Source organism: Harpegnathos saltator, unplaced genomic scaffold (genome assembly GCF_003227715.2).
Source record: "Harpegnathos saltator strain DR-91 unplaced genomic scaffold, Hsal_v8.6 scaffold60, whole genome shotgun sequence".
Classification (NCBI taxonomy): domain Eukaryota; kingdom Metazoa; phylum Arthropoda; class Insecta; order Hymenoptera; family Formicidae; genus Harpegnathos; species Harpegnathos saltator.
In genome coordinates, this window is record NW_020230427.1 from 957,873 (window position 1) to 1,102,051 (window position 144,179).

Below are 144,179 nucleotides of genomic sequence, written 5' to 3' on the forward strand. Positions count from 1 at the left end.
TCTATTTAGTCTCAAAAATATATTGTTACAATAGCACCCTGACTTTTGTTAATTTGATGATTTTGAAATTTCCAGAAGCCTGTAAGTTATTGAAAGTCAGGGCGCTGTTGTAACAACATATTCTTGAGATTAAATAGAGCAAAAAAGTCTAGTATCACTTTTTCTTTTGACAAATAATTAGCAAGATATCGCGAGTTAAATATTGAAAAAGTTATCAAGTTTTCCTCAAATATCTCAAAAAATATTAAAGAAATAAAAAAATGTTTTAGACAAAAGTTGTTCAAATTAGCTAGTAGAAAAAGATGGTGTAATAAAAAATTAGGGTTTCCATTTAAGAAAAGTAATGATCAGTGAATATTTCGAAAATAGTGCATTTATAAACAAAATGATATAGTTGTTTTATGTCTCCCTTGAAATAATACAACTTTTGTTCGGAATATTTTTTTCTAAAACGCTTTTCGAGATATTTTACCAATCCTTGATTTTTTCCTCATCCTATATATATATACATATATATACATATATATAGGAATTAATAATTTATAAAAAAATAATGCAATAAGCGAAAATAACACAATATTCCAGAATGATATACTATCTTGTTACTGTTCAAGATTCAACAATTTCTTCAGATCTATATCCGGAATAATCTATTTGATTTTAATTCCTCTGATCATTATATCGTTAAGCATTAATACATATTACGTAAGTTTCTAGATGTTAACAATCGAGTCGTTGACAACATATAACCTATTTTTTAACATTACGTGTTTCGTAGTTTTGCCGATACGTTTTGTCGAGTAATATCAGCGATGGAATCTTTTGCTTTTTTATCCTTTTGGCGTACGTCCTCTATATGTTCTTCAACAACTTCATCGGTCAGCAAATAATAGACTACAGCCAATTCGTGTTTGAGACAATGTAAATGTAGCTTAAAAACACGTATTTATCTCCAAGATCAATAATTACGAATGATCTATTAATTACCATGAACTAATCTACGACTTTGTAGATGCAACACCCGATGGTACGCGACTTCTATATATACACAAAAATGTCTTCTGCTGATGATGGAGAGAAGTATGAAGGGTTCTAATTTGATAGTCGGTGGTCTCTTCGTGCCATCTTTCGAAGGTTTTGCTACGGTAAAACAAGAAAGTATTATCCATGGAGGATATGTAACAAAATCCTTTTCTATTTTGTTTAGAAGAGACACGTGTAATGTTTCAGCTCATCAGCACGTCGCTGTCATATTTTATGGTGATTTATTCCACACAACAGTTATAATAGTGGAGTCGAGAGACATGTGATAACGATGAATACAATCAACGAGTACTCTCGTATTTTTACAAGAAGAGGCATGCTATGTTAAATAGCAAGAAACTAACGTGTCTAAAATTTTAGAAACACTTATCTAATTTTAAGTATTTTAAGTATATTCACTTAAGCCTAAATGTCATACGCGCTAATCTATTTCTAAATCCAAATAATCCAAATAATCCAAATAAATAGCTTAAATTTAAACATTCCGTATGATTCTACTCGTTTCGTTCGTTAGATCCTATCATGTAAGATAATCGATGGTTCTCATAATTTATTGCAAAAATTGGTTGTTCAAAAGTACGCGTGAAAATGAACGTGCAATTCACATTTCAATAGGCAGCAAACACCACCGATTCCATCGCTTAACAGATTGCACAGGTTTAAAGATGTATTTCGAGAGCACGCAACGCGCGATCGGTTGTTCTGATCGTTTTGAACCACGAAGAAGAAGCGCTCCATTATAAATTGTGATTTCAGTCCCGACAAGCGCGGATACTTGAACAGGCTCCTTCGACATCCACCACTACCACGCAGTACCTGTTATCTAAACTACGAGCGTAATGTCTCTATTCCACGAGGAGCTCCCTAGCTAGAGGCACTACCGGCATCGCCGGCAAGTACGAAGAACGCATGCGACTCGTTGCGCACAAATCTCCTCGGGTACGCCGAGGCAGGAATTAGCGCATTCTCCAGCGTGTTTCACAGCTGTCTGCCGGTGTGACTAGTTTGTATAATAGCACGTTCGATTTACGCCATCCTGACCGGTCTGATTTTAATTGAGCTCAAGTTTTACGTGCTTCTATCCTACTGCGAAACGTATTCGCATTCCGATAAATATTCCCGACTAGAACTTCGCAAAGTATGAAATACGAAGAGGGAAGTCAAGAATGCTTATTTCTGTTACGAGTAAAACTTTTAAATATATTTCTAATTGAAGACGAGGAAAATAAGGATTAAAGTGTTGATAGCACTGATTTACAGATAACTAGATCCTAGATAATTAGATACTAGACGCAAAAATACGAAAACTGTCAAGTATAGTGTCGAGAATAGCGTTCGATAAGAAATATCTCAAAGATGAAAAGAAATTTTATATCTTACACGATCTCTGAGAATATCTTCGGGTTTAAGAAAAGATATTTGAAGATACATATTTTTATCTATTATTATATTTCCTGTCTTAGAGCATTCTTTTTTGCGTCATTAAGAAACCTAGTTTAGATGATGTTTCCATCGAGAACAAGACGAATAAGATGCAGAAGCTGGAGCAGCTGGAGAAAGAGAGAGGAGGGTGGGGAGAGGGAGGAGAGAGAGGGGAAGAAAAAGCGAAAGAGGCCTCTTTCTTTCGACCTCCGTAGCTCTCCAGGCCGAAAGATCTACGATCTCTTAGTGCATTCTCTGCCAGTCTCGTTAAATACGTTCTCTTCCAGCCAAAACCTTCGTCTTATCCCCTACGTAACGGATGTGCGGTAGCCCCGTGAGGGATAGACTGTCGAGCAAGGAACGTGCGTAATGCGTCAAGATTCTCTCGATGTTCCTAGTGTTCGACAAGAATGTCGAGTATCAACGCGCAAACCATGAAACGCTGTAAAACATCAGATATTCACAATTATGTAATCACGAGATAGTCGCAAATTCGTTATCTCGAAAGTCATCCCTTCAACGTCAACGTGTAACAGCGGCGATGCAACAATACGCAGCATTATCGAGAGCGCAATACTTTTTCTCCCTCTGCCTCCTCACGACAGTTTGGTGAGATAAACGAACCTCTAGCTGGGAAAATTCCATCGTTACTTCCTTTGTTATTTTGCATCGGCTAGCCTAGGAAGGCGAACTATCGCACGCGCGCGGGGTTTCCGGCGAAACTGGGGCGTGTATAAACGCTTGTCGAAACTTGTTACTTGCGCGAGAGCTTTCGTGACTATCTGCCGAGTAGTACAGGCTTGTACAAGTTGCCTTTACAAGTGGCACAAAAGCACGCGAGAGTCTCTCTGCCGCGTTCGAGTTTATAACGTGTCTCGCGTAATGCAGCCGCATAACCACGCCGATAATTGCATCCGCGAATTTCGTTTTCCTCTCGCGAGGCTGCTCCGTGAAGGAAATCCATAAAGGGCCGTGATTGTAACTTGAGTGATGCAGTAACGTTGGTGTTAATATCGCGTTGGTATCCGCTGATGAGAAGCAAAACGAAGATACGACGGTAAACAAGCTCGATCTGTCGCAGCCGATTTCAGTATGATATCCGAGGAACACGCCGTGTCAATTCGACCTACAGACGCTCGCGATGAACGACAATTTAATTAACGAGCGTAAAGATCTCGGGGGAAGGATTAACGGGAAAAACTGAGCGGATAGAAGCGCGAGATGAAAACAATGAGCGCAATACGAATTATCGTACTGTAGAAACGCCTTCCAATCTCCTTTTCATCCGCATGCGTTACCTTCTCCCGCAGTGTAATTTCATCCCTCTAAAGTCGTGCAACTTCAGCGAGCGATGCGGTCACGAGGCCGAACAGTGACCTGTACTTAAGGTCGTGTTACATTTACGAGAGAGGCCTTAAGTTACCGAACTTGTGTGGCTCGTTTCGCTGCGCGCAACACGTAACGGATAGAATGGAGTTGCGGCGAAATTGCAACTGGCTTTATTGCCTTCGCCCTTATTTTCACTCTTCGCCTTAATTGCGCCTCCGATTTCGCCTCGAAAAAAAAAGAGGAAAACATCGAACTGTTTTTATACTTGCGAAATCAACTACGGACGTTGTTGCGTTAATTCGCAACGCGAAGGCGAGCGATTATATGCGCAAATATGCACGTCCAACGAACGCGGAGCGAAGATCCTACGATGAGTTTTCGCGTTTTCGCGCCGTTTGATTGAAAGCGCACTGAGTGTCTCTCTCGTTCTCGTGTGAATCGATACGATATTGGGAAGTTACTGTGTGCATCGCGATTTCATGGTGTGCCGAAAGCGACGTTGACTTCCCGGCACGGGCAAGATGAACGAGCGGTAATTTACGAAGCCACGATTAGGTTTCGCGCCGGAATGCCCATTGCCTGCGGCCCATTGGCCATTGTACGCAAAAGAGATACGCGAACCGATAGGAGATCTTATACGGGACTGACAACGTGTCTACGAAGTGGTGAGGACGGAGGGTGAGATTAGGAGAGATCGAGGGTGTCCGACGTGCCGCTGAGTTAGTGGAAAATAGCGTGACGCCTAGTCGGCGTCTTGTCCGGCTTTATTTCAACCGACGACTCCACTCCCGGAATCAATGAGATAGGAATCAAATCGGAGAACCGTGAAATCACAACTCTGGTGACACGCAAAACTCGCTACTTTGTAAATCTACATTATTCTCTCCCTCTCCCCTCTCCGCCAACGATTTCCTACACTCCGATACAACAAACAATATTTTCGCTGGATCATGCCAAGATTATGGCGCTTTATAAGTTTTCGAGCGAATATGAAATGATTATTGTTTTCCTTCTGTTCACTAAATCCTTGAAATCTTGGTCTCTTCTTAAATCTTAATACTTTGACAGCTGGACTCACATATACGGGAGTTCACTGAGCCAGCAGCTACCGGCCAACTTCACATATACATGAGTTGATTTAGTTTAAAAATTTTTTAAATTTATTCGTAAACTTAAAGAAAATATTCTTAAAAATGTGTGAAAGTGACTTCTTACAGAAAAGCATTCAAATATTGAGTGTCTACACTCAGTTGTTCGAATTTACTTTCAAATGTGAATGTATACACTCAAATTTGACAATGGAGTGAGATTATAGTCAGAAGGATGAGAAATCTACTATTGAAATAATTACGCCTTTTTATTTACTAAATACTAATTATTATTATTAGTTTGAATTTGCAACAACATGTCAACAGCACGCCTTCAATTTGTAACAAAGCTTACAAAAGGTGCCGGCGGCAGCCAGTAGTTTTCGACATTGTACGCCGGCGGCAAGGGAAAACTTTTTTGTGAAACGTGCGGCCGTCAAAGTGTTAAGTTTCCCTAGTTTCTCTTTTTGCCTTGAATATAAGATGTAATAAAATGTGCAGTGACCATATCACGATGATGGATATACAAGATGTATCCAACTTGGAATTTTGATCAGATATGCTTGATATTGGAAAAGATGATAGGATGAATGAAAAATAATCCTAATTAAGTCAGACCTTGTAATGTCCTGATGATAATTGAGTAAGGGAAATCTTTGTAAGATTATAATGATTGGATATACAAAGTGTTCGATAATTAGCTGCCAACTTAAAGTGTGAAGATAAATTGGGTTAAGACAAATATAAAAGTCCCATATCGTTTTGCGAGATTTGCAATAATTATCGAGTTATTAATGACAGAAATCTGAGGAGTGGACACGCACCGACATAGATGACTGGAGAAGTATTGCAGCTGCTCAGGCCACAGCACGGCATATGGGACTTTTATATTTGTCTTAACCCAATCTACCTTCACACTTCGGGTTGGCAGTTAATTACCAGACACCATGTATATTAGAATCCATATTAGGATCTTAATGTTAGAACCTAGTTTAGTTGACCGGATCCTTGTAGGAATTCTTATCCATTATAACTAATGTGACTTGCACTATCAGATTTTAACGAATTATAGTTGATTATTCTCTTCCCTTGATAGCTCATAAAAATAGCCGTAAAATTAACGTGACATTGGATTTCCTTAAATTTAAATTCCTTAAATTTAATTTCCTTAAATTTCCTTAAATTTATTTTAAACTATTTTGCTGTTTGGAGATTAACTATTAGGTCAATCAGAAAGTTCCGCCCGTTTTCTTGCAAAACGTATGGCTTTATTTAAGAAACAAAATGAAAAAGTACATCAATCAAAGTATTGTCCATCGTTAGCGATGACTTTTTCCCATCTTTCGGTCAGCAAGCGAATTCCGCGGCAAAAGAATGACTCATCTTTGGAGGCTATCCAGTCAGAGACCCATTTTTCGACGTTTTCATAAGAATTGAAGCATTCCTCAGCAAGTGCGTATGCCATCGACCGAAACAAGTGGTAGTCAGAAGGGGCACAGTCTGGTGAATAAGCCGCATGAGGTAACACTTCCCACCGAAATGCTTCTAACGTTTCCTTGACAGATTTTGTGACGTGAGGCTGAGCATTGTCATGAAGCAATATCACTTTATGCTGTCTCGTTTCATATTCTCGTCGTTTTTCATGCAATGCTCGGCTCAAACAGATCATTTGTTCTCTACAGAGATCCCCTGTGATTGTTTGATCACTTTTGAACAGTTCATGGTACAGCACACCCTTCTGACCCTCCAAATACAGAGTATTGACTTCTTTCCGTGGATATTCCGCTTTGGCGTCGATGTTGAGGGTTGCCCAGAACCGCAAATAGTTTTTCAACGTTTGGGATTGTCAAAATAAATTCATTTTTCATCCTCAGTGATGATACGATGTGAAACCCCTCTCTTTGTTGCCTAGCGAGCAGAATTTCGCACGTGGTTTTTCGCCTTTCAATCTCTCTTGGCTTCAGTTCATATGGGACCCATTTTCCTTCCTTGTAAACCTTTCCTAAGGCTTTCAAACGATCGGAAATGACAAATTGAGCACAATTTAATGTTTCTGCAAGTTGCTTTTGCGTTTGACATGGGTCTTCATCCACTATTGCCTGCAATTCTTCGTCTTCGAATACTCTTGGCCGTCCAGAACGCTCTTTATCCTCTACATCAAAATCACCAATTTTAAAGCGTCAAAACCATTCTCTGCATGTTTTATCAGAAGGAGCATTATCACCATAAACTTCCACAAGCTTTCGATGAGCTTCAGCTGTAGTTTTCTTCCAATTGAAGCAAAAGATTAACACTTTGCGCAAATGACGCTTATTTGGCTCGAATTTCGACAGTTTCGATGCAGTGAAAAACAATGTTATTGATGCAAACGTATACTTTTATGTACTGAATGTTATTGACAGATGTCAAAACAAACTATTAAGCTTCGTTTAGACATTACAGGTTAACGACAGTTCTAGCTATAGCTACTTGTCACTAAACGGACGGAACTTTCCAATTTACCTAATATTATAATGTTTCATTGAAAATCTAAAAGCAACCATAGAATCACACACACACACATATATATATATACACACACATGTACATACACACATATACACACACTGTTCGCTAATGTATATTGTACCAATTGTCGCATATCTAATGTTGTTACGTTATTCAATGTTTATTTATTCAATGTTAATATGTAATAATGTTCTGCAAAAACTCTATAAGAATACATTATATAATCATTAATCGTAAGAATATTGTCGGAACTATTGGGATTGTTACGTGCTGCTCGATTATCAAAGTTAAGCAACATTTTTACCACGGTCAAGACAATGGAATATGACCACTCGCGCCGCTTGAAATTGAAATGCCGGAAAGGATGCGCGACGTTTCAGAGTGTGTGTGTGCGTGTGTATGTGTCAATTGTTCAGTTCTAACGGTCGTGAGACGTAAGAAAATTGGGGATCATTTTTTTATTATAAACACATACATTGATTCCTTGAGTAATTAGTTCGATATTTGTCGATTAGTTCGATTCGTAATTTGAAACGATAATAAATTCGAGTCGAAGGCAGCTCTATACTTATACGTTTTCAACGTCGAATCAATCTGAATATTGATATTGGGTTTCTGATGTTGATTCGACACGTTATATGAATCAAATATTTTTAACTAGGCAGAGAAACTTTAATCTGAAATAAAATATGAGAAAGATAATTTATTCAATAAGATAATTTAATAAGAACCTGACTATGAATCCTTAATAAGATCCTAATATCCACGCTGCGTTACATGACTACTAGGACCTAATAATATTACCTTATCAGGATCTAATGACCAAATGAGATTAATCTGATCAAGACCATGGGATAAATTTCTAGTTGAGTAATAAAAAAAGATTACGAAATTGTTATATTTATATCGCGAGTCAGCAAAATGATTTATACAAATATCGTGAATTATAATCAAAGAGAGAGAGAGAGAGAGAGAGAGAGAGAGAGAGAGAGAGAGAGAGAGAGAGAGAGAGAGAGAGAGAAAGAGGGAGAGAGAGAGAAAAAGAGAGAGAGAGAGAGAGAGAGAGAGAGAGAGAGAGAGAGAGAGAGAGAGAGAGAGAGAGAGAGAGAGAGAGAGAGAGAGAGAGAAAGGTAGACAGGAAGAAAGAAAGGTGAAAAAATGGTTGCTGGGGAAAAATACGCTTGCCCAATACTAATTCTCAGCGAAGCTTTAAGATCATTAGGCATGCTACGTTTCGAGCACCTGAATTGAAGCAGTAGCAGCATAGGTAATTAAAGGCTCGCGTGTTAAACATCAACGGCTCATCAGATGCGTTATGGCACGCATGCATGTGCGCGAGAGAGAAATATGGTTGTACGGATTGTATCGCGTGTGCACGCGATTGCGAATATCAATGCAGTCACGTGAAATATAACGTTTTCATTAAAACTTACCAGCGTTATTAGCAGCTATGCTAATTCGAACGCGAGATGTTACCGCAAGAAGATAGACGTTGCCATCAAGAATAACGGACAAGAAAAGAAGAACGAGACGGGCAATCAAAGAGAAAAAAAGGAAGAAAGAAAAAAGAGAGAAGTAGAGATGAAAAAAGACGAGGAGAAACGATATTCGAGTGACGATAATCTACTTAGGTGCATATTACTGTCCACCAGTCATTAAATATAATAGAAATGTCGGACGAAAATTTTATTCCTATCTACGCCTTCGTTTTATGGTCTTCGCAAAAGTCGTTGCGGCATTACAAAATCACCTAATTATGCGTTTCAATATCCCATCGCCAAAGGCCGAATCTGATTATGCGTTAACCAAACACCTGCTCCTTAACGAGTAGAGACCTTAATAAGAACGTAGCGTCAAGTTCTAGGTAAACGCGTCAATCAGCCACGCCTGACGAACCGGAAAGGATAGCAGAGCAATACAACACACACACATACATATATGATGACCAAAGTAACATCACTCTCGTCCTTTAGAGATAAAGACCTCATAAACCAAAGATCGACCGGTTAATGCGTGAGCCACAAGCTTATTTTCCTTTTCTCCCACGTGAGAAAGTTTCGATAAACATATCGCCAAATATCGGACAGGAATTGTGGCTTTCATAAGTTATTTTCTTAAAACGCAACATTCGGTGTTAAGAGGTTAGCCTACCTTGGACGAGTTAAAATTATTGTTATTTTCGAGAATTTTTTCAGAAGACGTAACAAAAGAAACACAAAAATGAAAATAAGGTATTTATTAAGCAACTCTCAAAAAGAAAGCTCTTTAAAGGAAATTCTTTAAAGGAAAAAGGATTTTTTTTTATAAATATTTTAAACAAAATAGCGACGTTGAAGCCGAGACACTGGAAGCCCTTTTTGACTGACGCTCTCAGCTGTATTCAGTCTCATGGCTACAGCATTGGACGTAAAACAAAAACGAAAAAATTTTTATTATCTAGACGCTAGAAACTGAAGAAGTACATATGGATTTTGGGAAATATTAAAAACTTTTTTTACAATTGACACTTTTGCACGAAATTTTTAGATCAAAACATGAAATTTGTTTTCAAGTGTTTATCATTTCCACAAAAATAAATATTTCTAAATATCCAATGCTGTAGCCGTGAGACTGAACACCACTGAGAGCATTGATCAAAAAGTGTCTCGGCTTCAACGCTGCTATTTTGTTTAAAATATTTACAAAAGAAGTATTTTTTTTCCTTTAAAGAGTTGCTTAATATATACCTTATTTTTATTTTTATATTTCTTTTGTTATATCCTCAGAAAAAATTCTCAGAAATGATAGTGATTTTTTACCCGCCCAAAGTGGCCTAATCCCTTAACGCATGGTGTTACATTAAGCGGCAAATATAATTAATCACGCGAGAACATTATGTACCGGCAAATCGCGAATATGAAAAAAAAGCAAGATATGTACAATTTGTAATTCCAAAATTCACGCGCTACGTTTAGCACACAGAGCGTAATCGACGCACAAAGACATATCGTTTACAAACTTCCCATGGCACTTCCTATCGCAGCGCGCATCATAAATGTCAATTAGCGCCGTAATACCTCGTAAACGTGAGAACAACGCCAATTTACCCGCTTTTACACGCAACGCATCATTATCTTCTCCGCCGTTCTGCGCCGAAGCGTTTTCAGATCCTCCTAATTACGGCGGCGACTACTGAACGTTTAACGAGTGCGCGGCGCGTTGTCACGCGCGACAAATTTGTCCGATGGGCCTGACAATACGCCGTCAACTTTCGACGAATCTCGTCTCGCATTGACCAACTTTCGAGAATTTTATATTTCGCATTCTTGTGTACTCGACTCGCGCCAATATCGCGCGCGCGCGCGCTTCTCATGAAGCGGAACGCGTGAAGTTCGATCTGAAATTCGTAGTTACGCCGGCTTCTTTTATTTAGTTCATTAGCGGGGAACGCAGTCGGAAACAATGAAAATTACCCGGACTCGTAATTCCGAATGACGGCGAGAGCTTTGATAACACTCTCGCAATGTTGGCGAGGCGCCTTTTTTAACTCGGTTATACCGTCGCCGGACACACTTATGCCGGCGCATGTAAAATACGCGTGCCACCTTTGTTTTACTATCTAGAATTTTTGTATGGTGTGTTTGCGGAACGCCACATGCCTGAGCCGTCTAATTATATTTCGTTCTTTTGTCGCAAAAGAGCGTTTTTTGCGCAGGCATCTCGAAAATTACATCTCGACTGTTTCGTTTGTTTCGTTTGTTTCGTGAATACGCTTATATACGTACGTGCGCGCGCGCACGTGTGTGTGTGTGTATGTATTTTCCCAGAGCACTCATTATATCCGTCGCATACGTGAGATTTTATTACGCCGCGCAATACGCGCATTCGGGCTTTTTATGAATTGTGACATTTCTGTGTCGGTGTCTTTCAGGCATTCTCGGTGTTGATATTATCCGCGGAAGTCCTCGCGCAGCTCCGCGGGAATACAGTCGCTCGAAAACTAACAATATATGCATGTGCGCAACAAGCATGAGACAACGGGCGTAAAATTAAAAGTAATTAGTCTCCGATTCCCTTGTCAGTGCAAAATTGAAAAACGCTGAAAAGTACGTTCATGCAGGAGCAAATAAAGAATCCTCATCGCTAGACAGATGAACGCAGTCGTCCTTTGACCTCGCACACCACGAGAACGATTAACGTAACCACAATCAGAATCTCCGTGTATTGCTTTTACCCGTTATCCGTGCTGAATTATGAGAAAACGCGAACGTCCAGTGATGCATATTCTACGTGCGATGCGAAACTAAGCTAAGCCAGACCAAGCCGCACACGCATGGGCACTCGCTCGGAAAAACTTTAATTGCGACTATATATATGTAACGATAATACTGACGCGTGAACGGCCTTGCTGCGAAAAGCTCACGGGAATAGCGAAAAACGCGAGTGCACGCTCGAGATGGGGAGGCGGCGCCAGCGTAAAGAGCGAAAAATACGAAGAAAAGGAAAAAAAGAAATTTCCCGCTCTTCCGCGACGCACACCGGGTGATGCGAAACCGCTAACGATCGTTACTCTCCATTTCGCGGTGCGGCTAATGCCACTGAGCTTTCGCATCGCGTCCTGTTTCCGTATCAGTGTGTCGTATACTGGCCGTCACACTGGTGATGAATAATAAGCCAATAATAATAAGCCAAATGATCACCGTCGATGAGGAATCTATTATACGGCAAAAAACATCGCAGCGTTTTCATTATCGAAGAGATATTACGACATACGCAATTTGTGTTTACACAACTGTGTGTTACAACGACGTTGTATGTTTTCGGAATCACCCCAATTGCGCATGCCATTCGAATGATTCGCGCATTGGGTCGAATTTGTAGTTATTAGAAGATGTAATAAATTGCATTAAGTTCTGTAATAAGTAATAATAAGATATTTCACTCCGCAATAGACGCGCCAATATTTGACATTCAATCGAATGTGAGGGCGCATACATGAGAGGATATTGAATGTATGTGCGAAATTGAGCGTGTCGCGGACATTTTCTCATCGCGCGGTTAAACGATCAGCAATCTGACTAATACGAGGCTTTTGTCCGGACATTGTTTCAGAATTCCGAAATATCACTGTTCGAGACGAACATTCGTTTCATGGGAAGCCTGCTCGCCTGTTATGCTCTCACAGGGGACGTGATGTTCCGGGATAAGGCGGCGCAGCTCGGCGAACGGATGCTGCCTGCTTTCCAGACGGAAACCGGAATTCCTCATTCCCTCATCAACCTCCATACCGGAGTAAGTGCAGGCTTTTCATTGCCATAACTCGCCACTGTTCGTACTGACACAACGCGCTCGGAACGGGTTCGATGTACTTCAATATTAAGTTAGTTTATTTTTTCTTTCCTAGAAAAAGAATCCTCATTTAACGTACTGAAGAATGTAAAACGACTTATCGCGCGGATGTATTACAAGTTCATGCAGGCTGCACCGAAACCACTGATATGCTCTTAATAAACGTCATTAAAATCGACACTTAACGGTCAAAAAGAGAACAGATGTTGCCCAAGGCGTGTTTAATTATCAAAATGATTGTTTTGTAACGTTGTAACATTAGAAATTAGAAATTGTCATGAGCTATAGCCGTCGAATTATCGTCGAAGAATGATTACTGCCAATTTATTCAAACAAAACTATTGTTAACATATGACTTTAAATATCGCAAATCTATAAAATTTATATATCTCTAAAACGCCAATTGCTACAAACATCGATCTGAGAGTTTATGAAATCTTGTTTTCATAAATTCTCTATATGACTTTGAAGTTACATATTGCTTTATAGATATAATCTTAAATTAAATTATATGTATATATAGATATTGTATTCTATTCTAACTCCAAAGTTACAAACCGTTTTTTTAGAACAAAATCTTTGAAAAATTAATTATTAATTTATATCCGAAAGTTAATATTTACTAGTTTTACGTTACATAATTTTTTTTATACTTACGCAAAAAATAAGTTATAAGAAATTAATCAAGTTTCTACGGAATTGTTTCTGATTACATGCTTAGTATTCAACATGGTCTTCGTAAACTAAAAATTTATCAGTCGATAAAATTATTGAAATTTTACTTGCCCAATTAAAATGACAATAAAAATAGTCGACGGAATCGTCGAAATGTGAACGTCTTCGCTATAATTTTTTCACCAGTGAACGATGCGTTGATCCGCTTGCGTATGTATCGCGTGATATAAATGCGAGGTATTGCGTACAATTATAATTCAAAAAAGACTATTTATAGACATGTACCATGGTATGTGACGTTTCCGTTTTTGCGCGCTTCTTATCAAGTATCATATGCGACGAATGATGTCGCGCTTTAATTGAAACGATTCCATCAAGTCACGTCTGTCGAACTAGCGGCGCGATTAATATGCAAATTCTTAATTGGATGGATAACGAGAACGCGAGAGGCGGATACGCGGGCTTTGACTTCCCCTATGATGGAAGATATTCCAGTTCGTATCTTTCCGTTATCTTATCTTTTTCTTATTCCCCGATCTGTCTCGATCATTCGACAATGAAATAGCGATCAAGCGCGACTATTTATACAGACTAACTAAAGAGCAATTTCCATCGAAAAAGCGGCTGATTAATTTGAACATAAGAGAAGCTCTCGGTCGACATATTCGACATCTGTAATTCAGACAAAAGTTAATTTTGCTAATAGCATATATTTAATTATTGATTACATGTTGTTTCAAAATTTGCAGGCTATTAAGATAAACGAGTCAATTGTATGACACGATTATATCACTAATATTGCAAATCCGAATATGTTATTTTGACACGTATAAACTGAAGCTTCCTTTACACGTATCTTGTTGTCATTAAGTCATCGTCGTTTAACGCGTCTAAACGCATTAAGTGATATCGAAATATATCAAATGACGTGATTTCAGTCGACAAGAAACACGTGAAGAAAGCTTCAACTTATACGTGTCAAAATAACACACTCGGGTTTGCAGTGAATTACACGAATAATAGTGCGAATAAATATGAGGATCTTGCACCAACAAATCGTTCCTATCACAAAATCGATATTACGAAGCACCACCTGCTTGTCTTTACACTCTGTTTATCTTATCATGATTTGAAGAGAACATGTCCATGGGCACGGATCACAACATCGATTTCGATAAAGAATACGTCCGTGATTGGAGTACTAAAAACGAAGGGAGGGAAACTTTGTAATTGCAATAATCGTATAAATTACCTTATAGCTGAGTGAATCATAGCCGTAGATGCAAATAGAAAGAGTGATAATTGCAAAATGCAGCGCATCTCATGTGCGGTCTTACGCGCGAAAACGAAGTAACAAGCAAACGCACAGCAAGGATGCAACAGGGCAAGAAAATGAGAAATGAGAGGGAATCGATTTTAATTATGTCACGACACGTGTGCTCCGATTGACCCTATTCGCTTGATGACTTCATAATTCGTATTAACGTCCTATAACGAGCGCGGCTAATTGCTGGATGTTAACGTGTCCTCGTCTTCAGGATTGCACGAACGTCATAATTTTCCATTAACTTTAAACGGTGCGAAAGAAAGGGCACAGAACGGCGAATAGTATTTATCGACTCGGGAAACATTATATTGTGATTTTATTCTGAGTTTGTATACGCAGGAGCCGGACAGAAAATGAGCTTGAATGAGTTTCATATGTATGCATCCCTTCGTGAAAAATATAATACACTATGTCTCTACAATGCTCTTATAATTATATTCATATCATTAAATTACTGATAAAAATATTTATTCGAATAACTGATCGTAAAAAGAAGTTTAAAGTAAAAAATCGAAAATATATCGCCGCGGCAAAATAGAGATAAAAAGAAGCTTACGACTCGTTTATATACGTGACAAATTTATTACACCCTTCCCGCCATCCCCTTTTTCTTATTAATAATAAAAAAATTAATAATAAAAAAACAGAAAAGTAATAAGCTTTCGGTGACTTTCGATCGTCTAAAAACGCATCGAGTTACGCCCAAATCTTTTGATAAAAGTCGTATACTGCTCTTGACCTATCTCTCGCATACCGCAGGTGCGGGCGATGTATTCGAGTTAGAAAGTTACATCTATTTTTCAGACCAGCAAGAATTACGGTTGGGCGAGCAGCGGTTGCAGTATTTTATCCGAGATCGGAACGATGCATCTCGAGTTTACCTACTTGAGCGATATAACGAATAATCCAGTGTTCAAGAGTAAAGTCGAGAACGTAAGAAAGGTCTTGAAGAGCTTGGACAAGCCGAGAGGACTCTACCCGAATTATATCCATCCAAGGACGGGCAAATGGGGTCAACGTAAGTGACACTTTGACATCTTATCGTGACTTTGCTCAAAAAAATCGCCAATTCGCCAATTGCTCGAGAATAGATAAGATCATCGCGGAGCGAAGTCCAATCGCAAAACATGAAAATATACCGCCGCGAAATTAATATCGTGTTTACCTTCGATCACGTATCTATGCGTGTGAGTACGTACAGGATGTAACAGCAACATACATGTCAGTATGACGGATTGCTTGCCCCTATTCGGATGATAATGCAGAGGTTTCCGAAAAAGTCATTCGTTGACTTTGTTGATAATGATATTTACAGTGTTCCCGGTAGTAGAATAGTTAGGCCGGTTCTAACCCAGGAGTGCTGAGGGAGGTGCGGGGGAAGCGGGAAACTCAGGGCGCGGGGTATGACATCGCGCGGGGAAGGGGAACTCATGGTGGGACGTCACGCATACGTCACGAGAAAAAAAATGTGGTGGGACGTCACGCAAGATGGTGACCGTGATGTCATGCATACGTCACGAGAAAAAATGTCATATAATGTGTTTTAAATGTCCCCTCGTAATTATCAAACTGAAATAATATACAGCGAACTGAAATTATATACAGTGTTTATATAAAATAACTAGTATGTTTTGACCGAAATAGTTACATATCGAACATCTCTCCAACGTCTCTCGAACGTCTCACGAATGTCTATCGAACGTCTATCAAACATCTATAGGTATTTTTATCAATATAATTAACATAATTAACATAAAAAATCCTAAGAAAGGGGATAAGGGGAAGTTGGAAGAAAGGATCTGGTCTAAAGTAAAAAAGATGTATCATAATATATAACAAAGTAATTTATTTATACTTTTATTACAATTTGTAAACGCTGCAATATAATGGTGCTGTGTATTACAATATCACATTTTGACCAAAATATTTTTGTCAGCCGTCGACCTCCCAGACTGCTGATACCAAATCGTAGGTCTACAAGTACTATTGTGGTATCAGATAAAGAAAGGTATGCATATCTTACCATAGGATGCCTGTGAAGCATTTAGTGCTGCATCATGTAAAGATATGACTATTTTGGCTAGGTTTTTCCGGGAGTTATAATAATGAGAAGAGTGGCAAAAGTGAAGCATATAGATTTAATTTTGTGTGTATTTACCAGTCAGAGCTCTTTCAGTATGGATCGTGAAAACATAGAGCATGAAGAAGTAGAAGACGAAGAAATAGAAAACGAAGAAATAGAAGACGAAGAAGTAGAAGACGAAAAAATAGAAAACGAAGAAATAGAAGACGAAGAAGATATAAATCATATACTCACGGATGATAGTAATTATGATAGTGACAATAGTAATCAATTAGTGAATGAAAAAGTGAAGAAATTGGAAGTTTCAGAAATTAATACTTTGAGTGGCCAAACAAAAGTGTGTTGCATTTATTTTTCATATAATTCTAGAGACAATTTACGGTTCTGCACATCATGTTTTGTTGATGGCGTTCGCGATACAGTTACAGAAATATTTGCAGTGCGCAAACACATCACCGAAAGACACGATGTGATTGATGGTGTATTTTGTTCAAACTGTAGAAACCCCGTCTACCAAATAACACTATGTAATCTGTGTTCAATATGTATGCACTAATATGACATATTTAAAACAGAATTCTTATATACGGTACAAAAACTTCATCCAATACACTATACAAGATAAAAAGAAGCAGGAAGAATGTAATAACGATATGTGTGTGTGCGCATGTGGAAGACAGAAGAGCTATAAAAATGTTCAAATCAGAACATTCTATAATTTAGTCGAAGACAAACAGAGTGAACGCCAGACTGCTGATACCAATCATAGGTCTATAAGTCTATTATTGTATCAGATAAAGAAAGGCATGCACTTAGGCAAAGTCCACAACGAGTTGATATGAGTTTAAGACTCAGGAATGTGTTTAATAGTTCGTCGAGGAAGTTTCCCGAATTTTGATAATGGCATGTATTTGTGAAAGAGTTAAGGGCTATAAAATGTTCAAAGCAGAATATTCTATAGTTTAATCGAAGACGAGCAGAGCGCGCAGTTACAGTGTGTTTACAACGTTTTGCTAGAAAAATGGCAGAATCATCATTATCATCATTATCAACCGTAGAACGTGAACTGCAGAACCAGGCTGCTCAATTAGGCTCGCTAGACCAATACCTCGCATGGGAACAAAAGTGCGACGAGTGTCTCGAGTCGTTGGAACAGCATAGCCGAGCCAAACAACCACGACTATCGGTTGGTTCAGCGCACTCGATGGTTGCTCGTATAGCGCAACTCGAGGGTTTAAAAAATGCGTTTTGTATACGCAGGAGCCGGACATTCGATACTTGTTTGGCGAGAAATCGATACAGCGTTCAATAGTCGCATATCAACCGGGGCGATTGTAAATACAGACTATATCGACCCTCTTCGATTTCTCCAAGATGTGAAGAATATCGTGCTCGAGCATGTGCGAAGCGTTATGAAGAGACATGGTAGCATAAAAGTGAATACTGTGTTCAACGGTGAATTTGTGGCAGGTGAATTCTCGCGTGCTCATTTGTAGCTATTAATCTGTAACAAATTATGAAAAAAATTACAAATCAAATATATTTTTTACAACAAAGTCATTTTGCTTCTTTTTTGATCGAACGGAAAAAATACTTACTCTAACAATAAATTGTTGCATTCGTTTGCTAGCAGGTCCGAGTTGAGCAAATAACGTCCGTGGTTCCACATGTCGACGGAGAATTTGATAACGTGCTTCGAACGGATGCGTAACGGTCACTCTATTCCCCGTTGACAATTCCCCGTTGAGCATTCTTTTTATATCATTCGGGGCGAAAATATGTTTATCGTTTATTCGCCATCGGACGCGATATGTCGCCCCTCTCTTCTCTCAAGTATCACAATTCATCTATTGTGCGACGATAAACAGTTTGGACCTAACGTGAGGGGGGAGCATTATCTTACGAGTGGGTCGTCGTTCGATGATACAAAAATGCGCCAGCTTCAGTAAACACTTGTCGCAATAATTTGCATTTTTTCCGCATCAGCGCCAAAATTAATTCGACCAGGGCACGATAGTGACATACGCAATAAGATATCTCGTTAGGCTCCGTTCGAGATAACGAACACTGGGTCATTGTGCGTTATCGGGAGAACGAAAAAAAAATCTCGAACCTTGACCGATTTCGTACGCAGAGAGTTTGATTATCTCGCACGAAATGAGATAAATGAGCGATGAAATGTTTGTTTTTTGCCCGTCGTTCTGCGATTGATTAGCTGTCACGGGGGAGGGAGAATGTGTATTACGCATATATCTCCTGATTAACGGATACAGATATTCGCGTTGCGCAATCGCGTTAATTAAGCGACTTTCTTCGCAATATTCAGAGCGTGAGTAATGTTTTTATCAGACCACTGACAAAAAAGCCAACTTGCTTTTTTTTATTTTGTTACGTAATACGCCATGTCGAATGTTAAAGTATATTTGTGTCCCTTGTTACCGAGTATCGGATTTTGCGGGAGGTACTCGCGTCTGTGAGCATTCGTCGCCAATAGTATACTTTTGTATTTTTGCATATCAGCCTCGATGTACACAGAATCGTCGGGGATTCTTTTGAATATTAGCTCGTAAAGACCGGGTGTTCCAATGTATCCTGTTTCGCCTATGATTATATTATCGTCTCTGTCCACATCGACACGTTTATCACCGAGCATTGCTCCATCGTTACTAAGACGTACGTAAACATAATCTATAGTGTTATCTTTTCCACTACTTAGCACAGCCCCCATATATTTTTGACCCAACGGACCAAAATGATCATGTAAAGTTTGTTGTCCTTTGTACGTTCGCAACTGACGTATAACGGATGTCATTACCGGTTTATCGGGGGTTTCGAAAACATTCTCATCATCATCATCATCATTAGTGAGTAGATTGTTGATCGGTGAAGGTTCATGTGGTTCCTCATATTGTAGAGCTCCCGTCGATGTAGAAACTATCGAAGGATCTTTGAATAGTTTCCGTTTCAGCGGAGTCAATGCGGCTGGTGAAAGTTTCGCCTTACGCTTTATCTTTTTTTCGGGTTTTAATATTACACTCTTTGTTTCTTCGCTTGTACTCATTGATAGTGGCGCAGTTTTAACATCAACATTACTTTCCACATTAGCGCTGCTTCCCGCGATTTGCTTGAGAGGTTCAATAATAGGTTTAAAGTGTCTCTCCAATGCAGCATTCTCAATAATTCAGAAATCGGTTTTCAAAGCGCGATACTTCTTGCGGATCGATTCGCTCGTTTTCGCAATCTCTTCCGCTACCTTTCCACGATTCTCAATCTTCATGCTACTATTCATCATTGATATATTTGTCTCGTGGACGTTAAAGATGTTACCACGTTGAGGTTGCAACGACGATTGAGCATCTCACAGCACAGCAAAGTCGTTAAATCCTTTCCTGTATCGTCCGTTGGTCATTGAGCTGTCCTTATCACTGTGAAACCATATTTATCCTCCCAACATTTGCGACACAATGCACTGAAATCTTCATATGACATGTCGGTATTCACATGATCGTTGTACACATGTTTCAAATTGGTACCATTCTGTTTAAAGAGAATCAGAAAATTTGCATTATCTGTCACGTCGCTGTTATCGGAGAATGTAAAGTATCCAATTTCATCTATCGGTTTCAACAAATTTTCTAAGTAGCGATATTTAGGTTGTTGCAACAATTTTGAGTAATGTCCATTCCCCTACCTCCTACTATCGAACTTTTCAACGTGAGAAAACAATTAAGAAATTATGCAAAACCAGGAAATATGTTGCATTATTTATCTCTTTAAATATTATTCTTATTTATTCTGCTTTATTCCGTAATATTAATTTCTCAGTTTCATTTTTTAAACATCTTTTTTAATTCAATGAGGTTCGACTCCTGTCGGTAAACGGTCGATAAACTGTCATAACGAACATGGTGCAAAATTAATTGCACTTGTCATAACCGGGAACACTGCAAATATCATTATCAACAAAGTCAACGAGTAACTTTTTCGGAAACCTCTGCATTATCATCCGAATAGGAGCAAGCAATCCGTCATACTGACATGTATGTTGCTATTACACCCTGTACGTGTGTGCGTATAAGTATACGTGTAATATAGCAGCCGACGTTTGCATTCGCGATCGAAAATCTCTCGAGGACATCGAAGGGCGCCTGCAGTCGAACGAAGAACGGACGGAAATAAATGCCAGCCACAGTAGCTTATTACTATAATTTCATATTTAATAAATCTTCGTGCGCGGGGCGCCGAGCCGTGCCGTGTCTCGTCTCACCTCACCTCGTCTCGCCTCGCGCGAAATAGATTTTTAATCTGACGGCTATCGATTGCACGGTCAAAATAGTTCCTGCAGGCTCACCGCCTTCGATCGCCACCGCCTTGTCTTTTTTTTCGCCACTTCGCATCGCATAACGCTGCACCGCGTCATCCGTTCGTCCGCCCGCCCGCCCGCCGCCTCGCGGAAAAGACGTTGTCGTCTCGATATAGCACCGTCGACACCGCTGTCGCCGTAGCCGATCTTGAATATCGCATTTATCATCCTCTCTGCCTCAGGTCCTAAATCCCCCCGCGCCTCGCCCCATCCTGCGTGCTTGTGTTCGCATACTTTCTCATTGCACGTATGATGATCCTCCGGGATATATATCATCCAGACCGTTCGGTAACTGACCTCATCGCATATCCTTCCCACGTTTTTCACACGGCTCCGCTCCAGTGGACATCCATATCGCACGAAAACACTAAGGAAGAAAGGCCGCTCAGACAAACGAAAGCGACGCTTCGATAAACAGGATGCGAACAAACATGAAAAAGAAATAGGAATATGAAATTTCAATTTAATTACGAGCATTGGCACAATTTAAATTTGTGCCAATGCTTAAATTTGTTGTTGCGCCGAAACACAATTCATTCGGTGAATTCGATATCTCAAACAAGACAATCGTCAGTTTTCGCACGTCAATTCGTCATCGTCTGAAGTATGTTTGCTCTCGTCCCCAAAATATAATCGACGTTTGTTTAACAAAAGTTCAATCTCATATCGCTCGACTGACCCCTGCGCGTAACCTTTCCCGCGGTAACGTTCTTAGCGAGTTCTCAAAGAAATAGTGATCAAAGAGATAAAGCCGAGTTGTACTTCCTTTCGGCGCGAACCTCACATAAAGTGGATACCGTGTTCTTAGCTAGCCCAAGGCACCCAAGAATTAGCCCGGCAGAAATCAAGGTCTCCTCTTTGTTTCACCACTCTCAGACATGGTCGAAGTAGCCCTCTAGCGCGGATAACAGACCCTTTCTTTCCGGAGAAAGATTCTTCTAGCATTCCTTTATCTCGCAGAGACTATCGCTGTTGTCTGTGTTTTAAAGCGGTATCTCTCTTAAAGTAACGGAACGGCCTTTCTTCTATACGGCAAAGCCAGACCCTTCGTAAGTTGCAAATCTTTAATTCCACTTTCCAGCGTGAAAGGATCGGGAAACAAGAACAATTGACGAGCACGTCAGAGATTTTCGATTTTTTATTCGAGAAACATGAGCCGTTTCTCATTGTGTCACTATAGTTAATAATAATTTTTCATTAAAAATTATTCCGAAACCTAAGGGCTTGAGAATCAGAGTGTGCTAAAGATAATCGATCGATCTCGTCAAACAGTTTTCTTTTACTCCCCTTGACTTCTTGTAAATTTCGAATATACCTTTTTGACAGCAGCGGATTTATTCACTATTTATTTGATTCTACATTTCATACATTCGTGGTATACGAAAGATATTCAATTGTGAAGAAGTTCATTTAAAGTTATTAAAAATCTACATGTGGAGAAAAACGCGGATACGGTTAAAGTATACGGCTCAAAGACATTTCAGAAAAAATGTATCGCGAATTATCGCGGAATTGACATGGAATTCATTTACGACGGAATTGCAGATCATATGTCGCTTGGTGGACTCGGCGACAGTTTCTATGAGTACCTGCTGAAGGCGTGGATTCAATCAGGCAAGGAGGATATCGAGGCACGCGAAATGTATGACGAGGCCATAGCCGCTATAACCGAGCACATGATCAAGACATCCCCTGGCAAACTTGTATATGTATCGGACTTAAAATACGACAGGCTCGAGCACAAAATGGGTCACTTGGCTTGCTTTGCCGGTAAGTTTTTGCGCGTTATCATTAGCATCTTATACCGCAGTTGTAACTAAAAAGACATCAATCTCGAGTGGTCCTTCCCAGATTCCTTATTTCCTATGTTTACTTGGTTTCTAATCGTCTATTAAACAAATTCACATGACGTGATGCTAATTGGAACGAATTATTCATTCTACCGTTCTACTTTATGTTCAAAGACGAAATCTGTTTTTTGCACTAATAAATTCCTAACAAACTGAAAATTCAACAAATACGCACAATTAAAAGCGGTAATGTTATCGGCACGTTTTGTAGGCGGCATGTTTGCTTTGGGAGCTAAAACTGTGGAAAACGAATTATCCGACAAGTACATGAACATCGCTGCCGGTCTGACGAACACGTGCCACGAATCTTACGACAGAAGCGTGACAAAATTGGGCCCAGAAGCTTTCCATTTCATCGAGGGCAACGAGGCCAGAAGTTTAAAGAACGGCGAGAAATATTATATCCTGCGACCTGAGGTAAGTTATTCCTCCATTTGCTTGAGACAAGACTAAACGTGAACTGATAGGAATGGATAAAACATTTAATAACATATTCCTAAAGAGATTTCTTTTGCATTGAAAAGTCATTGAAAATGTAGGGTTCGGTTAATTTTTTTTTAAACTATGTTAATTTTAAAGTTAATGATTTATAAATTAACTAAATTTATGTTAAAAGTTACTTAAACTAACTCGATCAAAAGTTGAGTTAAAAAATGAAATTAACTTTTTAAAGTTAAAAATTAATTATGCTAAGCTATATATTTTTTATTTAATTAATAATTAACCTTTTAATTGTACATTAAATTTAGTTGAAATAATAAAAAGACGGTATTTTATAAAAGAGATAATATATTTTTCTTTTTTTAACAATATACATTATTTGAAAAATACAATGGTTTTAATAGAAAGATTAAAGTGTTTAAAAACAAAACGCTTAAGATCCGATTAAAAACAGTGAAAAGCAAAATGCTTGTGTACAGGTAGAGCAAATCAAACTGAATAAGAAAATCTTGTACCATTTTACGAATTATGGATTAGTTATCAAGGAATTAATTAAACAATGTTAAGGAATGAGTACGCGGGAAGCGAAAGAAGCTGTGTAAACAAGTTCTCATCCAAAATGACTCGAATTTGTTGATGATCTGTTGAAATCTGCAAGCGGCACATGATACTAATTGCATAATTCCAAAGTCTATCATCATGAACCGTTTGCCTTTGCCAGATCATCAATAAATTCAAGTCATTTTGAATGAAACTTTGTTTGCAGAGATCATCTCGCTATATCATGCGCACGGCGTTCACTAATATTGTTTAATTAATTCCTTAATAACTATTGTGGATCATAACTATTTTCACACGACTTTAATATTGATAAATTATTTTAACTTGTAATTTAAGAAAAGTTAATAAGTTAACATTTATGCATTTAAAAATAATAGTTTAATAGTTAAAAATTAACACGTTTAAAATTAAAAGTTAAAAGTTATCAATTTTTTAACTTAACTTGATTAATTAGTTACTATCCATTCCTGCAAAAATGTCGTGTTTCGAACAACGTGAAAAGAGATAACTATATTCATCTCGGACTACTTTATATTCGTGCAATTCACATATTCTTCTTCTGTTCAGTCACCGAGAAAATGTTTATGCAATCTACAACCAAGATTATATGTAAAGAGTATGCATAAATAATTGTCTTCTTTCTTGTTTCCTGTAAAAACAAAACCGGTATAATCTTCCGGACGATAAAACGAGATATACTTCTTCACAGACGTTCGAGTCGTACTTCGTGATGTGGCGGCTAACAAAGGATCCAAAGTATCGCGAATGGGGTTGGGAGGCAGTTCAAGCACTGGAGAAACATTGCCGGGTCCCCGGGGGATTCACGGGACTTAACAATGTTTACCTGGCCGACTCCGCGAAAGACGATGTCCAACAAAGTTACTTCTTTGCTGAAACGTTAAAGGTAAAAGGAAACGGAGCATCGTTTCGATTTGACTTGCGTTATGTTTCATAAAAACCGACTTAAATGTTTATTATTTATACCTTCCCGACAGCGCGATATTTCACAAATTTACATCCGGTTTGCCCGTTTAATATCAATTCAAAACTTTTCGTTTCTCTTAGTATTAAATAATACAACAATTATTTGACTACAATAAATTTTTAACAAATATCCATAATGAGATATACTTCTCTTAATATCCCATTTTGTCAAGAATTTTGCCATTTATGGAATATTTTTCTATCGTCTGCAAATTGCTGTGTAGCCCTTCCCGTTCCCTCTCTCTCTCTCTTTCTTTTTTCCCTCCCTCAAAAATTTTCACTTTAATAAAAGGTATAGATACAACGTTCTCTAAGACGTAAGAAATAATTAATTATAAATAATGTTAAGTTTCCTATGAGGCTTTTATTATCGTATCCTTGAAAATTAAAGTCATTGAAGTACGGGATACTTACATTTTTTTCCATAAATGTATTGTTTAAGACTAAAGACCGATATCATATTTGAAGGCAGTCGTAAAATTAAGTTTCATATAATATTTGAAAAACAAGTCAATATTTGTGAAAACGTCTCATAGAGTCATTGAATATTTACGTTGCTAACCATTAAACTGATTGAGATTTTATTTCAAAACTAAAATTTAGCAACTTTTACCGCGAAAATGTATTCAATTAATTTTATGACATTAAATTAATTTAACTTTCTACGCACATATTGTACAACAATTTTTACAACACGACGATAATATATTCTTTTTTGTAAGATGAATAATATATTATAAACTAATCCGTGTCAGTATAAAATAATTTATATTTACTGGAAAAGATAATAAATGCAGCATCCGATAGAGAAACGTTTTAATAAATAGCATTATTAAAAGTTTAAATAATATATACTGCAGAGTCCAATATAGTGAAAATTTTTTTTCTTTTTGCAGTATCTCTATCTTCTGTTCAGCGACGATGATCTCATAAGTCTAGACGACTGGGTATTCAACTCTGAGGCTCACGTGCTTCCCATCAAAGGCAATCCTCTGTACCGCCCAGCATCCCCTTTATAAAACGGACAAGTTTACGATAATTTGGGTGACATCGACTCTTCTCAATTCGCAATAACGAAGTCGAAAGATAGTAATATACAATGGATCAAAATTATATAACATTTACAACATTTTACTTTGTATTAACTTAGAACAAATATTTGGTCGATTTTTATAAAGTATCATAAAAGAGTATATATTACAAGAGAAAGTTCGATATACTACGGCTAAATAAAAATATAATAAAAATAAAATAAAATTTATTTTTTATTCATTCTTATTTCATTCTATTTATATATTTTATATTTGGGATATAAACTTTCCAAAGTCGCAATTGCAAAAATAGAATTAATTTTGTAATGCACGTTGTAACTAGTCTTAATTTTGATCCATTTCGTGTGACAGTGTAGTAGCGAATTAATAAAGATTAAAGAAGATCGGTCTGTCTCTCATCCTGATCACGTGTAGCGAATGATACATTTTAAATTAAAAATATCTAAATAATTATTTTAGGTAAATGCAAATGAGAGCGAGAGAGAGAGAGAGAGAGAGAGAAAGAGAGAGAGAGAGAGAGAGAACGCTCGAAAAGAATGATAGTGAGAAAGAAGATAATGAAAATATTAACGAACGTTATTTAAGCCACACGTTTGTAAATAGCAAAAAAAGTGAGAATGAAAGAACGAACGAGAGAACTATTCAAAATGAGAAAACATGTTGTATGAATGCTTTGCCCATTTCCTTTTTCCAACTGCAACGCAAAGCGGTTCATCAATACTTAAATATATTCGTGATCTATTCGTGACAAATGTATTCGTGACGTTGTATACGTCCATAATATTTTAATCTTGTCCAATTATTACGGTGGGAGAGTCAATAATTAAGTTGCGTTTCTTTCTTTTTCGTTAAAAGTGCTTTTATTTTTTTTTTTTTTTTTTTTTACGAAAAGACGACCCTGCCAGAGAAATGCGCAAAGATGCGCTTAATTAAGACTGGAAAAGTTTTGTCTCGTTACAACTGAAAAAAAATAACATTGATTGCATTGATGAAATTGTTAATAACGCACCTACAATGTATCTATTACAAATATCTCATGTCAATATCTTTCTAAATTATATATTTGTTTTTGACATGTTATATCGTGTGCAAATTCAGTGGATTGTTGTTATTAATTGAAACTACGTGTAAACTGCTTTTATACAGCCGATGTTAAATAAGAACAAGTGTTACATCGATAGTAAAAAAAAAAGGGAAAAAACACCGATGTAAACTTGTTTCGTAGCACTAAAACTTTAAAAGTAAAACTGTCAGTCAATCAAAAACGGAAAATGGAAAAAAGACAAATAGCAATAAACGTTTAGCTAGAAAACGTTTAGTCAAACCAATGTTTTTAAAAACGCCTCCGTGCAATATTTTGTAACATTAACATTTCACATGCGTCTTTTTTCGCGATTTTTATCGATGTTCTTTGAAAAGATTTTGATCATCCAGAATTTTGCTATACCCCATTCCTTCCTACCTGTCGTTTATTAAAATTACCCAATAAGGAGAAAGAAAAAAGCGCATAAAACAACTGTCATTTTCACGATTGCAATGCGGAAATGCGTGTTCTTTCCTTCCCTTCCCCTTTTTTACATACGAATAAATCGAAATAAAATGAAATAAAGGGTTAACAACCCACCTCCTCTCCCTTCTCCCCGGAAAGGGTATAAATTGAAAACACGGATGCGATCACATGTTCGCAACGAATGATGGCGATCAACGTGAGTCAGTCGAGTGTAGTTGTAAAGCAACGTAGCAGCCGAGTAACTAGCAAAATCTGTAATAAGAGGTAGACCTGTATATAAAGATACACAAGAAAGTCATATTCTATGAAGAAGAGTGTGAAGTGTAGAGTGGAATTGTAGATGAAACACCATATAATTATATAGCGCTTGTACCGAATGGAATAAAAGCCGCTTCGTATGAACCGGCTTCCACGCGATATCCAGCGAAATTTACATAAAATTTATAAAAAAGAAACAATGTATGTTTTGAAAACACACATTTTTTTGCGATGTTCAGGGTCGTACTTATAATTGTAATTATTGCTACGGAAGATTTTTGCGATTACATCAACAGAGATAATCAATTTTGTCTTTGAATATTGGACACGAATAGACTCTGATTTTCTATCAATTACCCACGTTGAACGAGCTAGTTTTATAAAGCATTTTGCTCCGATAAATCTGACCGTGGCGGTGTCTCTATTGAATTTCCGAACAATCAATCTGTTGGAATTGCACTCGCCGATCATAAGAACGGCCGGAAAGTTACTTAATGTATACATAGTGCATCCTGCAGTTCTCGCGCTAAGATTTTACCGCTAAGATGAAGTTCCAAAAGCATAGGCTTTGAAACGTCATCTTCAACAGAAGCGCGTGACGGAGAATATATACATATAGAGAAATTTATACTATGAAATTTACACAACATGCGCAGAAAAACGTGCGTGTAAGCACTCACTCTTACGTGTCCGAAATGCTAGCGAAATCTTTGGAAGCGCAGCTATGTGTCGGATGTAGCGTGCGATAGTCGATAATAATCATGTTGTCGTTTATGTTCCACATCACCGTCGGACTTCCAAGAGGTTCGCCTGTTCTAATTGTGATGCTTGTTACAAATCAAACGCAATTTCAACAATCGTCTAGAGAGGAGTTGCATCAAGAGAGTCGGCTAATAACTAATTTTCTCCTTGAACTACGTCGTAATTGAAATTGTGATTCCAGAAGGAGAAATAAAGAGATTATTGCTTTTTATCGTGATTTATACTTGCGAGTATAAAATGGTTATACATTCCACGTGCATAGAGCTACGATTCTTTGCGTGTGAACGTCCATATACAAGTAAATCACAATCAATTGACCATTGATGCAACCCACTCAAGACAACTTCCACAAAACAGTGTACAATGTCTCATCTGATTAAATGTCGCGGACAAGATTCATTTTGTAACACATCATCACAGATAATCATCCATGTTGATAACTAGGGCTCGGAAATAGACGAGGTGACATAGCGAATCTTCTTCGTTATTGATGACTACTCGCAAAGAAGAAATATAACGCGGATGCTAGCACACACGTGGTGCAATCATCAGGCAATCATCTCATACTTTGATGTCGCCGAATTAGGGAGACGCGACGTGAAACCTCGTGAGTTTCCGGTCGCTATTGACAACATGAATACAGTAAGCCATAGGCCGTGTCTATATGTAAGAATAGTGATAAGGACACTGAAAACGACGGTGAGAATGGCAGTATTCGGCGACGATGAGATAATAGTAATAACGATAGCCTATACATACATTTGTGAATAGATATTTAATAATTTATTGTTAACTAGAGTATTTTACTTGAACTACTTCATTGAACGGGGTTTTTGGTACAATAATCTTTTCTTATGGCGACGACGGTATTTTACAGTTTGCTTTCGATGATTTGAGCGATAATAAGAAAAATGAGAAAATGAATAAAAACTAAACTTTAGCTTTACTCGCCCAATCTTTGTACGTTGAGCAAGGGCTCTGCACTAAAAAGAAGAAATATATATATATATATATATATATATATCGTCTCTTGTGTGTGTATGTATGTATGGGCGCGCGTGTGCATGTGTGTGTGTGTGTGTGTGTGTGTGTGTGTGTATCGTTAGAGAAGAAAAATACGTCACACACGAAGTTTAACCGGATATAAACTATACCTGTAAATACAGTACACGATCTAGTGATAACGGGGTTTTACTTTTAACAGCTTTACGTGATTATTACTTTATCATGATCAGTGAAATAAATAAATATTGATAATACGTTATATATATATAACGTATATGTATATGTATATATATATATGTATATATATATATATATTGCAAATCATTCTATTGTTTCCGATATCCCTTCATAATTCTTTTCTAACTTTGTTTTAATCGTTATTGATAGTTTTTTTAATTACTTGCATAACATATACGATAGAATTTATAGAGTTTTATAGTATTGTATTATTATATAGAAAAAAGTTTTCAATTTTTTTTTCATGTGATTTCTAAAACAACATACTTGACTATAAAGTATAGTAAAGATTACATCACGATTATCATCGATTGCATTAATTGCAGTAATGTCGCGTCGAAGATCATTTATCAATTACGAGATAATTCGTAATCTTTTAAGTTAGGTTAAGGTTATTCTACCGTACTAAATCCTTATAATGATCGCGCTATTAAGCAAATCTTTAATGACTAACTAAGACCTTCCGTAATTTAATCAGGATGCAGTTCTATTTTCCGGTAATTAATTTCGAAATGCATATAGAAGGTTATCTCCATAATTGCTGTGAATTTATCCAATTTTACCATGATAAGTTGTATTCTGAGATATATTTGTTATTCAACAGACATGATAACAACGATCAAATAGTCATATCGTAACGCATACAAAAATCTAAAAATTTCGTCGATCATTCTGCAAATTCGCATAGAATTCTAAACTCTCAAAGTTTTACATGTATATATAAAATTCACAACTTTTCTATTTCATCCCATTTTTCAAAGATAATTGATCGATGTCGATACTTTCTATTAGCGGTCTTCATTTTTTTTACTTCACGCTACGGCCCCACGAGACTATACGAAAATACCGTGAATCTTCGACGAGGCATAACCGCCTCCACGTTAACGTCGATATAGAAGGAGGCAGTCTAGTGGGAAAGAAGAGGAGGTAGAGGAGGAAGAGACACAGAGAATTAGAGTCGGGACGATCAGTCTCCCTCGAGTCGCGTGTCGCTTCGACAGCATTCGCATTAGGTAATCGTGGTGAATAACGTACGTTCGCGAATGTTATTGTACTGCTCGCCGTTCCGTCTTGGTCCAATTTCCCATCGCTTCTGTGCGATCTTGGACGCGACCGCATTTGAAGATATCAGTAGACGAACAGGCGCGACGTTTCCCGCGCAAAATCAAGTTTCGCGAAAAGCCGCAAGATCGAGGTGGACTACAGCGATACAGTTCGATCGATGAGATATCGAATAAAGGAAGATTCGCGAGACGAATCGTGCGAGCAAGAACTGCTTGCGGTTTTATCGGTTGGACGTCTTCTAATAGAGAGCTGGCTTTCGATCGCTCGGCGTTTATACGGCCCGATACACCTGATACAACAACACCGGAAGAGTCCTATTGCTCCAGTGCCGGAGCAGAAAGTCTTCCTCCGCTGTTCTCCAGTGCCAGCCTTCCGCGCTACAGCCAACACTATTATTGCAGTGTAATCTAAATTTAGGCGAGAACGCGTGCTTGACGTAAATCGCGCCGCTCTTTTTATTCCGATTGAACGTGCCTCCGTGTCCACGACCGTTACGTGCTGGCACTCACGAAGATATTCGCATTATGAAGAAGCTCGTATTGCAAATTCTTCTTACATCTTGCGTTCTAGGTGAGTTTCGTCAGCGTGAAGTAACCTTGTCTTTTCCAAAGTTGTAAGCTCTCAACCATGAAGTAAGGAAAGATATACGACGCGCGATATTCCCTCATCATCGTTTGACCGATATCGCGAGACCACCGGCACATTTTAGGTCCTCTGATTAAATTTAGAAACCAATGTGTCTTACGTCGCTATTACTGACGGACTTTCAAGCTTAAAGTATAACGCCAACAAAAACACTCGTTAGTGATACGCAACGACATAAAATTGCATGAAATACACAAAATTGCACGAGCATAATAAATGCGAATACAACAAAGAATATAATAAAGAAATCGTAGCAACAAATCGCGACCTGAAAATTAGCTCAATTGAATGTGTTACGTGGCGAATTATAATTGCGAACGACCGTGAAATGATTTCACGAAAGCACTCCATCGACTTTAATTTACACTCGTTGTTCTTCCGTTTTCTCTTCTCTTAAAAATTATTTTAACCTGCCTGAGAACAAGTACTGTTTTCATAATAACAATAATGATCGATGTGGACACCTGAATATACTATGCGGTAAGAGAAAGATAATTAGTCGTTATTTAAATAAATATCGAAAGAATTACACAATCTAAACGTGAAACAATTCAAGCATGATAAAAGATATTTTATAATTTCCTTAATATGATTACATTTGACAAAGAACGAAACAATATGTTTGCATTCGTATCAACCATGGCCGGAGGTTATTAACGAGTTAAGTTCAATGTCATATCCTCTGCCGCCACGCAACTCTCCCTACCTTCCTACGAGGTTGGCGCGATAATCTATTATGATCACGGCGTTTAACGACGCCGCTATTGTTTTACTATTTCCGGGCACACCTATTGGTAATGTCATAACATGTCATTCGTAATTTTCAACAATATCAGCATCGATCAACCATAACAGTTATATATATATAATATAATATGCGAGATCTTCAATTGAAACGTAATGCAGATAAGAAATGAATATTCCGACGCGACTGTTTCATTGAAGACATAACGGGACATTGAATCTGAGAATATCAGTTTGCAAAATTTTTTACAAAAATGCGTGTGTCTGTTCTGACGCTGTTTTATATTTATACACGTTGCCGTCATCTGTCTAGAAAAAGCTTTTCCAACGAAGCACGGATATACGTCATATATTTCATGTTTTCCTAGAAATTACTCTTTTAAATTAAACGCGTGACATTGAAGGTAAAATTTCTAGAAGAGACCACAGACTACAGACAGATAGCGTCACTGAAAGTAAAGGTAGCTTTTCTTGTTTACGAAGGTACACAGAACGTGTGCGCGGAAAGAAGAATTGCGATGAACTGCTGATCGACGAGAATTTGACTCATAAGAGGCATCGCGGAAATAATCTGTCGACCGCCTCATGAAACTTAAAACGAAATACCGGGTGTCATCTTTGGAACGGCATCCAAAAGTTTAATTTCGTCAGCGGCGACATGTGACGCACATGCGCATATAAATTCGGTTGCGTGAATTCTCTCGGACAACGTAATACCGTTGCTAACGTAATAAACGCTGGAATGTGACTACGATCGCACGGTGAACGCACCCCAAAGAAGACGCAAGCCTATAAATAACGAAAGTTTGTGGTCGCGCCGGCGCTTGAAATTTAGTCGTTGAAAAGTGCGGAATCAGCGCCGTAAACCGCCATTCATCAGCCGTGATCCTTTCCGTATGAACGGGACGATTATTCGCATCATTATATGTACGTATCGCTTTAACGTTCTATGAAAAATCGTGTAATTAATAGCATTCTAGTGAGAGCTTTATTTTCACATGTGAAATTCCTTTTAAGAGCAGAAAAGCATGAGCCAAGCTATCAAACCGACACAGCGCAGCATATCGATGATCTCAATCGTATTTTAAGCTCGACTGAAGTTACATAGTGACAGCTTTGTGCTTCTACATGCGTGTACACTTAATCGTAGCTGGAACGAGTTGGCTGCTACAAAACGCATGTTGTTTAACTGAATAACCGTCAAAGCAGACGTCACATAAATCTTCCTTACAATTTTCGTTTACACGAGTAAACGATGTAACAAAGTCGTTCTATGACTGATTTAATAGGAAACGCGAACGCGGCGATATTTCGCGAGCTGAAGCGAAAGTTGGACACGATCGTCAATACTTGCGATATCGATTACAAAGTAGTGATTTCGTCTTGCGGCTTTGACGGAAGTTGTTTACGCGCTTGGATACTTCACTTCTGAACACGATACGCGTTAATGTTCGTTTTACTATGAGAGAGCTTATAAACTCGAGCCAACTATGCGTAGTTGGTATAATGAAGATGCTTTCGCAAATATGCCCAATAAATAATTTCGACATTTTCTAACCCTCCCGAACATATTATGTTCGCAAATTCGATATCTTAAGATTAAACCAAAGTTTCTTCCAGTTGTATACTCAGAAAGAGGAATAAATTCATTATTTATATAAAGACTTAAATTTTATAAAAACTGTACGTTAAAAATTGTTAAGACTTAAATTAAAAAAAAAATTGTATATTGAAAATAATTTATAATAAGAGAATTTGTAACAAAATTGTTACGTGTTAACTTCATTTTAGAAATTATTGCACCAGCAAGAGTCTTACGAATACTCTTGAACTGTTAATTATTTGATATGGCATCACAATAGCAGCATGAAAGACAAGAATAGAAAGATTACAGAGATTTTAATTCAAAACAAATGATCAGATTTTTGACATTGCGTTGATAGCTAACAACTGATCGTTGACAGCCAGCATCAAATATTTGATGGAGGAGGAGAGGGAGAGGATAGCTTGTCACACTATGAGATGGGCAAAAAAGGAAAAAATAAACCTAGACTCGGTAAAACAAAAATAAACTTAGACTAGGTCACAATTAAATGCGCATCTTTAACTCGCTAGACTAAAGACTGCTCTACCAATTAGACTCTAAACTATAGGTTTACAATCATTTTATATTTGATGATAATGTTATATAGTCACAACGGAAATGGGGGAAATCTCCGTACCGTGTCAGCTCACGAATAATTAAAATGTTAAATGCGGCGCCGATTTTTGCCGCCTTTTTATTCAGGCGGCACGCTAAACAAAAGATAACGGAAAAAAGTGAGTGGGAAAAAGTAAATGGTGAAATGTCGTGACGACTAACGAATCGTCAGTCATATAAAAGACACAGTACAATTTCGTTCTCCAGAGTACATCTACTGAGTATTTTAAAAAGTTTTTGTTGTCCATAAAATTTAAAATGCTGACAGAATCATAAAATAATACATCAAGTGAATTATTTGCCATCTAAAAATCTAAAAATCATCGGCTACTGCGCTCATCTGGAGATGGTAGTTCGTTAGACAATGTAGATATAAACTATAACATAATGACGCTGATAATCAAAATTTAAAATGATCCGATCCAAAAGGCAACCAAGCAGATATTATGGCAAAAGCATATTTTTGTCTAAACTGTTTTAATAAAACCCATTAATGAATTATATTATTTTCTAAATTTGATGCTGTTTGTCCTCAAGAACCAATGCCGCCTAAACGAAAACTCTTGTGCCTGTTCGTAGGGACCGCTATTGCGTTTAACGTGTTAAATATATCAAATATACATTAATTAAAAGTTAAACATCTAAAAAAGGTCAGTAGCGCTTTTCTTCCATTTACCTTCGAATGTTCCGTGGAATTCCTCCCGAATGTTCTCAAATATTTTCAAATGTTTTAGAATATTTTAAGTTGTTATAACTGCGTTTTTATTAAATATCGTCGTTTAACGTAATCCAAGATGATGCTTGGTTTTATCAGCGCAAAGATATCGGATGAAATAACTATTCCTGATGTATATGATAATATGATAATATGGGAAGAAAAGATTCCGTTAATATAGACTACAAGCAACATTTTTGTGCCTGTTGAATGGAGAAGAAACATGTAAATTAAATATAATATTTATTAATCGCCGTACAATTCTCTCTCTAAGGTCACTACTTGAATATTTTTAATACATTCTGTAACATGTATACGCATACGCACGGGCACTTGCACATACAATGCTTTATGTAATTATTACATCGTAAAATATTAACTGTCCAATTTGTCCAAAGAAGCCACATCCTCATAATCCGCATTAAGTTCTCGATGATCATTCAGTTCTCGTTGCTATTCACATTGTCTACAAGATATACCAACCATGTCTGCTTCTCGCATCCGTCTTCATATTATTCGTACATATTGAATTGTTCGGAAAGTAATTTCGGTCTTTTGCATGAAAATGAAAGACGATATTTTTAATAGAAAGAAAAGTTAAGTATTGACTATTTTGTTCTAACACATTTTACCATATTTGAGGTAATATGATTCCAGGCTCGTAGAATTTCTAGTCCTTATTGACAAAAAATTGAATTAAGTGGTTTTTGATACCTTTATTTGAATCGAAATCTTTACCATCTAAAGAATCTTGCAGTGACTGAAACAAGTGATAATCGGATGATGCCAGATCAGGTGAATATGGTGGATGCGGTAGCAAATCCCATCCAAACACTAACAACTTGTAGCGAGTCATTAAACTTGTGTAAGGTCTGGCGTTGTCATGATGAAACACAACACCTTTTTTGTTCCCCAATTCTGGTTGATCTTCTCTATTTGATGGAATAATTCAATTTGTTCAATTGATGACAATACACATTCAACCGTTTGGTTGTTTGGCAGCTCAAAAAAAACTATTCTCTTCCAATCCCACCAGATAGAGAGCATCACCTTTTTTTGATGGATATCAGCTTTCGATGTACTTTGAGCTAGTTCATCACGTTTGCTCCATGACTTTTTGCGTTTATTTTTTGCGTTATTTTATTTTTATTGTACACAATCTATTTCTCATCTTTAATTATGAGTCGCTTCAGAAATGGATCGTTTTCCTTACATTTCAACAACAAATCACAAATGGTAATGCGACGAATCAAATCTCTTTACTTTAAGAACGTGTGAAATCCAAATGTCGAGCTTTGAAACGAAATCAAGTTTCAAATGCTCACGCATAGTCGAATTCAATAAATTCAATCTCTTAGCAATTTCTCGTATTGTTAAATGGTGATTTGCGTCTACTAATGCTTTTATTTGGTCTTCATCAGCTTCAACTGGCCTTCCAGAACGTGGTGCATCTTTGATTTCGAAATTCCCAGAACGAAATTTCGAAAAATCAATTTTGACACTGGCGTTCAGTCAACATATTTTCTCCATACACGGTACATAATTTTTTTCTTGCTTGTGCTGCATTTTTGCCTTTAAATTAATAAAAAACAAAATGTGTCAAAAATGATCACGTTGGTTTTCCATTTTTTATGCGACCCCAGGCAAAATATAAAATCATGATAACATTAAAAAGACGCCAAAATAATGAGGAAAACTCAGTTTTTTATTATAATTCGGTCATTTTCTCATCATTTTGATATCATATTGATGTCATCATGATTTTCTGTTCTGCCTGGGACGTCAAACAAAAACAACTTGACAGATTCCAAAACAACTTTTTTTCAAATAAAGCTTAAAATATGCGTGGTAAAAATGTAAAATGATTTTCTGGTTTAGAACGAGGTTAACTATTTAAAAAGGTAACTAATACCATCTACTTAAAAAAACCGAAATTACTTTCTGAGCAACCCAATATTATCCGCTATTGTAACTGTTGTAATCAAACGTTTGGTCCTGCTATATTGAACAATTCCTTCCTTCTATCTATATCATGATTATGATCTATATCATGATTAATCATCATAGATTATGATATTCTATCACAATCTATGATGATTAACTATCAATCAGTAAGCTTTCGATTTGTCAGACTTTGTAAAAAGATGCCATGGCACGGAACTTGCAAAAATGTAGTGTGAAAGAATAATTCCGTTTTTTAATCGCTACTTTCTTTACAATAAATTTCTTTCTAACCATGTAGCCTTGACCCTTGAAGACGAAGCCTTGAAGAAGAAGCAGATCCACAAATATTGACACGATTATGTTGAAATATTTTGATGTAATCTATATAGTTGTGTACTAGACGACTAACCTTTTTTCTCATGAACGTCATCGATCTTTATACCGTTCGGTTCATTGGAAAGGAAACATTTTAGTTAACTTTATGCACAACGTTAGTTAACGGATTTTATCCGATAATACAATCGTGCAGAATGAGACAATAAGTTGTAACACCTGCTAGTACATTCTCCTTGCGTCCGAGTTTTATTTTCACGTCCAATGTAGTATTATACTTTTGGTGAATTCGTTTTGATGCGAACAATCGATGATTACGAAAATGTTATAAAAAAGAAGTTCGCCCGGGCTGAACAACAACATTATTGATGTCGCATTCATAATATAACTTGCGGAAAATTTCGAACTCAGATAAAGTTTCACGTTGATCAATTTGCAATCATCAAACATGCTTATATTATACAGGGTATCCCAGAACAATTATGCTAGTTCATGGGAGTGTAGAACGGATTAAAGCACAAAAAATATCCCATGCCATTTTTGCAATATTCCCCATTAAAATTAACAAATTATTAATTATAGAAGTCAAAGATGAATAAGGGCACCGAGATGATAGCCTAGATAATAGGGGAGGAGCATTTTTTTAACCGTCTTCTCTCTCTCTTTCACACACATACACATGCAGTCTTACATATTCTTGCTTTCTTATACTCCTACATAACTGTGCTGCTGCTTATTGTTCAGAGGCCTTGCTATCCTTTTTGTAAAAGAATCCCTTGCGCATATTGCCTAATTCATCTCGTTCAGCATCTCATATGTCCCACGAATCTGAGTTATCGTTATCGTCATCATCGGATACATAGTCTAACGGTAATCTCGTATCCGCGAAAATCGATCAATCGCCCGTTTTGACCTATGACATGTATCATTAAATCCGTACTGTTCTACGTAATGACTGGAAAGCAAATGATTTGTGCCGGCCTTTCCATGATATTATATCCTGAGTTTATACAAAAACTCATGTATGGTGTGAGCACACTTGTCATTACTGTACGCACTAATAGTCACGTTGCATTCTATGCAAATGATATTTATGCGATTTGAGATACTAATCGCCATGTCCGATTTGTGCCACTGTCTTGACTATATGCGTTCCGATGAAAATTGCAATAATAATCTAATGGTATTTGGCTGGATTTAATAGTAACTATATAGTTAATCAGTTAAAAATTAAGTTAAAAAAGTAAAAAGTTCATAAAACTTTTAACGTAACTTTAACGTTTAAATTAAAAACTTTTGACGTAGTTAATTTCGAATGTGTTAACTTTTAACTTAAATTATTATTTTTAAATGCATAAATGTTAACTTATTAATTTTTCTCAAGTCACAATTTAAAATAATGCATCAATATTAAAGTCGTATGAAAATGGTTATGAGATCCACTATTATCTAATATTAAGAAATTAATTAAATAGTAATATTTATTAAATAGTTTTTAAAAAGTTTTAATTATAACTAATTATAATTAAATTTAATTATAATTAAAAAATTTAATTATAATTAAATTAAAATTTAATTATAATTAAATATTTATTAAAAAGTAATATTAATTAAATAGAAATTAATTAAATAGAAATTAATTAAATAGTATTAGTGGACGTGTGTACATAATGCACCGAGATGAACTCTGAAAACAAAGTCTCATTCAAAATGATCCAAATTTGTTGATCTGGCAAATGCGAACGGTTCTTGATGGTAGATATTGGAATTATGCAATTAGTATCATGCATCGCTTGATGCATGATGCATGATGCATGCTGTTGCTGTTGGCAACAGATCATCAACAAATTCGAGTTATTTTGGACGAGAACTTGTCTACAGAGCTCTTTCCGCTTCCTGTGTACTCACTCACTAATATTATTTAATTAATTTCGTGATAACTATTCTATAATTTGTAAAATGGTACAAGATTTTCAGTTTGATTCACTCTATCTATACATAAGTATTGGAAGATATCTCGAAGTTCAAACGGGATATTCAAATGCAGAATGGCACTTCTTAGAAAAGATGATTAGTATCTACAGCGACGGAAATAGTCTGCCTGAAAAACCGAATAAACACTTGAATGCCTACTGTAATTAACATTATAAGAACTTTATTTATACAATCACACTTGAGAACACACTTGAGAACTCAAGGTCGTCTATATACAAGGCGACCGATACATAAAAGCCCTTTCGGCGCAATCTCAATTCGCAGAAAATCGCTTTGAATCTTGGGCTCACAAATATCCCGACGCGCTTTTAACTCGCAATGACCTCGTGACTCTTAGCATTCACTCGGCCTTTACAATCGTGATCGTAACTCACGTGTCCTGGCGACTCTTATTATTCGCCCGTAAAGCTTCTCTATTCTTTCGGGCGTTCTCCTCGGTAACGTCCTCGCTAGCGTTCTCAGAATCGTTCTGTTCTTCACACAACTCTATTCTAACAGACAATCCTCTTTTTTGGAGTGCACAGGATTACCACCTTAAAACGTGATAAAGCCTGATTTATAAAAAGGTATTAGCGATTATCAAGCTCACGCTGCATTGGTATCAGCTTTAAAAATATTTCTTACAGTATTTTGCTTTTCATTGTTTTTAATCGTTCTTCTTTCTTAATTAAGCGTTTGATTTTTAAACATCCTAATCTCTCTATTAAAACTATTGTATTTTTTAAATAATATATATTATTAAAAAAGAAAAAATATATTATCTCTGTTATAAAATACTACCTTTTTATATTAATTCATCTAAATTTAATGTATTCAATTAAAAAGTTAATGTTCTGTAGTATCGAGGTCAACACTTTCGTGTTCACTACGTATTTATTTTGTTGATTCTTTGACAATCGTATATTGCTCGTATGCACTCATATTGCTCTTATGTGCTTGTGTATCGCTTGTATGTATGCTCGTATATTGTTCGTATACAGGATGCGGCAAAAATATTGCACCAGTGAAATATTTCGAAAACAAGACATTTTATTGGGTTGGCAAATAAGTTCGTTCGGTTTTTGTTTCAGTGTAAGTTTCAGGCGGATTCGCTTTTCTTTTCTCAGCGCTATCGTACAAATCGAATATACATTTGAAAAGTTATGTTTCACTGTTTATGTTATGCTGTGTTTGGTTTGGCTAACATCAATATTGTGTGTGCTGCGTAGCTGTGAACATGGAAATAAATAACGTGATTATCGTCACATTTTGCTCTATTATTTTAAAAAAGGCAAACGAGCTGCGGATGCTCATAAAAAGATGCCGTGTGCATGGAGATGATGCCTTAACAGAACGCGTATGCCAAAAGTGGTATGCCAATTTCCGTTCTGAAGATTTCGACGTCAATGATGCGCCCCGCTCCGATCGCCCGACCGAGATTAATTCAAGTGACATTAAGCCATTAACGCCCAAAAGTCCTAAAATATTAGTCTTACTTTGCAACTGTATTTTATGTAGAAAAACATATTATACAGGGTGTTTGAAAGCTTATCATACAGACGAAAGTTGGAGATAGATTGGATGTAGCCGAGAAGAAAAGTCATGTACCATAATGTCAAATTGGCAATAGTTATCGAGTTATTAATTGAAACATATGAGCCAATGAACGCGTAGAAAGCGCTAGGCAGCCGCCTCTTATCGCTTGCGCTCGCTCACTGGTCGTTCGCGCTCGCTCGCTCCTCATCGCGCGCGCTCGCCTCTTGTCGTTTACGGTTGCCCCTCACTGCGCGCACTCGCCTATCGACGCTCGTTGACTCCGCCTGTACCAAATGTCTACGTGCCTACCGCGGCCGCGCACCGCTTTCTACGCGCTCATTGGCTCACAGGTTTCAATTAATAACTCGATAACTATTGCCAATTTGACATCATGGTACATGACTTTTCTTCTCGGCTACACCCAATCTATCTCCAACTTTCGTCTGTATGATAAGCTTTCAAACACCCTGTATAAGGTTAGAATAGCATTTCCTTATGTTTTTGGGGTCGTTCTACAAGATTCCGGCACCAGAAGTCGTTTAGATTCACAATAAAATCCAATATGGCGGAATTTTTGGAAAAAAATCGTGAAAAATCGACAATTTTATTTTTTATAAGCTTGATTTCGTATCAAAAACGTTACTTTGATACAGATACAAGTGTCACATCTTATCTTAAAAATGTTGAGCTTTCAAGGTATGCATTGGTGAAAATGTGAATTCAAAATGGCTGCCTCAAAATGGCGGTTTGAGCGAAAAAACTTAAAAAATAATGTATTTTTAGAATAACTTCGCAAAATCCTAGTATTAGCATTAATTTAGTATCCAGGGTACTGATTTTAGGATATTTGCTGACAACTAATTCATATTAGAGAATTTCAAGATGGCGGATCCAAGATAGCGATTAAAAGGCACGAATAATCGTGAAAATTTCCAGATTTTCCTGAATTTTCTTCTATTATTTTCATATTCATGAATTATTTTCGGGACGTACACACGCACATATACAGAGTGGGTAATTATAAACTTACAAACTTTATAAAAAACATAAAAAACATTGAGATAAGTACAACGGACGGAAAGAAATAGAAATCGACTACGTAAAGTTTTGAAAAAAATTGCTAAATAAATGAGCGAATAAACACTCAGTGGGCATGCGTTGTGGGCATCGCAAGCATGCTACTTCACACGGCTTGAGCCGGATTGGTAGGCAACAACAGCGGACCGGCGCGCGCCGTTGTTAATTCGGTCCAAGCTGTGTGGAGTAGCAGGCCCGCGATGTACAACCACTGCGCATTTATTCGCTCATTTATTTAATAATTTTTCTCAAAACTTTACGTAGTCGATTTCAATTCTTTCCCGTCCGTTGTACTTATCTCAATGTTTTTTATGTTTTTTATAAAGTTTGTAAGTTTATAATTACCCACTCTGTATATGTGCGTGTGTACGTCCCGAAAATAATTCATGAATATGAAAATAATAGAAGAAAATTCAGGAAAATCTGGAAATTTTCACGATTATTCGTGCCTTTTAATCGCTATCTTGGATCCGCCATCTTGAAATTCTCTAATATGAATTAGTTGTCAGCAAATATCCTAAAATCAGTACCCTGGATACTAAATTAATGCTAATACTAGGATTTTGCGAAGTTATTCTAAAAATACATTATTTTTTAAGTTTTTTCGCTCAAACCGCCATTTTGAGGCAGCCATTTTGAATTCACATTTTCACCAATGCATACCTTGAAAGCTCAACATTTTTAAGACAAGATGTGACACTTGTATCTGTATCAAAGTAACGTTTTTGATACGAAATCAAGCTTATAAAAAATAAAATTGTCGATTTTTCACGACTTTTTCCCAAAAATTCCGCCATATTGGATTTTATTGTGAATCTAAACGACTTCTGGTGCCGGAATCTTGTAGAACGACCCCAAAAACATAAGGAAATACTATTCCAACCTTATGTAATATGTTTCTCTATATAAAATACAGTTGCAAAGTAAGGCTAATATTTTAGGACTATTGGACGTTAATGGGTTAAGACTATAATCGAAGTAGATCCATCCCAATCGGTACGAGAGATTGCTACGACATTGAATATATCCCAGACAAGTGTAGAATAGCATTTGCGCCAACTGGGATACGTTTCTCGGCTTAATGTTTGGGTGCCGCATCAACCGAGGCTAACTTGGCCACACGCATATCCATCTGCGATTCGCTACGGAAACGCCAAGAAAACGACCCATTTTTTAAATAAATGATGACGGGTGACGAAAAATGGGTCGTTTACGATAATGTAATGCTTAAAAGATCATGGAGGCACAACAGTGAGCCACCGCAAACAACCTCGAAGGCGGAATTGCATCCGAAGAAAATAATGCTCTCCGTATGGGATTTCAAGGGTGTCATCTATTATGAACTGTTACCGTCAGGCAAAACGATTGATTCAACTGTATACTGTTCACAATTGACGAAATTGAATCAAGCAATCCGCACAAAACGTCCAGAATTGGCAAATCGCAAGGGTGTTGTCCACGACAACGCCAGACCTTATATGTCATTGACCACTCGGAACAAATTGTTTCAGCTTGGCTGGAATGTTTTGCCTCATCCTCCATGTTCACCGGATCTTGCCTCTTCCGATTATCATTTATTCCGGTCGCTGCAGAACTCTATAAACGGGAAAACCTTCAAGGATAAAGAGGCCGTTAAAAACTACGTGGATTGGTTTTTTGCCGATAAGCCCCAGACGTTTTACGAACGTGGCATAATGAAATTGGTGGAAAGATGGCTAGAGATAATCGATAAAGATGGCCAATATATAATTGATTATTATTTACATTGTGTATCAAAAAATTGTGTTTTACTCTACTCTAAAAAACCGAACGAACTTATTTGCCAACCCAATAGAACAAAATGTTTCATACAAAAGTTATAGGGTTTTAAGAAATGCATCAAACGCCGATATTTATTTAACGTTGAGCATAATCTTGGAGGGGCTCTTAAGTTTAGGTTGAATTTTTTAACCCGTTTCGTCCTGAAACGGCATAAATTTTTTCTTCTTTTAATGTTACTAGCAATTATTACTAGAAAACATCGACGATTGCAGCCAAACTAGGTACCCTATGGTTTTTGGTTATGCTCTTTTCAAATCCGTCATCCGTTTCAACCTATCTCAACTCAGTTTTCCAATATGGTCACTTTAATCCAGAAAAGTCGGAAAATTTTCAGTTCTTTTTTTAATTAATCGTAGATTTCATAAAGATAGAAGTTTCTGATTCTTTCAAAACTCTGTATCTGGTGGTATATAGATCTGTACTTGAAAACCCCATAGAGTACAATACGAAATTCAATGTGGCGGGCTTAAGATGGCGACATTTTTCATAAAAATTATGGTTTTTCCGTATTATTTTATTGTTTTTAAGAATTTTCGTATATTTTCTGAATTAAATCTATGGAGAAACATTATTCTCACTATTTGAGACCAATTTCTTCCAATTTGGGACATCGTCCGAATAACGTAACCCATAGATCTTGTGAATAAGCAGTTTTTCTTAATATCTTCGAAATGTTTTGTGAATAAGATATTGATATTCCCATGCAATCTATTATTTAGAAGGTTCTTGGAATCGCTGGATCTGGATCCAGGGTTAGATATGCGAAATCCAATATGGCGGATCCAACATGGCGGACTGGAATTCCAAAATTCAAGTTTCTGGTCTGAAAAAAATTTTATTTGATTTAGCTTAAAATTTCAATTAAATGTTGTCTCCTATCATTTGTTATTTATTGCTTAAATCTTTATTAAAAAATTCATGAATGTGTAAAATTTTAAAGTATGCTCGGAAATTTATGACTTTGCTCAAAATGTCTTTCGTTTTAGTTTTGTGAATTACATTATTTCATGAGATGTTTTTTGTAAGAGATTAGAGTACATTTAGCAGTTGAAATAATTTTTTATTTTATTTTTGAAATAATTTGCTATTCTATTCTATTCTATTTCAATATTTCACCGTCCGTTCGCCACAAGAAACATTTTGCATTGCCCGACTCTCACCAACGAGGAGGTAGACGGTTTTGGAGTCTTATTTTTTTGTTTTTTTGTTTTCTTTTGTTTTATTTTTGTTTTTTTTTTATTTTTTATAGATCTTGCATTTTTTAATTTTTTTTAAACTTTTAGATTTTTTTGGCTTTTTACTTTTAAACATAGTTGTGTGATGTTCATCTTACAAGTTTTAAAATATGCATTTCTAATGTATTCATTAGCCTAAGAACAAGCCAAATCTTTTTTCTTTTAAACTACACTATTTTTTTACACTGTGAATTTTATTAAAACATGTTACACAATAAAAATCATTACAATCCAAACAAAATTTTGTAGTCCTTATAGAGCAATTTGTGACTGAACAAGACTTTTTTGGCCGAGAATCACATTTGTGAGCTATAGGATCACCTGTTTTGCTTTTACCAAGGTAATATTTACTAATTTCTCGACAAAAGTTTTTGATGCTTACGTTTTTACCCTTGTCACAGCAAAGATTCCATAATAATGTTGCGTTGGTAATTGATGATTGTATGATCCGCAAGAAAATGATCCATGTCCATTTTTTACTCTGTATACTGTGCATAACTCTATTACATCTGTAGACAATTTAATTGAAATTTTAAGCTAAATCAAATAAAATTTTTTTCAGACCAGAAACTTGAATTTTGGAATTCCAGTCCGCTATGTTGGATCCGCCATATTGGATTTCGCATATCTAACTCTGGATCCAGATCCAGCGATTCCAAGAACCTTCTAAATAATAGATTGCATGGGAATGTCAATATCTTATTCACAAAACATTTCGAAGATATTAAGAAAAACTGCTTATTCACAAGATCTATGGGTTACGTTATTCGGACGATGTCCCAAATTGGAAGAAATTGGTCTCAAATAATGAGAATAATGTTTCTCCATAAATTTAATTCAGAAAATATACGAAAATTCTTAAAAACAATAAAATAATACGGAAAAACCATAATTTTTATGAAAAATGTCGCCATCTTAAGCCCGCCACATTGAATTTCGTATTGTACTCTATGGGGTTTTCAAGTACAGACCTATATACCACCAGATACAGAGTTTTGAAAGAATCAGAAACTTCTATCTTTATGAAATCTACGATTAATTAAAAAAAAACTGAAAATTTTCCGACTTTTCTGGATTAAAGTGACCATATTGGAAAACTGAGATAAGTTGAAACGGACGACGGATTTGAAAAGAGCATACCTAAAAACCATAGGGTACCTAGTTTGGCTGCAATACGTCGATGTTTTCTATAATTGCTAGTAACATTAAAAGAAGAAAAAATTTATGCCGTTTCAGGATGAAACGGGTTAAATAGAACGCCCAATTTTTCATCGTATATTCTTGTAGCTTATCTCGAGAGCTTTTCAAAACACTATAAGAAAATTATTTTTCGTTAAATATTTTTGGAGATATGAGTTGATGAAGTTCAAGTATCGCCAGCATTAGCATGGCGTTATCCAAGGTGTACCGCATGGAGGTAGCTTGGGGTGTGTCCATATGCGCGTGCGTACGTGCGTGCGTGCGTGCTTATGCGCAAGCTCCACCAACACGCTGTTGGTGGGAGTACGCTTTACGCTTACGGGCTTCTTTTCTTTCAAACTTTTGTAGAATTTTCTTAAGAATAAAATAATGACTACGTTATCGGGAAGAGAACGCATTTATTTCTTGATAATCAAACGGTACAGAGATAAAAATAGATCATATCAAGAAACATGTGATCTTTTTAATGTAACTTTTAACGCGCGAGATCTAATTTCAAAATCTACAGTTATAAGAACAATCCAGCGTTTCGCTGAAACAAGTTACTGTGGAAGTGACGAACTATAGGGTTCTGATCTCTGCATAACACACACACAAGCGCGCGCATATGGACACACACCAAGCTACCTCCATGCAGTACACCTTAGATAACGCCATGCTAATGTTGGCGGTACTTGAACTTCATCAACTCATATCTCCAAAAATATTTAACGAAAAATAATTTTCTTATAATGTTTTGAAAAGCTCTCGAGATAAGCTACAAGAATATATGATGAAAAATTGGGCATTCTATTTAGAAAATTCAACCTGAACTTGAGAACCCCTAAAAGCTTATCCTCAACGTCACATAAATATCGACGTTTGATGCATTTTTTTAAACTCTACAACTTTTGTATGAAACATTTTGTTCTAAAATGTCTTTTCGAGATATTTCATCAGTCCGGTACTTTTGCCACACCCTGTATATGCTCAAGTATGGTTCGTATATATGCTCGTGTATTGCTTGTTTATGCTCGTATATGTGCGTATATGCGCGTATATGCTCGTATATGCTCATATATGGTTCGTTTATGCTCGTATTGTATATATTGATCATGTATGTGTGTACGCATATGTGCGTGTGCGAGCGAGCGTGCGTGCGTGCGTGCGTGCGTGCGTGTGCGTGTACGTGTGCGTGAGCTTGTACGTGTGCGTGGGCGTATGTGTGTGCGCGTACGCGCGCGCGCGCGTGTATGTCGGCTGTTACACCACTAGATTTCTGTCCGCTTCGTTCGCTGAAGCCCTAAACACAATGCCAGGCAACAGGCAATAAGAATAAAAATAAACCAATCACAATAGATTATTCTTGTAATAGTCGATTGTGATTGGTCTATTTTTATTCTTATTGCTTGTTGCCTGGCATTGTGTCTAGGGCTTTAGGGCCCCTTGCACAATGCCAGGCAATCACAATCGACTATTACAAGAATAATCTATTGTGATTGGTCTATTTTTATTCTTATTGCCTGTTGCCTGGCATTGTGTTTAGGGCTTAGGTCGCATGGACTGCGGGCTTCCATGCGCCTCCAACTCATGTCTCAAGACAGTGCCCATTGGCCAGGCTGTCGATTCGCCTATTGGCTGTCGGATTTGACTACGGATTTGAGGACGTAGATTGGGAGCGCACGAAAGAGTCCGCGGCCCATCTTTCCGTTCCGCCGATGCGGCTTGTTTTTATACACTTACGGAAGTGCGTTTGCATTTACCACGTCGCCTGTTACATAATTTGATCCATATACCTTTGAACGACTTACATCTAACCTATGTCGTGCACGACCTTCTACCTTATGTACATAACAGTTAATTATGTAAAAAATATGTAGCTTAGCATATTTAACTTTTAACTTCAATAAGTTAATCCAATAAATTCAGTAAATTAATCTCATAAACTTAATCTCAATCATGCAAAATTAATTTCGTGAAAAAATCCTAAATCTCGTGAACTCAATAAGTTAATTTAATTTTTTAACTTAACTTTTAATCGAGTTAGTTGTTTAAGTAACTTTTAACATAAACTTGGTTAATTTATGATTCATTAATTTTAAAATTAATTTAATTCAAAAAAAATTAACTTACCCAATCCTGGTGTTCAGTTTAGCAAAGTTAATCCGCTAATTGCATATGATACTATTTTTCATTGTATTGTTGCACTCGCTCGCGCTCACACACGACCGAGAAATAAATGTACACATTTATAAAATAACTTAGCGTTTACTAAGCTTATATTTACAGCATGATTAAGATAATTGTATAAACTCGCGGTCTCGGGCTCGTCACGCGTCAGCTCGACTCGGAAGCTCATGTGCGACTCTCTCAATTATTATTATTGAAACGTTGTCTAGGAGATCGGTCTTCTCTTCAGAGCACCTTCACACTTCAGAGCAGTATCGATTTTCTAGAAAACAGCTGACCGGATTGTCACAGCTGACTCGACCGAGATTCGAAACAGATGCTGCCACATATCGGCGTAGACATAACAGTATTTTCATTAGCTCGAATAACCAACGGATAACCATCTTCTTTGACAATATCATGATCATTCCGAATATCGTTGTTATTGCTATTACTATTACTATTACTATTGTTGTTATTGTTGTTATTTTTGTCGTCATCGTCATTATCATGTTGTTGTTGTTAGCGACAATCGAAGAGTTTTTTTCGTGTCTAATTGGTCTCCCATGTGGGAAAAATATTGGGGAGTGTGATACGTATGATATAATGATATGATGTTAAAATATCTTTCTGCTACTGTATGTTCCAGATATTTGAAAATAATATACAAATCATACAATCTCTTAGGAATTGAAAACCGTTAAATAATTTCTTTGTCTTCATCGAAGTAAAATTCATTGTTTAATTCATTTATTTGGGTATCGTATAAAATAAGATCGTAGAATAAGATCGTATGAAATAATACAATCATATGAAATAATAGATCGAAAAGTTTCTGACCGGACTGAGAAAAAACATTTTTTGAGCTAAATGAAATTTATTTCTCAATATAAAATCTCCCTTCAATTCAATATACTTGATTCAGTATTTTTCTATACCTGTCACATTCCCCCAATATAATAACTTTTGTCTACACCCGAAAAAAATCATTAAACTTATTACTTCAGCATTCGATGACAATTTTCTCCCAGATAACTATTTTTTTAAACTTGGAGATAGGAGATAATTGCACGGAACCAAATCTGGAGAATACGGTGGATGTGGAATTAATTTGTACGTTCGGTTTGTACAATTTCGCCATCGCAATTGCTGATTTGTAAACCGGTGCGTTGTTCTGATGAAAGAGAATTTTCTTTTTGGCCAAATGAGGACATCTATTCTTGGTTCGTCCTTTACGGTCCATTACTTTAACTGTTCTTTTGTCTCCGGAGTGTAGTGGTAGACCTAAGTTTTATCGACAGTAATAAAATGTAAAAATCCTTTTCATTATGCTTGAAACACGTTGATCAAGATACGTTTGTAAAATGTCCAACCGATGTCGTTTTTGATCAACAGTGAGCAAACGCGGCACCCAATGTGCGTTCAGCTTTCTCATATTTAATTCCTTATGAGGAATTAAATAAATATTTTATATGTAAAATGTTGTGCGTCCGTCTGTATGAGATGCCAACGGTCTCCGCTATCTCTTTTAAAGTTAAACGATCGTCTATCACGCTTTGGTGAATATATTCAATCATTCAGGATGCGTTTCTTCCGGATGGATACCGCGTTGTAATTCAACTTTGTACCAACGTTTCACAAATATTGCAATTTGTATCATGAGGGCTAGGAGCTTCGATACTCCTTCGATAATCAATCATTTCATCCGTTGTTGCAGTTTTTGGTTGTCCAGGACGTTCTTCATCGAAAATGCTCGTTCTGCTACGCTTGAACTCAGCAGCCTAGGGTTTCACGCTCGTAATGAAAACGTAGTGGTCGTAAATGAAGGAGCAACATCTCCATGTACTGAAGCTAATTTAGCTGTAATTTCTATAAGAGCTTTTTTTTAAATGAAGGAATTTTATCATGACGTGATATTCTAATCTCTCCATTATTGACAAATTATAATTTTGAAGGGCTATCAAAAACAAAAATGAATTATTAGAATAACATCAAACTTAGCTCTTTGTATTTCTTTCACTGCCTTCTATTGGACAAGTATCGTAAATAAATATTTGTTTGAAACCTTGTTCTTTCTTGGTTAAGTCGGAAACTTTTTAATCTACTCTCGTAGTATAAGATTGTAGGATAAAAGTAAAATTTATTGTTTGATTCATTTATCAGGCTGATAAGAAAGTCATGTTATCTTGTTTCTAGGTAAATGAAAAGTGATTTTTTCATATACAGCAAAAACTTTATCCTATAATATATTGTCCATTTAATTCAATGACCTTTTGCCATCTGTTTGGTAGCTTTATGATTCCGACCTTATAAAACTTCTGATCCTTATCGGCGGAAAACTGATCTAAGTACTATTTGATAATCTCATCAGAATCGAATTTTTTTTCCTTCAAGGAATTTTGCAAGGAACAAAATAAATGGTAATTTGATAGTGCAAGGTCAGGCGAATATAGTGGGTGTGGTAACACATCCCACCCAAACTGCAATAATTTCTGGTAGGTGTCCAACGATGTGTATGGTCTAGTGTTGTCATAGTGAAAGCGAACACCTTTACTAATACTCATATATAATACGTTTAGTTTCTCAGCGATCTCCCGCGTCATATTAGGTGTACAACTTTGCTTCCGCCGTTTTTTTCCGAAATTCAAGTCTTTATTGTAAAACACTGGTTATACATTTATGATTCAAAGTATTGTCCATCGCTGGCCACTACTTTCTCCCATCTTTCGGGCAGCGTACGAATCCCGCGTTGAAAAAACTGGTCCTCTTTTAAAACGACCCACGAATCGATCCAATTTCTTACTTCTTCATAAGACCGGAAGTGCTGGTCAACCAAGCCGTGTGCCATTGATCGAAACAAGTGATAGTCAAAGGGAGCAACATCTGGAGAATACGGCGGGTGGGGTAGGACTTCCCATTTCAACGTTTCCAAGTATGTCTTGAACACTTTCGCAACATGGGGTCGAGCATTGTCATGCTGCAAAATCACTTTCACAGTCACATTATCGTGTCTCTCGTTGTATTGCGGCCGTTTGTCTTTCAATGCTCGGCTCAAACGCATTAATTGCGTTCGATAACGATCGCCTGTGATTGTTTCAGTCGGTTTTAACAGCTCATAGTACACTACGCCGAGCTGGTCCCACCAAATACAGAGCATGACCTTGGAGCCAAATATTCGGTTTGGCCGTCGACGTGGAAGCATGGCCGGGATATGCCCATGATTTTCTGCGCTTGGGGTTATCGTAATGAACCCATTTTTCGTCCCCAGTCACAATGAGATGCAGAAATCCCTTCCATCTTTGCCTTTCAAGCAACTGTTCACAAGCAAACAAACGCCGTTCAACATCTCTCGGTTTCAACTCGTACGGCACCCAATTTCCTTGCTTCTGAATCATTCCCATGTATTTGAGGCGTTTTGAAATTGCTTGTTGAGTCACTCCCAATGATCGTGCCAATTCTTCTTGACTTTGACACGAGTCTTCATTAAGTAATGCCTCCAATTCTGCATCTTCGAAAACCTTCTCTCTTCCACCGCTATGCCGGTCTTCGACGTGAAAATCACCGTTCTTGAAGCGTTGAAACCACTTATGACACGTTCTTTCACTAATAGCGGCCTCACCATAAGTATTTGAGAACATTCGATGAACCTCAGCCGCAGATTTCTTCATATTGAAGCAGAAAATTAAAACCTCCCGCAAATGACGAGAATTTGGCTCGTAAACTGACATTTTCAATCGAGAATAACTTTATGATGCAGATACAAATCGACTAATGTTTCTATGAGGTTATGTTGACAGATGCCCAAGTTTATTGCATGACGTCTATGATCTATTTATTTCGACCACTACTTATCGCTAAAACCATTTATAGGAAAACGGCGAAAACAAAGTTGTACACCTAATATAATGGCGGTTAAATTTAAGCAATGCTTTTATTCTGTCTTTATCGACTTCAATTAGATGGCCTAATCGTGGTGCATCTTGCATAGAAAAATCTCTTGAATGAAAACGAGCAAACCAACGCTGACATTGGCATTCTGTTAAGAATTTCTCATCATACACAGCACATAACTTTTGATGGGCTTGCACAGCGTTCTTTTCTTTTTGGAAATAAAAAAGTAAAATATAGTCGAAATATTGGTTTTGACTTTCCATTTTTAACTCAATGCCAAACAAACAATTTTTTACCGAATGACGCACTTATTTTTTTAAGAAAACTTGAAATACCAGCTGTCAAATAATATAAAAGTTATAGAATTTGGAGAGAAGTTAGTTGCGTTTAATGGCAAATAAAGCCATCTATTTGTGAAAAACGACATGACTTTATTGTCAGTCTGATATATTCGGTAACGTATATGATATGATTCAAGGATGACTCGACTGAGTTCGTAATCACCGTCGTTTAAATCTACAGTAAGAAAGTAACTTATCGCAAAGGTACTATATTCTTATGTGTGTAGCCGCCAATATAAATATTCGTGACATATTTGGGAAACTGTCAAATGAATTCCTAAACTAATTCCCCCAATTTAATTTCTGATAACAGAAATGTTATGAATTTAAGTCGAGCCAATAGTCTAGAGAAATCACAAATACAATTATCCGCAAATACTTTGATTATACCGTTTGATTGTACCTGATAGGACATGATGTTGAATTCAATTTTTACTACTTCCTTCTCGAAAATATCGTATCAATTCCTTGGGTAATAGAAGATTATTGAAATTGTCAAAATATATCGCACGATCTCTTCTTTTTGCGTATCCTACTCAATAGTTGCCCGATCCTTCAGCATCGTCCAAATTTGCGATACTACTTTCGTTTAAACGCAGTGACATCGATAGTGCGTTGCATAAAAATATCTTTGAAAAATACATAAATACTTTGCTAAACCATCCAATTGTACGTTAGTGGTCATGCCAGAAAATATTTTTATCGTTTCATCAATATTTATTTTTTGTTTTATAAAAGTTTATTTTTTCTTGAAGCACCCTTTCTTCACTTATACGGTGCGAGATAAAATCTATCCATAGCATAATCTTCCATAGCATAATTATGACATTGCATCTTTTGCAGCTTATGTTGCGCAACCCTGCTATCATTCACAATTTTTGCGACATACACCGTCCATTCCGCCAATTAGCAAACCAGGAACTTCTAATAATAGCAAAAAATAAGACACCACCTTTCTCAGTCTCAGATTCAATGTCACGCTTTTTTTATCGGCGATGACTATTTTCTCTTCCTCTTCATGTCTATGCCGATTTTTGTTTTAGCCTTCATAGTTGTCATAATAGCCAAACGGCTGCAACTGCAGCTTTCTTGCCAAGACTCATCTCTCGCGATTATGCGTTTTTTCACTTTGTCAGAGATCTTATGCGCCGCGTTTCTTTCTTCTAGATTAGAGGGGGTTTCCCAACTGGGGGTGCTCGCACTCCCTGGGGATGCGAAAAAACATTTTTGGAGATGCGAGGAAAAGTGATTGTAATTAATAATGATTAAGATGAATTCTGGAATAATTCGGCATTTTTGCCATCAAATTAAAAAAAATGTTATTAAAATTATATACTTTTTACGTATCTGTACATATATATTCATTACATATCACTATGCGAAGCTTAATACCATGGATAATAATTTTATAATACAATATTAAAATGATAGTTAATTTCTATAAAACAATGTATGTAATAATAAATTATTATAAATTAACTTCTTACCTTAAAACCCTAACAACTAATTTTTACCATAAAACATACGAATAATTTTTTTGTAGGAGATGCAAAGATTCATTAATAACTTTTAGGGGTGCGAAATACAAAAAAAGTAGGGAAATCCTGTTCTAGATTATTGTTGCGCGAGTAGGCTATATCGTGCTCGTGACATGACGCGGCCGATTGACACCATGATCATTTCTAGCAAAGCGTTCTTCCAAACGAGTTCCTAGACAAAAATGATAGTCTGGAATATAACTCGTAGTAACTCAACAGGAAGTGTATTTATTGCATGTCTTAACAGACTGCAGTCTGTTACTCTCAGCGATGACGATAACATTGTCTGATGCTACAATTTCTGATTAACGGTGCTCGATCGTCAATATGCGTTTGCTGCCACAGACGATACATTACAATATTACAGACGCCGATATATTGTCAACACAAAGTAATTCTTATGTGCTCGGAAATTATTCTACAAATCGTCTATGTGCTTTGGAAACTCGCACAGGAGTATAAAATCTTCAATATACGAGGGTGGTCCGATAAGTACTTAGCCTACAAAAGAAAAACGAAAATTTTGGAAAAGTGGCGATTTATTTCTCAACATAGTCTCCTTTTAGCTCGATACACTTGACCCAGCGATGCTCCAACTTCTTTAACCCGTCTGAAAAATACGTTTTCTCGAGGTCTGCAAAGTAGGCCTCCGTGGCGGCGATGACCTCCTCATTCGACTCAAATTTCTGCCCGGCGAGTGACTTTTTCAAGTTTGGAAACAAAAAGAAGTCGCACGGGGCCAAATCTGGAGAATATGGTGGATGGGGCAGCAGTTCGTAGCCCAATTCGACCAATTTGACCGTGGCGAGGGCGAAGGTGTGAGCCGGTGCGTTGTCATGGTGGAAGAGCACTTTTTTCTTCGCCAAATGGGGCCGTTTTTCTGCAATTCGGCGTCGAATCGGCCCAATAATTCGGCATAGTACAGCCCTGTGACCGTTTTGCCCTTCTCCAGGTAGTCGATGTAGATCACACCTTGTGAATCCCAGAAAACGGTGGCCATCACCTTTCCGGCCGATAGGACAGTCTTCGCCTTCTTCGGAGCACGTTCGCCGGGTGAAGTCCACTGTTTCGACTGTTCCTTGGTCTCTGATGTGTACCAGTGGATCCATGTTTCGTCGACGGTCACGAAACGACGCAGAAACTCCTTCGGATTGCGCTTAAACAGCGTCAAACACTGCTCTGAAGTGGTCTCACGGTTGCGCTTGTTGTCCGGAGTGAGCAAACGCGGCACCCATCGCGCCGACAGCTTTCTCATGCCCAAAATTTCATGCAGGATATGACCCACGCGGTCTTTTGAGATGCCTACTGTCTCAGCTATCTCGCGCACCTTCAATCGGCGGTCTGCCAATACGAGATCGTGGATTTTTGTCATGTTTTGTCCTCCGTGGTAGCCGTTTTCAGGGCACCTGGGCGTGGCTCATCAAAAACCGACGTGCGACCACGTTGAAACTCGTTAAACCAATTTTTGACGGTCGCCATCGAAGGAGAAGAGTCACCGTACACAGCATCCAAGCGCTCTTTGATTTCGCTGCGCGATTTCCCTTCCAAAAACAAGAATCGAATCACCGACCGATATTGCTCTTTTTCCATTTTTCTAAAATCCGCGGACACGCCCGCTTCCACACGCGGTCAAAACAAAACTACGAGTCCGATTCGGCTGAAATTCGACAGTAGCCGCCTACGAGAATGTACTACACGATAGTAAATTTCTCTTGCGATAGTGGCGCCATCGGGCGGTGAGGCTAAGTACTTATCGGACCGCCCTCGTATATATATTATAAATTTGAAATTATTAGAGAAAAAGGCTCCATGAAACTTTTCTTCAAGGATATATTGCATTCTCTGTTGAGAACAGCAGTTTTTTATTGGTGTTGATTCGAATAGAAAATCAAATCATGATAAGGTCATATAATATACATATAAATGTGCAGATATAAAGATATAACATATAATAATATAAAATATCAATTGAACAATATAGATCGTTATTTACGAAATGAATAAAATTGCTCGGGAATTAAATTATCGAGCTGTCATTACTTATTACTATTAGGTCAATCGGAAAGTTCCGTCCGTTTTCTTGCAAAACGTATGGCTTTATTTAAGAAACAAAATGAAAAAGTATATCAATCATAGTATTGTCCATCGTTAGCGATGACTTTTTCCCATCTTTCGGTCAGCAAGCGAATTCCGCGGCGAAAGAATGACTCATCTTTGGAGGCTATCCAGTCAGAGACCTATTTTTCGACGTTTTCATAAGAATTGAAGCATTCCTCAGCAAGTGCGTGTGCTATCGACCGAAACAAGTGGTAGTCGGAAGGGGCATAGTCTGGTGAATAAGCCGCATGAGGTAACACTTCCCACCGAAGTGCTTCTAACGTTTCCTTGACAGATTTTGTGACATGAGGCTGAGCGTTGTCATGAAGCAAAATCACTTTATGCTGTCTCGTTTCATATTCTCGTCGTTTTTCATGCAATGCTCGGCTCAAACAGATCATTTGTTCTCTACAGAGATCCCCTGTAACTGTTTGATCACTTTTCAACAGTTCATGGTACAGCACACCCTTCTGATCCCACTAAATACAGAGCATTGACTTCTTTCCGTAGATATTCCGCTTTGACGTCGATGTTGAGGGTTAGCCGGGATCGCAAACAATTTTTCGACGTTTGGGATTGTCAAAATAAATTCATTTTTCATCTCCAGTGATGATACGATGTGAAAACCCCTTTCTTTGTTGCCTAACGAGCAGAATTTCGCAGGTGGTTTTTTGCCTTTCAATATATCTTGGCTTCAGTTCATATGGAACCCATTTTCCTTCCTTGTAAACCTTTTCTAAGGCTTTCAAACGATCGGAAATGACAGATTGAGCACAATTTAATGTTTCTGCAAGTTGCTTTTGCGTTTGACATGGGTCTTCGTCCACCAATGCCTGCAATTCTTCGTCTTCGAATACTCTTAGCCGTCCAGAACACTCTTTGTCCTCTACATCAAAATCACTAATTTTAAAGCATCGAAACTATTCTCTGCATGTTTTATCAGAAGGAGCATTATCACCGTAAACTTCTACAAGCATTCGATGAGCTTCAGCTGCAGTTTTCTTCCAATTGAAGCAAAAGATTAACACTTCGCGCAAATGACGCTTATTTGGCTCAAATTCCGACATTTTCGATGCAGTGAAAAACAATGTTATTGATGCAAACGTATACTTTTATGTACTGAATATTATTAACAGATGTTAAAACTATTAAGGTTCGTTTAGACATTACAGGTTAACGACAGTTCTAGCTATAACTACTTGTCGCTAAACGGACGGGACTTTCCGATTTACCTAATATTACTTATTACATTACTTATTACTCCATTTTCGCGATTTTCGGAGAAATAATAGAACTTATATTACTATATTACTAATGCATAACTAATTATTTGAATGTTGAGATAAGACTTCCAGGATCATTATCCTTGCATCCTAAGTGTACAATGTAATCTACTGCATGGATAACATCCACGTAGGTGATGTAGTCCACTGCATGGACAACACGTGATTGTTTTACATTGAATATACTTTATTTTATTTTTATTTTACAACGCGATTAATATTCGAATTTTAACGATGTTGAAAAAATATATCAATGACATTAATTAAAACTCTCATCATTGTACTTTCAGGCATTTTTTATTACATTCGATTCTGTTGTTACTTGATCGATTGTTATTTGATAATTAGCGTGTTTTTCAGTAAAATCTCATAACTATAATTTGCATATATATATATATTATCATTTAATATTATTTTCTATTGCAACTAACTACATATATACGTACGCTCATCAAAAGAATAACTGAAAAGAAAAGAGAATAAATAATTTTCCTGGAAAATTATGATTTCTCAATTATAATATTTTTCATTAAGATAGTCGATTCACATTTCAAAAATAGTTCGCAAATTTGTTTAGAAAAAATTTATAACGATATGATAAATATCGGCAAAAATCATGAGTCGAGAGAGGATATATCGTCATATGAAAATTAAAACAAAGATTGTATCGTTCTACTTGTGCACAAAATTCTTACTTTCGAATTTACTTTCAAAATATATATGCAACATGACGATATCCATATTTAGTTTGTTTTTCTTCTAAAAAATGTGAACACGATGCGACTCTTAAGTATAAAAGAACGAAAACAAACCGCAGCAGCCACCTCGCTTATCAATATGTATTGTTATCAATATGTAATATTATCAATACATGAACAAGATGTATATTCCCTATAGTGAAATGTATATATAATATTCTAATAAATATAAATGATAAGGCAATATGAAACTGTTATATTAAATTATTTTATATTATTTCGACTGAGCTTATTTCCGTGATATTTTCACTAATTTCAAATCACGTAATTTCTATTTATTTATGAGACGTATTATGATGAGATTTCAAATGTAAATAAAGATCTAAAAAAGTGAATACCACAAAGATTTGTCAATCGTATTAGCATTAATCTGGGATTGACTGGTTCATTCATTTCCCTCCCTCCCTCTCTCCCATATATCGTATTCACAATATAATGAAATATATAGCTTGTGCATGATTAAGAAGATATGTCTTCTCATTCACATGAAATACTCGCCTTCATCATTCGCCGTTCTCCATTCATCGCACGGCCCGGTTTTATGTTAATGAGTGGCAAATTATCGGAAAAGAGGCTGCCTGACGTAGCAGGCTACCATACTACGATGGAGGTTGGCACAGGACCTCTCACTCTCTTCCCTTCCTTTCGGCTCTCTCTCTCTCTCTCTCTCTCTCTCTCTCTCTCTCTCTCTCTCTCTCTCGCTCTCGCGATCGTATCGATATTTTCGTCTCTTTTCGCTTCGTAACGCTATCTCGCTCGAAATCCAACAAGCGTGTCCATATTCGTCGGATGTACTTATGGTTATAGCCGAATATGTCGTCGAACGCATATCCGCAAAACGTGACATCGACTATCGAAGATCGATAGTGAAATCGACGAGCGCTGCGCTCCTGATCGAATGGGTTCCTCCTTGCCCTTTCGCTCATCTCGCCTCTTATTTTTTCTTATAGCACATGGAATAGACACCGAAGAAATATTGTTCGTTCCGAAAGACGTGTTCTTTCTTGATATTTTAATAAAATTGACTCTATGCAAGTTTTATGTGTATCTTTACCTTTTGTTCTCAACAAATATTCGGATATTGAGATCTTATAGACGAGTCACAAAAATAAAATCTTATTCTTCAAACGAATTATGATAAAATTTAATAAAATCATAATTTCCAACTTACGTTATCAAGATGTTTAATTTTGTTACTGAGTACTATTTAATATGTTTATTATATTACATTTAATACGTTTGGATCCAATGGACTACTCATCTTTCATCAAAGACTCTGTGTAAAAAGTATATAAAAAGTATATAAGCATTGGTAAGATAAAAAAATGCCGAAGATATGAGTGTGCTAAATTAAAAAATCTTGTAAACCAAGTTCCTACTTCTTGACTGTAAGTTAAAATATAAATAAATTTGCTTGATTAATTGACTACCTATTTTTTAGACAAGTATATTGTATATATATATTTTTTTATATTAATATATAGTTGGATTCATGCTGAAAAAGGATTGTCTAAAAATTTAGACAATGCACCGAAACATTCATATGAATTTTACGAAATATCTTGTGGGTATTCGTACGCTGTAAGAAATGATATGTTAAATGTAACATATTTCATGTATCTCAAATCATCCAGTCTCATTTATGTGTTAATTCAACATACAGCAAATATGTTAAAAAGTAACACGCATAATATGTAAAAAATTAACACAAAAATTTAACATTTAAATGCCGTCAAGGATCACAGTTTGTGTTAAATTGACATACAATGAATGTTACTTCAACATTTGGGAAAAGTAATGATCTATGATTTGATGAAATGGAAATGTTAGATTGACATAAGCTATATGTTACAAATAAAAAAAATCTTAACTTAACACATGATAACTGTTATAATAAGGAAAGTAATATACATTTTAGATATTGACTTTAACATATAAAATATGTCATAGCAAGAATTCATGCATTTACATATAAATTGTGTTATTTTAATACTTGAAACTGTTATTTTAACACTTGAAAATAGTTAATCTTAATTTAACACAGGAAAGTCTAAGTAACATAACAATGATATGTTAAATTAACACACGACTGTGTAAAAAATTTAACACAAAACTTTCTATACACAAAAAATTTTAATAAAAGTACGAAATGTTTTTAACTGTGTATAACGAACATCTATATGGTAAGGACGATGTTGCGAACCACATAACATTTTAGCGTGCACAATAATTATGAATAAATGTATAGTAAATCATAGTACTTTAACGATTTTACAGTGCTTTACTTTATGTTATATATCTATACATATGAGACCACGTGTTGAAATTTTGATTGTTTGCGCAAAATCGCTTTAAGCTTGCGTACAATGAAATCGTACAGAATTCTATCTGCCATAAGCAAAAATCTCGTTGCAGAGATCTCATTCAAGATCTAACCACGACATTTTAATTTCAAATATATCACGATTTTCAAAGTGTATAAGATTTTAAGTTTAAAGACTCTCCAATAACATGGGGGCGTAGCTCAGATGGTAGAGCGCTCGCTTAGCATGCGAGAGGTACCGGGATCGATACCCGGCGCCTCCAGTGTTACTTTTGTTTTGTCTGAAAAATTTTTAACATTTTTATTTAACTTTTGAAATAAAATTGATAAAACTGTACAAAACAAATTTAACAAGTGAACGTTAATTTATGTTCTTCAGATTTTTTATAAGTCAGCTTGGATTATTGTCACGTTAAATTCTTCAATTACAATATCAGCTTTAATAGCAACGAGACAATTATCAAGTATAATTTGTTAAAAAATATATCTATCTTCTTTTTAATTTTCCTATACAGGTTACTTTCAATAAGAAGGCAGAATAAAAAAAATAGATCGATGTATTTTTGTTTTCAGCACAAAACAGTATTGACCACGATTTTAACCACTGAGATTGATTAATTAAACTATATTAAAAACTGTAAAGTTTATTGATTGTTACAAATTCTCCTAAACCTTTTTAATAAAAACCATCTACATACCGAATTTCAGAAAAATATAATTGTAGTCAAAATATAATAGAAGTCTCGCAAATTTTTGTTCTGAAATTTCTCTCTTACTTTCAATATAATAATAATATAATACTTGTTCAATAATTTTGTATGTTCAATTTCAGAGATCTATTATATTGTTTTGTTCTCATAATCTACGATAAAAACAATATTTTAAGTGAAAACTCTAAGTACACACACGCACACACTCTCTCTCTCTCTCTCTCTCTTTCTCTCTCTCTCTCTCTCTCTCTCTCTCTCTCTCTCTCTCTCTCTCTCTCTCTCTCTCTCTCTCTCGCTCACATGTACGCACGTACGCACGTACACACACACACACACACGTATATGTATATATGTATGTATGTACGTATGTATGTATGTATATATATAAGGTATCTGATACAAGATAAACCAACTCACATATAAAAATTAAATATGTTAATCGATCGAAGTTATATCCGACGTATCGAGAAACAATTGTCCACATGTCGCTACCCATTGTTCCGTCCATAACTGTTAACCGATAGTTACTGGCGTTAAGAGGCAGTTGCTTCTCAATTATTTTCGGTAAGCTCGCGTCTATACAGGGTATCTGAACAATTTTGAACCAACCAATATGTACAAGTAGAACAAGTGAAATTGAATAATAAAATTATATAAAATTTTCTAAAAATCGTAATAGTTATCAATTAAAACATCAGGGCCAATAAGCGCACGAGAAACGGTAGGCCAGACTCGACAGAAATATGAAAATAATAGACAAGACAAATGATTTACTTCTGAATACTCGTAGCAAAGACAATCAGCCGATTGCATAAGGCTAGTCAACACATAAGATCCTTTTCTCGTCTTCAATGATAAGACATAACGCACCAACTATGCTCTATAGTTACGCACTAAACACCCAGTCTAACGTAACTTTTGCATTGTACGTAAAATCACTTTTCTCGACGGATGTCTTACACGGCCGGAAAATTGTTCCGCATAGATGCAAGCTGTGGCATGCGCATTTTCGCCCGCTAGCCCGTAGGCAATAATCATATCAGTGTACTCCTCTGGAGTAAATTTTATATTTTGTCGCGAAGGAGCAAGATGCGTATTAAATAATTTCATGCGACTGAAGACACATCCGTCGGATCATTGTCGTAGACGATGATCATAAACAAAAGATGACACCGTATTTTGCGATCTTACCTTTCTGTATATATACTTCTGTCAAGTCCGATCTATCGTTTTCCGTGCGCTCATTGGCCTAGACGTTTTAATTAATAACTCATAATTATTACGATTTTTGGAAAATTTTATGTGACTTTATTGCTCAATTTCACTTGTTCTACCTATATAAATTGGTTGGTCCAAAACTTCTCAGACATCCTGTGAGAATGCATCTCATAGCGTCGCGTGCACTGATTCGCTAATTTTCTTTCATGAATAACTAGAAGTTTCAGGTTGTTTAAAAAATGATAAGACGAATACTCGTGCTCAAATTGACGTGCTCCATTTTCATTCGTATGTTGATTCGTTTTTGTGTCAGACACCCTATATAAAGAAAATAGTATATGTAAAGAAATTGAGCTTTTACATAAGCGCGTGCGTGTATTGTGTGTGTGTATGTAAAAGCGTAATTAATTTTCTTCAAGTATATAATTGATAAATTGATTAGATGGAACATTTTATAGTGTTAACCGCAATCTCTTCGCGAAAGGTACAACTGTCATCTCGTTCCAAACATATAAAAGGTTTATTGCATTACATTGCGTTGCATTGCGTTGCATTACGTCGCATCGTACCGCAGCAGGTATAGCATTTAGACATTCTACTGCGCTGGCCTAAGTTCGCTTAGCATCCCTGACTACCTACTCGACTGATCTGCTTGCCGGTTGATTCTAAACCGTGATTTACCAACAACCGCCAGATAAACTGATGCCGGTTTATGGTCTACGCGCTTCTCCTAATCCGCCTTCTAATCTATATACTTGGCTTTACTAACTACGTGCCGCGTCCACGTATGGCGCACGCGATCACGCGTGTGTGTCCCACTTCCATATGTGAAACCTCAGACTTCCTCTGCTGCCTCTAGTCCTAATCCTCGAGCAGCGTTACTAATCTGTCACGTAGTAGTACGAACACAACACGCGTACGTCCGACACAGTACGATCGATAAGATGGACATATTGTACGAAGGTGATATTTCGCATTGTTTGGCAATTTTATAGAGAACTTTTAACAAACATTGTAAGATATCTTGATTTCATTTGTTCTTTTATGTACTTATCCAGATTTTATTTCGTGATATCTTCTCAATTTGATTAAACAATCCATTTATTTTTTCATTTTTTCAAAAAATTCTAACATATTTATTTATTGCGGATATTATCAGCGGTCTCGATACATTTCTAACGCATTTCAAACGCAATTGCGTAATACATGTTTTCGGTCTGTAAAAATCAACAAACTGGCTTTATCAGCGCAACAGGATTTTCGATCCTCTATAAAATAAAAGAAAAGAACGTACTGGAATATGTTAATAATTTGGTTTTACATGAGGACGTTGGTATTTTAACGAAGATGTGCCTCTCGATTTTTCTCACAAAACTCATGGCATATTATCCCTTGATAGGGTCAATGAAAGAAACATTCGAGTATATAGGCCTACGATTCAACCCCTTGCGCCTCGTGTTCTCCTGTTGGGCCGCATGTTTTTTCTTTGTTCAACGTTTCAGAATTTACTGAGTATTATCGCAAACGTGCACGACGGGTGCGACAAGATATGTCGCATGAAAGAGTCGCAAAGTCGCGCCATATGTATCCATGTAGATGCGTACGCATGAATCAAATACCATGGGAGAAGCATGACACGTCCTGCAACCCTAATAATGCGTGTGTGAATATGGTGACGTAATACGCTTGACACACGGCAGTCGCTATGGCGTGCGTGGAGCCCGAAGGATGCTCAACGAACCCTTAAACCTCAGCAATTACCAAAGGACTCTTTAGGTCTTTTAACGTATAAAAAATGTTACATAATTAATAGTAGGATACGATAAACCTTGTGAATAAAGCAAAAATAAAGTAAAAAATAAAGTAAAATGAGATTGAAAGTATCCCCAAGAACTTTTTAATCTAAACGTATTTTTTAAAAGTAAAGGATCTAACAAGATTTATTTCACCTATTGAGAGTTAAATCAGAAACGAGTATAAATTGAAGAGAAACACGAAAAGAAACACGAAGAGGAAAAATAGGGAAAATTTTTCATTTCCATATCAAGTGATTTCAACCGGTTTGTTTCTCATGATAGCCAACTAATAGCGTGCCTTCGAGCAGATATCGTAATTAATTCAATTATCCGGCGCAAAATTTATTTTTTAGCACAGGATCGTTAATATCGATATTATTCTGGTATCACTCTTCGATTTCCGTATTCGGAAACTACGCGCGAGAAACTTCTCGAGAATGCTCGTTGTTTATGCGTCCCGTGCACAGTTGGACCGTAGTCAGGCTTCGGCCTCGGTCCAAAAAGGAGTAAAGGAGGAGCTAAAGGAGCGAAACGGAGATCATGCTTCCCCGATAACCCATGTACGCGTAGCAGTGCGTAAGGCCAACCAGCTCGTGAGAACGTGTCGGATCTATGGGAGAAACGCGTGCGTAGCGTAGCTTGGTGTTCATGTACATGTCTGCGTATACGTCGCTATGGTATGTGAGCACGGAACTTGCCATCGCGAACGACGAGGGGAAACCTCAGGCCCTTCGAACACTCCCTGTAGGGGCTGATGCCTTGGTAAGGCCACGCATCGCCCCTCAGGCCCTTTGGTTCTCGGTGTCCTTGCCCTTAAGACAAAGCGACCTCAAACACTCTCTAAATGCTCAGCAATTTCGACGAGAGAACTTTATTTCTACTCTCTTTATTTCGTCGCCCACGCCTTGCTATCGGGTGCACGAGATCGATCATGTCCAACGACGAACCGTATTCTAAAATAAAGGATTTTATCCTGAATCGCGAGAGACGATTCAAGAAGTAAAAAAACGGAGTTTCAGAATTGAAATATATTAACTATTATAGTTATAGGGAGAATTAACATACATATACATATTCAAAACTGAGATAGGAAGTTTGATCCTCTTTGTATTAAATATTTTCTACGCATTTGGATCCCTAAAAGATCCCTGTCAATTGGTACAGTTAAATTGATTTTAGGTTTTATTTTCTACGTAAAAAGCCACAATCCATTTTTTGTCTTACTTCATCTCGATTCTCGTGAAATATTATGTAGAAGTGATAAGTCAAGTCATTAGTAAATCGTACCAACCGTTAACTTCGAAAAGACAAGCGGCCAACAAAATTTCACATCAGAGGTTTACGTCGTGCTACAATGTATAACGTTGCGTAATCACTTACGTAAATTACTATTAGAAATCTCGATGTGCGCGAATTCGTAGCAGCCTCGCGGACAAGCCGATAAATCACATAAGCACTCTTGCGCATCGAACATATTAAAGCGCGCAAGTGCACACATGCGCGCGTGCTTTGCTTGTATATACAATATTACATAATACAACACACCGATCATCCTATCATCTTTCTCACGTCCGCCAAGTTCTCTTGTATTCCGCCTCTTGCGCTGGATCTAATTGAGGATCAGTCACGTAAGTACATGTAAATTAACGATTATATGATCAACTTTCTGCGATAATCATAATTAGATATGAGGCAACTATCAGCTAATCTAAGCCTGCACATAATGCCTGCTAATCTAATGACCTGCACATATGCCAAGATTCCTGATTTCGCACAAAAATCCATTATTAAAATTTGCCATCGTGAAGAAAGGGAATCGAATGCTCGAAGATTGTGCGAAAAAAAAGAAAAGAAATAAGAGCAAGAAAATCAAAATAATTTATAAAAGAGTCATGAAAAAGTCTCAACACATCTTTCGCAAAGTGACTCGACAGTCACTGCCATTCGATTTCGCCGAGAAACCCAGGCATCGATGACGTTACTACTCCCACGCTTCGACCTCTTGTGCGTTATGCGACCCTGATAAAAATTCTCGTTCTCTATTGTTCCACCCTAATTAATGTCCCCCACCCGCGTCCGAGCACGCGAACGATGTGACGCATGCCCCGCCTCTTATTCGCGTTACAATCCCCCTGTACCATCATACGGCCCTGCTACATCACGCTGTCACTTATCCAATATCTGTAAACAAAAAATGGTCAGCATCGTCGGTAAGAGTAAGATGAATGACTCACGTCGGTGCATACATGCATCGTTCGTTCGATCATGTGAACACATTGCGATATTATTAAACAGATGATAATTGCGTTACAGAATTTGCGCAGATGTCGGAGTATATTTTAGCGTCTACAAATCAACCACCACTTGCATCGGCTGTCGCTCAATAAACACGTAATTCACAATAAGCTTAATAATATCTGTATCGTAGAATCGTTGAAAAAAATGCGAGAAAATAAAACAGTGTCTACTAATAACGGTAAATTTCTGCGACGACTGAATTCGCATCTCGTATTTGTAAATGATATTTTTGTGTCTTAATTTTATTTATTTAATCTGACGAACTCTTAGATCACTTTTTCGGTTCTTTTCCCGAACGAAAATATCAGGTATTAAGAATTCTCGAATTAGAAAGGATAGAAAATATAAAGTTTCATGTGAATTAACAAATGCCGAATAAACATGACGACGAACTAAGATATAGATATAGATTTGATTATTTATTGAATTGGAAATTACTGATCTTATATAGTAAACTTTTTGTTATGATGCGAGCACAGTTATTCGTGAATAAGGCAATTGAACCAACATCATATAGAAATTCGTAGGATAGCTAGAAGGCCGCGTTTTTTTAACACAAAATGTCGCATCATGTACCAGGTTACTATGTCGCGCATCGAGTTCCGTTTACAAATGTAACGCGGCCAGCTTTTCGCCAATGCGCCTTCGTTGCAACTTCTGTTTTCCTGTATAATTGCAAACTGCTGCTTGTTTACAGTAAATTGTTGCAATTCTTCATACGTTGTAATGATAACTGAAAAATTATTTTGACAATTTCGCATGTACACGATTCGCGCGCGATTGGTCTATAATTTTGCAACATACTCTCCTCTGTCTATTAAAAAATATTTAACGTCATCTCAAACCATTTTACTATTTGCAAATGTTTAAATGAGCATCACAGTGTTGCTATCTTATAAGTACAAATAATTATATTGTGGATTGTGCAAGTTACAAACTAGTTTGAACATTTCGCGAAATGCAAGAGTTACACCGACATAATTCATCATTTAACTCATCACTAACATTCGTTTTTAACATTTAACATATTATAACTTTTTTATAAATAAAAATGTTGCAATCATTATTATTGGATATGCTGATATATAACAACGAAGTAATCAAATTACAACATATCGTGTCCGTTTTCTCCAGCTCTTGTTTAATGTATCTCAGATTTTTAAAAAATGTGTGGCAATTGAATTTTTATGAACAATATAATACTATATTGTTGCGATTACATGTCCACATGTATACTGACGTATACATGAGGGGCGACAATGCACTATAATAGCGAACCAAAAACCAACGTCGCTTTCCTATGCTCCTACTACTCGAGTATCTCGTTTATTCTAACCCATTTCTTCCCATAAATGATTCCAAATCGGTTTGGCAAGCTTTTCATCTGGTTTCTCTCCACGACGAATTTAGCTTGCGTAACTTCGGTGCATTGTTAAATCGCGCAGCATGTGCACATAGCGATTCCCTTAAATTTGCAAATCAAATCGACATAGACTACCGTAATGTTGATACTCTTCTAATATCGTGACTGCCTCTTCATCATTGCGTTAATCTCCTTAATAATTTACATTCACGTGACTGCAATGGTATCGAGCCTTTAGTCTGACAGATCTCATAACGGAACCGTACCCCGTTTTCATGTATGGTTACGTATGAATGTATGAACGTATGAATGTACTTATGATTTCCTATCTACACAATTTTCTCAACCCTTCGAGTTATAATATCACGTAACTTTATTAAAATTACTCCATATCTGAATTTTTATATGAAGATATAGTCACAGAAATATCCAAGTTGTTTCATTCAAATTAAAGATAATCGCAATTGCATTTTGTTATCATAGATAGAGGACTATATTGAGGATGTATGTGTGTGTATATGTATGCGTGTGAACATAATCTTATCATTTTATCTATATGTTGTTTTATGAGGATGCATTAGAAATTTAGATTATGTATCATCTGTTTCAATAATTTTCTTCATTGTTATTATTCTTATATTTCTACGATATTTCCTCTATAACTCATTTTTTTCTGAATATGAGAAAAATTATGTAACGTGAAATTAGCAAATATTAATCTGTAAATATAAATTAACAATTAATTTATAATTTATAATTTTTATTTAAAAAACTGACTTTATTAGCAAAATCTGTAATTATAATAACTTTGGAATTATAATGGGGTACAATATCTATATATACATATATAATTTAAGTTAAGAATATCAATATATCAATGTGTGACCCCAAATTTACATCGTGTTATAGAGGGTTAATGTTATCTGATAAATAAATTCTTAAAATATGTAACGCCACAAGTTATACACATAATTGAACGAATAATGAACGAAGTGAGAGAGAAGGACAAAAACAAAAATATAATTCGCATAAATAACTAATTATGACTGCTTCTAATCATAATACAAGAAAAGTAAACTGCATTACTAATTGCGCAAGTGTTGCGCATGTCGTATTGAACTTGAATTAAAGTAAGCCTATATTCACGTTCGAAAGAGGATGCGAAAACAAATGCAGACAAAAGAACCTGGATGGAAAAATCTACTGTTAAGTTCTTCTTAGAAATTTAGGAACGATCGCGACAGATTAACAAATTATAATCTCTTGATAATCCGTTACATTCAACTCGATTATTCTGTGTTCGATGTAATGAACTATGTAAACGACATTTTGGTCGAACGGTAACCCACAGCTCTGCCAATGATTCACAGAAACTCGCAAGAGATTGAGAACACCTATCGATTTTGCTACGATGCAACCTCCTTGGTGTCGATGACTGCGCTATAGCATTTCGGTTACCAATTGATTGCATGAAATGCGCTACTTCCTTCGGGGGGGGGGGGGCGGTGGATGAAAATTACCCCTTAAACCGTCATGTTACCCTATTATCGAACCGCCTTTGTTTTCCAATAAATACGAAGTGTTCCCATCTCGATCGCCAGTCGCATCGGAAAAGAAAATTCGAATGCGCCGTACGATTCTCGAACTTTGGCTCACGTTTTCATATCGCGTAATTTCAAGTGAAGAATTATGAAAAATCGGTGTCAACCGACCGACCGACCTACTCAAGCAACCGACCAGCGTACCGCTGTTACTTGATGAGGGCCTGCTCCGTTTCCGGTAGAGTTTCGGTTCGATTTATCGATCCCTGTGTGTCACTGCCATCGTGACGAGCAGTGACTACTAGCGGTCGCGGAACAAGAGACATCACCTCTAACTTCGTATGTCATCCCGTTCCGCGCACCAATCGGGAATTCCTATTCCCGATCGTCCCCTGGAAGTATCATTTTACTCATTATCCATTGTCAAGGTGTCGATTTACCACGATTTCTAGATTTTCTATAATGTATGTCTATAAAAGTTCGTCACGCGCTCGGGAATGCGACCATCGCGATCTCGCAATGCGAGATCTCGTTTTCTCTTTTGGCTCTTCTCAACTTGGACTGTTGATAATCAGAGATAATTATCTATGTGGTAATTTCAGTGTTCATTTTTCTATTAACTTAGTATTTCTCTATATTATTCTATATTGCTGTCTAAAAGCACCTCACGTAATTACATATCTTTTCGAAACAATTATAATTCATGTACATGATATTGGCTACCATCTCATATGGTGAATAGAAAAAGCACTATCTTAATTTTTCATTGCATATCTTATTCAGAATACAAAGAAATCTCGAAACATCTTGAATCAAAAGCAAGATAATGTTTGACGTCGGCTCTCGACGAAACATCGACGAGAGACCGAGACCTTCGTTATAGCGTCGATCATGCCGCCGATACGATTCGTCACGTGCTCATCAAGGCCGCACACGTCAACGGAAGCGACCAATCGCCCTCTCTGATTCCGCGCGCATTCGTTGCGGCTGATCGTGCTGGGTTACGCGGCGGTTTGGGTCAAGTCGCGCCAACAACCTCGGTAGCCTCGCACCCCCACAGTTACCAATCGTTCGCGCCAAGTGCGCACTCGCGGCACACAACAGGGTGTACCTCCATCGCAGGCTACTATCCTGGCAGGGTGGCGGGCACCGGCGACGCTTCGTCCGTCGGAAGGAGTCGCTAAAAACCTGGAACCTGCGACGCATCTTTTTCGCAGCGCGACTTTTAGCCGACGAACGCCTGGAGACAAGGTCTGCGGCCTTGGCGGTAGCTCGAAGCGAGCCACTTAAGCAGGCGACCATCTCACTACGGCCAGGACCGTATAGCGCGTGAGGCGGTCGGTGGCGGGAAATGTTCGAATTTCGTAGGGTGGATGAGTGTAACGAGTAACGGTCGGCGGAGGGTAGGAAGGGTTGGCGCCGGGACACCGGCCGGGAACGATTTATGATGTCTTTTTATCACCATCTACATCTTCTTTTTTCTGCCATTCTTTTTCCGTCCACCCGTTTCGTCCCCCGCCATCGGGGGTTGCACACGCACACCGATTCCCTCTGGGTTATCGATCTCCGCCAATGATGCCTGACGGCGCCAGCGCGCTGCTTCTCCCACCTCTTTGCCTCTCTCTCTCTCTCTCTCTCTCTCTCTCTCTCTCTCTCTCTCTCTCTCTCTCTCTCTCTCTCTCTTTCTCTCTCTCTCGTCGTTTTCGTCTCGCTCATCGCCCTCATCGCCCTCGTCGCGTTGCGTATATGTATATGTGTATGTGCGTGCGCGCACGCGAATGTGCATGTGTGTCCATGTGCATCAGGCATGTGCGATGGATGCAGCTGCGTGGAAAGCACGTCCGATGGGGATAGCATGGACGGATATGCGCGCGCGCGCGAAACTGGAAATGTTAACTCCATTCCCTACTACCCCATTTGTGAAAACGATGCAATGTAGTATTATACACAGAAACATGGATATTGGAAACATGGAATTTGATTAAACTGCTTTTTCCGTGCCTCTAATCAAAATACCACGTCGTTCGTCTCTGCGTTTTAAAAAATCAAAAAATATTTAATCACAAGTGCGTGTCTATTTAAATGAGATATACACTTTCGTATCCATGTGATACAGCGCGCCTTGAGATTTAAAATTCATCTTCGATTATTAAAATCATCGCGCGTTATTCACATACATGCACAGCTATTTTCATGTACATATACGGCTACTTTCAATAATAGGTATTTCTACTTTTAAAACTGACACGCGTGGAGTTTTCGTCGAGATCGCCGTGCGAATTGCAACTGAAAATGCAATGTTGAGTCGCAATTGGAGATATGATGTGTTAAAAAATCTTTATTCAGAATCACCGCGTATATTATCCTTTAGCTTCGAAGAAAAAGTTAAATGAGCTCCAGCGTTCCATCATTTTCATCATTGTATGATGCACTATATATTTTTTAATCAAATTCTTTCATATTCGTATCACAAATATGCCAATTATTTCATTTGTCGGGAAAACTTGATAATTGAACTTAATAATTGATAAATCTTTACTATTATTTACATAGTTCATACATTTATCGTATGTTTGCTTTTATAAATACATACTTATCGCGATGAATAATTTACTACAAAAAAATCAATGGAATAAAAATTATATTATACGTATACAGACGCTAATTCCACTTCTACTACCCTGTTGCAAAAAGCCTCGAGCCATCCCAAATCGTAACCTCACTAACTAGCCCCTGAAGATGAACCCCTGATAGTTAAGCAAAAGGGATGTTTGACAATCTAACTGGTTTTCCAGCTTTATCGACTTTTTCAAGCGCGCCTACACTTTCTCGATCATACAACTTGGTGGTTCAGCATTCCTTCTTTGGTGAACGCTTCGTTCTTTGGCGATAAACGTCATAAATTTGACGAATCAATGAACGACATTGTCGATGATAGAACTGAAGCATCTCGCGACTAACAAATTGTATAAAGAAAACTGAAGTTGTGCCGAAGGATTTCGTGAAATACACTAACATTTCGCGAAAGTAATACACGGAGAAAATAAATAATATATAGAACCGAGAAATTAAAATGGCTTAACTGCCAGAGATGCAAATATCATAGATCGTCTGGCTTCTAGCAACTTATATTATCCTGGTCAACAGATACTGAAGGTCATCTCGAGACGTCACGTAGCTGACTCGTATAGAGAATTACAGATTCATAATATAATATGTTTTTTTAATAGATGAATAAATAAGTCCCTCCCTCTTTTCAGGAAACTCCTATCGTATTATTTTTAATTAATAATTAATTGCACAAGTATAAATCAAGGGATAATGTACATTTTTTCCGTAATTACATTAACCAAATTTATTACAAAGGTGAAAAGAATAATAAAATGTATTAAATCAAAGATGATTTAAGCATCCATGCAAAAATACATTTGGATATTACCGTATTTTGTTATGCTTTAGCAAACAGAATTGAGAATTTCAAATTGATCATTACGAACAAAATACTTCTTCATATTTACGCCGCACACTTATTATCATTATAAATCATTATAAACAAAATACTTTTTCATACGCCGCATAATTGTATATGATTAAACTTTCATTTACGTTTCTGTAATTATTCTGTAATATGTAATTATTCAAAGAAAATTAAAAACTGTGTGTGTGTATCTGCGTATGCATTTTGCATAAGTTAGTAACATTTTTCACATAATATATAACGAAAATATAAAGCATCACATGTACGCCACTGCTATAGGTGTAACTCTAATACACTGTAGTTGCAAAGCCACGTGGTACTTTTTCGTTCCGGAAGTTTCATGTTAAAACGAGAGATCTAAAAATCATGTAGGAATCATGTATACATATATCCTCTACCATCATCATCATTGACATACTTCTTCGTTCATGTGTGAGCCTAATACAATAGTAGTACTAAAATGAGTTGCGAACGAATTCAATGACATCGACGATGATGTTACTATGGCAACAAAAATCTAATAGTCTCTTCTGTTCCGCTTCTATACACGAGTGTGGAATATAAGATGCGATATCTTTCTTGTCAATTACAAAAACTACTTCTTTATTAAATAAATACTTATCAGTTATATGAAAATTTTACGAATTGCTGAATTCTTTTCTCACATAGATTTTATTCGAATCAATTATTGGACAAAAAGGCAAGATAATAACGAGAAGGAGAGAAAGAGGAAGAAAGAAATTTAGCCGTGAGTTCAAGTAACGGATTAATTTAACGGGCGCGAGATGAAATCACGGCGAAGTTTCTGCAGATTATGCGAGCCTGTTCGCTAGATGCTAAAGATCATCTCGAGAAATACTCCAGTTTCGCAGCATCTCGATTATCTCTTCTCTCTCACATCATCCGACAGTGCATGCGCTACTCACAATAATATTTATAGACAAAAGTCAAAATTAGCAAAAATAAATCGTCAGCAGATACTACAATGGCCAATAATAATTTTTCCTCCAAAGATTCGATTCGCATTTTTACGGATATTTAATATTTTATCATAGTTGCAAACATTGTAGTTAGATAATTCATAAATATATCCATAATACTCGATGACGTGAACTTAATGCCCAGTCAATCACAATTTTATAGAATACGTATATATCATACTAATTAAATTCATCTCTACAGAATTTCCCGTTCACTCATACAACCTTTTCATTAAACAAGTTTATCATTTTATTAATCTAGTTATTTTATACGTAATGACACATAGCATTATACGTTAGCATAACGAATCAGCAACAGTGAGTGTCGAGATATTCTTATCACAGCCACTGTTCCCTTTTCACCGACAGCAAAAGCTTACCTAGCTCTTTATCATGCTGTTAACCGAGTCAGCTCGAAGCTTGAAAGTGAGTGGTGAACAAATGGTAGACCGACAACAGCAACGTAATACGAACTAAAAAAGCGGAAACTTCGATTTGTTTTTTCTGTTTATTAATTATTATTTACATTCTTCGCATGTTAAAACGGTTTCTTACAAATAGCAAATAATCTTATTACGAATTGTTACGAGTTTATTCTCTATTATATCTCGTGAAAATTCACCTTCACACGCCATCTCGATATGGTCTTGCTGACCTCGCTGTCGATCCTTGTACTGCTTTGCCCCATGTCCGAGAACAACCTGGGATTCATGATATCCTGGTGTTTTGAGGACAGTAGAGCGAGTGGCGAACCAATAGTCGAAAGCAAAGGCGAGACAAGAAGAGCACCCTCGAAACTAGATTCGAAGTATCATAGGACAAGAGCTGCGCCAGGGTAAGGATTATGGACATAACAACGATATCATTGTTTTTATAAATCCGTTTTATCATGGAAGTAGAAAAGAGAACGTATTGCGTACAGAAATATCGAACGTTCTCATGTTTATTTTTATCTCTAAATTACAAAGCTGCATGTATTGATAAAATGTTGATATGTAATGCAATAATTTTGTATTTATAATATTTAATATTTGCCATTTGTGAAAAACTGTTTTAACCTACGGAAGATATAAATAAGAATTAACAAAGAAAAAACCAATATTTCCAAGATTATTATATTACAAGATTATTATATTTGCACGTGTGATCGCAAATTCAACTTTGTGAAATATAATATTTATTATATAATGAGACATATTTAACGCGATGTGCATATGCTATTATGCTGTTATTATTACGTTTAAAACGAGAATATTATAAATCGATACAACCGATTTAATGACTATATAATCGGTTATAAACATATCATATAATTATGAAGCATATAATTATTCGTGAAGCGTTCATAACAGCTTACCATTCAATATTAATGACAAGTTGTGATTTACTTAAATTACTCCTTTCGTTGCAAATAGCTAGTTAAATCCATTTTAATTCAAACTACTTACTTCTTTTAATCTGATAAAAATAATGCAATGCATTCTCTTCTCTATTTCGATGTCCCTCCGCATGACGATACTTTTTCTTTATTTTTCGCTTATTACAAAATAAATATATCATATAAATATTATTCTACACTTATATAATATAATATAATTATATAGTATAATTATTTTTTATAACAATATATACTTTTTATACTACACTTGGTAACAATTCATTGAAATTATTTTCTCTCGATAGCATGTCTTTATCAATAACACTATATAAGAACTAAAGAAAAATCCATAAAAAATACCTAAGAACATAGAAAAAGGTTTGAAAGACATATACGATAAGTTTTACAGTGTTGGAAAATTATAGAGAAAATTATCAAGCTGAAAATTGTAAGGTTACATCGGAGTAAAACTTTCCTACTGCATGCTCCTGCTTCCCTAGTAATATATTTAATATTACTTGATAATATATGTTTACGTTAAATTATTAAATTAAATAAACAATACGCTGACCCAGTTACGAAGCATTAATGATAAATGTACGGACGCGTATATATATATCTCATTTGAATAATATTCGATCCATCTTTTAGCTGGTCGCGAAATTCATCTTTTCCTATCCGCCAACGATATAGCAACGCACATCAACGTGTATGATGTCGCGAAAAAATCGGATTTGATGAAGAAATCGGATTAAAAAGAAGAAAGACGAAGAAGTATAGAATGCGTTAAACTAAAAGTCAATCTGATATGTGTCATTAATGAAATGCCAGCGAAAGTTCAATATACGTAACGATCAAAACATGCATTTCGAGTTGATCATGCTCCAAGCTCAATATGTTTTCCTGGTACCCGAGCACCACTTAGCACACCCTCTGAATTCTCATGGGACGTATATACGTAACGGAAATCAAACTAGTTTTGGTCAAATCTCATGCAGATAACGCGCTGCGTCGCTCACTACACAAAGTATAGTACTACACAAAGTATAGTAGAGAGCTTTAAAAGATTTAAAGGCTCTAGAAATTTCGTAAAGCCGTAAAATTGTTATGATATTTATTGATAATCCTTTAATTTATCGAATAGAACTTGTAATGATCACTTATTAGCTTTAGAGAATTATAAAGTCACGACTTTTTTACGATGTGAACTAATTTCGCTGTTGAACCTTATCTATGATTGATATCATGTGTTATAAATTATTTCTGCATCAACATTTAAAAACAGCATTCTTTCAATGCTACTACTGTTTAATTAATTCAATGTTTGACTATTTATAAAATTATTTGATCACACGTACTTGCATAATTGTGTATTTTAAATTATTTTACAATTTGTACAATATATTTTGTACACTTTGTATATTTTAAGTTGCTAGTATCATTATCTATCACATAAAGTTTTTACACACAGTTTTATTATGGGAATTATAATATTTGCATATAAATTATAAATAAGTTATATGAAGAGAATGCACATATATTATTATTTTAATAATATTAATATATTAATAATATTTATTAATATCATTAATATATATATTACAAGTATTAATATATTAATATTTTAAATATTATACCTTATATAAAGAATTAATTTAAAACAGAAGGAGAAATCTCACAAGGGGGCGTAGCTCAGATGGTAGAGCGCTCGCTTAGCATGCGAGAGGTACCGGGATCGATACCCGGCGCCTCCAACTTTTTATATTTTACTTGTCTAATAATAAAATTCAAGTCTAAATTTATGAAGATTTAATTATTAGATATTGTTCTATATCATTTATTTTTTATCTACTGTCTAATCACACAGTATATTCCTTATAATTATCGCTTCCTAAGCATATTATATTTCTCAATCCTCCATCCTTCCTTAATGATAAATAAAATAAGGAAACATTCAACAGAACTGACGAGAGCCGGTGATGCCAACAAATTATCGGAACAGTTAAATTATAATGGAGCAAGAAGATCGTATTGTCCGACAAACGCTTACATTGAAAATCAACCAGTTAATCGATACGACAGTTCTTTGCAATTAAGACAATTGAGATCTGAAATGGTTCGCGTGGCAGCAGTTCAAGGACCAGCTCTGGATGGTTATATTGTTACATCGGACGACGAGCATCAAGTAAGTTCTATATAATTCGTACGGTTTAGGCCGGCAATTTAAGCCGGTTGCACGCAAGACGCGGCAACACTTGCCGCGTGACGGAAGTCGGTTAGGGAATATCGCAATAGCCAATTATAGTTTGTTTACTAAAAACGTAACCAATATAATTCCTGTTTGAAAACCGTTACGTCGAAAACATTTGAACAAGCAGATAGAAGGGCTCTTCCTATATGACGCAACATGTAGGGAGTCCCAGTCATTGTCTAACACTTGCTAGAGAAAGTCGTGTTTGACAATAAATGGTATATACGATAAAAGATTCGAAGCTGTTTTCCTTTGCACGCATCCCAAAGGACCTAAAATTTCGCGAGAAGCGGGTGCAAAATACATAAATACATAATAAAGTTAAAAGTGTTTGTGAATAAATGAATAAAGCGGTATGCAATAACAAATACCGTAGATGATCTGCCAGACTGCGGTAAGACAGAGAAGACATCGACAAAAGAGGATAAAAAAATTATACAATTATTTTCTACAAATCCTTTATTATCCTTTATTATCGCTGCATTAGAAACAAGTCAAATTAAAACAAAACGGTATTATTTTATCACTTAAGAATATTCGAACTCGTCTACAAGCTTCTAACTTTAAATATCGAAGCACAATGAAGAAACCGCTTCTCTCAAAAAAGCATGTAGAAAAACGAATCGCTTGGGCGCATGAAAATATCAATCGCGATTGGAAGAATGTTATTTTTTCCTCTGTATGAATCCCTTTTTTGAGCTCGCAATACTGTCAATTGAACTTGGTCTATTCCCATGAGCAAACCTATTCAACAGACCGTAAAAAATCCGATAAGAGTGCATTTCTGAGGCTGTTTTTTTAACCAAGGATTTGGAACTTTATCTCTATTTACAGAAAATTTCGATGCAAAAAAGATGGTTAAAATTTACCAGAAAGTATTAATACCATCTGTTGAAAAGTGATTTTCAGGCAAAAATCAAGACAGAATTTTACAAGAAGATAACGATCTGGAACATCGAAGTTGTTTTTGCTACCAGTGGAAAGGAGAAAATAATATCGAAACATTAGACTGGCCGTCACAATCACCAGATGCAAATTCTATTGAAAATGTTTGGGGATTAATGAAGATGAAGTTACGTAGAAGGAAAATATATACAGTGAAAAACAACTATCTTGACAATTGCGTTTAATATAGCTATCTTTATCTCGAAAGCATGCTGAAAAATTGATAGATAGTATGCCCAGAAGATGCCAAGCAATAATTGACAACGGCGATGATTGCATGATTTATTAATATAAAAACGTCATAGTATTGACTGTGTACGTATGTAATTTTTCTATTTTTCTTTTTTATAATAAATAGCTTAAAAGTTATGTCGGTCACGTTCTTAGTAAACAGACTGTAACGTCCCACATGCCGCATGCTTTGTAAATATTTCCAGGCAAGCAAGATGTTCAATGGCTATTGCGATATTCCCTAGTCAACTTCCATCACGCGGCAAGCGTACCACGTCCTGTGTGCAATCAGCCTTAATTCTATTATAATTGATACTAATTATATCCTATTCATTTAAAGATCTATTTAATACATCTTAACAATTAACGCATTAATAGATCAATCTTACTTATTATGTTTAAATTTTTAGACAGTGAGCTTCGTTTCTCATGGCCTTTAGAGGTATATTTGCATGATGTATAGTACTTGAAAATTCTTCTTAATATTGAGAATATTTTGCATAATTTCAGTTTATGTTGGTACACTTGACAATCTTTATTGATAAAAAGTTTTATTCGATTTTCCAAGTGCAGTATATTAGTATTTAATATTTTTTTTTATATATATTTCCCAATATAGATTTCAATGATCTTAGAAATTGTAATAAAATGTAAGAAATATTCCTATTGTAGCGGCCTGTTAGAACGCGAACATTGTCTTTGTAGTCTTCCGATAGTTCCGACAAGGCGTCACCGCCATCACCACTGTCGATGCATCGTCACGATATGTATCGCGGCTTACGGGATAGATTTTGGTAGTATCCTTTTAGTTTTCTGTTGCCAGGACAACCAAACTAATATAAGAGCCGAAAGGCGCGAGCTAGAGTCAGTCTATTTGCGACTCCCGGGCAAGACCAACCCGAACACAGATATACCCGAACACGCTCAATATATATTAGAACGTATATTAGAAAACCTTCCTAATATTACGATTACGCTTAATTCCTCACACGTCATTTCTGCACCTCACACGTCACATCCTTACACTATCTTGATAAAATTAAAGATTTAAAAGTTTATCCATAAAAATATTCATCTTTTATTAGCAGTATTAAAGTAAGAGTGATTCAATGATACAAGATGTTTAAAAAAAGGATTCAGAACTTTAAGGGCAGATAATATTCACAAAATGGAGAAAAGAAATCCTGATAAATATGGATCCAGAAATTAAAATTAATATTGTCGGATTTATAAACAATTATTTATTTTAATTAAAGCAAGTGACTTATTCGCTTCTGATGCACAGTCATACGTGAAATGCATTTCTACTATTTCTTGATTAAAGTAATAAGATGTATTAGAAAATTATAGCTTCATTTTCAACGTACTGTGAAAACTTTGTGATAGTTCTCTACAACTGTTTACTATTCACGAGGATATATGATTAATAATTACTTGGTAAAGCGTATATATAAATAGAAAGGAAATATATATTTATTTACATTCCGAGCAAGAGCGAAAAGATTTTTTTAAGGATTTCTTTAAAACATGGTCTTCGCTATAAACTCTTCCCTCTTCACTATAAACAGACCGAATGACAAACGAATTACATCAGAAACTACAAAAACACCAAAAACGAATAAGTCGCTTGTTTCAATTAAAATAAATAATTGGTCATAACTTCGACAATATTAATTTTTTGATACATGTTTATTAAGATCTCTGGTAATTATGCAGAAATAGGAACCACCTCCCGATGTCAATGATTTTCATTGTAAAAATGTAAAATGTCCGCATTGCCCAATATACATTAAACAATATTAAACAGTATATATAAGCGGGAAAGGGGCTTCGTCCCTGCCCCGCATCCTCTTCAAATAAATTCTAACCTAACCTTACTTATTGCAACTTTATATATTTTTGCACATTGTTGAACAAGTTCTCTTAAGACCTATCACCTAATCCAACTTAACTTATTATATCTGCATACAATTAGGTGTTGTGAGTTTTAAGGAAATCTTTTTAATAACGCCGAAAAATATATAAAGATGCAATAAGTTAGGTTAGGTTAGGATTTGTTTGGGGAGGAGGGGACGGAGCCCCTCTCCCGCTTATATATACTGTTTAATATTGTTTAATGTATATTGTGTCTAAAGAAGTTGGGCTCTATCTATAAAATTTCATTTATTTATAACTTTCTAATAAATTGCAATGTGTAAGTATGTGATATGGAGTGATAAAAAGTGGGAACACGGATGTCCATTGGACATCTGTTATATGTCCATTTTTTATACAAAAGACGTCCATAGGACGTACGTTTGTCACAATTTCGAACATAGGACATCCGATGGACGTACATCGGACGTCCTACAGGTCCGATGTACAATAAGGACATCCTTGTTACGTTCAATTTATGTCCACGAACGTAAATTGGACATACGGACATAAATTAGACGTGAAACGTCTAATTTATTGAATTTTGTAATTTTATCTCCAGATTCGTAATCTGCGACCGATGATCGATCAGCGACCCTAAAAACCCCTTACTGACTAGTTTTATGGAAGGCAAGTGTGACAGAAATCACATGTAATATGTACAAAGTGTTGAAATAGTGCTTTCATGTTCAAGGATCAAGAAGTGATTTCCACTCTTAAAATGCGTTGTCAACCGATATAAAAAAACACGTGTTCAATATTTTTCAATGTTCTACGTGCATGCTAAATTTCATTGGAATCAGTGAGTGACAGTTGGGTAGTGTTACTTGTTAGAAGAATGACCCTAACAACATATGTCAAGGTAAAAGTTATCGGAACTGGAGTCCCCTAAACAACATATTTACCTCTATTTTAGGAACACTGAAATCTGCCCTTAAAATCTTGAACTTTTTTTTTAAACACGCTATACAGGGTGGGGCAATTACTATTAGGACCTTAAATATCTTCGAATCTATAAGGCCCATTTGAAGGAAAATTTGTGCAACCAAAATTGCCCATTTGGAGGAAAATTTGTGCAACCAAAATTGCACGGTACGAAGGGGGCTATCATATAACTATAATAATTTTCGTCCAGATGGAGGCGCTTCGGAGATACCAAGGACATCTTCATTTTTTAAATGGGTCCGATATGTTTTTTTTTCCATAATATAATAGAGGAGCTCGAAACAAGTTCAAAACTCACGACATAAAATCATTGAACAAGATTTAAAGTGAAGAAAAATCGATAAAAATACATTTTTATTATTGAATGAAATTTACATTTACAAAAGATGTTCGAATGGATATATCGTGCATGATTGACTGACTTTTATTTTCTTTTTATTTCAATCCATTTTCATGTCTAGTTTATCCTGAGAACTTGCTCAGATGTCTTTCAGCAGTGAAAATAGATACGTATTATCACTTCAATAAAAACAAACACTCTTTGAAGGACATCTTAATAAGTTCACCGTAGTAATAAAAGTAAACATGACAAGATTAGTATCGAAATCAGTCAATCGTGCAAGATGTATCCATTTGAAGAACAAGTTGACATGATTTTAATTTATGGTCAATGTCAACAAAATTCAGTGCGAGCAAGAATTTTGTATTCTGAACGATATCCTAATCGCATTCTGCCTTCGTATCAAACATTTAAAAATGTGTGCGATAAACTTTGACAAACCGGTAGTTTAAATACTCGTAAAAGTGAACGTGAAAAAAGAGTAACTCATGAAGGGAATGAAGTTGGTGTCCTCGCAATGGTTGGTCGAAATCCTCACGTTGGTTCACGACAAATTGAACGAGAATTTGCTATTAGTAAGAGGAGCGTACTTCACATTTTGCACCGTCACAAATTCCATCCATATCATCTTAGCCTTCACTAAGGATTGCATGGAATGGACTTGTAAATCGTGTTAGATTTTGTCAATGGCTCAATATCAGATTCGAAACAATGACTCTTATGAATGAGTTCTCAGAATAAACTAGACATGAAAATGGATTGAAATAAGATTAAAATAAAAAGAAAATAAAAGTCAATCAATCATTTTTCGATACCGTGTTATTCACTGATGAGGCAACATTTACTAATCCCGGGAACGTTAATTTGTGTAACATACATATCTAGGCAGTGGAAAATCCTCATTAGCTGTGACAGGTCAAACATCAGAGACAATGGTCTTTAAATGTATGGTGCGGTATCATAGGTGACAAAATTATTGATCCTGATTTTATTGACGGACATCTAAATGGCAATAGCTACGCTAATTTTCTAGAGCATACAATAGGTCCTTTATTAGAAGATTTGCCTTTAATTACACGACGAACAATGTGGTACTAGCATGATGGATGCCCAGCTCATTTTTCATTGGTTGTGAGAAATAAACTCAATGAAAAACTTACAAATCGCTGAATTGGACGTGGAGATCGTGTAGTGAGGTCAGCTCGTTCGCCAGACTTGACACTACTGAATTTCTTTTTATTAGGAAAACCCTAAAGGACATGGTCTACAAAGAAGGACCAACTACACTTCAAGACATGCAACAACGGATTATTACAGCTTGTACATCAATAACTCCTGACGTTATTAAAAGAGCAAGCCAATCAATGATCGGAAGAATCCAGTCTTGCATCGATAATGATGGCCATCATTTCGAACATTTTTTGTAAACGTAAATTTCATTCAATAATAAAAATGTATTTTTATCATTTTTTCTTTACTTTAAATCTTGTTCAATGATCTAGTGTCGTGAATTCTGAACTTGTTTCGAGCTCCTCTATTATATTATGGAAAAAAAACATATCGGACCCATTTAAACAATTGAAGATGACCTCAGTATTTCCAAAGCGCCTCCACCGGGCAAAAATTATTATCGCTATATGATAGCTCCCTTTGTACTGTGCAATTTTACACAAATCTTCCTCTGGGCCTTATAGATTCGAAGATATTTTTTAAGTCCTAATAGATATTGCCCCACCCTGTATACACATCAACTAATAAATACTAACTAACAATGATATTACGTCAATATTATAATTTATTATATATTTATTATATTATAATTTCCTATTCAACAATATAACTGTCACGTAACACATGTGTTATATTGCATTTATATTGTTCAGTGAAAAATTATAAAATTGATATTATGTTACTGATAGCACAGAACCACAGAATAAAAAAAGGTATTTTATTCTGGAAGAAAGACCAACTGTTTCCTACTGTGACCTGGCAGCCGCGAGGGCGCCCGTCACTAATATGCGAAGCCGCGATCACGGCGTGGGGAGGGGGGAAGAAACTTTTCGTGCGAATTAGGGGGAGTCAGAAGTGACTCCCCGGGGAAAAAAATCTCTCTAGTGGCGTAACCGTTAGAGTTAAGAGCATGCAGGTGAGATGGTCTCACGTCCCGCATTTTGGGCCCCTGGACCTCCCGCGCCGACCATCAGGACAGGAGGAGCAGGATGCGAAGGACGTCGCTCGTCGCCCGACACGACACAATCAGGTGATGCTCTCTATTCTCTTTTCCGTTTAGCAAATTATGTACCGTCCCGAAAGGAATTATCGCTGCTGTATTTGTTGACAGTCAAGCTAACGGCCAACCCGGAAGAGGCAAGCGGAGCGAGGCGGGATACCGTCGAACACGGCCACGACGCGTGGCCCGCTCGCCGAAAACATCGTCTAGACGAACCCGGAACGAAGACAATGCTCGCGGGCTAAAGAACAAGAAAAAGACAGAAAAAGACGGGGAGGGGGAGAGAGAGAGAGAGAGAGAGAGAGAGCATCGTTAACGCGAATCGACAATCGCAATTCGCGGAAGGATTCCCGTCCCGTCAAGAGAGCGAGGAACGGGAAGAGAGGAACCCCTCCCCCCGAAACGGAAAGTAAAAAAATGAGATTCGATCCGTTTTTAGAGAGGACAGAGAGATTCCGTTTTGATGCTAGCGATAGAATAGTAGATTTGGTGATCCTGTCGAGAGAGAAAAAAAGAGAGGCTAGTCCGTTCTCGTGTCGTCGCTATCGAAAAGTCGGAGACGAATTGCCGATTTTCGCTCCCGAGGAGTAGTGTTCCTTTTATTTTTTTTTTTGTAATCGCTACCAAGACCCGGAGAGTGGAGTGTCGTGCATGACTCCCCGAGAGGGATACAGTTTGGAGCGTTCGAACGACGGAGCGACGAGCCCCGAGACGACCGCAGGCCGTGATCGACCCCGAGCCAGGAGCGACGACCAGGATCACGCCGCCGGGAGGTTCCCGACTTTGTAAGACCGATCACTTGCTTATCGTTTTCGGTGTTCCTTTTGCGTGTCTCGTCGGAGAGAAAATTTGTTGCGAAGAGCGGTACCGATCTCGCGAGTACGCGCGTGGGGAAAAATTGTATCGTCCCGCCGAGATTCGGAGCATACCGCCTCCCGAATCGAAATAAAGAAGATTATCGTAAAAGCCGCGCTGCTCTACTTCTTCCCGGTCTTCTCGTCTCCCCCGAATTTCCGACCGAACCTATCCTGTCCACCGACTAAAAACTTTCCCCCCGAGCTACCGGTCCCGCCAAAATCCCACGTCGCGTTCACACAGAATTCACGGTTAGTGTTGGAGGACGGTGCGGCTGTCCGCACCTGGCGCCCAACATATCGTTTCTTTTGGTGTGTGTGAAAGGTCGTGACGCGTGGACCGACGATAATTTGCCGGCACTTGGAAAATAGCGTCGCACTACGTATTTTGACGTTCTGAAACAAAATCCGTTTCCCAAAAATTTATATCACGTCACATTTATGAGATGACACACGTAGTAAGAGGATCCAAAATTACATAATTCACATCGCAAATTAAAATAACGCAGATTATAAATTCCTATCTACATAAAACCACAATCATAAACTGTAAACCAACCAAACTAAGTCCCTTGAACCCTCAACCTATAAATTCCAAACCTATACACTCCAAATTCATATTGATTGAGTCATTGATGATAAGATCTCAAAATGATCCAGCCAGTGAAGGCAAAATCTGGAATTAATCCGGCTAGTGAAGTCAAGACCCAAATAAACAATAAAACTATTAAAAAATCGTCGAAATCATGTTATCGAAATATAACAAATTAGAATGTTTTATGAATTTAAAATTGTATTTTCTCCATTCTCATCTCGACTACTTTCCGAAAATCAAGGACATAGTAAAATTATAATGAAGAACTTCACAAAAACTATGATTTTAATTGGGACGATGTAAAGATATTAGATCATGAGCCATCTGTTATTAAAAGATGTATTTCTGAAATGATTTATATTGAACGCCAAAAAACAGAAAATTAAGAGAAGATACCAAGATAGATAGAACGAAAATGGCGGATTACTATTGATTACTGAAAAGAAATACACAAAAGAAAGTGACACATAAAAGGAAAGCGATCCGAAGGTCATTTGAACGAAAAAAATACGAGCACATAAAAAAGTAAAAAAAACAAGAGATTAGTAAGGTTGTTGGTTTATTTATGTCTTGCCTTCAATGTCCGGATCATTTCAAGATCTTGCCTTCAAGAGTTTAGGGTGTATGTGTTTGAGGTTTATGGGTTGAGGGTTCAAGGAACTTGGTTTAATTAGTTTATAGTTTATGATTGTGATTCTATGTAGATAGGAATTTATAATCTGTGTTATTTTAATTTGTGATGTAAATTATGTGATTTTGAACTTCTCACCACGTCTTATGTCTCATAAATGGCTCGTGATATAAATTTTTGGGAAACGAATTGTTTCAGAACGTCAAAATATATAGGAAATAGTTGATTTTCCTTCCGGAACAAAATAGTTTTTTCTTATTCTTATTCTGTAGCCCTGTGTAGTTAATGTTTACTGGAAATATTTCTTTTCTATCTTACAAAATATATAAATTATTTTCATGTAGAGTGAGACTGTGGATCCACATGATATGAGAAGAGAATTCCTTACTGGATTTACTGGAAGTACTGGAGAAGTTATTGTCACTATAGATAAAGCTGTACTTTGGACTGATGGTAGATATCATATTCAAGCAGATCATCAATTAGACTGCAACTGGATTCTAATGAAAGAAGGACAATATGATGTAAGTAAATTGATTCACATCTAAATTAATGCTTCTCAAAATGCCCAGATACTTTTTAATAAACATAATAATATAAATAATATAAATAACGGCTCTGAGATCTAATAAGTTAAACAATTGAAATCGGACTAACAAAAGCCAAAACGCAGATATAAACGCATAAATAATATTAACATAAAGAAATATAAAAATCTCGAACGTTTCGGCCTTAACTTTGAACAATTCTCAGCAAATACAGTTATTTGAAAATAAAACCAAAAACGATATGCAATCAAGATTAGTAAGCAAACCAAATTCCACACAACTAGTAGTGATTTAAAAGTCAACTACAGAAGCCTCGAAATTCAAAATGATCAGAAAAACTTGTGTGACCTTATTAAATAAAAAAAAATTAAGAACACTTGAAAACAAGTTATTAATAAAATAATGATCATCAAAAGATCCAGCAAATTGTAAAAGAAAGCGAAAAAAACAAACAAAGCGAAAAAACATTGATAGTAATAAATAGATGTTAGATTTAAAGAGGGAAATGCAAACTGAAGTATATATTTTTAATCATTCGTCGAAAGAAACGCAGCATGGTTGGAAACAAAATAAAATCAAATACAATTATTAAATACAAAAAAGTCTCTTCAATATACTCGCATAATTCTCATTAAAATTTTCAATATCTAAACAGATTTAAACTGTTTTTTAGCGTCTAATATAAATCATTTCAGAAACATATCTTTTAATAATGAATGGCTCATGATCCAATATCTTTACATCGTCCCAATCAAAATCATGATTGACTTTACCCTTATGGAAAAAACATTCAAATATTGAGTATCTACACTCAATTGTTCGAATTTACTTTCAAATGTGAGTATACACTCAAATTTGAGTATGGATATACAATATTTGAGTGTCTTTTTCCGTAAGATTAGTCTATACGTATACACAGTCTATATGCATTACTTTATTAATAACTTGTTTTTGAGTTTTCTTAATATTTTTCATTAATTAAGGTTACATAAGTTTTCCTGATCACTTTGAATTTCGAGGCTTCTGTAGTTGGTTTTTGAACCACTACTAGTTGTATGGGTTTTGGGACGGTTTGCTCACCAATCATGACCACACATCGTTTCAGGTTTTATTTGAAAAGAACTATATTTGCTAAGGATAGTCCAAAGAGTTAGGACGGAAACATACAAGATATTTATATTTCTTTATCTTTTTCTCAAGATAAAATTACAAAATTCAAGATGGTGGAATATGATAGATGACGGAATATGACGCAATATGACAGATCGAAATTATACCAGTGAAGAAGGATATTGCCTTAGCCAATTATATTTACTGAATTTAACAATGAATTGGTATTCAAAATTGATTTGTCGCGTCAGTTTTTTTCAGATTAGAAAGTTGGTCTTCCAAAAGATTATTATCCGTCAGTATCCGAGCGGAATATGTAATGATATACTGACATATCTTGATAAGATATTTTCCTTGAAACAATCCCATGCTGAATTTTGAAATTATACACTCATTTCGTTGAAGCCGAAAATTATTGACGAGATAAATTAACATCTTCTCTCGCCGTGATGGCCCATCTTTTCAAATCTAAATCGTGGATGGGAACACCTTTGTCAGAAGCAGAGTTAAATTGTTCCATAACATATTATAAAGTAAATAATAATTTATCACTTCTCGATCTACCTTTGGCAACATGTGCTTCCCATCTGTATAATTGTCGTTGATTTAAAACTTTCTTGAATCGGTTTCTTACTGTTTCAAAACTCAATCTTTTCCTTTTTCCCGATCGCCAATATTCAACTATCTTCCTCTTGTAATTCAAGTCTACCATTTCGTCGAACTTCGTATCGTCTTACACATCCCCTTGCGAATCATATTCTGACTCTTCCTCAACTAAAACGGCATCAGGAGTTACACTGGGATCATGGAAACTTAAACAAGCATAACTCTCAATAAATATTTGACTATTGATAACATTTTTCATTAAATCCGCGAGATGAGACGCGAACGATTTTTCCTCTTCAGTTATATTGATTGTATATTGTACACAGGATCTTCGAAATAGAGGCGTAATAAATTTAATATATTTTTTAGACTCATCGACATTACGAAATCATTTCTTCCGAATCAAGAGTAATCATATAATGAATTGTTAATATAATAGCGGAAAAAACTCACAAGGAATAGTTTATTATAGCCGATCGCCAACAGACAATAAATACAAAAAATGAGAACAGGTTGATAATATTTCAAATAAATGTCTCTATCATAAGGAAAAAGAAAATCGGACGTCGACTCTCATTTGTTTCGTAGAAACATTTATATGCGATTTTGATTTTGTCAACTCAGATTTATACTTTCTCTTATGCCATATATTTATTCATTTATTTATATTCTATTTATTTATATATTTATTCATATTCATTCATATTACTTATTTAAATCCTGAACTTGAACAACAAAAAATCTATTAGTGTTCAAAATATTAATCTTAACGTCCAGAAAATTTATATAATTAATATCCTTGAAAGTTTACAATAAACCTTCTTAAAAATCTTACAAGTAAAACACATTACAATAATAATAATAATAATAAAGGGCGACAAGCGAATTATATTTTGACTTCCATCTTCAGATTCGTAATTAGAGGCCCCAAAAACTTTCAGATATCAAAATTGGTTTGAATCAGCCGTCTTTTTATTAGGAGTATAAATAAGTTTCCGCCGTTTGACAAAAGATGGCCCCACCAGAAGGTTATATTGAAATTGTCAGATATAAAACGTAATATCGTAAGTTTGGACATCTAGTAACAACATAACCTTGAAGTATTAGTGACTCCGTATCAGCATCACATAATTTTTTTCGTGCGAAAATGTCAAGTTTTGTGCCAAATAAGCGTCATTTGCGGGAACTTTTGATTTACTTCTTTAATTTGAAGAAATCTGCAGCTGAGGCGCATCGATTGCTTGTAGAAGCATATGGTGAGACTGCTTTAAGTGAGAGAAGTTGTCATGAGTGGTTTCAAAAGTTTAAAGTTTAAGTTTAAAAACAGTGAGTTTGACGTGGAAGACAAAGAACGTAGTGGAAGGCCGAAAGTGTACGAAGACACGGAATTGGAAGCATTATTGGAGGAAGATTCGTGCCAAACGCAAGAAGAACTTGCACTTATATTAGAAGTGACTCCACAAGCAATTTCACATCGTTTAAAATCGTTGGGAATGATTCAAAAACAAGGAAATTGGGTTCCATATGAACTGAAGCCGAGAGACGTTGAACGCCGATTTTGCACGTGTGAAATGCTGCTTGCCAGGCATAAAAGAAAGGGTTTTTTGTATCGTATAGTCACTGGTGATGAAAAATGGATCCACTACGATAACCCAAAGGAGAGAAAATCATGGGGACTACCTGGCCATGCTTCAACATCGACAGCCAAACCGAATATTCATGGAAAAAACTCATGCTGTGTATTTGGTGGGATCAGCTTGGTGTCGTGTATTATGAGTTGCTCAAACCGAGCGAAACCATTACTGGAGCTCTCTATCGAACACAATTAATGAAATTGAGCCGAGCACTCAAGGAAAAACGCGCCCATTACTACTCCAGACACGACAAAATTATTCTCCTATATGACAATGCTCGGTCACATGTTGCAAAACCGGTCAAAACCTATTTGGAAACACTTAATTGGGAAGTACTATCCCACCCGCCGTATTCACTAGACATTGCCCCTTTCGATTATCACTTGTTCCGGTCGATGGCATATGGCCTGTCTAAGCAGCGCTTTACATCATATGAAGATACTAAAAATTGGGTCGATTCATGGATAGCCTCAAAAGATGAAGAGTTCTTCCGTGGTATTCGAATGCTGCCAGAAAGATGGGAAAAAGTAGTGGCTAGTGATGGACAATACTTTGAATAAAACGTAATGTACCGTTCTTTCACAATAAATTCCTAATTTTTGATAGAAAACGGCGAAAACTTATTTGTATTCCTAATAGCTCATCCAGTTACTGGAATGTCTTCATACAGTGAGCATTGTAAAACGAATACTTCCAAAGTGTGTTTATACGAGTTTATTATTGGGAGTACAAATTAGTCCGTTTTTTTGTGTTAAAAGATGTATTTATTTCAAAACAAAATGAACAGATCAATTAAAGTATTTTCCATCGCTGGCTACTACTTTCTCCCATTTCTCAGGCAATTTTCGAATTCCATCTAAAAAAAATGACTCGTCTTTTGAGGCGATCCAAGTTTGAAGCCAATTTTCGATATCTGCGAAAGAAGTGAACCGGTGACCTGTCAAATCGTGCTACATCCTTCGGAACAACCAGTAATCAGAAGGAGCAATGTCCGGAGAATACGGCGGGTGCGGTAAAACATCCCATTTGAACGTTTCCAAATATTTTTTTACGACTTTTGCGACATGAGGCCGAGCGTTGTCATGAAGAACACCTTTCAACATCTCTCAGTTTCAGTTCATAAGGCACCCAATTTCCTTGTTTTTGAATAATTCCCATGCCTCTCAATCGTACGGAAACGGTTTGTTGAGTCACTCCCAATGATTCTGCAAGCTCCTCTTGCGTTTGACTCTGATCTTCTTCGAGTAATGCCTCTAATTCTTTGTCCTCGAATTTTTTGGCCGTCCAGAGCGAGGCTTGTCTTCGACGCTGAAATATCCATCCTTGAAACGTCGAAACCATTCCCTACATGATTTATCAGTTGGAGTAGCGTAAACTTCAACAAGCATTCGATAGGCTTCAGCTGCACTTTTCTTTCAATTAAAGCAGAAAATTAAAACCTCCCGCAAATGCTGCTTGGTTAACACAAAATTCGACATTTTCAACATTGTAACAAGCAAGGTTTTTGTATGAAACTCAAAGCGATATAACTGCTATATAAACTGAATATTATTGGCAAATGTCTAACCTCTCTGAAACCGCCAAAATCGGCAGTCACTATGAACCATTCATAACAGCCGGAGCCATCTTTTGAAAACGGACCGTACTAATTTGTACACCTAATAATATTACAATTTTGACTCCATGTGGAATTACTTATGTGAAAAGAAAGTTGTTCGCAATAGAATATTGTGTCCTAAGTGTAAAAACGAATTGAAATTACCGAATAATGTGCGTTTATGAACTTGTGCGTTTATGAAAATTTTTAGCAATAACTTTTTAACAAACAACGAGCGACGGCTAAAAATTTTTGCACGTTACTCAGGAAGGTGTCCTTGACAACATATGTCAAGGTCAAGGTCATAGAAGCGGAGTCCCCTATTCGGCATTTATACCTATATATTTGTATTCATAAGAGTAAAAAAAATATAAATTAAAGAAAAAGTAACAAGACATAACTAGACGCGAACATGCAATCTGGCGAGTACAAGCACCGTGCCCAATCTGCTGCTTTGCACTGTCATTTGGAAATAATTCTGTAAATATGTTAGAATAATGGAGCATACTTAAAATCGTGTAATTTCAATTTGTAATTTCTCCCAAATGCTTGAGTGTTGCATCGTCTCCGGTTAAGTAGTTTTTGCTGGACCTATACTACATTTCTGCCAAAGCTCGTCAAAATCAGTGACCCCAAATTTGGCAGCAGCCCTTGTCAGATTATGGCCCAGAAAGAATTAAGCCAGCGGCACACGGTGCTTGTTTTCGTGCTGGATTGCTTGCTGGATGAAAATATTGCGTTTGTATATATTGTTTGAAAATATTGTGATTGGTACATTTCCGAAGATGGATGAAAATGCACCAATCAGTACGCAGTATTTTCATCCAGCAAGCAATCCAGCACGAAAACAAGCACCGTGTGCCGCTGGCTTTAGCCTCGCTCGCGTCGCTGAGCGAGAACGAGAGCGAGAAAGAGAGAAAGATATTCTCGCTCGCGTCGCTGAGCGCACGAGAGCGAGAAGGAGGAAATGATATCTCTCTGTCGCTCGGCGTGCCGACGATTACCAAGCACGTGGTCTATCCACACGATAGACTGAGCCGGCTATGAGTGCGTGCGTGGTGGGGGAAATCAGAAAAGAGTCGTGGCCATTGGCATCGTGGTTCATGTGCACGGTTGTGCAGAGGGCGCCTCATACTGGGCACGGTTAAAAGCGACACGTGACCTCTCTCCTTCTTCTCTCTGGTTTAATACTGGTTTCTGTGAAACCAGAAATACTATCCGCCATCTTTGAAAGGATCACATAGATATGCTGCAGTGGCAATGTGTAAGTGACCAAATAAATTTCTGAAATTTTTGTGCGTTAATTGACATAATTATGTCAATGACATGTGCCATTGTAAATTGTAAAGCTTCCCGCAAATCAGGAAGCAACATTCAAATATTTCGGTAAGTTTATGAAATATTAAAAATATAAATTGTACTGAAATGTAAATAAGGTTATATTTAAGGTAGAAAAGAAATTACCTTCTTTTTATGATTTTCTGCTATTTATTGATATAAACTCTAATATATTTTTTTCTAATTTTTGCTTCATAAAATAACCACAACTTGACGTAACGTGTAATAATTTATTCAATTTAGTTTTCCATTAAAAAATGTTTAATTATGTAAACATTGGGTGAATGCTGTGGAATTGGAAAATTGGTACCCACTTAAATGGAATGGAGTATGCAATAAACATTTCAAAAAAAGTGATTATTTAGATAGACCAAATTGCAATGTAAAATTATTACGACCAGATGCCATTCCATACATTGTCAATCGCTGCTCGAACCATGCTTATAAAAAGTAACCATTCTGCACGACAGAAGATAAAATATACAGAAGGTAAAAAACAAGCAAAAATTATTGTTTAACTGTGTAATTGTTTTAGCTAAGTTTAATTATTTTAGCTATGTTTAATTACTTTAATTAATATAGTGATATAAATAAAAGTTTGTTTTTATAGGGAAGATCTTAGTTTATAATAATCTTAGTAACATGGATAATATCGATGTATGTAAAATTAAAGCATGTAAAATTTAAAATATTAAAAATAGACGACATATCAACTGTAGAAACTGAAGTAGAAACTGAAAGTTTATCAAAAGAAACAAATAAAGAGAATATTGACGGAGAAGAATTAATACAACATAAAATTAGTGAAGAGGAGCATAGATCAAAAGGTTTATTTAAAAACATATTAAATATACTTAAATCAAAATAAATGTAATTATAAGAATCTTTTTATGATAACTGCAGACATATAAAAAAGAATATAGAGTGATAAAATTATAACAATCTGTATATTTTGTTAAATAATAGAAAAATATTTACAGATAATGAATAGGTATTTTGTAATAAAAAAATAGAAATATAGAAATCTAGCAAGCCTACATGTGGAAGACAGAAAATGAAGAGTCCCACAAAGTGACAATTAAAGTATAAAATGCTGCAACAAAAAATACTTCGCCTAAAAAAGAAAATATTTAACATGTCGCAATTGCTCCACAGCTTGCAAGACAAAAATTTATTGGAGAATAATATGATGCAGTTCTTAGAACAATTTGAAGGTCTGCCCTTACATTTATTTCAAAATGAAATGAATAATAGAAATAGACCTGTAGACGTTACACACCTGCAATAAAACAGTTTGCATTAACCTTGTACTGTTATTCACCAAAAGCATGTAACTATATCAGGTTTGCATGCATGCATGTATTTTCAATAATTGCTTTAGTCCGGTTTTTTTGTCAGCATGTTACTTTAAAATAACATCATTATAAATGTTTGCAATTTTATATATTTTAAGTGCATAATATTTTCTTCCTATACTATGTTACATTGTTAAGAATATGCTATGTTACATGGCTTCTCATTGATTTCAATATTAATACTTTCCATGGATGAAAGATTTTAATGCATGATTGCTAATAATTTGTAACTTAATTCTATATTATATGAAGTAGTGTTTCTGACATTAATGAAAATGTAATTATATTTAATAATCAATGGAATGATAAGTTCTTCTGAAGCAATATTAAAAAGACCTTAGAGCTCTTTTAATTTCTTATGTAACTCAGAACAGTTTTTATTCAAGATTTAAATAATTATATTATTTTTTAATAGAAAAATTTTGCCAAGTTGGATATATTCTTATTCTCATGATTATTATTTTTTATACAACGAAACATTTATTTCTTTCATATTCAATATTGATAAAGATTTTTAATTCAATAGATTTGACACCACAAAATAGGTATATCTAATATATCGTAGCTATAAAATAAAATTTTGTTTAATATTGATAATTTTTATTCTTCTCAGGAGATTGTTAAAACTTCCGCATCTTTCTTCGATTAGAAATTGAATGATATCAGTTTCCGCTGAACCAGGTTCCTATGAAGATGTTTTGAAAAATCTGCAAACATTTGATGTTAAAGATAAACATTGCAGTTTAGTTTTCAACTTAATGGTAATAAGAAAACAGATAATCTGGGATCCTTGCACTCGAAAATTTCAAGGGTATTGCGAAATTGGGAGTGGCATTAACTTACAAAAAGATTCAGAGGAAGCTATGGAAGCATTAATGTTTCTTCTTGTGCACATAGGTGGTCAGTGGAAGTGGCCAATCTCCCACTTTTTTATAAATAAAATAAATGCAGATATGCAAGCGCAATTAATTACGACTGCATTAAAAATGTTATCTGAAGTAGGAATTAGAGTTTGGAATATTACATGTGACGGATCATCCACTAATCGTACGACATTAGAAAAATTAGGTTGTCGTATTAATACGGCAACTTATCAAGAAATAAAACCTTATTTTCTACATCCTATGCAAAAATATAAGGTATATGCCATCTTGGATGCATGTCATATGGTAAAATTAGGACGAAATTGTATCGGCGATTACGAAGAATTACAAAGTTCTAATGAGTCGATTAAATGGATTTCATTAAAAAATTACATAAATTGCAAACAGATATGACATTAAAGTTGAAAAATAAATTAAATTCCGCTTGCATTAACTGGCAACAGAACAAAATGAAAGTTCGGTATGCTGTACAAACATTGAGTGCATCTGTGGCTAGTGCGATTAAATTTTTAGAACAAAATGGTGTCAAAGAATTTCAAAACAGTCAAGTTACCGCTGAATTGAAAATATAGATTATATTTTTGATTTTCTAAATTCTAGAAGCCCAATTGCAAAAGGACGTAAAAAACCAATCTTTTTGTCCGATTTATCTTATCTAAAAAACGTTTTCGAAAATAAAGCAAATTATTTATTCTCTTTAAAAACGAAAGAAGAAATACCTTTACATAAGTCTCCTCGAAGAACATTTGTTATTGGATTTGCTTTATCAATAAAATCCGTATTGTTAATTGCAGAAGAAATGTTAACAGAAAATCATTTGAAATATTTGTTTACTTACCATTTCTCCCAAGATTTTTTAGAAATTTTCTTTTCTAAGATTCGGAGCAGACACGGATTTAATAATAATCCTAATGTCTTACAGTATAAGTATGCTGTACGACAAATTTTGATGAAAAACGCCATTTCTACTTCAATAAATAGTAATATTAGTGTATTGGATGTGACGCAATAGGTTCTATATTTCCAATAAAATGGACTATTAAAAAAAACCTTTCAAAAAATGAAATTGAATATATAGAAGAAGAAATAATAGATCTGCAGTTAATAGAAAAAAATTTTATTTTTCCAGAAAGTAGTGGCTTTAACCTTACATTCTATATTACATTTCTGGTTACATCGCACGAAAAATGTTAGAAAGAATTGAATGTAATTCATGCAGACAAAGCTTAATTGCAAATAATTTGACAGATCATACTATCATAAATTTTATTTTTCAACTTTCACTGATTTTGTTAATAATAGTGGATTAATTTTGCCTTCTATAGACGTAGTAAAAATTGTCGAATGTACTGAAAATGTGTTGTTAATTCAAACAAATAATTTCACAAAGTTGTAAAGAATTTATACGAAAACATTATAATGTATATCAAACATCAATTTGCATTAGGAAAAACAATATTTTCTCATCTTACCTGTAATATTTTTCATTTTGACAGAGCACATAAATTACAACTAATTGCATCAATTGCACATAAATTTATAAATATTAAATTATTGTCTTTTGGGAAATTTTATACAAATGAAATTTTATTACTTTTACAGCGCAGACATAAGTTAACGAAGTTAATTTTATTTGGAGCCGAATGATGATTAACGGAGAGATATAAGATAGATATAACAATTAATATAAGAACAAATGTTTTTTATAATGTTTATTTTAAGTTAAAATTTTATGTTAATTGTTTGTATGCAATAATACAAATAAAAGTACAGTTTGATAATTATATAGAAGAAAAGACTTGAATATTAATTAATGTTTTTATATCTCAAATATATCACATAATTATAAAATATCTTAAAAAAAATTAATATTTTATTGTCAAACGTTCACCATATATAACGTTAAATAGCTACTATTAAATATTAAACAACAGAAATATTATATTAATGTTATAATTTCTTATTCAACAATGTTAGAGCAATATAATATATACGTTGTGCATAATAATGATATTAAATAAGAAATTATGACATTAAAATAATGTTAATTAAAATATATTAGCATCGAATTCCAAAATATTCTTTTTCAGAAAAATTTGACTCAAGATTTATACCTAATATAATATAGACTATAAAATTTTCTTCAAAAAGAACTTCGAAATGTAATTTACGATATATGCATCTTCATATTTTCACAGGATTTTGTCCCTTTCTTTTATGGAAGAGGTAAAATACTATAGTATGTGTCGTTTCAATCCGTCCTTTCAAAGATGGCTGCCTTCCACTTTTGCGCCTTCACTTGTGTGGCCGGTATTAGCAGTCTAGGTAATATATAGAAATCTGCAAATATATCATATGTTATTCTCTAGTTATATTGAGGTTATATAATATGGTTTCATAATTGTAATATAATTGCGTTATATATCTGTTACATTATTTTGTTATAAGCTGAAGATAACATTATAATAATAATATAACAGTAATGTAACACGTTATATAACAGTAATTACATTCATATTACATTGATCATGGACGTAAGAATATATGAACGGAGCATAGTGCTGTGAGGGTGGTCCATGAAGGGTGAGGAGAAAGAAATGTCTATTATAACGGATATGAGAAACTAAGATGGCGACAGTTGCTAGTATCACGGAATGTTATATATTTCAACATCTTAAAAGAAATAAAGCTTTTTCACTCAAAAGGCTCGTCTACATTAGCTGTAAGAGTAAGGCTGTAAGGCTGTAACGTAAGCTGTCAGTGAATGAAAATATTTCATTTCGTGCCTTGCAACCTTACAGCCTTACTCTTACAGCTATTATAGACGAGCCTTTTGAGTGAAAAAGCTTTATTTCTTTTAAGATGTTGAAATATATAACATTCCGTGATATTAGCAACTGTCGCCATCTTAGTCTCTCATATCCGTTATAATAGACATTTCTTTCTCCTCACCCTTCATGGACCACCCTCACAGCACTATGCTCCGTTCATATATTCTTACGTCCATGATCAATGTAATATGAATGTAATTACTGTTATATAACGTGTTACATTACTGTTATATTATTATTATAGTAAACACAGTTATATAACAGTTACATTGTCGTAATGTAACGAAATGTAACACGTAATATAACGTGTACGTTACAAACAATATACATGTTAGTTGTAACTTCCCACTCATAGAAAGTTGCAGTTATATAACAAAAATATCACATGTTACTTAAAATATTATATAACTGTAATATTATTGTTAAGTAAAAAATTTACTCCTAATTTTCTCGCGTCTTGCGTCCGTAAGATAGCTTCGATTCCAAGCGGTCACCCCTCCATGTACTGACCATGCAATTAGGCTTTGCTTAACCTGACAGTCGAGTAGCACGCAGTTATCCCAATGACTCCAACGATGTTCTTATGACTTGTGCTTATATAATGTGTCCTTATAGTATTCACAGAATATTATACCTTTCATGTCAAAAATTAAAACAACGCAACAACATTCGATATACGACAAATATCAGTATAGACTATGTTTCAAAATTACTAATAATGGAATAATAGAGTATTATAATGGTTAACCCACAAAAGAAATAGTTTGAAACAAATTCAAGGAAGTTTAAATAAAAAATTTTTATTACTAAATCTAAAAGAACTTTTGAGAAACATTGCCTAAAATCTTGTTTTTTATCAACATGGTTTTCTTCAATGAAATAGAATTTTTATTTTTAAAAATAATATTGTAAAAATATATTTTAATAAAACAACTCAAAATCGAACAAGTAAGAATATTAAACTTAAGGAAATTTTTCTCTATGTGAGTTTTGTATAATATACAAGTGTTCTTAAACATTTAAATAGTATAAGTGCGGATATCTGCACGAAAATAGGAACGTTGTGTCCACGTGAAATCCGTGTGGTTTTGTAGATTCCACGTGAATGCAACAAATGTATTCCACGTGGATTCGATGTACTTTTTGGTAGGGATACATATCAGTATGCATATAAACATCAATATAAATAGGCAATATGATCTACTTAAGCGCGATGAAGGCATTACAAATACATGATAACATAGAACTACAAAATAAAGCAACTACAAAAAAGCGGAACAGAATTTCTGATTGATTAGCTTTCCACCATTTCTTTTATTTGTTACTGTTCCGCTTTGCTATTTCTTTCTCTATCGGAATACATCTTATTCGCAACAGAAAGCATTTGCAGCTTTTAATGGATTGCATGAATAGTTGTGTTGTATAACATCAATATAACATCGAGTATAACATCAATGTAATATGGACGTAATTACTGTTATATAACGTGTTACATTACTGTTATATTATTATAATGTTATCTCTAGCTTATAACAAAACAGTGTAACAGATATATAACACAATTATATTACAACTATGAAACCAAATTATATAACCTCAATATAACTAGAGTATAACATATATTATATTACATGTTACTCCTATGTTATATAATAATTATATTCTGTACTTGCTGGGTCCCATTTGGGAATTACATTCATTTGAGAGTATCCTCATTTGATGATTCTTTTCGTGGTTAAATTTCATTTGCGTGTTGACACCAATTGAAGATCCGAATTTACCCTTATTTGTTGAGGGTTTGTTTGAGGATATTTTTACACCCAATATTAGGTGTTTTTTCATGAGGGTAGATTGTAGCAAATATGAGATCTACATAAAATTAGAAAATATGTGATTTATTCATGGGAAATTAAATTATGCAACAAACTATTGAATAGAATAGGTTGTATAATTATTGAAGCAAAACACTAATCATTTGAATAAATTTTCTTTACAGCAACATATTTAATATAAAATATAATACAAAGTTTATAGGGTTATCTATTATTAAATCGTTACAATTATGTTTTAATTGAAGTTTTTTTATCTTACTTGAAGTAGCACGACATGCATCTTCTGGAGACAACATTACATCATATATTTGATCATTTTCTTTATCGTATAAAGAAATTTTCTCCATTTTAATGTGTTGTAAACACAATACAATTGTACATTCCACAAATACTAACTTAACCTAACACTTTTACTTATAAAAAGCGCGCAAAACAGTGTATTATGAGTAAATGTCACTGAAATATATATTAATTGGAACGAGCGTTGGCGTACGATTCTATTGTTTGCATGCGAATAGAGAGAAAGGTTCCCTGTGGTGCGATTCTTTAACTCGTTATTGGAGTTAACGACAGTTTCGTTATCGTTACGCAACTTTTCTACGGTATACAAAAGCTGCGCAATGATAACGAAAGTGTCGTTAACTCCAATAACGAGTTAAAGAATCGCGCCGCTGGTTCCTCTCTTATCCTTGTCTGGCCTATAGTGACGTCAAGAGTGGGGATAAGGAGGTATAGTCAAGAAGAAGTTAGTCGCTGAAAGTAAAGAGTGAAAGAGTGAAAGAAGAGCGAGAAATTATAAAAGTTATAAAAAGATTGTTGATAGAAAATGAAAAAATATAGCATTTGCAACGTCAAACGAACCCTGCTTATAGATATGTATATAGAAACCAATTTAGCTTTTGATTCGGACTGTACTAGATAAAGACACAGTAGTATTTTAGAGACTCAGTGACTCTTTCTCTCTCTCTCTCTCTCTCTCTCTCTCTCTCTCTCTCTATTCGTGCCTCAGGCCTAGCGCTCGTTCCAGTATAGACGCAGCTCGCGCTGACCGTCGCGCAGCGTCAAAGCATTAAGACGCCATCGCGACAGTCAGCGCGAGACGCGTTATCGCTCAAGCCCCTACGCACACAGCTTGCCGTGGAGCGTCTATAGGCCGCGATAGGCTTGGAAAACGTCAAACTTTATGCGGTTATTACTAAAAAACTATTACGATTTTCACATTATGGTACAGGACTTTTTTGTTCTTCTCACTTAGTTCTATGTCCTTACGGAGCCCGTGTCCCAAAGTTCTGAGACACCCTGTATATTTCAGTGGTAAATGCTCACGTTGACCCACCTCTTCAGTGCGAGCATTGTGAGCGTCATGTGAACGATCTAAAGTTGTTCACTATTACATGCCGTGAACGCTCACGAGCGCTAAAGCCAACGGCACACGGTGCTTGTTTTCGTGCTGGATTGCTTGCTGGATGAAAATACTGCGTTCTGATTGGTGCATTTCCATCTATCTTCGGAAAAGTACCAATCAGAACGCAGTATTTTCATCCAGCAAGCACGAAAACAAGTACCGTGAGCCGCTGGCTTATGTACCTTTTTTTGGTTAATTGAAGATATTTATGCGATCATATGTAAAATTGAATTCTAAATCATAATATAAATATCTTCAATTAACTAGAACATGTATATAGTAGGTTTTCCCATGATAGCAACAATATATTTTTACTTACTATATCATCCATTATATCCATTATGTCTATACTATTTTTTATATAATTCGATATGATTTATCGTATCCAAAAGTTGGATTCAAATGAACTTTTTCGTACAATGAGAATTATTGGTGTTATCACGTAAAGTCCCTAGAAAACTCTCTCTATATTTTCTCTATATTCATTGCCAGTGTAGTCTATCTTCGTTCATCTTTTTATAAACAATAAGGACAGAATAATGTTGCTAATACTGGCAATATATTGGACGTCGGACGTCGTACGTCGGACATCGGACGTAGTGTGAATCCTCCATTATATTTAAAGCTTCCTTAAGTTTATTTTCAGATGGTCTGTAGCCAATAAAATAATCCGTGCAGCATCTAAAGATGATATAAGAAAGCCTCAAATATAAGGCCTGACTATGAATACGGGTATAAGTGGAACGGCTTAAAGGGCGACACGATCGTCGTGGGTGTTAAATGGAACGCACCTCTTACATTCTTATAGGATGGATAAACTTAAAACGATCTAAAATATAAGATCCAATTATAGCCGGTATTCATAGTCGAGTCTTATATTTAAGATCGTCTTAAGTTCTCTTTCAGATATTCCGTAGCCAATGAAGTAATTTATATAGGCCGGTATTCATAATCGGATCTTAAATTTAAGACCGTCTTAAGTTTATTTTCAGATGCTATACAAATCATTTCATTGGCTATGGGGTATCTGAAAATGAACTTAAGACGGTCTTAAATATAAGACCTGACTATGAATACCGGCCATAGCATCTGAAGATAAACTCAAGACGATCTTAAATATAAGATTCGACTATGAATACCGGCCTATGAATTCGGCCTAGGTATATTATGTCTATGGTCGAGACGATCTTACGACCTATGCATATGCATCTATGTCATTTTGTGTGCGATGATCTTAACTACTTTATAAGCCGCTAGATGGCAACTTGGAAGATTTCTTTCGCGCAGTTAAAACTTGATACAATTCAATATATATAGAAGAGTATAAGCCTAGAAAAACCAAGATCATACTTCTCAGGATCATTTCTGTAGGAGTTGTTCTTACACCTCTTCCCTAACACGGAAGTAGATTCAACCACGATGAGGAGCAAAAGCTTTTTTTCCTGAGCGTGAGGACGACCGGCACTTCGTACGCGTTTACGAGAGTCCAGTCATCGATGATCGTTCAACCCTTTATATTATTTATAAAGGGCAGGGAAAAGAAGCATTCTGAGTGGTCTTTACGTATGAAATTCTTCAAAGTTAAGATTTTTTAAGTATGTTCGTATTACTTTTATCATTAATCATCTATATCAGAACTCAGCAAAACGTGCACGTGACGGGCCAATTTTCGACTATCTCCGCCCACCGCTATTCCCTTTACCTCGCCGCTCCGCGCTCTATAAGCCGCTCAAGCCTCAGGAGCGTGTTTCCAATAGTTTTCACGTCACCCATAAGGTGCTATTGTTGACGCGTTTTTTTTTAAAGCGGTATCCTCAGTAGGCCTCTTCATTTTTCAAAAATGAAGTTTATAAAAAATGAGAAGTGTTCTTCCTTAAGCGATGATTCCTTGCCATGTCATGCGGCTCGCTACTTTGGATGCAATATCCAAATTGACGTTTCCACTCTTACCAATAAAAGACGCCGAAAATCGAATTGAATATTCTTCATTTAACATATTTTATTTCGCTTCTGTTCAATTAGTTACGGGTTGTTACAGTCATCAGTGAATTAGGCTTACTGGGGATACCACTTAAAAAAAAACGCGTTAATAATAGTACCTCATGGGTGACGTAGAAAACTATTGGAAACAACGCTCCTGAGACTCGAGCGGCTTGTGAGCAGCGCGCGGAGCGGCGAGGTAAAGGGAATAGCGGTGGGCGAAGATAGTCGAAAATCGGCTGTCGCGTACACATTTTGCCGAGCTCTGATCTATATGTTTAATCAAATTCTAATAACCTTTGATGTTACATAGACACACTTTATTAAATCAAAAGATATCTCTAATTTTGCGTCTCGTTAAACTTGTTGTCTGTTAGGCATCTCGTTGGTTTTTGAAGAACAACTTTTATCGAGATTTGTACACAAGACTATACATAGAAAATATTTTGAGCAGAGAGGTACGCTTATAATTCCTCCTGTCTATATCGCAAGCAGTATTCGTGCATTTGTCATCACCAAAATAGTATAGGATAACAAAATATTTCTGTAAACTTTACAATCAAGCTATTTTTGTAATGAGCACACAGTTTCAGTTTGTAAGAACTGTACTAATTGAATGTAATATTTAGTTTACTATTTTAAAATATCCCCTTAAAGTTCCTCATATCTTTTATGTGTAAGGATTTTATAGATAAATAAAATTTTAATTATAAAAAAATATGTATTTTATTTCGTAGTTTAACAGACGAAGAATTAGTAACTACTACATTACTCAAATTCATAAGTTATTGATCTAGAGTTAATAAACATGATTTAATGTGAACAAAGTCTTGTTATTCGATTATTGTCCATCATAATCGATAGTTAGAACATTCCAATCGTAGCTGCTACCACAATTTCAATAGTTATGAAACTCAATCTTCGAGTAAGGGCCGATTTGAAATATTATGTAACAAACTGGAAAAAACAAGAATATTATCATAAAAAACACAATATCAACTTGTACAAAGCAAAGGTAAATCATTTCTAAATAATATCCATATATATATATATATATGTATATATGTGTGTGTGTGTGTGTGTGTGTGTGTGTGTGTGTGTGTGTGTGTGTGTGTGTGTGTGTGTGTGTGGTGTGTGTGTGTGTGTGTGTGTGTGTGTGTGTGTGTGTGTGTGTGTGTGTGTGTGTGTGTGGTGTGTGTGTGTGTGTGTGTGTGTGTGTGTGTGTGTGTGTGTGTGTGTATATGTATATATGTATATATATATATGTATGTATGTATATATATTTGCTACAATGTTGCAACATTGCGTATTGCAGTACAATATTGTAAAGACATCCCTTACGAAAAAAAAACGCTCAAGTATTGAATGTTTATACTCAATTGTTCGAATTTATCCTCAAATATACCCAAATGAGTACATATAAATTTGAGTGTATATATTCATATTTGAGGGTAAATTCGAATAATTGAGTATAGATATTTAATATTGGAGTATTTTTTCCGTAAGGAATATATATTCAGCAAACATAATGTAATATATATTTGTTAATTATAATTTCCTACTCAATAATATAACTGTTATATATTATATAACGTTTACATTATATAACAATTACATTATTGAGTAAAAATTTACAGGTATGTTACATGTTACATTATGTTTATTGGGTATATATATATATATATATTGGGTATATACAAGGTGTCCCATTTTAATGTCCCACCCTAAATAACTCTTCAGTATTGATTTATACAGTACAGATTCAGTTTTCCTCAAATATCTAAAAAAATATTAAACAAATAAAAAAATGTTTTAGACAAAAGTTGTTCAAATTAACTAGTAGAAAAAAAGTGTGATAAAAAATAAGGGTTCCCATTTAAAAAAATGCAAGTTGACCTTCAAATGATCTTGAAAATAGAAGTCATAGAGTAGCTCACTTAAATCCCTGCAACTTTTATTCAGATCATTTTCCTTGAAACTTCAATACTGAACTTACTGATTTTTGGAAATTTCAAATCATCAAATTAACAAAAATCAGGGTGCTATTGTAACAATATATTCTTCAGACTAAATAAAGCAAGAAAGTCTAGTACCACTTTTTCTTCCGACAAATAGCGAGATATCGTAAGTTAAACATTGAAAAAGTTATCAAATTTTCCTCGTATCTCGAAAAATATTAGACAAATAAAAAAATGTTTTAGACAAAAGTTGTTCAAATTAACTAGTAGGAAAAACAGTGTAATAAAAAATAAGGGTTCCCATTTTAAAAACGCAAGTTAACCTTCAAATGACCTTGAAAATAGAGGTCAAGGTCAAAGTCAAGGTCATCATAAGATAGCTCACTTAAATCTCTGCAACTTTTATTCAGATCATTTTTCTTGAAACTTCAATACTAAAGAGTTATTTGGGATGGGACATTAAAATGGGACATCCTATATACATGGGTATATATATATATATATATATATATATATATATATATATATATTTATATATGCATATATGCATATGTATATCTCTACAATATTACTACATTACAATATATCATATTGCAACATTGTAACAATATTGTTACAATTGCCTGTTATATAGGTGTAGTCTTCTTTATTTCAGTTTCTTATATAGTCTAATGAGTGACACTAAATACGCGCAGAGTATAGAAATCGCTAAATTTCATTTCATAGAGATCTATCAATATGCTGAACTAAAAATTTACCGAACATATTATAAAAGGGAATAAATTTAGTAATTTTTCTAAAAGGAATAAAAGACAAGTCTTTAACTGCCTTACATATATTTTACGAATCCTATTAACATATAAAGATATTTATTAATAAGTTTTGCTAATTGTCCATGAATTAACGACAAAACTTAAAAATTATAGATATGTAATAACAAAATCTTAACATTTCATTCATTTTTCATTATTTTTATAGGTACCATCGATAGCGGAGTGGTTAATGCATGAATTTCAAAATCAGACAGAAGTGCGTATCGGTGCTAATCCAAAATTGATACCTGCATCCATATGGCAGACATGGAAAGACGATTTGGGTAAGGAGTTTTTCGATTAACATTACATGCAATATTTTTCCTATCTAATAATATAATTTACATAAAAGAAATTGCGCTTATTGTTATATTCAGAAAACCGTTGTTTATAAAATAGATGCATACTTCAGCTCTTCTTTAAAGTTTCGAAGCAGATTCAACTATCATGACGAATCCAAGTAGATTTTCTTCATTACGCAACTAACAATCCTGTTCATGTTTAGAAAATTCACCCGTAAGATTGGTCGCAATCGGTAACGACCTGGTGGACTTGATCTGGCAGGTGGGTCGGCCTGAGTACAATCCGCATGCAGCATATCCGCTAACAGATGAATATTCGGGCAAACCATGGCAGGAGAAGATCCAACGTATTCGGCTGGAAATGGTACTTGAGTCGGCCGATGCACTCGTCGTCACCGCTCTGGACGAGATATCATGGCTTTTCAACATCCGCGGCTACGATCTGCCACACACGCCTGTTCTGAGGTCTTACGCAATTATCACTCACGGATCTGTGCATCTTTATGTATCTCGACAAAAGATCTTACGGGCTATTGATATACACTTGAAGACCGATTCCTGCTATCATAAGAACTGCGTCAAGTGAGTGATATAAATTAAAACTTTCAGGATAGTCTCTTCGTCCAACATTATATTAATCTTGAAAAGTGAAATAAAAAATATATGTATAGTGATTCATAATAAAAGTAAACAGATTCGAAAAGTGACTAATTAGTATTATTACAGGTGGCATAATTACACATCTATTTGGCATGATTTGAGGACCATGTCTCAAGCTTGGAATACTATCTGGCTTCCATCACCTTGCTGCTATACGTTGGGTGCATCTAAAGAAATATACAATTCCGTAAGTATAATTCTATTTTTAAATTAATAAGATATAATATGGATCTAATTAGTTTTTATTGAAAGAGAAATTGAACAAAGATTAAATAAAGATATATGAATATAGCTAACATATAAAATGTATATATATACATCTTCCCAGATCCCATCAGAGAAAAGAATGGCTAAACCTTCACCCATAATTGATCTACGAGCAGAGAAGAATAAAATTGAAGCGGCAGGTATGAGAAAATCTCATCTAAAAGACGCAATAGCAATGTGCGATTTCCTGGCTTACATGGAAGAACAATACGAATTTGACTCCGAAGGATGGGACGAAATGCAAGTGGCCAGGGTAGCAAATGAATTCCGTTACGAGCAAGATGACAATAAAGGCATCTCTTTCCCAACGATTGTAGGATATGGACCGCATGGTGCTATGCCGCATTACGAACCGATTAATTTAACTAACATTAAAATCGGGACCACGTCCACTTTAGTGGTAGATTCCGGAGGACAATACTTAGGTATGAAATTTTGAAATTTTTAATTTTCTTCTACCAAAAAATAAAATTCAAATTTAAGACTTGAAAACTTGATAAATCCGAAAACTTGCAACTTTTTTTCACTTAAACTTTTTTTTAGTCTCTCTCTCTCTCTCTCTCTCTCTCTCTTTCGCTCGCATTTTTTTCACTGGTTAAATAATAAAGATATAAAAAGGAAATAACGTCAAATTATTTGGTAGATGGTACCACCGATGTAACCAGAACTCTTCATTTCGGCGATCCGACTGATGAGCAGAAGAAAGCCTATACGAGAGTATTAATAGGTTCAATTCAATTGTCATCTCTGGTTTTTCCCAATGGTCTAACGACAGGCCAATTGGATACTGTCGCACGGGAACCATTATGGAACATCGGTTACGATTATATGCATGGGACTGGTCATGGAATCGGCCACTTCTCTTCAGTTCATGAATGTTCGTAATCGACAGTTTTCTTGTATAAATCCTTGCTTCGCGAAAAAGGATACGAAATGCAATCGATAAAAGCCATTTTAGTGGAACAATACACGTTGCAGCGCCTATCAGCGTGTCATATTTTGACATCAACAATTTAGTCACTGGATGTTCTATCAAGCTGATGCCAGGTTTTTTCCTATCCAATGAACCGGGATATTATAAAGAGGGCGATTTTGGGGTCCGTTTGGAGAATATAATTGAAGTGATCCCTGCTAACAAATCAGTACGTATTTAGTACACCTTTAATTATAGACTATATAATAATAATAGTAATATAATGACTATGATATTGCTAACTACTAATTGCTAATTATTAATTGTTCTAGACACATGGTAAACAACAATTTCTGAAATTCAGAGATGTTACTCTGGTTCCTTACGAACCGAAACTTATTGATGTCGATATGTTAACTCCATTGCACGTAAGTTCTACTTACAATTTATTCCAAAACTTTTTTGAGTTTAATATTATTGCATTTCAATAATAAATGCCACTATTAATGCTTATATTATATACAGCGACGTTGGCTGAATAATTATAATAAACGCATACGGGAAGAAGTTGGTACAGAGTTGAAGAAAAGATTGAAAATGAAAGCATTTTACTGGATGATGTTGAAGACTGCAACCATTCCAGAAATAAGTTCAAACAGTCAAAGCTTTTTTACTGATTATTCTCATTCGACGCCGTCCGCCTCCAGGCCATTCCATATTTTAGTCGCAATCATTGCCGCTTATCATGCTATAGAAAGTAAATAATATTCAAAGTATATTTCTTTCATAAAAATTATTTATCGATGTTAGAATAACACATTGACTTTCTTTTGCAGATTTCACGAAAATGCACATCTAATCTAAAAAGCAGATTGTTGACATTGATTATCAAATATTTTAAAAAATATACATAGTTTTTTTATTGTAATATACACCATTTCCAAATGTCAACATAGATTAGTATATACTTAATTTAAAATTAAGAGTGAAACAGAAATAACATTTAATAAATTATTTTTCTATACATATGTTATTATTTCTATACATAACTTAATTTGAAGAGTGAAACAGAGAAATAACATTTAATAAATTATTTTTCTATACATATGTTATTATTTCTATACATATTATATATATTGTATATATGTATTACTTTCCTCAATTTATTCTTTAAGCTTCTTTGCTTTCTGATATTTTTCATACGATTGATCCAGGATAACTTGAAATGGATCTGATAAAGGTTCATCTGGTGCATCTGGTACAATACTAACATAAATTTTAAAATGTTTCAATACATCATCTGAAAAGATTCAAGTATTTAGTAAATGTTAATATTAAATTGAATTCATTAAAAATAAATAAAGTTATATGTACCTATTACTTCTTTATCTATTTTATGTTCAACAGCTATATTTTCACTATTATATTTAATAGGATCTGTTTTATGCTGAGAAATAAATGTGAGAGCTTGGTTCAATGTACATTTCCCTTCAGGTATTACTGCAGGCTCATAGTAATCCAAGTTAAGATCACTTATATTGTATCTATTCTGAGGTAAAAGTTTTGACTCTGTTTCTGGTTTTACCTTTATAAAATATTATAAAAATTAAGTTAAATAATATACACAAAAAATAATATACGAAATATTTTAATATTTTTCCTTATAATAGTAAATAAACTAAAAAATTGATAACAAGAAAAAACCTAAAAAATTCTTTTAAAATATCACAACATAGCTAGTAAATTAAAGCAATAAAACTTATTTTAACATTCTGATATTTTATAAAACCTAATTTATGTTAATTCCCAAAAATATATGTAATAATTTGCTGAATCTAATAAAATATAATATGTTTAGCCTAAAAATACAAAAATAAAGAATATATACTTGTGGATCTATTGATGTTATAAAGACATCCTTTAATCGTTGGTCTAACTGCATATTTTTCTGATAATGTTTTTCCCAGAATCCTGGATGTACTAAAAATAAAGATAAAATATTAAGGAAAAAACAACCAGGAAAGAGAATAGAAGAGTACATAATTGTCATTTTTAAATTAGAGAACTTTTTTAATTAATTATATTAATTAATTTATATTATATTTAATTTATATTATATTATATTAATATAATTATATTAATTAATTAATTATAAAAACTACAATGATTGTTTTAATACACTACTACTATTTTCAACCATTTGCATATTTATATACACATTAAAAATTAAATTAACATTATAACAATACTGCGTTAAAAGTATCAAGGCCAGTCTCTATCCATTGCTGCATTTGACCTTACATGTTGATCTCATATTACCTTTATCCATCAACTTCTTTTGTTTTTCAGTAGATGCATATTGTGGAGCGGGAATTGGTTTTTTTTGCGAAATAATTGCTTCCGCACGGTTTGCAATATTGAACGTGCGAATAGGTCGCGTCAACTTTGAATAAAGAACTCCCATTATCAAAACAGCTTACTGAAAAATGAAATGTAATAAATATTAATATAAATTGACTTAACATTTCTATTAATTTTAACTGCAATGTATCTGACATGATTATAAAACTAAATATTACAATCAATAAGATATGATCATATAAAAATTTTTGGTAAATATGGAGACGGGTTACCGATTTACCTGAAACTTTGGAATATTGTATATTTTAATGCGCAAAACATAAATCTGAAAATTTAAAATGTCGCTCTTAAGTCTGAATATAAAAGTCTGCTGAATAAAAGAAATGCTGAAAAGTGATAGTTTTTAGGTTAAGAAATTTGTCATACCCATAGACCTTCCTTCCTCCCTTCAATAGATGGCTCTGGGCCCGTGGGAGTTAAGCCCCTACGCCATTCTCCTATACCATAGACATAAAGAGCCTGAAATCAAAGAGCCGCAAACTGCTCCACGTTTTTGATTGGCTGTACTATATGACGTCAGAATACGTCATGTTTGCGAAGAAAAATCGTACAGTTCGCTAGCTGTCTGCTAGATAAGAAGGTTGCGAGGTTATTTTACATTAAAATGTGAAGGCAGAAAAATAAGAGTGTGTCTATCAAAGAATACAAAGTAAATGGATTTTATATTAAATCTTTTGAAACATGTTTCTAATGTAAATACATTGTCTAAAAAACTTGCTGGAATTTGAATATAACCTTTTACAAACTTGTTTTATTGTATTTCCTTAAAGAGATTTGATGGCTATTTACTGTCGCATGAAACATTTATAAGAATAATTTCAAATTATGTAATTACTTTATTATTTTTGCAGTATTTGTAGTTATGTTGCGGTGTTTAAATATTGATTTGCATCATGGTACGAGTATGTAGTGCAAATAATTGTTCAAATAAGTATAGTACTGGGATAAAGTTCAGGAGGTGCCCTTGTATTCCTCATCTGCGGCAACAATGGTTAGAAAAATTAAACAGAAGTACTATGGGAAATGAATTTTATCTTGTGAATGCAATTATAAAATTATAAAATAGTTGTTTCCTTTAGAAAATATATATGTTTAGATGTTATGTCATAAGATTTTGTTTTATGGTTCTTATCTTATATTGTAGGAACATTTCAGCAGAGAAGATTTACAAACAAATACTCGAAGCCTTATTCCTATAATTTTTTGCAACTGCTCAAATACTTGTAGGAATGTCAAACCTTTGCAGGTCAATAATAAAACTTTTAATCCTTTAGAAGATCATCCAGGACTACCAAAACATCTACAGAATAGGAACAAAAAGACAAGTAATAAAGAGAATGAAAAACTTTGCATCAAAAGAGGACGTCCAAAAAAAGAAGTATACATAAGACACAATGTCCCATAGCCTTAAGAAGACAGATCGTTTCATCTTTGGTTCCTCGACCAACTGCGATAGAGTCCACTTCTCAAAGAAATGTATCTTCTAGCTATATGCATTGTAATAATCAGTCGAGTCATAATGTAACACATTGTGATATGAATATGAATGTGGACCTTAGTGAATGTAAAATACCTTCCAGCATTGTGCAATACGATAATCAGTCGAGTCATAATATAGGAGTAACATCTTGTGATACGAATATGAATAGAGACCTTGACGAATGTCAAGTACCTTCTAGCATTATGCACTGTGATAATCAGTCGAGTCATAAGATAGGAGTAACACATTGTAGTGCGAATATGAATGTGATTCTTAGAGAATGTAAGGTACCATTGATAGCAAGTAAGATGAATGAAGTCCAAACAAGAACTGATTTTAACCAAAGTATTAATAATAATAATCAAAGTACAAATAATAATACTGGTCTAAGTGCAATAGCGGAACTACGGGACTTTAGTCAAAGTAATAACATTCATACATTGACAAACTCCATATATGAAAATGTTGAACAATGTGGGAAATCTAAAAGTAATGTTAATTCAAAGAGTAGCATTGTGATAAGTACTACAAGATATAGCAGAAATTCGGAGTGTGAATCTATTAATAACAATATAATAGTGAGAAACATGACTGGATCTGATAGTTATATAATATTTGATAATACAATACCTGATAATACAATACCTGATAATTCTATAATAGAAGGAAGTCCCAGTCGTAATCCTAATATTGTAAACAGTTGTATGACATATAATACCAGTACCGTAGAATGTAAAAATTATTTTATTCAAAATTGTCGGAAACTTATGCTGAAACAATCCAAAATTCTATCTATTGATATTCAACCTACATTGAATCCATCTTTGAAACTTGATAGTATTTTACAGCAAAACCGTGTCCTGAAAAGAAAAGTTGACAGTTTACGTAAATTAGCTACATATTGGCAGAAAAAGTTATCATCTTTTAAGAACAAATTGTCTTCTCGCTTTGGGGAGGATCAGCTTAATGCTCTATGTTTGAGTTCGAGTCGCGGCAGTAAATGGACAAATAAGACATTACAAATCACTTTACAGTTGCATTTTGCATCTGGCACCACTGGATATCAATTACAGTCACAGCTACAAATGCCTTTGCCGTCTGTTCATCTTCTTCAATTTAAACTTCAACATGTACAGTTCTCGCCTGGTTTGTTGCATGACATTTTTAAGCTTCTTCATAAAAAAATAAGCTCAATGAAAACTATAAACAAAGACTGCGTTCTTATTTTTGACGAGATGGCAATTCAGAAGAAAATTGATTACAATGCAGGAACCAAGTCATACATAGGTTGGTATACTATACCAGGAGCAAAACCAAAAGTAACTTCACAGTTAAAGCTTCAATATCCTGATACAAGAGAGAAATGGCGGACTGAGGTATCCCTATCAATGCTAAAGGAAAAGGCAAGTAAAATCATGGTGTGGATCTTAGGAGGACTAGCTGTCCGGTGGAAACAACCAGTAGCCTATGATTTCACTGGAAATTCTTTTTTTTCTGAAGCAGTCAAAGATCGCTGTCTAGAAATTGTACGTGAGTCGTACAAAGTGGGAATAACAGTTCGTGTTCTGACTTGCGACATGGGTAATCGTAATGTATGGAAAGCCCTGGGAATAGAAGTGGGTCCGCAGATACTGAATAACAGCTTCTGCCATCCATGTGTTGAAGGTCAGAAAATGTTTGTTATGGCTGATGTTGTGCACGCTTTTAAAAATTTCAAAGAAATGCTGACAAACAATAAAGTTATACATCTTCCTGATCGAATTGTTGAAAAACAAGGTCTGCCTTCTTCAGCAGTAAAAGTGGCTCATATTTTTGCCCTAATTGATTATCAAAGTGGAGATATGTGGCGAATAACTCCAAAATTAAAGAGGAGTGATGTGCAATGCAATCATTTTGACAAGATGAAGTTAAATGTCGCGAGACGAGTCATTAATCATCGTACTGCTGCTAGCTTGTTTAATATCGCTTTTATGGAAGGAGGTGACCCTGAAATGGTTACAACAGCTTGGATGGTGCTATTAATGCATGAATGGTTCCGTTATGTCACTTGCAGATCCCTCTTATCTGCTTTAAGTAAAAGAAATACAGAGACTTATGAACAAGCTATTACTATTCTTAAACTGACAATGGATGTGTTCCAACATATGTATATATCAGGAGGTTGGAAACCTGTACAGACTGCAATTAAAATTTCGACTAAGACTATTTCAGATCTTGCTGAATTGTGCCTGAATGAACTTGGTTATGACTTTCTGTTTACTGGTCGACTTACTCAAGATATCATTGAAAATCTTTTCTCTGTCATAAGGTATCGCAGACCAACACCTACACCACTTCAAGTAACGCAACGGCTAAGACAAACTACTATTTCAATGCTTTTGAGGGAAGTACCTGGAAGTAGTTATGACTTTGAGACAGAGGGAGAAATACTTATTAATATCTTTGAAGAGTTGAAATTTGCTGCTTTGGATACTGCTTTGAATAACAATGGAGATTGGCCAAGAGACTTTATAATTCTACCTTTCACAGTACCACAAAAAGAAAATAAAGTGCTGTACAGAGTAGCAGGCTATGTGGTTCATCAAGTTTTTACAGTTACAAAGTTAGACTTAATTTGTTCTACATGTTCTTCAGCTGTACTTCATAAGGATCCTCAGGCTCATCCAGAAAGTGAATTTACTCGCCAAACAAACTATGCAAATTGTTCTCAAGTACAAGTTTCCGATGAAATTTTCACTCTGATCGTGAAAGCAGAAGAATGTTTTAGAGGTGTTGAGCACGTCATCACATCTGTCCGTAAAAATGCAGACATATTTTTGACAAATATAATGAAGGAGTTTCCAAATTTGTATGCTTCCGCTATACCAAAGTGTCACAATCTTGCAACAGCTATTCTGAAGAGATTCATTCAAATGCGACTAAAAATTTTCACTGGTCATGAAGAACGAAAAGAATCCGGTTCAGAATTTGGTAGTTTCAGCATGGGCTCGCGTTTGTTAGGCAAAAGCATATAAATAAAACTTTATTATTAGTCAGCAGAGACTTCCAACGATATTGAGTAAAGTAATTCTGTTTTTATTTTTAGTATGTTAGTCTAATTGTTGTCACAAGAAATTTCTATTGAATGCAATAACCCAGATAGAACACAGTGTTAGCAAAATATTTTAGAGATATAGATGTGAAATATATAAATATTGTAATGTCCGAGATTCTCAGATATGAAAAAGATTATAATAAATATCTAAAAATATTTAAGAAAACCATTTTTCATTAATATTTTTATGAAACAACTTATGACTTATAAATCGATTTATGAAACATATTTTGCAGACATATTTTTACATATTTATTATAATTGTTTTCATAGCAGAGAATGTTGAACATTACAATAACTATAAAATATTTGATCTATATTTCTAAAATATTTTGTAAATATTATGTGCTGTCTGGGAACCTACATTTTAGTAACAGCAATAATAATATAATGTAATTATTAAAAGATAATTATGTTCAATACAATTATTATAATTTATAATATAATTGTTATAATATATAATTATTATAACTGTTTTCAATAAAACTTATGTTCGTTCTCAAACGATTATGTAAATTTATTTCAATTTTATTTGAATAATCACACTAATACATTTACGAGATTCAGATATTAGTTTCGAACTTCGCGCGAAGGGACGCCATGTTTGCGAGGAAAAAGATTCCCCTGCCTAGCAGACAGTTTGCGGCTCTTTGATTTCAGGCTCTTTACATAGACATGGCAATAAGAAATGGACCAACCATAATCGATTATTCTTATAATAATCGGTTGTGGTTGATCTATTTCTTACTGCTTACGCTTAGAACCTTATTCTTGCAGCCATTGTAGATGGGCCTTAAGGACCACAGCACAGACTGTGTTCCGATATTTACTATCAGTACTGAAAATCTATAGTATACGTGACACAAACTATATATTTTCAATACTGGCAGTGAATATCGGAACTCAGCCACAGACTTCTGCATAACGCATAATATACACACATAAGAGAATCAGCCAATCAGAGTTCTTCATTTCTGTCCTGAGGAGGGAAATAAAGAAAGCTAAAGGCTCGTCTACATTAGCTGTAAGAGTAAAGCTGTAAGGTTGCAAGACACGAAATGAAATATTTTCATTCGCTGACAGCTTACGTTACAGCCTTACAGCCTTACTCTTACAGCTATTGTAGACGAGCCTTAAGGGCCATCACACGTAGAAAAATTTTAACCGTAACCGTAAGGTTGTAAGAAAACTGACCAATCACAGTCGATTATTATAATGTCACAAGAGAAAGGGTCGACTGTGATTGGTCAGTTTTCTTACAACCTTACGGTTACGGTTAAAATTTTTCTACGTGTGATGGCTTTAATTGGTTTATTCTCTTATGTGTTATGTGTTAAGGCCTATCTACAATGGCTGCAAGAATAAGGTTCTAAGAGTAAGCAGTAAGAAATAGACTAACCACAATCGATGATTATAAGAATAATCGATTATGGTTGGTCCATTTCTTACTGCTTACGCTTACAACCTTAAGGTCATTCTACAATACATGTCGTAGTTGTAAGCTGTAAGAACTGACCAATTATAGCCGATTATTTTTATAATAATCGACTGTGATTCGCCAATTCTTACGGCTTACAACTTACGACACGTATTGTAGATCAGGCCTTAAGGCCATTGCACATACAAAAGTTTTAGTCGTAACCGTAAGTCCGTAAGCAAATTGACCAATCACAATTCGTATATTTCGAGATGCTAGATTGTGATTGGTCAATTTGTTTACGGTCTGAAGGCTCGTCTACAATAGCTATAAGAGTAAGGCTGTAAAGCTGTAACGTAAGCTGTCAGCGAATGAAAATATTTCATTTCGTGTCTTGCAACCTTACAGCCTTACTCTTACAGCTAATGTAGACGAGCCTTTACTGTTCACGCTTAAAGCCAGCGGCACACAGTGCTTGTTTTCACGCTGGATTGCTTGCTGGATGAAAACACTGCGTTCTGATTGGTGCATTTCCATCCATCTTCGGAAATGTACCAATCAGAACGCAGTATTTTCATCCAGCAAGCAATCCAGCACGAAAACAAGCACCGTGTGCTGCTGGCTTAAGGCTGCGTTCCGATATTCACTGCTAGTACTGAAAATCTATAATATATGTGACATAAAGTATATATTTTTAATATTGGCAGTGAATATCGGAATGCAGCCTAAACTAAACCAGTTCCAGGCAGCACTAGTTCAGCTGAAAAAACAGATCTAAATAAATCTTTTATAATATATTTATTGAATATTGGATTCCAAGTTTTGAAAGGGTAAAAATGAGTAAAAATGTGCGTAAAATGGTTCCAGGTGATGGCCTCCGATCATTACGAAGTACTATGTTATTTCGTGCAGTCAATTATGAATTATATATTAAGCCGGTAAGGTTATAATAATGTTGAATATAGCTATAAAATTGATCGAGAAGAATTTTGTTAAAGCTAACTTTTCATTTTACCTGCAGAACAGAGCTATCATGATTTTCGGTATTATAACAATGTTGGGTTGTTCAGGATATATGTTTTACATGAATCGCAATCATAAAAGGAACAGTTATGAAGCTATGGTTAAATCAGACAATACAGTAGTATTAGTAAGGAAAGAGTCTAAATGGACAGACTGAATAAGAAATTCTAATGACCAGTTTGTTACAACATTTTGTAACTAATTATTTTAAGCAAATTCTAATATACATATATCTTATGTAAGTCTGATAAGTCTAACATAATTGTACATTATACTTTAATGTTGTATCAACAAATTATTTGTTTTTATATATTTAATTTATATAGAGATTTATATAGAGAGAGAAAATTTTATTTATAACAATTAAATTTTCATATAATAACTATGGTTTGATAGAATTTGAATAAATATATTTCAAATGCCCAGCAAACACAATGTAACATGTAACATACCGTGATAATTGTAATATTCTACTCAATTATATAAAAATAATGTTATATAATGCACATATTATATAACAGTAACATTGTTGAGTAGGAAATTACAACTAATAGGTATGTTATATAAATAAAATAAATTTAATATTGCGTTTGTTAAGTAAATTTAATATAAATTAAATATATATTTTGAGATAAAATTTTTATCTAAATTTTATTTACTGAATCACAATTTATAATACATTATGTAATAAAAATGATACTTCCTGTTAAAATTATTTATCCTGTTGATATTGTTAACATTATTGTTAATATTATTTTTCATACTTTGCCTAACATTATATTATAAAAACTGTAGAAATTAATAAATACATATACAGTATGTTTGATTTAAGTAGATATATTTAATTATGTCTTAGAAAATTAGATACAAAAAAATTGTTTAAAACATCCACTTAAATCAGACATATATACTATATAAGCATATATAATATGTGAATATATAATCCAAAAATTTAGATTCTTTTACAATATATCAATATATATATTTGTTATACAATATATATATCAATATATATATTTGTTTATACTTATTTAAATTGGAAATTTAACATATTAACACAGAATGTTCCTCTATAATTATTATTTTATCGTATGACTATTCTATGTTAATCTTAGTTTGTGATTAATATAGAAACTGATCTTGATTTATTAACAAAATTATTATTTCATACATATACAGGATAAGCCAAAAATCTATTGGATGAGTGCAAAAGTTCGTGCGGAGTTTCAATAGATGGAGTTATAAGCGTCGTAAAGTGTTGTCATTAATACTTCCATCTACATATTATATAACGTTGGAAAGGTGATGTCTTCAGCTGTTATTAAAAAAAAATCATTTGTTTTCATACAAACTGCTTCGAGAAATATCACTTTAAAAATGAGTATCGATAAGGTGCATTTACGGCATGTTATGCTTTACGAGTTTCGGAAGGGAATAAACGTTGCCGCAGCCGTAAAAAACATTCAGGATGTTTATCAGGATGAAGCACCAGCTAAACGAACTGTGGAAAAATGGTTTGCTAAATTTCGGCGCGGAGAATTTAACCTTGAAGACGAGCCACACTCTGGTCGACCTTCTGACATTGATGACGATGTTTTGCGTACTTTAGTGCTCAATAATCCGCGAATTTCAACAGAAGAAGTTGCTACAGCACTAAACGTTGACCGATCAACCGCTTTTCGGCGTTTAAAAAAGATGGGATTCGATTTGAAGCTCGATATATGGGTGTCCCATTTGCTGACCGAGAAGAACAAAATCAAGCGAATTTCTGCAGCCGTTTCTTTACTCGGGCGGCTCAATAACGAGTCGTTTTTGGATCGACTAGTGACGGGCGATGAGAAATGGGTCCTCTACAACAATGTTCAGCGCAAACGGACATGGAAACAATCAGGTGAGCATGGTGACGAAATGCCAAAGGCCAGTTTGCACCCGATGAAGGTGATGCTCTCTGTTTGGTGGGATTGCAAGGGCATAATCTATTTCGAGCTTCTCCCCGCTGGCGAAACGATTGATTCGGACAAGTACTGTCGCCAATTAACCAATCTGAATCGAGAAATAAAAGAGAAACGTCCGATTTTGTCAAATCGCAAGGGAGTCGTATTTCATCACGACAACGCCAGACCACACGTTTCGAAAAAGACGCTGCGCAAACTGAAGAGCCTGAAATGGGATGTCTTAACGCATCCACCGTATTCTCCTGATATCGCACCATCTGATTATCACTTGTTCCGGTCATTGCAAAATTATTTAAATGGAAAAAACTTTGACTCTTTGGAGGCCTTAAAAAACGGCGTCTCTTCGTTCTTCGAATCTAAACCGCGCAATTTTTATGATCGAGGCATCTGTATGCTGCCAGAACGTTGGGAAAAGATTATAGAAAACGATGGAGAATATATCATTGATTGAATAAAGATTTTTGTTTGCCTAATCACTGTGTGACATTTACTCACAAACTCCGCACGAACTTTTGCACTCACCCAATAGATATACTCAAATATATAAAATATTCATAAGCGACGTAATTTTAAGAGAAAGTTTCAAACAAAAGTTGTAAGATTTATAAAGACATTCAATGACAAATACCGAAGGTTACATTTTTTAATTTTAAGTTAATTTTAATTGAAATTTGAATTTAAATGTTCATATCTCCGCTTCTACTGGGAATTGAGAGTCGAAATTTATGGTGAGAATAGGGTTGATACAGGACTATATTGAGGCAAAACCGCGTTCCTGTATCTTGAGCCGTTTAGGAGATACCGAAGGTTACATTTTTAAATTTTAAATTAATTTTAATTGAAATTTGAATTTAAATGTTCATATCTCCGCTCTACTGGGAATTGAGAGTCGAAATTTATGGTGAGAATAGGGTTGATACAGGACTATATTGAGGCAAAAGCGCGTTCCTGTATCTTGAGCCGTTTAGGAGATACCGAAGGTTACATTTTTAATTTTAAGTTAATTTTAATTGAAATTTGAATTTAAATGTTCATATCTCCGCTTCTGCTGGGAATTGAGAGTCGAGATTTATGGTGAGAATAGGGTTGTACAGGACTATATTGAGGCAAAAGCGCGTTCCTGTATCTTGAGCCGTTTAGGAGATACCGAAGGTTACATTTTTAAATTTTAAGTTAATTTTAATTGAAATTTGAATTTAAATGTTCATATCTCCGCTTCTACTGGGAATTGAGAGTCGAAATTTATGGTGAGAATAGGGTTGATACAGGACTATATTGAGGCAAAAGCGCGTTCCTGTATCTTGAGCCGTTTAGGAGATACCGAAGGTTACATTTTTAATTTTAAGTTAATTTTAATTGAAATTTGAATTTAAATGTTCATATCTCCGCTTCTACTGGGAATTGAGAGTCGAGATTTATGGTGAGAATAGGGTTGATACAGGACTATATTGAGGCAAAAGCGCGTTCCTGTATCTTGAGCCGTTTAGGAGATACCGAAGGTTACATTTTTAAATTTTAAGTTAATTTTAATTGAAATTTGAATTTAAATGTTCATATCTCCGCTTCTACTGGGAATTGAGAGTCGAGATTTATGGTGAGAATAGGGTTGATACAGGACTATATTGAGGCAAAAGCGCGTTCCTGTATCTTGAGCCGTTTAGGAGATACCGAAGGTTACATTTTTAATTTTAAGTTAATTTTAATTGAAATTTGAATTTAAATGTTCATATCTCCGCTTCTACTGGGAATTGAGAGTCGAATTTATGGTGAGAATAGGGTTGATACAGGACTATATTGAGCAAAAGCGCGTTCCTGTATCTTGAGCCATTTAGGAGATACCGAAGGTTACATTTTTAAATTTTAAGTTAATTTTAATTGAAATTTGAATTTAAATGTTCATATCTCCGCTTCTACTGGGAATTGAGAGTCGAAATTTATGGTGAGAATAGGGTTGATACAGGACTATATTGAGGCAAAAGCGCGTTCCTGTATCTTGAGCCATTTAGGAGATACCGAAGGTTACATTTTTAAATTTTAAGTTAATTTTAATTGAAATTTGAATTTAAATGTTCATATCTCCGCTTCTACTGGGAATTGAGAGTCGAGATTTATGGTGAGAATAGGGTTGATACAGGACTATATTGAGGCAAAAGCGCGTTCCTGTATCTTGAGCCGTTTAGGAGATACCGAAGGTTACATTTTTAAATTTTAAGTTAATTTTAATTGAAATTTGAATTTAAATGTTCATATCTCCGCTTCTACTGGGAATTGAGAGTCGAGATTTATGGTGAGAATAGGGTTGATACAGGACTATATTGAGGCAAAAGCGCGTTCCTGTATCTTGAGCCGTTTAGGAGATACCGAAGGTTACATTTTTAAATTTTAAGTTAATTTTAATTGAAATTTGAATTTAAATGTTCATATCTCCGCTTCTACTGGGAATTGAGAGTCGAGATTTATGGTGAGAATAGGGTTGATACAGGACTATATTGAGGCAAAAGCGCGTTCCTGTATCTTGAGCCGTTTAGGAGATACCGAAGGTTACATTTTTAAATTTTAAGTTAATTTTAATTGAAATTTGAATTTAAATGTTCATATCTCCGCTTCTACTGGGAATTGAGAGTCGAAATTTATGGTGAGAATAGGGTTGATACAGGACTATATTGAGGCAAAAGCGCGTTCCTGTATCTTGAGCCGTTTAGGAGATACCGAAGGTTACATTTTTAAATTTTAAGTTAATTTTAATTGAAATTTGAATTTAAATGTTCATATCTCCGCTTCTACTGGGAATTGAGAGTCGAGATTTATGGTGAGAATAGGGTTGATACAGGACTATATTGAGGCAAAAGCGCGTTCCTGTATCTTGAGCCGTTTAGGAGATACCGAAGGTTACATTTTTAAATTTTAAGTTAATTTTAATTGAAATTTGAATTTAAATGTTCATATCTCCGCTTCTACTGGGAATTGAGAGTCGAGATTTATGGTGAGAATAGGGTTGATACAGGACTATATTGAGGCAAAAGCGCGTTCCTGTATCTTGAGCCGTTTAGGAGATACCGAAGGTTACATTTTTTAATTTTAAGTTAATTTTAATTGAAATTTGAATTTAAATGTTCATATCTCCGCTTCTACTGGGAATTGAGAGTCGAGATTTATGGTGAGAATAGGGTTGATACAGGACTATATTGAGGCAAAAGCGCGTTCCTGTATCTTGAGCCGTTTAGGAGATACCGAAGGTTACATTTTTAAATTTTAAGTTAATTTTAATTGAAATTTGAATTTAAATGTTCATATCTCCGCTTCTACTGGGAATTGAGAGTCGAGATTTATGGTGAGAATAGGGTTGATACAGGACTATATTGAGGCAAAAGCGCGTTCCTGTATCTTGAGCCGTTTAGGAGATACCGAAGGTTACATTTTTAAATTTTAAGTTAATTTTAATTGAAATTTGAATTTAAATGTTCATATCTCCGCTTCTACTGGGAATTGAGAGTCGAGATTTATGGTGAGAATAGGGTTGATACAGGACTATATTGAGGCAAAAGCGCGTTCCTGTATCTTGAGCCGTTTAGGAGATACCGAAGGTTACATTTTTAAATTTTAAGTTAATTTTAATTGAAATTTGAATTTAAATGTTCATATCTCCGCTTCTACTGGGAATTGAGGTCGAAATTTATGGTGAGAATAGGGTTGATACAGGACTATATTGAGGCAAAAGCGCGTTCCTGTATCTTGAGCCGTTTAGGAGATACCGAAGGTTACATTTTTAAATTTTAAGTTAATTTTAATTGAAATTTGAATTTAAATGTTCATATCTCCGCTTCTACTGGGAATTGAGAGTCGAGATTTATGGTGAGAATAGGGTTGATACAGGACTATATTGAGGCAAAAGCGCGTTCCTGTATCTTGAGCCGTTTAGGAGATACCGAAGGTTACATTTTTAAATTTTAAGTTAATTTTAATTGAAATTTGAATTTAAATGTTCATATCTCCGCTTCTACTGGGAATTGAGAGTCGAGATTTATGGTGAGAATAGGGTTGATACAGGACTATATTGAGGCAAAAGCGCGTTCCTGTATCTTGAGCCGTTTAGGAGATACCGAAAGTTACATTTTTAAATTTTAAGTTAATTTTAATTGAAATTTGAATTTAAATGTTCATATCTCCGCTTCTACTGGGAATTGAGAGTCGAGATTTATGGTGAGAATAGGGTTGATACAGGACTATATTGAGGCAAAAGCGCGTTCCTGTATCTTGAGCCGTTTAGGAGATACCGAAGGTTACATTTTTAAATTTTAAGTTAATTTTAATTGAAATTTGAATTTAAATGTTCATATCTCCGCTTCTACTGGGAATTGAGAGTCGAGATTTATGGTGAGAATAGGGTGATACAGGACTATATTGAGGCAAAAGCGCGTTCCTGTATCTTGAGCCGTTTAGGAGATACCGAAGTTACCAANTTAGGGCCGGTTGTTCCAAGTTTAAAGTAATTAGTTAATTTGTCTATTTTTATTCCTTCCTTAAATTAGACAGACAAATTATGATTAAACTATTATTTAACTTACCAAGAAGTTGAAACAATCGGCTCTTAAAGATATCTTCTAAAAGATATCATTTAGATATCTATTACAAATATATTGAAGATATCTTTTAAGATATCTTTCAGATGTCTATAGATATCTTTTATAAATTCTACAAAGATATCTTCCACTACATCTATTTAGATATCTTATAGACAACTTGTAGATATCTTTTAGAAATATCTTAAAGAAATCTTTCATAAGATATCTTTTAGACATCTACAAGACCTCGTTGTTTTCTGGGTATCTACAATATTGCACTGCAATGTGCAATGTCGCAATATTGCAGCAATATTGCTGCAATTGTGTGTGCTGTATGGGAAATCTCACAGAAATTGAAGAATCGCCACCTGGTTCTATCCATCTGGAAATGAATTCTTCAAAGGGGTTAGTAAATCCCTTTTTATTCGTGTACTTTAAGATAAAATATAAACCTTTTACAATAATAGATATTTTGTAATATTGTCACATATAATCACATAATCTAATGATGCCTGTAGATTTATTACATAGAGGATTACAACAAGATCCAAGACACCCAAATAATAAAGAAGGCGGTGACTTCACGCTGGAATTAGGAGAATTAGAACAATTATGTGTTAACAATGATGCAGAAATATCGTACGATGTAAGTTCCAAGAATTTTCCCCTGTATTTCAGTCGAGTCGCCTTTTCAGCTATGTAAGAGTTACAGTTTGAATGAATACAGTTTGATCTCTTCGAACGTTTCGATAATCTCTGCGAGCATCACGGATGTGAGAAGATATCTACATTGGGCGACTGCTACTATTGCGTGAGCCGATGTCCCGAGCCGAGGTCCGATCACACGAAGTGCTGCATAGAAATGGGTCTAAGTGAGTGGAATGTCATTGACACGTGGTTGGCAGATATCTTCAAATCTGGTGCTAAATTAATGCTGTGCGTTTCTCATATTAACAGCTATGATCGAAGCGATCAAACAATTCGACATCGAAAGAAGGGAAGGTGTGAACATGAGAATAGGTGTGCATACAGGCACCGTGCTCTGCGGAATCGTGGGTACGAAAAGATTCAAGTTCAATGTTTGGTCGAACGATGTGACATTGGCGAATAAACTTGAGAGCGGGAAACGGGAAAACCCGGTCGTGTACACTTGAGTGAGAATACCCTGAGATTTCTGGACGACCAGTACATCACAGAGGGAGAACTAGTCAATGGTGAGTAAATTAATTCGGAAGAAAAGCAAGCAGACCAAAATTGGAATTTTACGTGTCATGCGTTGTTGGAAATATCGCATAACAGCCTGGCAATGAGCAAAATATTGGAACTTGTTTATTCGTTTCAGGCGTTAAAACTTATTTCATCCGAGTCTGCAAATCGGACTTCATGAATCAATTTATCACGAACGTTACGTCACCGAAAAGTATCTCACCGTTGATGCAGTCACGTAGCCGTCTGGCGTCGTGCAATACTCAGGTTAAGCCACGCCATCATTATCTTCACATGGTCATCAACACGAGCAACTATCGGATGAAAGCCAATTCCTTGTCGAGTATCTTGGATTCAGAGAATGGCGGCGACACTATAGACGAAAAAGAGGATTCTAACAAGAGCCCGACGTCCACCGCTAGTTATGGCAAGAAGAAGTACGAAACGGAAGAAAGAAAGTACGAAACAAATCGTGGAAGTACTTGCAGAGGCAACGGACGACCGAGGAGATGATACCGCTGGAGATAGAGGAGGGGAGAAACATCGCCATGGGACGAGCGAAACCTGAAGTCCAGGCGTATGAGGAGTGCAATAATGGGTTTAGTATATGGTTCTCTTCATTTCCCTACTTGGCATAGTCTGTCGAGAGACTACTATCGTAGTCTCTCGACAGTCACGATTGACTTCGTCCGCAGTTTCCTCTTACCAATGGCGTCGAGATGGATCCGAATCCTGTACCTTCTACTCCTTTATTATCTGGTCAAGAACCGATTAGTCACGCTTCTTTCATATGTAGCAGGAAGGATTCCGGCATTAAAAGCAACAGCAAGCGAAGTAGTATACAACAGCAGGTACCGAAAATTGTGTATATATTTTGTACAGCTTCAACCGCAGAGTGAATTACTTGCCATAAACGTGTTTCATTTGCATTATTATACAATTCTGTTGCAGTTATTCCTAATAAACGGCATGGCCCAAGGCGATCTTTTAGGACACAGGGTCAGTGGCTATTATACTTCTAGTTGGACGTTAAATTCTACTCACGAGCCTTCGTCGCAAAAAACGTGTCCAAGCGCCCGGGGGCAGCCAAAATATGGCGTCGACCCCGGGGCTTATTTCTATGATTTGCATCGGATAAAGAGGGGCAACGGTGGAGGCCGGTATACATAGACAGCAGGTCTTAAAGGATAGCAACCTTTGACTTTGAGAGACCATCAGCTTGTACCACTAGGTACAAGTAACAATGCCTCTCTCTGTAGTTATCTAGGGAGAGGAGAATGTCGTGAGCGTGGAGCGTCAGGTAGCTCAGTGGTTTAGAGCAGTCGCCCGGCAAGCGAAAAACCCGGGTTCGATTCCCGGTCTAGCGACTACCGCGCCTCGATATTTTTCTCTCTTCGGAACGAAAATAAGATGCAGGTCCCGAACGCACGGCGTCCTGTCGCCACTTAGTACGCCCTCCTTCTTTCATGGTTTCCACCGATAGTAACGAATACATTCGACGCATGCTTTCATAAACTGCGAAAGCGATCCGATCTCCAATTGATTAGGTAATCGAATCGCTGGCAGAAGTGTTGCACAAGTGACGACAAAATCCATTAAGCCGGTCTTTCGTTTCTCTAAAGATATGTTCAAGACAACGTGAGCTCTCAACGTACTTCGTTAAGCCACCGCTGTCCAACATTACTCTTTTTTTCAAGAACAAGGAGATGGAGAAGGAGTATTGAGAGAATGTGCACAAAGCTAGCGAAGGTATTGGCGGCAATCCGCCTACCTTGGCTACTTCGAGGTTCAACATGTATTTTGATATTCTGATATCCGCTCTGGTCTACACGGTCATCACGATCTTTCTTTTCATATTACATAAAAATATAAGGAAAAAAACCCTCTTGAAAGAGAAAGAGCTTCATAATTTCCATTCTATTATGTCTATATATGAGAAGATATATTGATACATGGAAATATTCTTACATCTTGTAATCACATGCGGACATGGAAAAATATGTTTTTGAGAAGAACAAAGGAAAATATAATGGAGAAGATATGAAAAGAAGAGCAGAAACGAAGAGAAAAAAGAAAAAGAAGAGAAAAAATGTGAGGAGGAGGCAGAAGAACGTTTAGCCACTCTATGTTGGAGATCGCTGTGAAGTATCTGTTCTAAATCAACGAAAGCGAAGAGCTACAATTTTATGTTGGTTAATAAAAAATTATATCTTTATTATGTTAACAAATAGCGTGAACAATATCATTAAAACGCAAGATGATAGTAAACGTTACTTTATTTTGGTTTGGTATCTGTATTTGCATCATAAATTTCATCCTCTCCATCTCCTTCCTCTTCCATGTCCATGTTTGTATGTCCCAAAAATTCAAAATTCGCTATAACAGCTGCTTCTGTATCTAATATCATTGTTTCTGCTATAGAAGATGGCTGTTGCTGAAACAATAAGTCACATATAAATGTATAACAGAATCGTAATTATCGTAATGCAGCTTAATTCTCTTAATTAAGTTCGTATTGTTTTAAAAACATAAACATGTTTATTTATCTCTACCTTTTTCGGATGTCCCCCGGAGTATAAGACTTACATCGGATGATTTTTGTCTGTTCTGTGTTCCCTCATTTCCATTTAATGCTGGAGTATTAATTTCATCTGTATTATTATAATATGTCCCACCGCGCATATTTCATTTCTCGCCTTTCGTCGTGAGTCACTGCGCAGGCATGCTCCACAGGCGGAGCAGTGACTCTCATTCTTCTCGAGTCGGAATGCGTTCCGAAAATTGCAAAAAAACGGTCACAAACCTTTATGTCTGCGACCGTACAGCATCTTAAGATAAACTTAAGACAATCTTAGATAAATATAAAATCCGACTATGAATACCAGCCTCAAAACTATCAGCCCGGGGTAAATTTTTAAATCGGCAATGGGGCCCTGTGGGGCCCGCAGATGATTAAAGAGCGATGATAATACGAATAGTCTCAGCTAGGCTGAAAATAACAGAAACATTTATACTATACTATATTTCGGTTACCATGGCGATATAAATTACTGACGATATAAAAATAACGTATAAATATATTATTACTGTAATAAATCTGTTGCGTTGTATGAATTTTTTTTTGAACTTTTAGAATCGCGATAGTGTTTGTCGAGACAAAAAATGACACTTTGTCCGACGTTCTACGACAATAAAAAATGTGTGCAAAATTTACATCTTTTTTAAAAATGTAAACAATATCTTCTTACGGTGATCGTAGAAAATTGTAAGGTGTCATTTTCTTCGCCCCTACGAGTACTACAGAATGCAACACTAAAAGTCTACAAAAAGCGCCTGGTTTAGCTTTTCATCCTTTTAAAGGAATATGAAATTATTCAAAATCTAAACTAGGCTAAACTTTTTGTGAACTTTTAGAACTGCATTTGGTAGCGTCCATCGAGACGAAAAAAATGACACCTTGCCCGACTTTCTACGACCGCCGGAAGTGTTCGAAACTTGCAGCTACATTTTCAGAAATTTAAACAATATTTTCAGGCACTTCCCGTGTCGCAGAAAGTCGGATGAGGTGTCATTTTCTTCGTCTCTACGAGTACTATCGAATGCAATTCTAAAAGTTCACAAAAAGTGTCTGGTTTGGATTTTCATTTTTATGACTCCATAACTCATAAGCCCTAACAGCACAGATGTCCAGAGGACGTCCAGAGTACGTCTTAAGAACGTTCTGGGGACGTTTCTTCATCTTCAGGACGTCCATAGGACGTCCTCAGGAGATCATATGTTGTCTAGGAGATAAGTGAAAATCTAAACCAAGCTTTTTCTGCGAACTTTTAGAATTGCATTCAGTAGTGCTCGTCGAGGCGAAGAAAATGACACCTCACCCGATTTTCGGCGACCGCTGGAAGTGCTCGAAACTTGCAGCTACATTTTCAAAAATTTAAATAATGTTTTCAGACACTTGCCGTGAGCGTAGAAAGTTAGGTGAGGTGTCATTTTTTTCGTCTCGATGAGCATTATCGAATGCAATTCTAAAGGTCACAAGAAACGCTTGGTTTAGATTTTCATTAATTTTATGTGGTCATAGAAGTGAAAATCTAAGCCAGGCATTTTTTGTGAACTTTTAAAATTTTTAAAAACTTGTAAAATTACATTCGATAGTGCTCGTCGAGACGAAGAAAATGACATCTCACCCGACTTTCTAGGACCACCGGAAGTGCTCGAAACTTAGTGTTTCATTTTCAAAAATTTAAACAATTTAAACAAGACTTATATTATGGGCATTATCCATACGTGTAGTCACGAGGGTATCAAAACATGTAGCGTAATGTTTATAGTTTCTATTTATTTTTGATAACAATGCACTCGTCAAATGGTACAATGAATTCTGTGTTAAGCCTTGTGTCTACGATGCTAGATCTCGGTTAGATTTCTTGGATATAGTTGTCGCACCGAGTTCTCGTATCTCGGACGTATCTCAAACAAAGGTTGCGTTTCGCAATTCGCTGCCAGTACTAAAAATCTATAGTTTATCTCTAGTTTATCTCTAGTTTATCTATAGTTTATCTATAGTTTATCGTCTCGTATATTATAAGGCCTGTTCGTTTTGTCTGCACTGCTGAACTGGTGCATTAAGTTAAAGTGAGACAAACGTAGGTTTTCTCACTTCAACTTGTTGTACCAGTTCAGCAGTGCAGACAAAACGAACAAGCCTATAGCCCATATGGCACAGAAAGATTGTAGCAATCTTGTTTTGCAAGATTGTATTATTGCAACATCATTGCAAAATGTTGCTGCAATGGTGCAGCAATATTGCAGCAACGTTAAAATGTCCGCTTGCAGTAATATTGCGTTGCAATGATGCAGCAATATTGTACTGCAATACTGCAGCAATATTATACTGCAATAATACAGCAACATTCTGTTGTAACATTGCAATAACAATGTTATATAATATATATGCAATAAAGTTACAGCTATTATGCCTATATACAGGGTCATCGAAAAGTATCGGACCTCCCTAATATCTTCAGTTAGAATGCATTTTGGAGAAAATGTTCAATAGCAAAGTTGTATGGTTTCAAGCGGGGAGTAAGATGATGACCTTGACTTTGACCTTGACCATGTCCTTCAAGATCATTTCAAGATCAACCTTATTTTTTTAAATAGAACTCCCAACATTTTATTACATATTCTTATAGCTCATCTCGAGAGCTTTCCAAAACACTATAATAAAATATTTTTTCATTAAGTACTTTTTGAGTTATAAAGGTTTGAAGTTAACAATTTGTTTGGTGTGTGATTCTGGCCAGTTAAGGCAAGAGTGGTGCGTGATTCCGGCCAGTTAAGGCAAGAGTGGTGTGTGATTCCGACCAGTTAAGGCAAGAGTGGTGTGTGATTCCGGCCAGTTAAGGCAAGAGTAGTGTGATTCTGACCAGTTAAGGCGAATTTCATTCCAATTGGTCAGCTTGGGCAAAATATTCAATTGTACCAAACAATTCACAACAAATGTTCAAATTGTTGCCCTTCAACAGCCTGGTAATGTGCCAATCTGTTATAAACAGCTGAAACCGCATTCCGGAACGTTTCCGGCGGTATTAGTTCTATCTCTCGAGTTATTCTCCCTCTTAAATCATCTAAATCTTGAGCCTTGGTGGCATAAACTTTACTTTTCAAGTAACCCCACAAAAAAAAGTCAAATAGGGTCAAATCCGAAGACTGAGGTGGTCACTCAATATGACCCCTTCGCCCTATCCACCTGTCCTGAAAGACCTCATTCAAATATTGACGGACAATGACATAATGAGGTGGAGCTCCATCCTGTTGGAAATAAATTTCATCCATATTTCCACCAGCTATGTCTCGAATAGCTGGAACAATTTGTTCGCGAAGCATGACTGTGTATATTTGTGCTGTCAAATTGCCTTCAATGAAGAAAGGGCTAACTGGTCTACCATTAAGAATACCAGCCCATACGTTAACTTTTTGTGGATATTGGGTATGATTGTCTCTTTTCCAGTGAGGATTAACGTCACTCCAGTATCTACAATTGTGTCTATTTACATTTCCAGTCAGTTCAAATGTTGCCTCATCAGAGAAAACAATATTATTAAGTAATAAAGGATCGTCGATCATCTCCATCATAAGATCACAAAATTCGATACGTCTATCAAAATCGTCTTCGGGCAATTCTTGGACCAAATGGAGTTTGTACGGATGCCATTTATTCAATTTCAGAATTTTACTGACAGATGCATGACCGATTTCGTGTTCTTGTGCAACACGATTGATGGAAATGTGGGGACTTTCAACGAAAGACTGTAAAACATCTAATGCCTTATCATTATTTGTTGCTGTTTTACGTCTACCAGATCTTAGGCGGCTTTTAACGCTACCAATGTCCTCGAAACGTTGAATAGTACGGATTACAGTACTTTTGGAGATTCTATTATTTTTATTCCGAAAATTTTCATTAAATAATCGCGTTACTGTTTTATACCCTCTTTGTTGATCTCCCCATCCTCGCATCATTAACAATGTCATTCGAACTCTTTCAGAAAGCTCCGCCATTCTTAATTAGAGCAAAGAAGAATTAATCAGGTAAGTGATAGGAAATTGATATAAATAATTAAGTAGAGAAAAATACTAATTATTAAGTGTTGGTCCAACTATCGATTTGTTTATTTAAACCAGCACTAGCAAAAAGCTCGTTGAACAACTGAAAATCTAATAGATCAATTAATAATATTTACGAAAAAATTCTGGGCTATTGGGAACAAAATGAAGATGTTTGGGAATCAATTGAAGCGCAATGGCTTCTTTTGTTACAGAAACAATTTTTGGGGCTGTTCGTTTTCGTCCACGAGGTGACTGCTGCTCGCTAAGAAGAAGACAGCACTGCATCAAAGATTCAAATCAGTAATCCGCATTGTTTGCTCAAGAGCTTGTATTACTATTAGTGCCTGCGAGAGTGAGACAATAAAGATCGGCCCCGCCAACGCTTTCGGGCAGCTTCTCGCGATCACCTTCGGGCAGTTTTCTGCCATAGCCTACTAGCATAACCGCTGTATAACTTTGCTATTGGACATTTTTCCAAAATGCATTCTTACTGAAAATATTAGGGGGAGTCGATACTTTTCGATTAATGTATTTTCTTTAAACCAATTAATTGGTCTCATTATTTCGCGCACAAAAGTATTAAGGTTATGATTACTGAAAACTAAATAATATTTTACAAAATATTTTACATTTTATATCAAAAAATTGTTAACTTCAAACCTTTATAACTCAAAAAGTACTTAATGAAAAAATATTTTATTACAGTGTTTTGGAAAGCTCTCGAGATAAGCTATAAGAATATGTAATAAAATGTTGGGAGTTCTATTTAAAAAAATAAGGTTGATCTTGAAATGATCTTGAAGGACATGGTCAAGGTCAAAGTCAAGGTCATCATCTTACTCCCCCCTTGAAACCATACAACTTTGCTATTGAACATTTTCTCCAAAATGCATTCTAACTGAAGATATTAGGGGGGGCCGATACTTTTCGATGACCCTGTATATAGGCATAATAGCTGTAACTTTATTGCATATATATTATATAACATTGTTATTGCAATGTTACAACAGAATGTTGCTGTGCTTGCGTGCGTGCGTGCGTGCGTGCGTGCGTGCGTGCGTGCGAGCGTGCGTGCGTGCGTGCGACAACCTTTATGTCCGCGACCGTACTGTTTCCTATATTTAAAGTAAATGAAAACTGCTTGTCTACTTCAAATATACTTCAACGTACAATTATAAGACTTTAAAATCAAATATCTCAAAAACTATAAGCGACTCTTATATAATTGTATTAGGAAAAGTCACTCAGAATTTCATCCTTTATAACATATTTCAAAATGAAAAAAATCGGTGAGGTGTATCCTTTTCCGTATATTTATCTTGCTTTTTTCTCCTTTTTCCATTTTTCTCTTTATTCTGTCATTTTTAGTTTCTTATTTGTTACATATTTTTTGTCACATATCTAAAATTATTTCTTGCACTGCATTGCAAATAAAAATATAAAGACTATGTTGACTCCAGAAGATAGCTTTTATAACAGGTGTATATATAAAGATTGTCAGAATGGAAAATCGACTGGAAAACGATTATTCAAATTCCCAATGCAGAAGGATGCAAGATATAATACATGGATACAGGTAGGTCTTTCTGCAATAATTATTTTCTATATAGAGGAAATGCGGATAATAGTATGCATTTTTTACATTTTAATTAATTGTATGTAACGATACGACATACTTACTTCAAACTAACACTGAATATGAAGTGTTATCTGCTGTGTAGTGACACTACTAAAAATTGAAACTGATATAGTTGAATTAATAGTGCTTCAAATAATTAACAATGTGAAATGCTGCAAATGCGTACTCTTGGACAACCTATGAGATAAGAGTACGCACACGAAGTACAAGAATACGCATTTTTTATTCTATTAATTAAATTAATGAAATTGATTAAATGTCATCCGGACTTACTGCGGTTATAAATCCTTGTCGTTCTATATTTTTGCGCTTGTATTTTGATGTCTAAAACTAAAGGGAGCCGCTGGACTTCTTAGATCTAATGACGATATCGATATCGTGCGACGCGTAAATAATACGCGAGGATGACCGGCCGGTCAACGACATATACGCCGCGGCGGTTAGTCAGACAAATCAAAGATGCTCGTGATAACTATTGTCGGGAAATCATTAAAATTTTTTCCTCATTTAATAATTACTTTAAAATATATATGTTTATGTGTGTTTAATGATAATATGACACAAAGATGCGCTCCAGCTGATTTCTTATATAGCGACGGACCTCAGCGGCCCGTGATCGTCGCCTCGGCCGTTAAGCACGGAACGGCGCACAAAAAAAACTCATTTTTTGGACAAAATCTGCGGATAGTGCAATTTTTATTGCTTCTTGTACTTAGAGAAAGAGGCGACGTGCTAACTTTGCGAACCTGGCACATTGTACTTTTATTTTTGATTTTTTGGGTGTATTGTTGCAGAACTATTTCTTTTTTCGTTATAGAGGAACTGTAGAACTATCAAAAGTGGTATTAGAATTCTAATTGTTTTTTTTTATATTGATAGTTTGACGTGGTCACAGACATGCCTTCCCGCTCCGCCACGCGCTCCTTGAACGCTTTACTTAAAAATTGGTTATAAGACCTTCTGAACTTTTTATCTTCCATTTTCTCGCGCATAAAATTTTCTTACTCATTATACTTTTACCTAATACTAATGTGCATGAATACCTACTGCTACGAAATGCAGCTAAAAATTATATTTACACGTCAGACCCTATTCTTGTAAGATGCTACGTTCAAACTGAATATAAGTTTTATCATAACTAGTTCCGCAGCCGTATCATGCTGTATGCAAGATTTACAGTCCTACAAAAGTTCGGAAGAGTTTTCTTGTATAAAAGCACAAAAACTGAATGACACAACAAAATTAGGGGCAATGATTAAATAAGTATACGAATTGAGGCGCTGGCCGAAATATCGAAGTTGTAGGCATGTCAAAATAGATTTTATATATTTGTAAGCATACTGAAGCATTTTGTATAGGGTTGTAGGCTATACAGGGTGTTAAATTTCAAATTGGGCTTTCTATTTAAAAAAATTAAGTTGACTTTCAACTGACCTTGGAAATGCCCTCCAAATAAAAAACTGATAATGCCATTCTCATTCCCTTTCGAAATCATGGAACACGTGTTTTAGCTTTTTTTAATATCTTTCATAGTTTTCGAGATTTTTTACCTGTTACATTTGAAATTTAGCACCCTGTATACAGGCTATCTTTTTAAGAAGACCGTATTTTTAATACGGTTATCCGGAATCTCCGGATAACTTTACAGGATCAAGTTTTCATGAAAAACTTTAAATACAAAAGTTCGTAGAAAATCGAATAACGAACTTGATGGTGACCTTGAATTTAACCTTAGCCATGAACTTCAAGGTCATTTGGAGGTCAACTTGAAAAATTTAAATGGGAACCCTTATTTTTTATTACACTGTTTTTTTTCTACCAATTGATTTGAATAACTGTTGTCTAAAACATTTTTTTATTTGCCTAATATTTGTTGAGATATTTGAGGAAAACTTGATAACTTTTGCAATATTTAACTTACGATATTTGATGATATTTGATGATTTTTAAATTTCCAAAAGTCAGTAAATTAACAAAAGTCAGGGCACTATTGTAACAATATATTCTTGGGACTAAATAAAGCAAGAAAGTCTAGTACCACTTTTTCTCCCGACAAATAGTTAGCGTGATATCATAAGTTAAATATTGAAAAAGTTATCGAGTTTTCCTCAAATATCTCAAAAAATATTAGGCCACTAAAAAAATGTTTTAGACAACAGTTGTTCAAATTAATTAGTAGAAAAAAGCAATGTAATAAAAAATAGGGGTTGCCATTAAAATTTTTCATGTTGATCTCCAAATGACCTTGAAGGCCAAGGTCAAATTCAAGGTCACCATCAAGTCCGTTACTTGATTTTTTACAACTTTTGTATTTAAAGTTTTTCATGGAAACTTGATTCTGCAAAGTTATTCGGAGAGTACGGTATTTCTAAGACAGTCTGTATATCGGCGGATTTGGCATTAAATGCTCTTTAATTTTTGTCCTTATAAAAACTTAAAAATTTGCAAAGGTAATGAAGAGGAGGGAGGGGAAGGGATAAAATATTGCATTTTGAAACATTTGAATAGATCGATGGAAAGAGTATAAAATACTGTAAAACTTTTGTCTGAAAGACTCTTTCATATACTTCATATTTTAAGAGATATTAAATAAAAACGAAAAAGTTCGTTTTTCTCAAGGAGTTTCGACCTCTAAACATCGAGATAAGCACTTAAAAGAATACATATCTAATGTTTTTTGATGCTCTATAAAATATCCAATGTCCATCAAAATCAGTGAAGGACGGCCCCGATTCTTTCCTTGTCAGCGCGCAACAAGGCGATCATAATTAGTGATAGCAAATTTCAGCTTACCGGCTCCGCGGTCACGCGCAGTAGGCCAGAATATCTCTAAATGTAGCCAAAAGTCAATATCCGCATTGATCTAAAATAAAGTTATTATTGTATTTAGAATGTTTGAAAATATTATAGTTATAAGAGAAATGTTATGTTGATTGGATTGTTTTTGTATCAGTCTTAATAGGATGAAATTACAAAATATATTAACACTTTTCTTCATTTTCTTTACTTTATCGTTTATATATTAAACAATTATATATTATTTTTCGGACCTTTAGTTAACGAATATGATGAGCAAAGATTAAGAATGAAAAATATATAAAATTGGAGGAAATAAAAATAAATTATAATATATTACATTCTCTTTTATTGCATTATTACAAGTATATTAATCATAAATACTCACTGCCGATTTACCATTCCCCGAAATTCCACTTTCGAGAAAGAGCATTCTAAGTTATATAGGGTGTTTGAAAGCTTATCATGCAGACGAAAGTTGGAGATAGATTGGGTGTAGCCGAGAAGAAAAGTCATGTACCATAATGTTAAATTGGCAATAGTTACCGAGTTATTAATTAAAACATGTGAGCCAACGAGCGTGTAGAGAGCGGAGGACGACCGCAGTAAGCACATAGACATTTGATACAGGCGAAGTCAGCGAGTGGCAGTAGGCGAGCGACGAGAAGCGAGCGAGCTTTTTCTTTATAGCTTTTTCCTTATAGTTCGCTCGCTCCTCGTCGCGCGCGCTCACCTACCGCCACTCGCTGACTTTGCCTGTATCAAATGTCTACGTGCTTACTGGGGTCGCCCTCCGCTCTCTACGCGCTCGTTGGCTCACATGTTTTAATTAATAACTCGGTAACTATTGCCAATTTAACATTATGGTACATGACTTTTCTTTTCGGCTACTCCCAATCTATCTCCAACTTTCGTCTGCATGATAAGCTTTCAAATACCCTGTATATGCTGCTTATGATATATATTTTAAAAAAAAGTTGCTACTTTTTGCTACTTTTGTTACGTAACGTAAGCAACTTGTTTACAAGTCACCGTCTACATTTAAAGGCCCGTACTGACTTGCTCATTAACATCGCGGCGTAACAGTACGGGCCTTTAGATATAGGCGATGATTTGTTTATATATGTTTGCTTACGTTGTGTAACAAAAGTAGCAAAAAGTAGCAACTTTTTCTTAAAATATATATCATAAGCAGCATATATAACTTAGAATGCTCTTTCTCGAAAGTGGAATTTCGGGGAATGGTAAATCGGCAGTGAGTATTTATGATTAATATACTTGTAATAATGCAATAAAAGAGAATGTAATATATTATAATTTATTTTTATTTCCTCCAATTTTATATATTTTTCATTCTTAATCTTTGCTCATCATATTCGTTAACTAAAGGTCCGAAAAATAATATATAATTGTTTAATATATAAACGATAAAGTAAAGAAAATGAAGAAAAGTGTTAATATATTTTGTAATTTCATCCTATTAAGACTGATACAAAAACAATCCAATCAACATAACATTTCTCTTATAACTATAATATTTTCAAACATTCTAAATACAATAATAACTTTATTTTAGATCAATGTGGATATTGACTTTTGGCCACATTTAGAGATATTCTGACCCACTGTGCCACGGTCGAAAAGAAAACGTATACAAACGAGAGCCGCGTACATGTGCCACATGTATGCGGCTTTCGTTTGCGCGTTTCCCTTTCCACCGTGAGTCGCGGAGCCGTTAGGTTGAAATCTGCTGTCACTGATAATGAATAAGCTGTTTCGCTCAGAGTGCGACAAGGCGAGCATGAACGGGCTATTTCAATCTCGTTCAGTGCGTCAAGCGCGTGAGAAGACAGCGAAGATCGAGTGGTGGAGGTAAGCCTCGACCGTGCGCGTAAGAATTTCCAGCATTATTTGTGCCTGTGTCGCGTGTCTGCTCACTGGTGGTGAGATAAAGTCAAAACAATTCAATTGTCATCCTTCTCTTACTCATATACACTATTCCTACATATACTAGGTGCGCAATTAAGTTTCCGGGTTTCACACATGGATGGCGCTAATGACACATGTAGTCGACATACATGTCTGAAGTTGTGTTTTTTTTATAGCTTGGACATCTGTTAACTATAACCAGTCGTAATACCAACACATATCGCAACGCAAAAATATTTTTTTTAACAACGAAGATGTCGAGTTTTGTGCCAAATAAACAGTATTTGTGGGAAGCTTTGCTTTTCTGCTTTAACTTGAAAAAAAGTGCAGGTGAAGCACGTCGTTTGCTTAAGAAGGCCTACGGCGAACATGCGTCATCGAAAATTATGGTTTAAACGCTTTAGAAGTGGCGATTTCGACACTGAGGACAAGGAGCGCTCCGGAAGACCAAAAACAAGCCGGAGGACGTCGATCTGCAAGCGTTATTGGATGAAGATGATATGCAAACACAAGATCAACTTGCGGAGGCATTAAACATGACTCGCCAAGGTATTTCCAAACGTTTACATGCCATGGGAAAAATTTAAAAGGAAGGAAAATGGGTGCTGCATGAGTTGACTGAGAGACAGATGGAAAATCGAAGAGTCACTTCCGAAATTTTGCTTTTGCGGCATGAAAAAAAGAGTTTCTTGCATCGAATTGTTACTGGCGATGAGAAGTGGATATATTTCGAGAATCCCAAACGCAAAAAATCGTGGCTTTCACCTGGCGAAGCATCAACATCGACGGCACGGCCAAATCGCTTCGGAAAGAAGACAATGCTCTAGGTTTGGTGGGACCAGAAAGGAATCGTGTACTATGAGCTGCTGAAACCGGGTGAAACTGTCAATGGGCATTGCTACCGACAACAACTGATCAATTTGAACCATGCATTCCTCGAAAAACAGCCAGAATGGGACACGAGACACGAACGAGTGATATTGCAGCACGACAACGCTCCGTGCCATCACACTTCCATCGTCCCCACGCTGAAATGGGATCTGCTACCGCACCCGCCGTATTCGCCAAACCTGGCCCCTTTCAATTATCACTTGTTCCGATCGATGGCGCATGGCTTGGCTGGGCAACACTTGACCAATTTCGAAGAAGTGCAAAATTGGTTGGATGAATGGTTTCGGTTCAAAGACGCGTCGTTTTATCGTCGCGGTATTCATGTATTGCCAGAGAGATGGCAAAAATATGTAGCTAGCGAGGCACGATACTTTGAATAAACCATTTTTTGTATTTCTCTTGAAATTTTCCATTTTTCATTGATCAAAGAATCCGGAAACTTAGTTGCGCACCTAGTATATCATTTTCACTATAGTCTGTTTTAATAGCTCGGACATTAATCAGACTCAAATCACAGACACAAACCTCGTATCGTTACCGAGACATCGAGTTAGTTGACGTCTATTTTCTCAGGGGGCGTATCAGGTCAGACATATGCTTTCGCCCGGTGGCCACTCTCAGGTTTCTCTCTGTAACACAGTTTATGAATACCTGCCTATGGCCGGTATTCATAGGCAGCGTTCCGATATTCACTGCCAGTATTGAAAATATATACTTTATGTCACATATATTATAGATTTTCAGTACTGGCAGTGAATATCGGAACGCAGCCATAGTTGGATCTTATATATTTAAGATCGTTTTAAGGTTATTGTCAGGTACTGTATAAATTATTTCATTGGCTACAGGGTATCTGAAGATGAACTTAAAACGATTTTAAATATAAGACTTGATTATGAATTCCGGCCTATATTATCTAGTGACTTTAGGTGCCAATAGCAACTGCCGCCATCTATCAACCTTTTATGTAGTGTAACACGACTTCAACTCTTTCCTTTTAAGCTTATTCCCTGGTTCGTCGTAAGTTGTGATTGTGACGTGCTTTGGTCGCGGTTTGTGTTGTTGGTGTGATTCTTGTTGCTTTGTTGGTTTTGTTTGTGATTCCCGTGGATAATATGAGCGACGACGATCGCGATATCGACATCGAAAGTGATGTGAGTAACATTGTGAAAAACTCGTGACTTTGTTGGAGAATCCTTTTTTTGATCAAACCTTTCGTTTTCAGGATGGTGACGACTCTGATTCCAGACTTAGGCACTCTAACAATACGCAATACTGTTCTCAGGTAAGATTTATTTTATAATCAATCTAGAACTTTTTCTGCTATGAATAACAGAATCTGTAGATTATTCTCACTGAATGAGTTTTTTATTGCATTATTATTTTCTTTATTCAATGTTGTTCCTTGTTGACTTTTATTATGATATATATTGTGTTTAACTTAAAGCATTTAGTTTAGTTTTACGAGCACTATTTAGATCTTTGTTTAATTTTAAAAGTATTGATGCTCTATAAAACTCTGGGAAGATAAAAGTCGATGTTAAGTTTATTTGAGCCTGACTAGTCAAGTTTATTTGTTATAAGTTCCTCAATTTTAAAAAGTTAAAAATTATGTGCATTGGTATTTTAATCAAGAAATGTATAAAAAGCAAAGTTGATCTATTTGGTTTTTGAAAGACTGGTACATAGATGCGTATGTTTGTAGATATGCTTGTATACATAAAAATAATGTATGTTTATGAAATATTAGTACTTAATATGTTAACTGCTATGTTGTTTCCCATTGATTATCTCAATGCTCAATTAAAGTTTGCATCACCAAAGATATAGTAAATAAATATAGTTCTTATAATGCATATAATCTTTGGTTTACTTTTTTGTTTCCCTATGTTATATTTAATTTGTTATATGCAATTGGGATTATATATTTCATATATTAATTAAAACACTAATATTATAGCAACTGACTATCAGCAATTGACTTTCATAACAATCAATGTGTTAATATGGGTTATTATTAACTTGCTTATATAGGCAGAAAAAAGAGCACATCATAATGCTTTGGAGAGAAAACGTCGGGATCATATTAAAGACAGTTTCTCCAGTTTGAAAAATGCTGTACCAACCTTACAAGCAGAAAAAGCTGCGAGTAGAGCTCAAATCCTAAAGAAGGCAGCAGAATATATACAAACTATGCGGAAGAAAAATGTTTCTCAACAACAAAGTATTGAAGATCTCAAAAAGCAAAACACATACTTAGATGCTCAAAGTGAGTATCTTACTTTTTATGTAGTTACATATTAGATTACATAAATACTTTAACATTTGGTAGGTCTAAAATCCCCAGGATCTTTTGGTTGTATATATTTGAAAGACTATAATATAGTATAATATAAAATATGAAAGTTGAATAAACATATATTTTCTTGGAAGATAATAATAATTAATAAGGACCCATCTTTTGTTTCACTGCTGTTTTCTATATATAGGATGACCACTTTTAGGTCTTAAACTATGGACTGCTCAAAAACAAGACAAATTATTAGCTGTGTTCAGAAAACAAAGTGCTCAATGAAAAATTAGTGATTATTTATCTTTCTCTTACCTTAGATCTTTACATTTTGACTAATAGCTTTAATTAAGTACTCAACTGTTATATTTTCTGAACACAGCTATTATGAACGGTATAGAGCTAGCGCTAATCTTTACGATGTGTCACTTGTTACGATGCCTGTTACGATGTTAACAAGTAAAAACCTCTGAGATCGCTATTCACACACAGTGAGCATTGTGAACATCAAATGCTTTTAGGCCAGGCATTCGCATGCGGTAATGACTTTTGTTATGTTTATAGATGTTATAGGTGTTATGTTTTAAAAAAATTAGGACTCTTGCCTTAAGATTTACCTTGCCGCACGACTCGTTTTAGAACTTTTGTCAAATATTTTTTTAAATAATACATTACCTCAGAAATATTTTAAATGAGCGTTCAAAATAGATAACTCTGTATATAAAAAGTTATTAGATCATCAAATATTGTGTACATATCCTTACAAAAATCATGTATCCATTAAATACATATGTATGTATTCATATTATAAACCAATGACACTTTTGTAACGCATATGTATGTTCATAGCACTCAGAGTTAAAGTAGGTAGAAAACTGCGAAAATTTAGCTGTTCTCTTAATTATATCTTGTACAGGATGCCCAAAAATTCAAGATGCACTCATTGTGTGCAGATATAACGAGTCAAAATGAAGCGAGGTTGTGTACTAATTTGTAAAATTTATAAAGTAGTACACGACTTCCTTTTGTCTATCACATAACGGGTGTTTAATTTGCGTACACTTTATATAATATACAGAATCGATTCTTATTTGAAGAACTATGAAAAAAAGAACAGTTGTATCTAATTAATTAGATATTACGACTTTTGTTGCTAAAACTTACTCAGAATATTTAGTGCATATCACATATAAACAACTATTTTTAGTCTCATTCGTATTTATTCTATTTCTTTCAGTTTACTTTGCATTCTCAGGTATTTTATGAGCATTTTGCTTTTTTACGAAATTAACAGCAATGGCTTTTCGATCAAATTACAATTTATATTTACATAATCCTTTATGGCGAACCAATAAAAAGAGAGCTGTACCGTATATTCGTTAAAGCAAACGTAGCTCCACGTAGCATAAAGCTTCCATTGTGAAATAACTGAGAACATTACTGTCACAACTATAAGAATGAGAACGTAGTGGTTACTCGTTTATTTCTCCTAATGGACTTTGTTTCTAAAGTTCGTTTGTTAGAAAAGGCCAGAGCCAGCGGTAATTTCCCGCCAGAGTCGTGCGAAGTGAACACGTCCGAAGCGATGGGCTTGGGCAATTACAACGACACAGAATCAGAGTCGTCAGACAGCGAAACGGAAACTGCAGTACGGCAGCCGAAAAAACTGAAAGTTGCTGGTCTCCATTGACACATATGCATTTGTATGTTCTTTTCCTATCCCTTTCTCGATATTTTATTTTCATATGACGGTCTTTTTATCATAAGTAATGTAAGTTAAATATATATACCATGCGATTATACGTAAGAAGATTCTTATCTAAATAAGTGTTTATTAGATTTTGTCCTGTAGTATACATGTAACATAGCGTATATTAAGGAAACACGCCGAAATATATTGAACAGATTGTCGAATAGTGAATGACCAATAATCTAATCAGATTATAAGTAATAAAGACTATGCGTTAATTAGTCTGAAAATATACGCATCTGTGATTGATTAATTTGCGTTTCTTTTAATTATCTTCATATTTTATTCGCTCGCACGAAAAGATAATTTTGAAGAACATGTGTCAACATCGCATTATATATTTTTCATTTTTACAGTAATCTATGAGAGACTATTGATTGAATTAAAGAGTAACTTTATTGAGAGATAAAAGCCTGATGTATTGTAGTATGTGAGCAAGTTCTATAATTACAGTATATCCCTATAACTCATTAAAATCTGCCATGTACTATTGCGTGATACCTTCATCAGACAAAATACAATCGTAATTGCCATTCGAAGAAAAAAAATAAGCGTTGTCGACGCAGCACATACACATAGATACGATTACGTTTACTTGCGCGAGGGGGAATTCTAATTACGGCGACGAAGAAGATTGAAGTGTCATCATTTATTTGGATATGAGTTATTTTACAAACAGGAAATGATCA

General features: G+C 35.5%; 8 protein-coding genes, 2 long non-coding RNA genes and 3 other non-coding genes across 31 annotated transcripts in view; 11 read left to right on the forward strand and 2 right to left on the reverse strand.

Moving 5' to 3' along the window:
* LOC109503785 (uncharacterized) overlaps positions 1-1,546 on the forward strand; it is a 2,505-nt gene extending 959 nt beyond the window's left edge. The window contains exons 3-5 of the mRNA XM_025304303.1: positions 615-705; positions 779-921; positions 1,013-1,546. Coding sequence (XP_025160088.1) covers positions 615-705; positions 779-921; positions 1,013-1,310 — 532 coding nt within the window. The 3' untranslated portion in view covers positions 1,311-1,546. The remainder of the gene's footprint in view (positions 1-614; positions 706-778; positions 922-1,012) is intronic.
* The window catches only part of alpha-Man-Ia (alpha-Mannosidase class I a), a 923,832-nt gene extending 897,608 nt beyond the window's left edge, over positions 1-26,224 (forward strand). For both annotated transcript variants that reach the window (XM_025304268.1, XM_025304269.1), the window contains exons 4-9: positions 12,483-12,662; positions 15,526-15,739; positions 22,713-22,937; positions 23,229-23,434; positions 24,729-24,923; positions 25,900-26,224. In XM_025304268.1, the coding sequence (XP_025160053.1) occupies positions 12,483-12,662; positions 15,526-15,739; positions 22,713-22,937; positions 23,229-23,434; positions 24,729-24,923; positions 25,900-26,022 (1,143 nt within the window). In that variant the 3' untranslated portion in view covers positions 26,023-26,224. The remainder of the gene's footprint in view (positions 1-12,482; positions 12,663-15,525; positions 15,740-22,712; positions 22,938-23,228; positions 23,435-24,728; positions 24,924-25,899) is intronic.
* Positions 26,225-30,791: 4,567 nt separating this feature from the next.
* On the forward strand, positions 30,792-109,440 carry LOC105182715 (xaa-Pro aminopeptidase 1). Of its 3 annotated transcripts, XM_011140360.3 has the most exons (12): positions 30,792-31,462; positions 77,419-77,642; positions 86,738-86,917; positions 106,450-106,567; positions 106,789-107,167; positions 107,312-107,432; positions 107,574-107,937; positions 108,156-108,389; positions 108,491-108,654; positions 108,758-108,853; positions 108,951-109,182; positions 109,262-109,440. In XM_011140360.3, the coding sequence occupies exons 1-12, from the start codon at positions 31,417-31,419 to the stop codon at positions 109,282-109,284; spliced, it is 2,181 nt and encodes a 726-aa protein (XP_011138662.1). In that variant the 5' UTR covers positions 30,792-31,416; the 3' UTR covers positions 109,285-109,440. The 3 variants fall into 3 exon arrangements, with proteins under 3 accessions (XP_011138662.1, XP_025160089.1, XP_025160090.1); XM_025304304.1 differs by lacking the exon at positions 86,738-86,917; XM_025304305.1 differs by lacking the exon at positions 77,419-77,642 and having other exon boundaries at positions 31,447-31,462.
* Positions 60,886-60,958, forward strand: TRNAA-AGC (transfer RNA alanine (anticodon AGC)). Its single transcript has one exon. It is a non-coding gene; the product is annotated as a tRNA-Ala (tRNA).
* Positions 77,139-77,211, forward strand: TRNAA-AGC (transfer RNA alanine (anticodon AGC)). The gene has a single exon. It is a non-coding gene; the product is annotated as a tRNA-Ala (tRNA).
* LOC112589793 (small nucleolar RNA U3) lies at positions 102,874-103,090 on the forward strand. The gene has a single exon (XR_003113792.1). It is a non-coding gene; the product is annotated as a small nucleolar RNA U3 (small nucleolar RNA).
* LOC105182711 (uncharacterized) lies at positions 104,232-108,336 on the reverse strand. 8 transcript variants are annotated; one of them, XR_003113783.1, is made up of 6 exons: positions 107,709-107,880; positions 107,564-107,618; positions 107,310-107,412; positions 106,691-107,224; positions 106,454-106,531; positions 104,232-104,470 (listed from the first exon to the last, which is right to left on the reverse strand). It is a non-coding gene; the product is annotated as an uncharacterized LOC105182711 (long non-coding RNA). The 8 variants fall into 8 exon arrangements; XR_003113784.1 differs by having other exon boundaries at positions 107,543-107,618; XR_003113786.1 differs by lacking the exons at positions 107,564-107,618; positions 107,709-107,880 and adding an exon at positions 108,163-108,336 and having other exon boundaries at positions 104,237-104,470; positions 106,691-107,027; positions 107,113-107,224.
* Positions 109,441-109,577: 137 nt separating the features above from the next.
* Positions 109,578-111,300, reverse strand: LOC105182710 (protein NDUFAF4 homolog). 2 transcript variants are annotated; one of them, XM_019841231.2, is made up of 6 exons: positions 111,213-111,271; positions 111,067-111,111; positions 110,745-110,904; positions 110,314-110,405; positions 109,800-110,010; positions 109,578-109,725 (listed from the first exon to the last, which is right to left on the reverse strand). In XM_019841231.2, the coding sequence occupies exons 3-6, from the start codon at positions 110,887-110,889 to the stop codon at positions 109,589-109,591; spliced, it is 585 nt and encodes a 194-aa protein (XP_019696790.1). In that variant the 5' UTR covers positions 110,890-110,904; positions 111,067-111,111; positions 111,213-111,271; the 3' UTR covers positions 109,578-109,588. The 2 variants fall into 2 exon arrangements, with proteins under 2 accessions (XP_019696790.1, XP_019696791.1); XM_019841232.2 differs by lacking the exon at positions 111,067-111,111 and having other exon boundaries at positions 111,213-111,300.
* Positions 111,301-111,302: 2 nt separating this feature from the next.
* Positions 111,303-115,199, forward strand: LOC112589790 (uncharacterized protein DDB_G0288805-like). 8 transcript variants are annotated; one of them, XM_025304353.1, is made up of 6 exons: positions 111,304-111,495; positions 111,698-111,837; positions 111,991-113,472; positions 113,596-113,729; positions 113,827-113,991; positions 114,635-115,199. In XM_025304353.1, exons 3-5 carry the CDS (start codon positions 112,338-112,340, stop codon positions 113,845-113,847), a joined length of 1,290 nt encoding a protein of 429 aa, XP_025160138.1. In that variant the 5' UTR covers positions 111,304-111,495; positions 111,698-111,837; positions 111,991-112,337; the 3' UTR covers positions 113,848-113,991; positions 114,635-115,199. The 8 variants fall into 8 exon arrangements, with proteins under 8 accessions (XP_025160139.1, XP_025160138.1, XP_025160132.1 ...); XM_025304347.1 differs by having other exon boundaries at positions 111,991-113,729; XM_025304352.1 differs by having other exon boundaries at positions 111,991-113,729; positions 113,830-113,991.
* A 2,349-nt stretch (positions 115,200-117,548) lies between these two features.
* On the forward strand, positions 117,549-118,158 carry LOC109504150 (small integral membrane protein 8). Its single transcript, XM_019842937.2, has 2 exons — positions 117,549-117,775; positions 117,859-118,158. Exons 1-2 carry the CDS (start codon positions 117,674-117,676, stop codon positions 118,015-118,017), a joined length of 261 nt encoding a protein of 86 aa, XP_019698496.1. The 5' UTR covers positions 117,549-117,673; the 3' UTR covers positions 118,018-118,158.
* A 7,038-nt stretch (positions 118,159-125,196) lies between these two features.
* On the forward strand, positions 125,197-126,171 carry LOC112589791 (uncharacterized). Its single transcript, XR_003113791.1, has 3 exons — positions 125,197-125,211; positions 125,335-125,591; positions 125,720-126,171. It is a non-coding gene; the product is annotated as an uncharacterized LOC112589791 (long non-coding RNA).
* A 114-nt stretch (positions 126,172-126,285) lies between these two features.
* On the forward strand, positions 126,286-126,753 carry LOC112589786 (uncharacterized). The gene is made up of 2 exons (XM_025304335.1): positions 126,286-126,434; positions 126,535-126,753. Exons 1-2 carry the CDS (start codon positions 126,303-126,305, stop codon positions 126,751-126,753), a joined length of 351 nt encoding a protein of 116 aa, XP_025160120.1. The 5' UTR covers positions 126,286-126,302.
* Positions 126,754-140,435: 13,682 nt separating this feature from the next.
* The window catches only part of Max (MYC associated factor X), a 3,824-nt gene continuing 80 nt past the window's right edge, over positions 140,436-144,179 (forward strand). The window contains exons 1-4 of the mRNA XM_019844720.2: positions 140,436-140,604; positions 140,676-140,735; positions 141,485-141,719; positions 143,252-144,179. The exon at positions 143,252-144,179 is cut by the window's right edge and continues 80 nt beyond it. Of these exons, the coding sequence (XP_019700279.1) occupies positions 140,566-140,604; positions 140,676-140,735; positions 141,485-141,719; positions 143,252-143,430 (513 nt within the window). The 5' untranslated portion in view covers positions 140,436-140,565 and the 3' untranslated portion in view covers positions 143,431-144,179. The remainder of the gene's footprint in view (positions 140,605-140,675; positions 140,736-141,484; positions 141,720-143,251) is intronic.

What these genes read in the sequence shown, in the direction of transcription:
- LOC105182715 (XM_011140360.3), top strand. Translation starts at nt 31,417, where the DNA reads ATGAAGAAGCTCGTATTGCAAATTCTTCTTACATCTTGCGTTCTAG. An exon ending in TTCCGGAGGACAATACTTAG is followed by an intron (nt 107,938 to 108,155) that starts GTATGAAATTTT and finishes ATTATTTGGTAG; the next exon opens with ATGGTACCACCGATGTAACC. An exon ending in ATATGTTAACTCCATTGCAC is followed by an intron (nt 108,854 to 108,950) that starts GTAAGTTCTACT and finishes TATTATATACAG; the next exon opens with CGACGTTGGCTGAATAATTA.
- LOC105182710 (XM_019841232.2), bottom strand. Translation starts at nt 110,889, where the DNA reads ATGGGAGTTCTTTATTCAAAGTTGACGCGACCTATTCGCACGTTCAAT. An exon ending in AAAGAAGTTGATGGATAAAG is followed by an intron (nt 110,406 to 110,744) that starts GTAATATGAGAT and finishes CTTTATTTTTAG; the next exon opens with TACATCCAGGATTCTGGGAA. An exon ending in TAACATCAATAGATCCACAA is followed by an intron (nt 110,011 to 110,313) that starts GTATATATTCTT and finishes TATTTTATAAAG; the next exon opens with GTAAAACCAGAAACAGAGTC.
- LOC112589790 (XM_025304347.1), top strand. Translation starts at nt 112,338, where the DNA reads ATGCATTGTAATAATCAGTCGAGTCATAATGTAACACATTGTGATATG. An exon ending in TATCAATGCTAAAGGAAAAG is followed by an intron (nt 113,730 to 113,826) that starts GCAAGTAAAATC and finishes TTTTTTCTGAAG; the next exon opens with CAGTCAAAGATCGCTGTCTA.
- LOC109504150 (XM_019842937.2), top strand. Translation starts at nt 117,674, where the DNA reads ATGAGTAAAAATGTGCGTAAAATGGTTCCAGGTGATGGCCTCCGATCA. An exon ending in ATGAATTATATATTAAGCCG is followed by an intron (nt 117,776 to 117,858) that starts GTAAGGTTATAA and finishes TTTTACCTGCAG; the next exon opens with AACAGAGCTATCATGATTTT.
- LOC112589786 (XM_025304335.1), top strand. Translation starts at nt 126,303, where the DNA reads ATGGATCCGAATCCTGTACCTTCTACTCCTTTATTATCTGGTCAAGAA. An exon ending in GAAGTAGTATACAACAGCAG is followed by an intron (nt 126,435 to 126,534) that starts GTACCGAAAATT and finishes ATTCTGTTGCAG; the next exon opens with TTATTCCTAATAAACGGCAT.